The 144,179-nt window shown below is 36.1% G+C and overlaps 4 protein-coding genes and 1 non-coding gene across 5 annotated transcripts; all 5 read right to left on the minus strand.

Moving 5' to 3' along the window:
* Positions 1-1,837: 1,837 nt before the first annotated feature.
* On the minus strand, positions 1,838-2,850 carry LOC140839463 (calmodulin-binding protein 25-like). The gene has a single exon (XM_073206181.1). The coding sequence runs from the start codon at positions 2,713-2,715 to the stop codon at positions 2,083-2,085; it is 633 nt and encodes a 210-aa protein (XP_073062282.1). The 5' UTR covers positions 2,716-2,850; the 3' UTR covers positions 1,838-2,082.
* A 20,267-nt stretch (positions 2,851-23,117) lies between these two features.
* LOC140837920 (probable serine/threonine-protein kinase PBL5) lies at positions 23,118-24,369 on the minus strand. Its single transcript, XM_073204000.1, has 4 exons — positions 24,206-24,369; positions 23,729-23,947; positions 23,437-23,586; positions 23,118-23,326 (listed from the first exon to the last, which is right to left on the minus strand). Exons 1-4 carry the CDS (start codon positions 24,248-24,250, stop codon positions 23,243-23,245), a joined length of 498 nt encoding a protein of 165 aa, XP_073060101.1. The 5' UTR covers positions 24,251-24,369; the 3' UTR covers positions 23,118-23,242.
* Positions 24,370-47,031: 22,662 nt separating this feature from the next.
* On the minus strand, positions 47,032-74,683 carry LOC140837832 (callose synthase 9-like). Its single transcript, XM_073203928.1, is given in 43 exon segments — positions 47,032-47,555; positions 48,473-48,655; positions 48,739-48,789; positions 49,299-49,418; positions 49,924-50,026; positions 50,106-50,264; positions 50,369-50,457; positions 50,530-50,643; positions 52,503-52,661; positions 52,833-52,880; positions 53,081-53,257; positions 53,343-53,383; positions 53,386-53,394; positions 54,205-54,317; positions 54,439-54,522; positions 54,601-54,716; positions 57,000-57,119; positions 57,662-57,776; positions 58,268-58,445; positions 58,528-58,596; positions 59,373-59,507; positions 60,319-60,342; positions 60,345-60,427; positions 60,502-60,662; positions 60,759-60,849; positions 60,925-61,022; positions 61,802-61,922; positions 61,999-62,029; positions 62,032-62,167; positions 62,287-62,362; positions 62,442-62,550; positions 63,221-63,245; positions 65,184-65,262; positions 65,497-65,516; positions 65,913-65,937; positions 66,046-66,245; positions 66,674-66,773; positions 67,281-67,393; positions 71,508-71,619; positions 73,539-73,722; positions 73,827-73,851; positions 73,937-74,056; positions 74,621-74,683. Coding segments are annotated over 43 exon segments (4,416 nt in total). The 3' UTR covers positions 47,032-47,318.
* Positions 74,684-80,957: 6,274 nt separating this feature from the next.
* Positions 80,958-118,164, minus strand: LOC140839464 (callose synthase 9-like). The gene is given in 53 exon segments (XM_073206182.1): positions 80,958-81,360; positions 82,276-82,458; positions 82,542-82,592; positions 83,101-83,220; positions 83,726-83,828; positions 83,908-84,066; positions 84,171-84,259; positions 84,332-84,445; positions 86,305-86,463; positions 86,634-86,681; positions 86,882-87,058; positions 87,144-87,184; positions 87,187-87,195; positions 88,005-88,117; positions 88,239-88,322; positions 88,401-88,516; positions 90,801-90,920; positions 91,463-91,577; positions 92,067-92,244; positions 92,328-92,396; positions 93,178-93,312; positions 94,129-94,238; positions 94,313-94,473; positions 94,569-94,659; positions 94,735-94,832; positions 95,610-95,730; positions 95,810-95,982; positions 96,105-96,186; positions 96,266-96,360; positions 97,053-97,077; positions 97,158-97,243; positions 97,452-97,538; positions 99,160-99,209; positions 106,541-106,622; positions 106,733-106,793; positions 107,597-107,649; positions 107,764-107,953; positions 108,072-108,195; positions 108,297-108,399; positions 109,287-109,409; positions 109,739-109,814; positions 109,948-110,024; positions 110,220-110,345; positions 110,731-110,848; positions 110,931-111,028; positions 112,267-112,356; positions 113,349-113,474; positions 113,552-113,662; positions 114,522-114,645; positions 114,885-115,048; positions 115,350-115,447; positions 117,138-117,339; positions 117,885-118,164. Coding segments are annotated over 52 exon segments (5,742 nt in total). The 5' UTR covers positions 117,337-117,339; positions 117,885-118,164; the 3' UTR covers positions 80,958-81,123.
* A 14,616-nt stretch (positions 118,165-132,780) lies between these two features.
* LOC140840331 (small nucleolar RNA R71) lies at positions 132,781-132,887 on the minus strand. The gene has a single exon (XR_012119917.1). It is a non-coding gene; the product is annotated as a small nucleolar RNA R71 (small nucleolar RNA).
* Positions 132,888-144,179: the final 11,292 nt, after the last annotated feature.

Below are 144,179 nucleotides of genomic sequence, written 5' to 3' on the forward strand. Positions count from 1 at the left end.
TATTATATAAAATTTATAAAATAATCTTCCGATAATACTTTTTGACTTCTCAAAGCATTTGAAGAATAATATCCACTTCAAATTTGAAATTTCGATTTACGCATACATAATAGAGACGATCGAGAAGAATAACCAAATAATATATATATATATATATATATAAATATATATATATATATATATATATATATATATATATATATATATAAAGATTCCGAGTTTGACATGAAAACTTAAGCGTAACGATCTCCTCCCGACTTAAAACTATAAGAAGGGTTTGACAATGGTGGAAAAAATAACCAAAATTCCATATATGTTATATTATATTATATTATCAGCTCTTAAAATTAAATAATTAAAACTAAACAAAAACTTATGTGAAACGGACTCACGGGTCGTATTTGTGAGACGGATCTCTTATTTGGGTCACCCATGAAAAAATATTACTTTTTATTTTAAGAGTATTACTTTTTATTGTGAATATGGGTAGAGTTGACGAGACTCACTCTTAAAACTAACCACGATTCTTTGAATTAAAATTTTAAAAAATAATAAAGGATAATACGTTGAACCAGTCTCACCTTCACAAGGATTGCCTGCTTATATGATAGAATTAGAGCATCTACTTTAGGAAATTGTGAAATTAATAGTAAAAGAATTAGATACACCTTGATTTAGGCCAATTATTTGCCTTTGAAGTAGACTTGACTCCCCTCAAGCAAACCACCCCCACAGGGAATTTCAATTTTCCAATTTAAAATTATATAACATGTATTAAAATACGAGGATATCACATAATCTTAAAATTAAAATTAAAACATGAATACGAGGTTGGTTATATTTCATCTATCAGTCACAACTGGCTGAAGCATAAGATTGGATCTTTTCGAACCGAATTCGGACCAATTTTATTTGATTCAATAGCTCGCGATTCGCAGGCGAAAATGATTTTTTTTTTTTATCGTTACGGATCTATACTAGCAAACTAAAGAATGTCGAGTTTTAAGTGATAAGAGTGTTGACAAATCCAACGTTAATCTCGGCGAAGGCAATTTGTGATTGAAGTCAAACCCTATCTATCATAAGCCAAACTCAAATCCAAAATTTGTAGCTTTCAAATTGAAATCTGATTTCTCTTATAAAATTTATAGCTCGCCGTAGCTCGTACCCAACACCTACGACCTAACACTATGGTAGTATATGAGATCGAGAGATGATAAATTCCATATGAAGTTTTTTTTATTTAATATTTTGAAGTTTGATCCATAAAATTTATTCAGGGGTAACATTAATAAAGCGGATCTTAATGAGATACACTCGTCTGTTTTATCTTATATTATTAAGATTGAGACTTGGACATAACTCGACCGTTATGTGTTGGACCACCCGTTCCGTCCATAATTGAGTCATTTGTAAATTCCACGCTCCAGATGTTCATTCTTGAACGTGAGAGAGGTGGGTTAATTGTCCCACATCGATCGGTCGGTCGTATTAATATAGATTTGCACTAAGCAAGAACTCAAGTAGTAAAAGCATATATAGAAAAGGTTGAACATCAACATCCTCATTTACTTTTTGTTAGATGGAAAATAAGCAAATAATGTTGTAAGAATGGCAGCACCCTAATGAAACCAAACATAGGATTGTGGCAAAATTTCTAAAAATATTCATTCTATAAAATGGTATTTGTGGTTGAGACTGTCGACAGAATTTTTTAGGTCGTTCCTACCTATTTTTAAAGATGCCAAACTACTAATAGAATTATATATAAAAAAATTCTTTATTTTTTTATATATAGAAAATTGTTCTATTTTATTATATGAATCCAATGTGACAATTTAATGAGATATAAAATCTGATCCGATTAAACTAAAAATAAAGCTACAGCGGGGAATTGATAACTAAAATCTCCATCAAATATATTGATGAAAAAGAAAGGAAAAAATTTAAAAAAAGAAATAACAGCGTTACATTCTTACACGCCATTGCCCACCAATTAACCCCGCTAGTATGAACAGATCTTCCCCGTTTTAGCCTTCCCCGTAGAAAGTGCATTAAATTAAAAGAAAAGAAGAAACTAAATTACATAACTTTCCAGGACTCCAGAGTCGGGAACCCACAAAAAGAGTCAAAGTCAAGCCCAGTCCCAGCCGCTGCTCCGCCATCAGCGGTGGATGACGGCGGAGGAGCGAGATGGGACACCAGAGACCCACCAGCGCCGTCTAGGATAAACGCCGACGGGTCAACAGCGGTCAAGTCCATGCCCGGGTTAACTCGGCTCATCAGCCTATACGGCTCAGGCTTCAGCAACGGTGGGAAAGGAAGATTCCCGTTCAAGCCGCCGAAGTTCACGCCGGTCACCTGCTGCACCATCTGCCTGAAATTCGAGGGATCCGCCGTGATGAACGTCGTTGTCGCACGCTTCGACGCGCGTGGCTTCCGCTTTGTTATCCTACCCGTGGGAGCTATGCTCGGGCGCTGCTTGGTGGTGAGCGCTTCGTTTTCCGATCCACCGGAGACCGTGGGCGTCGTGACGGGTGTCATTTCGGGAATGGCGAAGAGAGACTCGACCATTTCGGCAGGGAACAACTCTTCGCTGTACGGTGACTCAAAGGTCTTATGCAGAGCTCTAGTTAGCGTCTCATTCTCCTTGGCAAATAAGTCCGAAATCCAAGCGTCACCAATCACCGGGCGTACCTGCCATAGCTGCTCCATCACTCACGAGAAACAAAAAGGTACAAAATCGTAAAAAAAAAACCCACAAATTAAGTCCAACTACGAAGGCGGAATCAGGACATGGGGCGGAGAAAATACGAAGAAATCAAGCTGAAAATGCAATACGGGGAAGAAGAGATGGGGTTAGGGGGTGAATAAATAAGGCGGTGGTGGGGACTGATAGGGGTGGAAGAAACCGCGTAATTAGGAACACGTGTCGAGCAGACATGTACGGAAAACTTAACCATGGTTAAACTTCAATTCGACTGTGGACTCGACTCAGTGTATAATAAATGATTTGTGGTAATTAAGGTGAGCTGCTTCGTCGGCTTGGGCTTCACTCCAAGCCGAATTACCCTTTCGTCTGTGCCATTCCCCTGGCATGCATGGAGGATAAAGTGGGGCTTCATTTTTTTTTTCACTTTGCCTGTGCCTAATAATTGAGGTAGCCATCAGTGATTAGCGGGAAGCAATGGATTTTTTCCAAAAAAAAAAATATATATATATGTACAATTTAACAGTAATATTTATTAAAATAATAGGTTATTCATTTGAATATATATTATATTATATATAACGACATTCTATATTCAACTTAAATTAAAAAAAAAGAAACTAATATCCATAATAATCGTAGTAATCAGATCTTAAATTGCACTAGCGGGAGCCAATTCGACCTAGGCTGGCATAGGCACCGCACCGTGTGATGTCCCTATTCTATGATGTCACTCATTAATTTAATCTATCTCCTTTGCTTTTGGGTCCCAAAGAATCTTGTACAAACAATAATTTCTTATATTTTTAATCCCAATGACTGTTTTTCTTCACTTTTTGCCTTTAAAACACAAATATTCCCTATTTTTTTTTACGTGGAATTGGTCTTTTTTCCCTTCAACAAACAAAGATTTAAAAAAATTAATCGAGTGTTCAATAAAAAAAATTTGGATCTCGACATCTGTTCCATCCAATTCAAGTTGTAAAAGTTTCGATCGGATTCGGGTTGAGTTTGATAACTACGTATATGACCAAATTTGTCATAATCAGCTCAATTATTTATAATTACCTTCTAATGAAATTAAATCATTTTTGTATATATTGATATTTTATTGTTTAAAAATGAAAGTCGTATATTACTGAGGATAGGATTTAGACATGTGGCTGTCGGAGTAAAGCCAAAGCCTCACTTTCTAGAAGGGGGGTAAAAACGGTAATTCAAAGTTAAAAGATAAAAACAAACGAAGGCGCGAAGGTGACGTCATAGTGACTGACTGTGACGATACGCTGGCGTAAGGTGGAGACACCGAAAGCTAAAGGTGCTTATGTTTTATTATCCCGATACACGGACAGTCTTGTAGCCGAAGATAGTTTCACTCGGCTCAGCCGGCTTACACACTGGCTCAGCCGGCTAATACTGTCACCGTTTTCTGAAATTTCAGCACAGCAAATTTCTTATTCATCGGACATTATTATTATCTATTTTATACATTAATTTGAATATATAATATGGTATTTTTTAAAATGATATTTTGGTTGTTTATGTACCAAATATGTTAGATTTAATATCCAATTATGAATTATTTTTTTATCTTTGCATTTTTAAAATTATTACATATCAAAATATTAAAAATTAGAACAAAAAAACTATTTTATTTGAATTATTAATGAAAAATATTATATTTTTATATTAAAATTATTATTTATTATTTTAAATATGAATATCATTTATTCATCTCAGATATTTTTGTTGTTAGAAAGACTGGTCTTGTGTTAGAATATGTTCAAAGCATGTATGAACACAATCAGTCGGAAATAATCGACTACCAATGTACGATTACAATTTCACTAATTCAACATTTTATGGGAATGATCAAATTAAATTTTTTTTTTGAGAAATAATTTTTTGTTCGCTAACTTGTTTAGTATTGCATTTATAATTCAATAATTTGTTAAACTTTAATCTTGATGTATTAACTTTTATATTTCAGATATTTTAATTCATTTGCTGACGTGGTGAATAACACATTAGCATTTCTCACCAACATGTCAGTGATTTTTGGTGTTATGTCGATATTTTTATTTCAATATCATGTCAGTATTTCGACGAAATATTACGAAAAACCGAAAAATTCAAAGTTACCATACCAAAATCAAATTCTGAAACTTGGTGAACCAAAATCCAAATTAAAAAAATTAAAAACATAAAATTATTATTATTTCTTTATTTTAATACTGCAGTGAGATCTGCCATCCATAACTCGTTTAATAAAAAGCTTATATTTTTATTTTAAAAAAATTTGTTTTTCACAGATTTTAGTTTTAATGTGTATTTCCTAAAAACTAAGATGAACTCTTTTTGATCAGTTCGATCAGCTTTATTTGCATGTGGTGGTACACTTGAAGAATTTTGACTTTTGAGCTCGCACAAATCAAATTTGTAATATAGATCTCTTTCTCGATTCGATTAAAAAATATATATTATTTTTTTATGTCAAAAATATTATTTGTTATTATAGATATAGATCAGAATGACACGTCTGGACATCTCATAAAAGACCTATTGTATGAGAAATGATCTGGTGTTAATCTAGCAGTACTCAGCCACCAAATTAGCTTAGCTTTTATAACTGATAAAACTTACATGTTTATTCTATAAGAAATTTATTTTATTTTCCAATAAAATAATTACTTTTTCCCAGTTTTATACGGAGCTTTAATCTCGAGATTTTGCATGTCAAAATGGAAGTAGTCGAATATCTTCAACTTAAAAATCCTATAATATACTATTATTACTTTTGTTTGAAAGATTAAATTTATTCAATGTTTTGTTTCTTTTTCAAAACTATTTATGTTTATTCTATAAAAAATTATTTACGATAAAGTTAACTGATTAAAAGCGTTCTTAAAATATCAACTAAAACTAAAAATACATTATTTTCGTACATGTTTTATTGAATTTAATTAAACTTTAGTGTAATATTTATCAGCTAATTACTGGAAGGGAACATCATTTGTCTGGATTAAGCGATTGTCGATTCACGGAGAAAGGAAAAAAAAAAAAAAAACAGCCAAAAGATAGTGGTACTGTTAATATATGTATGTTAAGTAGAGCTGGTCATCGTACGTAAAAGCATGCGCTTATCATTTTATCAAAAAATTATAGTTTGCGGTAATGATGTAACATAAGTAAGAATAATATCATGATTTGTTAATATGGTAGACTAACTTTATTTCGAAATATTTAGAAACTCCCATAATTTTCTTTTGCAGTTATGAAATAAAATTCTATATCGGATTAAATCTATAACTTGTACATCAACAAAAAAAAGCACAAATTATATTGCAAAATAATTTCAAACTACTTTATTTCTCAAATTCCTTTCTTCCTAGTTTTCATAAAGAAAAAGGAACACAAGTGTTTTCACATGTTAATATTGTGGTTTCATATATATTGTTAAGAGTGTCTCATGTGAGACCGTCTCACGGATCTTAATTTGTGAGATGGGTCAACTCTATGGATATTCACAATAAAAAGTAATACTTTTTCATAGATTATCCAAATAAGAGACCTGTCTCACAAATACGACCCGTGAGACCGTGTCACACAAGTTTTTGCATATTGTTAATAATAATCCACGCCGTTATTTGAAAACCATACAAATTCCAAATTAATTTGCAAACTTTTTTCCTCGCTGTTAGGTAAATAAATGATTTAGATCGAGGAGATCTGACTCTGAAAACGTGTTCTTGAAGCTTATTTGTTTGTTTGGAATCTAACTTCTTCTTCTTGGCCGGTACTCACACCTTCCTTGACAAGTATGAAAGCGTGCTTCATTATTATAAAATCCGTGGCTATAAAATTAATAATGTTGGAACATGTTTCGGTTTTTATTTCATTATTATACTGGCTAATCACTTGGTACTAAGAGTGATGGATAGATAGATAGATGGATTATATATCTGTTGATTTCAAATGCGGAATTTGAGATAATAAAACACCGAAAATAAAGGATAAATTGGACACCGAGATTTACGTGGAAAGCCCCTAAAAATTATCAGAGTAAAAACCACGGACAAGATGAAAAAATTTCCACTATAATATTTATGCAGCATACGTCTCTTTTTGGAGGGTCTTCTCTCTTCGAGTTGCGTCCAACAAAAAAACCCAGCTTTGTCAACTACCATCCGTCTATGTATGATGCAAATATTTTTAACCGTATAACCGTTATTTTTTTAATAGCAATAATTATTACACCCCAACGTGATACAAATTAAAATAGATCACTAGATAATTATTTTACATTGGAAATATTAGCGGGTAGGCCTATTTGGTGGAACCAATTACACGACGAATATCAGTGAAATCCTGTCACCACAGATCTAGTTTTTTTTTTTGTCTGATTACATATCAATATTTGAGCATTTCAATTATTTTTCATGTGTGGGGGAAATAAGTGCTTTAGATCTAGTACATCTGACTCTGAAAACAGGTTTCTGTAAGCTTATTTGTTTGTGTGGAATTAGGGATGGCAATGGGCCGGGGCGGGGGCGGGTTTGCCATTCCCATCCCCATCCCCGAATGCCATCCCCACCCCCATCCCCGCCCCCATCCCCGTTTTTTCAGGTTCGGGGAATCCCCAAACCCGAAACTTCGGGGATCAACTTACCATCCCCGTCTCCATCCCCATTTCAAAAATATTAATATTGCAAGACGATGACGGATTCAGATATTTTCTCAAACCAAAACTTATTATTATATATTATTATTAGATATAATTTTAATATTAATATTAATATCAATATCAACAATAATAATATTATTAATATTTTAAAAATTATATTATTAATACTAATAATACTATTATTTTATTATTGATAATATATTTTCGGGACGGGTTCGGGGATTTCGGGGATGGGGATAGTAATCCCATACCCGTCCCGAACTACATCGGGGATTTAAAAAAATCCCCGAACCCGAACCCAAACCCAAACCCGAAAAAATCGGGGATCCCCATCCCCGTTTCGGGTTTTCCCCGCGGGGCCCCAAACCCGCGGGGGAAATTGCCATCCCTATGTGGAATCAAACTTCTTCTTCTTAGCCGCTACTCACACATAGGGGTGAGCAAAATCTCGGTTAAACCGAAATAATCGACCGAACCGAGCCAATTCAGAAATTCGGTTCGGTTATTTCGGAAATTCGGTTTTGAAAGTTTAAAAAAATCGGTTAATTCGGTTCGATTTCAGTTTTCGTAAAAAATAAAATCGGTTAACCGAATTAACCGAATAATAAATTAATTTTTTTAAAAAAATAGATTTATTATATAATTTATAATATTTTTAATGTTTTTATATTTAATTTTATTTTTTTTAAAAAAATCGGTTAATTCGGTCACCGACCGAATTAACCGATTATAATTCGGTTAATTTATGATCGGTTATTAAAACTAATTTGGTCAGTTCAGTTATCAAAATAAAATTCGGTTCGGTTCGGTTACTGACAATTCGACCGAACCGACCGAATGCACACCCTTACTCACACCTTCCTCGACAAGTATGAAAGCGTGCTTCATTATTATGAAATCTGTGGCCATAAAATTAATCAAGTTGGAACAATTTTTCCCCATGTTTCGTTTTTTATTTCATATGATACTGGCTAATCGCTCGGTATTAACAATGATACATTGATTGATTACGCATCTTTATTTCATCTAACGTATGTATCAAGTTTCACAAATGGTTAAACTTATAAATCATTATGTTATTTATGTATACAAATTTTTCATCCATACATTATACATCGTTTATCATCTTATCTCACTCCAATAGCCGAACGGATGATATCCATCCTTAATTAATTTTTTTTAAACTTTTCAAATATAGCTTCCATCCACATAATTTATTGAGGCATGCATTTATAATAACATTAAGCACTAACTTTGACCTCCTTAAAAAAATGAAAATTATATTATTCCAAGTCTTTGAAAACTATATTATAAAACTTGTTAGTCCCTAAAATCATTTATGGGAAAAAGTAAACCAATCCAATCACCTGCATTTAAAATTTGTTTGGGATTTTCAATATCCAATCATAATTTTTTAATGAAATCCAAATCTAGGTAATAATAATCCATCCGATCAACACGTAGAGATGAGACATTAATAACATGACAAACCATTGGATTGCAAAAATAAATTATATAAAATTCCACGGCACCATATTTGGACATGTATGCTAAAAAAATAAATGTGAAAATGATGTATACGAATTTAAGCAATTTTGGTAATAAATTTTTATATATATATATATATGTGAGTGGGACATTGTTATCGGGTTGTGGCCTTAATTTAGTCAACCTTTTATGTTGCAAGTTTTCTTGAATTTGTCACAAAGAGATGCCACGATGTTTGGGTGCATTTATTTTTGGGGATGGCATCTCTATTATTGAATTTTCTCAAAGTCAATTGTGTGTAAAATCCGCCATTTTCATAATCGATTGACATGCAAATATTAATAAAATTGGATTTAGAATATTTTCGTATTAGATAAAAACTCGAAATATTTTATTTAATGGTTGAGACATTAATTTCCAAATCACAATGAGGAGGAGAATTTGAGGGTGAATAAAACGTTGAGTGAAGTTTATTTTGATTAAAATATAAGTCAAACCTCAAAATAAAAGAAGGCAAAAACTTGTGTGAGACGGTCTCACGAGTCGTATTTTGTGAGACGGATCTTTATTTGGATAATCCATGAAAAAGTATTACTTTTTATGCTAAGAGTATTACTTTTTATTGTGAATATATGTGTAAAAACCCGATTTTTTTTTACCATATCATTTAATAATTGATAGAAAAATTTAGGATTTTAATAATATATTTTTGGGTACATATATTTGGATAAGATACATTGGAATATTTTGGAAATACAATATTAAGTCATTAAGTTATGAATATCATGCATAATTTCAAATTTGGGAGAATATGTTGCAAGATTGGAGATAATATATTAGACTTAGAAGACTAAGGCACAATATTGCCTATTTTCGAAAATCAACTAGATATTTTGCCTAAATATTGTATTGCCTAAAGATGTAATGTCATGCTAGAATAACCCTCAAGATGGGAAGCAAATCCTCCCTTCCTTTGCACCTCAAATTCGAGCCATTAGATTAGGAGGGAGGGGAGCTCGATTTGGTAGAAATCAGCAACAATGGAAAGGAGATTAGGGTCAAATATTGTGAGATTTATGTCAATATTGGGCATGATTTTTGTGCCATAATTAACTCCATCTATTCCACCTATAAATACAATTAACACCACCCTAGTCGTTCCTCCACACCACAAATTCGAAAATTCAGAGCTCCATATTCTCGAAAATTTCAGCAACCTGTCTTAGCCAAACTCTGCACAAAATCGTCCAAGAAATCGAGCCAAAACGCTGTCCGAGCAAGAACGCGAAGCGATCAATTCTCGAAGCCAAATAGATACATTGCTAGCATAAATACATACGGTAAGTGGGCTGTTTTAAATACTTATAATCTCGGTTTTTATGCATATGAAACTTTTGGTTTTTGGTTTAAAAATTCGGTCGAGCTTCGTCTCCCATCTATATGTTTTACGAAATTTGATACGTGTATGTGTTGACACTGTGAGAATCCCCTGAAAATGGGTGGAATTCCAACATATGGCCCTTAACAGTGGGATAAAACTGTTTTATGGCCTCGCCCCCTTAGAGGATTAAAACTTAGGGATTGACGTCAGTAAACCGTTGAAAGGTGAAAAATTGCAGTGTTATTATGTTATGGAATTTACGTTACGATTATGAAAATCATGTTTTATGTTTATGTTATGATTCGAAAATGTTATAAAACTTTTATGTTGTGTTCAAAGTCCCCCATTTACTGAGTATTCCCAAAATACTCACCCCCTTACGACCCTCCCCAGATATAAACGAAGAACATGTTGAAGAAGAAGAGTCCGAGGACTTTTGGGGTTGGTGATGTGCAAGGCTGATAATAATAGATTATATTTCGAAATTTATGATTTAATAATTGTAAGACGCTTCCGCATTAGTTATTTCAGTTGTAAAGACTTTGGTTTTGAGATTATGATTAATAAACTGGTATTTCGGTTTATACTATGTTACGAGGCTGGTTGTTTTCAATTGTGTGATTGTTAAACAACGTCGATGTCGACTAACCCCGGTCTCGGGGCGTGACAATATGGGTAGGGTTGACCCGTCTCACAGATTAGGATCCGTGAGACGGTCTCACATGAGACCTATTCATAAAAGAAAATTATAAAAGTATAATACGAAATTCTCTAATAAATTAAAAATAGTTATATGAGAATACTACTAGGTTGCGTGAACTTTTAAGAAAATTCTTGTGCGTCAAAATGCTAATAATACTGTATGATTTGATTGGCTAGATAAACCGTAAACGAGCTACATCATATATATAGTAATGAGTAATACTGATCTCTGGAAGAGATAACACCAACAGTAAGAAATTATATAACTGATATATGTAAGTGAAACGAGACATCATCAACAATAAGACACATCCATCTTAAAACTCAAAAACCTAACAAATCAAATCATTAACACTCAAGTATTTGCAGTCTGATAAACTTTTGTCAAATTTTTTTTTAATATACTCATGATATATACATAGTCATAACTTATAAATTTAAATTTTGTTTAATTTTTGTGAAAAAACTCAACAACCCCAAGTTGTAATTATTCATGAATCATAATATACTTAGCTATATAGATAGTCATGACCCATAAAAAATTTAAATTTTGTCCATTTTTGTCAAAATACCCAACAAGTCTGAGCTGCAAGTATTGTAAATCATAAATCATAATTCATGTTATTTCTTCACTGAAAGAATGGTATATGTCCCGACTAAATTAGTTAATTTTTTGAATAAATTGATCGAGAAGAGTTGCATGATCTTGAGTGACCCTTTCCACTCCGAACTCCTTTGAAAGAGGAACACGAAATAATTTGGTCTATGAACAATATTATTTGGAGTCAAAACAGTAGAGAAAATTGCAATTTAAGTAGAATTTATTTACATTTTTATGTTATATTTTTCATAATTTTCTTTTCCAAACTTAAAGTTGTTATTTTATTTTTTTTTATCGTTATATATAATATAATCGCAATTGTATTAATCTTTTTGAAACTTAGATATACTTTTTTTTAAAACTTTATATTATTTCCATTCCCATCATTCTTGCATCTCTAAAAAGACTCAAAAATCCCATAATTTTGCGACCCATTCACACAAAAAAGTAAAGTGCCCACACGTGTATTGCAATTATACGTTATTTAAAAACAATTTTAACGTTAATAGTTTAATAGTTAGGGCTTCGCTTTCCCGTTTCTTTCGATAAAGAATACGTTGGGATCGGAGCTCAATGCTTATATCTTTATGTCCCAAATTATAGTATTCCAAAATTTTGGATTAAATTATATATTTTTTTAAAAAATATGGAATAAAAAAATAATGACAAGTCACAAGTGGACACTCTGGACGAATGTCGATAAAAACCGATATATTTGTTGGGATATCAGAGAAATAAACGAGGTAACATCGTAGCGGAACATCATAAGTGATATCAACAATAAATAAGATGGACACCAATATTTATAGTGGTTCACCCCAAGATTGGGCTACGTCCACTCTAAACCTCTCAAGGAGATCACTTCTTTATTAATAACAAAGAAGACAAGAGAATTGAGAATACAAAGTATTTCACTCAGAACACTCTGATTTTAACACTCACTTTCTCTCCACTAATCCTATTCCTTCCAAGGATAAACACTCCTTAAGAAATCTCACACTAAATCCTTTATCTCACTTCTACACTTATGATTGTAGATGAGAGGATTTTGTGTTTTGGTGTGATTTTGAAATGAAGAATGGATGGGTATTTATAGGAAAAGTTTAGGGAAAAAACAAAAAATAAAACCTCATGGCTTACCTCATTATTTTTGACTAATCAACACATGTGTTAATTGTGTTGTTGAATTCCAAAATTGTGTGCTTTGAATTCAAATATGGGTGGCTTGATTACTTAGCAATTCTCCCCCTCAAGCCCATTTTGTGAATTCGATCAAACCTGCAACAGTTCTACAGTATTCAAACTTCCATTTCGGCAATGTCTTGGTCATCATATCAGATCCATTTTCATCCGTGTGAATCTTCTCAAGCTTCAACAACTTTTTCTCCAATACATCTCGTATCCAATGATAGCGAACATCAATATGCTTTGATCTTGAATGCATTGAAGGATTCTTTCCAAGATGAATTGCACTCTGACTGTCACAGAACAATTTGTATTGATCTTGCACAAAACTTAATTCCTCCAAAAACCCTTTCATCCATAACAGCTCCTTGCATGCCTCAGTTGCTGCAATGAACTCCGTTTCAGTGGTTGATAATGCTACACATTTTTGCAACTTTGACTGCCATGACACAGCTCCCCCTGTAAATGTAATCAGGTATCCTGATGTGGATTTTCGGGAGTCAACATCTCCTGCCATATCTGCATCTGTATAGCCTACAAGCTCAAGTCTGGATCCTCCAAAACTCAATCTATGTTTAGAGGTTCCCCGTAGATATCTGAATATCCATTTTATTGCAGCCCAATGTTCCTTTCCCGGTTTTGAAAGGAATCTACTCACTACACCTACTGAATGAGCTAAATCTGGCCGAGTACATACCATGTCATACATCAAACTTCCAACAGCTGAAGCATATGGAACACCTGTAGTGACCCGTTCCAGAATCACCTACTAATCAAAAACTAAGCATGCAATTAACCTAATCAATTATAATCAGAGATAACAGCGGAAATATGGCCAACAACAATAGTTATACAACCCAATCGAAAATCGAAGTCTAGACTAACTCAAAATGAAATATCCAGTACAACCATATCGAATCAAATGGAAAACACTGAAAACTAAACCAACCAGCTACTCAACGTCCTCCTCCTGCTCCTCCTGAGCCATCCAACCTGAGGCCTGCCCCGTGGGAATGGGGTGTCCAAGAATAAACAAAACCGAGGACGTGAGCGATAAGAACGCCCAGTACAAAAGTATGAGTATACAAACCTATATGAAATGCACATGCTATGATATGATACCAGGGTAGTCAAGAAACAGGAATCACAAAGGATCTCAAAATGCTCAGTCTAGAGGCGCCAAGTGGATAGTGCCGCGCGGTCCAACCTCTGGGTCACTGCATCCACTACAAGACAGACGTGGACCTAAAATGTCCCGGACCACCGAAGCCCTCCCGACCCGTCGGCCACTGTGTACTCTCGGTGTCCATGCGTCCACAAGACAGGGCTGAGCGGCCCCAAGATATAGCTTATCTCGAAAGAGATACAGCTCAACAGTAAAGGCTATCTCGAAGGAGATACGGCTCAACATGATATGCAATATGCATCATAACTCGTGACATAATAGCATGCATCATATGACATATAACAATGCAGCAAATACTCATGCAACACATATATGAATGTATACTCAACCAGGATATCTCGGATAGTACTTTCGTACCTCTATCACAGCAAGCTTAGCTTTACGCGACACCGCTAATCAAGTCTAGCACAAGCCTACGCATCAAAAGCATACTCAATCAATACTACCATGCTCGACTAACAAAACCAGTACTCCCTAGTACTACCAAAGGTTTAGGGTTTACCTTCGTCCGTCGACAGCCCTTTGATGTCGATTGCCTTGAAACTCAGGCGCCGCTACGCTACTACTCCTGGCAGCTCTTGGCTATCGCTCGACCAACAACTAACCCTAGAAACCTTCCAAATCCTCTCAACTATGAGGCAAAACTCAAGAAATTGGCAAGTCAAAATGAGGAAATCCGAGCACTATTTATAGGCCATGTTCGGATCCTCCGAACAACACTTCGGAACGTCCGAACGCTACGTGTCCATTGGCTCTTGACAGCTCATGATCGGATCCTCCGATCATACACTTCGGACCGTCCGAACATGCATGGAAAATGACGTGTCGATCAACACTTGACACCTATGATCGGATTCACCGAACTACACTTCGGATCGTCCGAACTCTTCGGTGCTTCCGAACCCTCTTCGGTCCGTCCGATCATGACCATAGCCAAAATTACACCTTAAACCTTCTTAATCACCATTACTCCGTTAATTACCCAATTTGGAATTCGGGCTACTACAACACCTTTCATTTCTTCTTCCTCATCCTCTGTGATAGGACTCTGTTTTGAGTTCAACCTGAAGTGGTTGGCAAGAGGACATCCAACCGCTTTGGCCTGGTCCATGTTGAACCTCTGAAGTACCTTCTCAATATACTTCTCCTGCGACAACCAGGTCTTCTTGGCATACCTGTCTCGATGGATTTCCATGCCAATAATTCTTTTTGCTGGCCCCAAGTCTTTCATAGAAAAAGTCTTGCTTAGTTGCTTCTTTAGGCCTTTGATTTCAGAAGCATCTTTGCCAACAATCAACATATCATCTACATAGAGTAGAAGCACCATCAAATCATCATCAGAGGTATCTTTGACAAACACACAATGGTCTGCAGTGGTTTCCTGGAATCCCTGTTGAGTTATCACCGATTCAAACTTCTTGTACCACTGTCTTGGTGCTTGCTTGAGACCGTACAAACTCTTCTTTAATCTGCACATGAGGTCCTCTTTCCCCTTCTCTTCAAACCCCTCCGGTTGCTCCATGTAGATTTCTTCCTCCAAATCCCCATGAAGGAATGCGGTCTTGACATCCATTTGTTCCACCTCCAGATCAAGCTCAGCTGCTAACCCTAGCACAATCCGGATGGATGTCATCTTCACCACAGGTGAAAATATTTCGTCAAAGTCGACCCCGTGTTTCTGTCCGAAACCTTTGACGACAATCCTAGCTTTGAATCTTGGTTGACTACTGTGTTCTTCGTGCTTCAATCTGAACACCCACTTATTCTTCAAAGCTTTCTTGCCTTTCGGCAACTTCACCAGCTCAAACGTCTCATTATCATACAATGATTGCATTTCTTCTTGCATAGCCTCCATCCACTTATCCTTGTGTTCACTGGTAATAGCTTCCTCGAAGCACTCTGGTTCTCCCCCGTCAGTTAGCAGGATATATTCATTTGAGGAATATTTGGTTGAGGGTCGCACTTCTCTTCCAGAACGTGTGGTCATTGTACCACGAGAACTTTCTGTTGGTGGTTCACTGTGAACACGAATCTCATCACCATCTTCATGATCGTTCTGCAATTCTTCATCTTCAACCGATTGTGGATTTACCGTTGAAGGCCACCATTCCAGATCTTGTTCAGATCCAGAATTCTCTTTTTCCGCAGTCTCCAAGAATTCATTCTCCTGAAATATAGCATCACGACTTCTTATAGGCTTTTTGAGATCTGTATTGTAAAACTTGTAACCAAGTTGATCCTCGCCATAGCCTATAAATATGCACTTTATTGTTTTGATATCCAACTTCTGTCTTTCATCCTTTGGTATATGAACATAAGCAACACAGCCAAATACCCGCAAATGATTATAGGAAACTTCTTTGCCTTGCCACACCTGCTCTGGGACATCATAATTGAGAGGAACACAAGGTGAGCGATTCAATATATATGCAGCAGCAACCACGGCCTCACCCCAAAATTCCTTAGTCAGCTTTGCATGTGAGAGCATGCTTCTGACTTTTTCTGCCAAAGTTCTATTCATCCTCTCAGCTAATCCGTTGAGTTGTGGTGTCTTTGGTGGTGTTGTTTGATGTCTGATTCCGTTCTTTTTGCATATCTCATCAAAGGATCCAATGTATTCTCCTCCATTATCCGTTCGAATACATTTGAGTTTAATGCATGTTTGCCGTTCAACCAAGTTTAGAAAATTGTTGAATGTTTCCGCAACTTGGTCCTTGGTTTTGAGTGTCCACACCCAAATTTTCCGAGAATGATCATCGATAAAAGTTACCCAGTACCTCGCTCCTCCGAGCGATAATGGCATCGGACCACATAGATCTGAGTGCACCAGATCTAGTATTTTATCGGCTCTGCTAGGAGGTGAACTTTTGAATGATATTCTGTTTGTTTTCCGGCTAAGCAGTTTGTGCATTGTTTCATATGAACATGCTTTATACCGGGCAGAACTTGCTTGCTCACAAGGCGTGTAAGATTCTTTTCACTTATATGACCAAGACGTCGGTGCCACAACTCTGTTGAGTTTTCTTCCCCTGCGTAGTTCACTTCTTCAGAATAATTTTCCTGAACTACATATAGCTTTGACATCTTTAATCCCTTTGCCACCACAAGTGATCCTCTTGAAATCTTACATACCCGATTTCGGAAGGTTGTACAGAAACCTTCTTCATCGAGTCTTTCGACCGATATCAGACTCAGGCGCATATCTGGCACATGCCTGACGTCTTTCAGGATCAGTTTAGAGCCATCCACGGTAGTCAAGCTCACATCTCCTTTTCCCACGACTCTGGATAAGTCGTTATTCCCCATTCTCACCACACCAAAGTCTCCTTGTGTGTAGGATGTAAAGCATTCTCTTCGAGATGTGACGTGGACTGTTGCTCCACTATCGATCACCCAACTAGTTACTTGAGTTGCCAAATTTACGGACTCCTGCTCTAGCTCGTGAACAACATTGAATTCATCAATGGCGTTTGTTTGCTCATCGTCGGTTTCATGTTTGTTTTTCGGTTGCCGACAATATTTTTTAATACGTCCGTTTTCTCCACAGCGATAACACTTTATGTTGGCATATCTCCCTGAGGACTTGCTTCTTCTTGGCTTCTGATTTGTGTTTTTCTTGATCTTGCTTCTCCCCCTTGACTCAGCAGCCAAAACATCTGACTGTGAGGTAGAGGATCCTTGAGATCTCCGCCTCATCTTTTCATTCAAGATGCCACTCTTGATGAAGTCCATACTCACGGCTCCTCCTGGTGCTGTGTTCGTGAGTGATACCTTCAGAGTCTCCCAAGACTCTGGCAATGAAGCTAGCACAATCAGAGCTATCACCTCGTCATCAAGTTTTATGCTCATACTTGATAACTGCTCCACGAATCCTTGAATCTCGTTCAGATGATCTGCGACCAGAGTTCCTTCTTTTTATCGAACCTGGACAAGCTTGCTCAAATAGAACAATTTGTTGTTACCACTTTTGGAGGCATATAGTGTCTCCAACTTTGTCCAAAGCGTACGAGCATGTGTCTCGTTAGAGATGTGATTATACACGTTGTCATCGACAAATTGTCGGATGTACCCGCAGACTTGCTCGTGCTCGAAGTTCCATTCAGCATCTGATTCATCATCTGGTTTAGACTCGCTGAACACCGGTAGGTGCATCTTGGTGACGAATAGAAGATCTTTCATCTTACTTTTCCAAAGTTGATAATTAGAGCCATTAAGGCTAATCATCTTGCTTGTGCGTACCTCCATCTTTTGTAAATGCTACCAACGAATAATCGTCAAAGCCTGAACACAAAAGAACCACTTCCCTAATACTGTCTAGAAAGCCTTTTCTGATCTGGAAGTTCAGACTAAGCTGCAACCACAGAGCATACGAGGACTTCCTATAGTATTTGAGAATCTAGCTCTGATACCAGTTGTTGGGATATCAGGGAAATAAACGAGGTAACATCGCAGCGGAACATCATAAGTGATATCAACAATAAATAAGATGGACACCAATATTTATAGTGGTTCACCCCAAGATTGGGCTACGTCCACTCTAAACCTCTCAAGGAGATCACTTCTTTATTAATAACAAAAAAGACAAGAGAATTGAGAATACAAAGTATTTCACTCAGAACACTCTGATTTTAACACTCACTTTCTCTCCACTAATCCTATTCCTTCCAAGGATAAACACTCCTTAAGAAATCTCACACTAAATCCTTTATCTCACTTCTACACTTATGATTGTAGATGAGAGGATTTTGTGTTTTGGTGTGATTTTGAAATGAAGAATGGATGGGTATTTATAGGAAAAGTTTAGGGAAAAAACAAAAAATAAAACATCATGGCTTACCTCATTATTTTTGACTAATCAACACATGTGTTAATTGTGTTGTTGAATTCCAAAATTGTGTGCTTTGAATTCAAATATGGGTGGCTTGATTACTTAGCAATATTGATACGTGTATATAAATTAAATTTTAATATAAAGTGTAATTTTATATATAATAAATTTTTATGTGAATTTTAAGCTTATTAAAGTAATTTCTCTATTTAAAATTGATATTTGAATTTTTGTTTTTGTTTTTCAATTAATGGTATTATATGAAAAATATAGTTTAGGGAAAAAAATTATGGCACAATATTAAAAAAATAGAACCCAAATATATTTGGTAAAAATTTGTGTGAGACGGTCTCACATGTAGTATTTTGTGAGACCGATATCTTATTTGGGTCATCCATGAAAAATATTACTTTTGATGCTAAAAATATTACTTTTTATTGTGAATATCGGTAGGGTTGATCCGTCTCACATAAAGATTCGTGAGACCGTATCACAAAAGACCTACTCAAGATAGTTATTATTTGAGCTTCTAACATTTTATAAAATCTACCTTTTATAATATAATATAATATAATATAATATAATATAATACATGTACAAAGCGCGTTAAAATTTAATTTGAAGTAGTTGTAAAAAATGCAAAAGAGACAAATTCTCCTAATATGATACACAGGTTTAAACCTATATAATATCAGTATACTATACTATTTACTGTTGTTTATTTTTAAAATGTAATATTTTAAAGAATTAGTTAAAATTTAATACATATATATTTTTAACAGAAAATGTTTATGTCATTTCAATCAAAGCAGTGATGACTTTAAACATTATTATTTTTTAAATAATATGTTTTTGGAAATTTCATTTAAAGACACACAATGCATGCATTGTATCACTAGTTTTATTATTGAATAATAAATATGAAAATCATCTGAGAGCACAAACAAAAGTATACTAATTAATATGGTAATGGGATTGGAGCTTTGAGGAAGCCATTTCGATCAAGAAAAGAATAAAAGTGTAAGGCTGCGTTTGGTTCGGGTGATTAGCCGGGATAGATTATTTTATCCCGGCTAATCACCCGTTTGGTTGGATTTTTAGGAAATACGAGGGCCCGTGATAAAATTGAAAAGCCCGCACTGTAGCTACTATTTGTTGGACAAATAATACTGACAATTTAGGTGTGATAAATTATCCCACTCTTAATACCTCCAATTTTTCCAATTTTACCCTTCTCCTAAATTCAAACTCAAGTTAGCGACGGTTTGTAAAAATCCGTCCCAAATAGCGACGGTTTTTCAAAAACCGTCGCTAATAGCCACGGTTTTTTCAAAAACCGTCGCTAATAGCGACGGTTTTTCAGAAATTGTCGCCGATCTAAACAAGGTCGGCGACGGTAAATCCGTCGCAAGACCATTTCCGGCAGACCATTTCCGGCAAATCCGTCGCTAGTAGCGACGTTTCAGGCCCTCTCACCCGCCGACCTTTTCCGGCAGACCATTTCCGCCCGACCGCCGGCCACCACCGCCACTGTCGCCGTCGCGAAGGGGAAGGGCAAATTCGTCTTTTCATCAAAAAATTCAAAATAATCCTACACTTAAAAATCTTACCAAACATAATATTATTTTACACCATATATTACAATCCTATCACAATCATTTTCTTTATCATTTACGTACTAATCATTAGTTTACTCTATCCTTCAACCAAACGTAGTCTAAAAGAACTAAAATCACCATCTCACTTTTATTTTTTTTTAGTATCTCCTTCACTTTTTCAATTTTCTAGAAATATTTACGTAGATTCCAATGGCAATTGCTTTAGAATTTAGATGATAGATTTATGGACGAGTTTGCTTTAAATTCTTAAAACCAAACTTAATTTTGTATCAAGTCTCTATCAGAAAAATATGTGTTTATACTATCTGGTTCAAAAGTTCTGCATCCCCTAGATTCACATGTTATTCACGGACGAAATTGGTACAAAAAATTGAAATATAGTACTAATATATAATATTTGATATCAATTGTTTTATAGCTGGCATAAAAGAAAATATTTTGACTATACAATTAAAACAATTTTATTAATATCAAAATTTGACTGATGTTTGATAACTCAACAAGATCCATCATATATTAATATAATGTTTTCAATTTTTTGTACCGATTTTTATCTGAAAACAAATGTGTCATTAATACCAGTACATGTTATACACGTTTGAATACTCATTAATTATATATTAGTATCAGATTTGAAATAATTGATACTCAAATATCATATATTAATATCATATTTTTAATTTTTTGTATCAATTTTTATCGAGAAAAAATATGTGGGTGTTTAATTTCACTAGGCACTAGGGGTGTTTACCGATCGATTCGGTTTTGAATTTTGTAATTCGGATATAAATATTAAAACCGAAGTTTATTAGGTTCGATTTCGGATTATACATATCAAAACCGAAATTTCATTAAATTAATAATTTTTTTATATTTTTATTTATATTATATAATTTGATATGATATTTAGTGATCAATGAAGAACTATTTTGAACAATTTTTAGTTGACTGTTGTTTTCTTAATTAATTTAGACCTTATCTTTAAAGATTATAGTGAGAAACATGTAGAAAGTTAACATATTATATTTTACAATATATATATTATTAATTTAAATAATTATATCAAAATCGAATTAACCGACCGAAATAACCGAACCATTTTGGTAGAAAATCGAACCGAACTGAAGAAAAATGATTCGGATATCGGATTATATATTTTAAAACCGAAATAAAAAACCAAACCGAACCGACCGATTAACACCCCTAGTGCCTAGTGAAGAGAGAAAAAAACCGACCGATGAACACCCCTATTTCTTGATGAATTTTTTGTCTGTTTTTTGTCTGTCTTCACTACAACAAAAATGGCTTTTCACAGTGCGCATATTCTCTTATAAAATTATGCGCATTTAGCGACGGGTTTATGCGCATTTAGCGACGGGTTTACTACTGTCGCTAAAAGACGACGGTTCTTAAAACCGTCGCTAAATTAATTACAGCGACGGTTTAAAAATTGTCGCTAAATTAGCGACAGTTTCACGACGGTTAATCCGTCAGAAAGTAGCGACGGTTTCGTTTTAGATTCCGTCACTAAAATAATATGTTATCGTCCGTCCTTACTAGTTTTGCAAATGTTTTTTTTTAAAATTATTTTTGAAAAACTTTTTAAAAATTAAATTATTTTAAAAAAAACCCTGCCTTTTCCCTTAAAAATTTTGTATTTTCCACTTAAAAAAACACATTTGCTCAAATAAAAGTTATTGACTTATTTTCCACTTAAAAAAAAAACATTTGCCTAAATAAAAGTTATTGACTTATCTGATATCAACGTTCTAAATTTATAATCTTGGTGCAACTCAAAACAAAAAAACTATTATTTTTCATTGATCAAATCTTTGAAGTAAAATTCCAAATTGATGTACTTAATGACGTAATGTTGTTTCAAAAAATCTTAACATTCAAAGAATCTCACGACTTTTTGATTGTTAAGACATGTTGATCCGATCCATATTTAGAGTGAAAAATAATATTTTTCATGATTTGAATAAGAGACCCTCTCATAAAATTGACTCGTGAGACGATAAAGTTAGACAAGTCATGCTCAATTACATTCTGGATGCATAATAAAATCGTATTTTTATCGTTAGTATCCAATTTCAAATTCGTAATTATTAATGGACTTGATATGAGGAATTTGATCCTAAAAATAATAATATAATCCAAGAGTATCAATTATTTGATATATTGATCAAATTTTGGCTAACGACGATCTCATTCTATTATACAAATTCTGGATATTTTTAAATCTGAGTTTAGCCCACAAAGCTGCTGCAACGAAATTATTCTGGTCTTAAGTTGAACTTGGGCTTTCCCAAATTTAAGAAAATGTATATGTGACTAACCAAAATTTTAACTCATACTTTAATTCGAACCGAATTCAAATCATCTCATAAATTATTTATTAAGTTTAGCACAATTTTCTTGTCGGGTCGGGCAAATCGAGCCCCATTGGGAGTCCTAATTCCTAACAACAAATGAGTTCTCCGACAATAATACCGACACAAAGCTTGTGTCGGGTCGAACTCGAGTCGAGCCCTATTCGAGCATGCATGGCTCATTCATCACGCGCTATTCGTTTAGCAAGCCTTTGGTTTCTTTCTAAATCATGTTACTTTCTTATATCCGAACTCGAAATCTTGTCCTAAATTGAAATTCTGGATGGCCAAGAGACATCACGAAATTTAAATTACCATTTAACTATAAAAAAAAGTGATGCCCACAATTCATAATCATCAATAATGATAATCAAATATCCGTTGCGCAAACACCACCAGATCAAAAAACTCTATATATGACCAATCTCAGAACAATAGCTTCGAATACAAAGGGTCCGAATCGAAAAGCATATTTCTCTGGTTCGACTACCATGCCATTAGTTCAGATTCAGTTGGGGAGAAATCTTCGACGCTACAGCGATTAATAACGTCTCTTAGAGCCATCACCACCTGTAGTGAGAGCATGATCAGTCAAGAAGGTAACCAGCTAAAGCATTTGTAAAATATTTCCTGTCATGCTAGTTAGTTTTTGTTCATTACAACTGAGACTAATTTCTTACCTTCTTTATCGAGTATCTGCTCTTGGGATCCCAATTTAGACATTTTTCGGCCACACGAATTATCCAGTATAGCTGGTAAAGATCCACAGAATCTTGCAGGATTGGATCAATCAGTTCCATGTATTTCTTTTTCCTTACCAATGGTCTAGCCTAAATTAAAATAAATAATTTCCATATGTTAGTTAGTCCATCCTTCCTTCCATCCATCCATCCATTCTTTTTTTGGGTATAAATAGGTCTTAGAATAAAGATTTTGCATGATGATATTCAAATAAAATCCCATAATCATTACCCATCTCAAGAAAGTTTGCCCATCAGTATCTTCAATAGTCTTTCTACCGGTTATCAGCTCCAAAAGAACGACACCGAAAGAAAATACATCAGCTTTACTCAAGTCTATCCCGGTTTCTTGAAATTCTGGTGCCAGGTATTCGAAAGTCTTTAACACCGTCGTCTCAGAAGACTGGCCCAGGGCTTCATATTGGTTTATGGCGAGTCCGTAGTAAGAAATCTGATATATATATCAAACAATCAAAGGCCTTATAAGAGGTGCATTCATCCTGAAATAAATAATAATTATAACTGTTGGGGTGCAACAGTAGACTCCTCCGCCGTCGATAGTTGCTTATTGTCCAAGGTGTTGTGCAGTGTAAAATATTCGAATTACACTGTCATCACCAACTACAAATATAACAGTAGATACTCTGTTTTTTATTACTCATTTGCGTATCTGTGTGATGATAATATTTCTATACGAATTTATGTTTACCGGTGGTTGAAAATCATGAGTAACGAGGATGTTACTAGGCCTCATGCTTCCATAAATTCTTGCTCTGTAATAGTACTACAGTCAGTATTATTGCTATCATTATCGCTAAAGCCGAGGCCAGTTTTGTCTCGTGAGTGCTTTTGCAGCTGTTGCATTTTTTGAATACTTATTAACGACTTATTTCAAATGCTAATCAGTTCTACTTGTTTATTATTCTTAGAAACAAGCTGTGATGCTCATTCAATTCTTCCTTCTCACTTTTCAGCTTAGCAATATGAAAGCGTGCTTCATTATTATGAAATCTGTGGCCATAAAATTAATCATGTTGGAACAATTTTTCCCCATGTTTCGGTTTTTATTTCATATTATACTGGCTAATCGCTTGGTACTAACAATGATACATTGATTGATTACGCATCTTTATTTCATCTAACGTATGTACGAAACTTCACAGATGGCTAAACTTATAAATCATTATGTTATTCATGTATACAAATTTTTCATCTATATATTATACATCATTCATCATCTTATCTCACTCCAATACCCGAACGGATGATATCCATCCTTAACTAATTTTTTTAAAGTTTTCAAATATCGCTTCCATCCACATGATTTATCGAGGCATGCATTTATAATAAAATTAAGCACCAACTTCGACCTCCTTAAAAAAATGAAAATTATATTATATAAAACTTGTTAGTCCCTAAAATCATTTATGGAAAAAAGTAAACCAATCCAAAATCACCTGCATTTGAAATTTGTTTAGGATTTTCAATATCCAATCATAATTTTTTTAATGAAATCCAAATCTAGGTAATAATAATCCATCCGATCAACACGTAGAGATGAGACATTAATAACATGACAAATCAAAATAAATTATATAAAGATTCCACGGCACCATATTTGGACATGTATGGGAAAAAAATAAATGTGAAAATGATGTATAGGAATTTAAGCTATTTTGGTAATAATAAATTTATATATATATGTGAGTGGGACATTGTTATCGGGTTGTGGCCTTAATTTAGTCAACCTTTTATGTGGCAAGTTTTCTTGAATTTGTCACAAAGAGATGCCACGATATTTGGGTGCATTTATTTTGCTCTATTATTGGATTTTCTCAAAGTCAATTGTGTGTAAAATCCGCCATTTTCATAATAGATTGACATGCAAATATTAATAAAACTGGATTTAAACTATTTTCGTATTTAATAAAAAATCGAAATATTTTATTTAATGGTTGAGACATTAATTTCCAAATCACAACGAGGAGGAGAATTTGAGGGTGAATAAAACGTTGAGTGATTTTTATTTTGATTAAAATATAAGTCAAACCTCAAAATAAAAGAAAATTATGAAAGTATAATACGTAATTCTCTGATAAATTAAAAATAGTTATATGAGAATACTACTAGGATGCGTGAATTTTTAAGAAAGTTCTTGTGCATCAACTGCTAATAATAATGTATGATTTGATTGGCTAGATAAACGGTAAACGAGTTACATCGTATATATAGCAATGAGTAATACTGATCTCTGGAAGAGATAACACCAACAATAAGAAATTATATAATTGATATCTGTAAATGATACGAGACATCATCAACAATAAGACACTTTCATCTTATATATAGAACTCATAAATCTAACAACTCAAATCATGAACACTCAAGTATGTGCAATCTGATAGACTTTTGTCCAAATTTTTTTAATATACTCAGAATATATACATAGTCGTCATAACTTATAAATTTAAATTTTGTTTGATTTTTTTTCAGAAAACTCAGTAAGCCCAAGTTGTAATTATTCATGAATCATAATATACTTAGCTATATAGATAGTCATGACCCGTAAAAAATTTAAATTTTGTTCATTTTTGTTAAAATACCCAACAAGTCTGAGCTGCAAGTATTCATAAATAATAATTCATATTATTTCTTTATTGGAAGAATGGTATATGTTCCGACTAAATTAGTTAGTTTTTTGAATAAATTGATCGAGAAGAGTTGCATGATCTTTTTCTTGAGTGACCCTTTCCACTCCGGATTCTTTGAAAGGGGAACACAAAATAATTTGATCTATGAACAACATTATTTGGAGTCAAAAACAGTAGAGAAAATTACAATTTAAGTAGAATTTATTTGCATTTTTATATTATAATTTTCATAATTTTCGTTTTCAACTTTAAAGCTATTAGGACATCTCCAATCCTACGCCAGAATAGCGTTTCACGCCATTTTGGCGCAGGGGCCTTCTCCAATGGGAAATAGCGCAGCTCTCATTCCCTTTGCGCCATATTTGGCGCAGGGAAAGTTAATTTTTTTTTATTTTTTTGTTTTTTTAATTATAAATATTTATATTAAAAATTATAAATAGTATTTATATAATAATATGATATTATTATATTAATTTAATAATTAGATATATTTAAATAATATTTATTCTATTATTTTAATAATTAGATATTTGATTATAAAAATTAAAATATTTAATTATATACATTTATAAATATATCTAGAGAATATGTTTTTTTAGAGTAAGATTTGAAGTAGATGAGTTGAAGATGAATATTGTATTTGGTGCAAAAATTATGCTATTTTAAAGTAGAGTTGCTTTAAAATAGAGTTTTAGATTGGAGATGACCTTATCATTTTTTTTGCGTTATAAAAAATACTATTTTGTATTTTAAGACCATTTCATATGATTAATATAATCGCAATTTGTATTAATCTTTTTGGAAACATAGATATACTTTTGTAAAAAAAAATTATATTATTTCCATTCTGAATTCGGCCGTGTTTTCCATCATTCTCGCATCTCTAAAAAGACTCAAAAATCCCATAATTTTGCGACCCATTACACGAAAAAGCAAAGTGCCCACACGTGTATTGCAATTATACGTTATTAAAAAAACAATTTTAACGTTAATAATTTAATAGTTAGGGCTTCGCTTTCCTGTTTCTTTCGACCAAAGAATACGTTGGGATCGGAGCCCAATGCTATAGTAATCCAAAATTTTGGATTAAATTATACTCTTTTTTTAAATAAAAAAATTGGAATAAAAAAATAATGACAAGTCACAAGTGGACACTCTGGACGAATGTCGATAAAAGCCGATATATTGATACGTGTATATAAATTAAATTTTAATATAAAGTGTAATTTTATATATAATAAATTTTAGGATAAGCAATCATGTTGACATTTGTGTGTAATCAAATTACTGTTGATTATTTTTGGTGTTACATGATTTTATGTGAAAATATATAAGTTTATATTCAACTTTTAGAAAACTTAAAAATGCGATTATAATTTTTTGATAATTAATTAAAATATAAAGTTGGATAGTTTTTTTTTTTACTATCGTTGAAATTTCAATGTTCTATAATAATTTTTTGATTTTCTAAATTCAGAGGTAATATAATCTTTTGCAAATGTATTATGATACCAAAACTGTTAGTACTCTACTCTATATACTTCTTATTTGTTGTAATAGAATATAGATATTTATTAAATTAATTTTAGTTGTTTTCAAATTACGAATATTTTTAAAAATAATATATTAAATAAACTTTTGAAATTGGGGCTCATTTTGATCTAGGATAGATGGATTGAGTATAAAACGAAAAATGGAAAAAAAAAAGAAAAAAGAAAAAAAGAAGAAGTTTTGAATGGACATTGAATTCATGGACCAGCTGAAAAATTAACCAGGGAAAAGATTATAGAATAAGAATTTTCCAATATTCACAAATTCTGTGTTTATAATTATGAGATTCTAATCCTAAAAGGATAATAAAGTTGCCGCGATTTGACAACAACCATTCAATGATAATAATTAAAAAAATCAGAATATTTATCGAATAAAATTGTCGATAAATAATTTTTAGTCTTTGTCCCGCGATATTATTAAAAAAAAAACAATAGATATTAATTATGCAACCTTATGATATATACAGACATGTTAAAAAAGACAAGAATTAAATTTATAATTTATATATCATAAAAATAATATAATAATTATACATTCATAATAGGAGAATAAAATAATTGAATATATATTCTTTCATTATCATATTGATTGAAAATACAAAAAGGAGAAGTGACTAAATGTAATTCATGATATATTAAAATATTAAAGTGTGAATATAAAGTTTGTTTTGCGTCTATTGTTAAACAAAATGAGACCATTTGAGATTTCTAATTTGAAACACTAAAATTTATTGTATGACCAAATGTTTGTTACTTTATCAAAAGTTATAGTTGGTGGTAATGATACGACTCAAATTTTTTAAACCGTACAACAATTCAAACAACACGTTTCGATTGTTCTACTGATCATGAAATTTTTCGAGGTTTTTAGCTGAAATAGGTACATTTTAATTTTTTTACCTGTCTCTCAGTTTTTCTAGCATAATTGTATTACAGATGACCGATTAACTTTGCGGTATTGAATTCAATTGTTAGAGCTAAAGGAAAATGAGTTAAGGAAGTATATGATTGTATGAGTTGATCAAGGAGAATTTTAGATGGCGTGACAGCAGAGTGATATGTTATATGCTTCAATCTTCATTAATCTCTCACGTGGATTATGAGTCTGTTTGATAATAATAACTCTGCTTCTCGTGGGTTGGTTGATGATCTCGTAACTTCTTGCTTCGAACATTTTCTTCCTCGTACGACATTATGTAATGATGTTGAACTTTCAATGAATGCTGTTTATCCTTCAAGATCTTGGAAATTTGAAGCTTATAACATACAAGTATGGGTTTCCTTTCTCTCTCATTTTTATGTTTCCAGTAATTTATTAGAGATGGTTCAAATCTTATCTCTATAGAAATAACATTGGCAAACATACATATGTAATGCCCGAGATTTAATCATTTTAATCAGACGTTGATTAATTGACGTAATGGAAGTCATATGAACTCAAATGACGAAGCCGGGCGTTGGTTTATTTTAAGCCAAGATGTTCAACCTAACATCTCAAGATGTTCGACCGAACATCTCGCGCCCGAGCGGTAAATTTTATCCGCCCGAGCGAGATGTTTAATTTGTGAGGGCCGAGAGTTCTTCGCCCTAGCGAGCAATTTTGACCGCCCGAGCGACTGGAGATGTTCAGCCGAGGATCTCGACCGAAACCAACTCGCCCTAGCGAGCACCTTTCGTCCGCCCTAGCGAGCGGCATGCATTTTGTCAAATCGCCACTTGGCCTATTGGGAATGCAACGAGTATATATATATATATACGTACATGCAAACTTTCCTTCAGAATCAAGGGGGAAGAAAGAAATAAGAAGGAGAAATTCCAAGTTCTTCCGAAGGGAAATTCGTGAGTTACGTAAAATCCGCCCGTCTGATTTTAAATCTGACTACAGTACTGTGTTCCTATCAACGCAGGCTACAACGGGACGTAAGTTTTATTACGTTTAGACAAGATTTGATTTTATGATATTGTCAGAATTGCATATGATTCAGATATAGCGTTTCTACTACCGTAGATATTGTAGAATCGAAGTCAGATTTAGAAACAGATTGTTTAGAGAATTGTTATGAATTTTAGAGTTGATTTGATTGAGATTGCTATCAGAATTACGCTGTTATTCATTTTAACGTGTACAGATACTGAAGTTATAGATTGTACTGAGATTTATTAGGAATTCTGGTAGTGTAATTGTGATGTTAAGACTGACGGGGTTACAAGACTGTAGTGTTATGCCGTCTAAACATCAATTGGTACAGATTGATCAGATTCAGTATTGGTTTCTGTTATCTCGTGATATTGTTGATGTGATCAGATTTATTACTGAATTGGGTATTGATCAGAACAGATTGTGTTTTGAGCTACACATTGATACAGTGTATTATTCTTGTCATTTCAGATCAGATATGGACAAATTCGACTTCGAGACTTCGTCTTCCTCAGACGGGGAAGATAAAGGTATAATTCATGTGATATTCGGGAAGAACAACTCAATTGAGATCGCGTTGAGTTGCCCAATAAATCACATACTATACTCTTATTATGTTTTTATATGATTATGCTATGATTATAGATTGTTATTCATGCATTAAGATATGACAGTCTGGAGATCAGGCAGACTCTAGACGTTCGGCGATATCACAGCTCTGGGGAAGATCACCGCCCCTTTGTAGATGCGGATACAGATCAGGCCGAAGTCTAGGAATAAGACGTACAGCACCTCGAGTGGTGGGTAGGTGACAGCCAGTGACGTCTTATTCACCCCGGGATCCCTAGAGTTGTAGATCGAGTCGAGTCTAGACATGATTTGATTAGGATTGCATACGCGTGTGGATGTGGCTCCTAGACCATGGGACCCATCATTATTGCTTTCAGTGTGCTAGCATGTATTATGATTAAGATTGTTTAGAGGCATGTTTATCTGATCTGAGTTGCATGCTTGACCTGATTAGATTTCATAGCTTATGAAATCTAAGGTTTGCTTTGACATGTTTTATGAATTAGTTTGTTTATATACATGCTTACCATGTTTTATACTGGGATTTGTTCTCACCGGAGTTATCCGGCTGTCGTCTTGTTTTGTATGTGTGCATGACGGCAGGTGGGGCAGGATCAGGGTCAAGATGATGAGGAGAGAAGAACGAAATAGCGTGGTGATTCCGGACTTGGAGTAGAGTTGATTTTAATACTTGAAATTAGTATTTGAACCCTAGACTTGGTTGTACAGTTTTGTATTTTAATACTGAAATGTATTTTATATATAGACATGTATATTATGTTAGATTCCATTACCTTCCGCAGTTACATTTTAAAACGAAAAATTTTTAGACCCTGTTTTATCTTAATTGATAATTAAATCCCAACGATGATTAAGAAGATGATTAGCGTCCGGGTCCCCACAACAGGTGGTATCAGAGCTGATAGTTCCTTTAGCGATAGATCTTTTAGAGATAGATCCTTTAGATTGAGATAGTAAGAACTGATAGATCTTTTAGATTGACTTAGATCGAGATAGAAGAGAATGAGCGGGGTAGATGAATTTTCTTTCCTTGCATGTCTGTGCTAGCATGAGATTGATTTTCATGTTGATTGACATTGTGATGCTAGCATGAGACTCTATGTTATTGCTTTAAGATACATGCTTACCTGATTATATGATTTGAATTGGTATTATGTATTTTTAAATATGAATCAGATCGTATTCATGATCAGCAGTAAGATGATCAGGATCAGAAAATATTGGCACAGATTTGTATTATTGGGTTTTTAATGTGTGTGGTAATCAGATGTACTTCCCAGAAGGATTTTGGAAACAGGCAGTACTTCGTATGAGCAGCCATATATACCAGAACTGCAGATAGATGTGTCAGCGACTCCGATGGAAACTAAGTTGGCAGAATTTCAGTTATTTCAGCCGCCGATTCTGAGTGGTACAGAGACGCCGGAAACGTGTCAGCACTGGGTTGAGGACATAGAGATATTGTTTGATCTACTGGATTGTACGGATGACCAAAGAGTTAAATTGGTATTTCACCAATTACAAGAGGCTGGCAGAAGTTGGTGGATTACAATCAAAAGAGTATTGGCACTGCGTGGTACTGTGATCACATGGGAAGTCTTCAAGACTGAATTCTATCAAAGGTTTTTCTCCGCCTCGTACCGAGAAGACAAGAAAGCAGAATTTGAGAATTTAAGTCAAGGTCAATTGAAGATTGATGATTATGCTGCTAAATTTTCTACTCTGTTGCGTTTTGCTCCTCATATGGCTAGGGATGATGAAGCTGTAGTGACTCAATTCATTAGAGGATTGAATTCGGAGATAGTTGCCTTCATGAATCTACAGCGACCCTATCATTTTGCTGATGTCTTGAGTAAAGCAAAGAGAGCAGAAGAGAGTCTGATTCGACAATTAGCGAGGTTGTGTGTGAAGCAACCCCAGACACCACAATCCCCTTCGAGATTGGAACGTGGCAGCACGAGTGGAAAGCAAGATTTGCTGAAAGCTCGGAAGAAACAGTTCAAGAAGTTAGGCAGTGGTTCCTCCAGTTCCAGTGGCTCCAGTCCGAGTTATACTGGAGTTTATTGCGCTAGGTGTGGAGGGAGACATCCCACCGAGCAATGCCAGGGAGTGACTGGTAGATGCAATATCTGCGGACAACACGGGCATTTTGCTAGAGTGTGTCCTCAGAAGGGTTCCCAAAGATTCTGGGGAGCAGGACCATCGGGGGGCAATGCGTGAGCAACAAACCCAGAAACTACAACAGCAATGGGTCAGGTATGAATCCGGTATGCAGTTACTGATACAGGTTTTCATTCAGACTATGCGGTATCAGAAATGTCAGCATTAGCAGAATGTCGGATATGTCAGAACCAGATTATCTTCTTCTGATTTTCTTTTTCTTGTATTGCGTTATGTCTGCTGAATATTGTTATGATTCTAAATCAGTATTTGAGACATCTTATATTGGTTGGGAGTATATTCTATGTGCAGATGAGATATAGCAGTTGATCTGGGCAGTATGAAGATTTGTCAGCCAACCAGAATCTATTATGTTATGAGTTTCCTTAAACTCACTAGATAGGCATAGGTTCTTTCTATTCAGACTTTGATGTTATTGGGAGTCAGTGTGTGATGCAGACTAGTGTAAACAGTTCAGAAATGTAATCAGAATGTTCAGAACTGTATTTTGTTGATCAGATCAGTATAACAGCTATGTAATTTGTGTTTTGTATAAGACCGATTATCGTGTTATATCAGAATGTTTCAAATTGTTACAGCTTTTGGTATTGATAGTCAGAGCTGAATACCAGGTAGGTATTTCTTATTCATTTTTATGTTATTAACTGGTTGTTTATACCGGATAGTTCGAAGCTGAAGCCACAGGTAGTGTCAGACATGCACAATAAGGGATTTAGTTTTTATTCAGATGATTCAAAAGGTATGATATTCGAACAGATAGTGGTGATATAGACAGATTTGATCAGTGGTAACAAAATTTGTACAGAAATATGGGCAGAAAGTGTACTGATATGTCTGAATCACTAACAAAAGAAGCCAGAAAGCTAGGAATCAGAAGATGATTACCGACTTAGGGTATTCCTGAATAGAAATGGGAATACATTTCTATAGCTTTTGTAATGAAATTACCACCATTTTCTGCAGATTGGGATATGGTATGATCGTGATTGATAGATTGTTCAATCTATATCAAGTAAGTTGTATAAGAAGATGTACAACCAGAACTAGAAGACAGAGATCACTGTCAAAGAAATACTCAGATTGATGTGAATGTGATGAAGTTTGCACTTATGGTAGGTTATATCATAAGCTGTTTCTCTCAGACTTGTTACAGATTGACAGGTAGTCAGCGTGTAGTAGTCAGATATTGAAAGATATTGATAGAACTCTAATGCGGGATGTTAGCACTAGTTATCAAGATAGTGCAGAAGAATAGAAGTAGGAAACCAATGTCGGATGATGACGATTGGTAGTTGGAACCGATGATGGCATATGTCCTTAATTGGAATAGACAGGTGGAATAGCAACTACAGATGATATTGCTTTGTTATGGATTGCAATTGGCGTATACAGGTGTTGTATAGCCAGTAATATGGGATTGATTCGGCTAGTGAAATGAGTTTGGATGTTAAACTCTGTTCTACATTTCTTCTGATAGAGTTGGAGTGATTGTTTGTGAGTTCGAGGACGAACTCAGATCTAAGAGAGGGAGAAATGTAATGCCCGAGATTTAATCATTTTAATCAGACGTTGATTAATTGACGTAATGGAAGTCATAGGAACTCAAATGACGAAGCCGGGCGTTGGTTTATTTTAAGCCAAGATGTTCAACCTAACATCTCAAGATGTTCGACCGAACATCTCGCGCCCGAGCGGTAAATTTTATCCGCCCGAGCGAGATGTTTAATTTGTGAGGGCCGAGAGTTCTTCGCCCTAGCGAGCAATTTTGACCGCCCGAGCGACTGGAGATGTTCAGCCGAGGATCTCGACCGAAACCAACTCGCCCTAGCGAGCACCTTTCGTCCGCCCTAGCGAACGGCATGCATTTTGTCAAATCGCCACTTGGCCTATTGGGAATGCAACGAGTATATATATATATATACGTACATGCAAACTTTCCTTCAGAATCAAGGGGGAAGAAAGAAATAAGAAGGAGAAATTCCAAGTTCTTCCGAAGGGAAATTCGTGAGTTACGTAAAATCCGTCCGTCTGATTTTAAATCTGACTACAGTACTGTGTTCCTATCAACGCAGGCTACAACGGGACGTAAGTTTTATTACGTTTAGACAAGATTTGATTTTATGATATTGTCAGAATTGCATATGATTCAGATACAGCGTTTCTACTACCGTAGATATTGTAGAATCGAAGTCAGATTTAGAAACAGATTGTTTAGAGAATTGTTATGAATTTTAGAGTTGATTTGATTGAGATTGCTATCAGAATTACGCTGTTATTCATTTTAACGTGTACAGATACTGAAGTTATAGATTGTACTGAGATTTATTAGGAATTCTGGTAGTGTAATTGTGATGTTAAGACTGACGGGGTTACAAGACTGTAGTGTTATGCCGTCTAAACATCAATTGGTACAGATTGATCAGATTCAGTATTGGTTTCTGTTATCTCGTGATATTGTTGATGTGATCAGATTTATTACTGAATTGGGTATTGATCAGAACAGATTGTGTTTTGAGCTACACATTGATACAGTGTATTATTCTTGTCATTTCAGATCAGATATGGACAAATTCGACTTCGAGACTTCGTCTTCCTCAGACGGGGAAGATAAAGGTATAATTCATGTGATATTCGGGAAGAACAACTCAATTGAGATCGCGTTGAGTTGCCCAATAAATCACATACTATACTCTTATTATGTTTTTATATGATTATGCTATGATTATAGATTGTTATTCATGCATTAAGATAGGACAGTCTGGAGATCAGACAGACTCTAGACGTTCGGCGATATCACAGCTCTGGGGAAGATCACCGCCCCTTTGTAGATGCGGATACAGATCAGGCCGAAGTCTAGGAATAAGACGTACAGCACCTCGAGTGGTGGGTAGGTGACAGCCAGTGACGTCTTATTCACCCCGGGATCCCTAGAGTTGTAGATCGAGTCGAGTCTAGACATGATTTGATTAGGATTGCATACGCATGTGGATGTGGCTCCTAGACCATGGGACCCATCATTATTGCTTTCAGTGTGCTAGCATGTATTATGATTAAGATTGTTTAGAGGCATGTTTATCTGATCTGAGTTGCATGCTTGACCTGATTAGATTTCATAGCTTATGAAATCTAAGGTTTGCTTTGACATGTTTTATGAATTAGTTTGTTTATATACATGCTTACCATGTTTTATACTGGGATTTGTTCTCACCGGAGTTATCCGGCTGTCGTCTTGTTTTGTATGTGTGCATGACGGCAGGTGGGGCAGGATCAGGGTCAAGATGATGAGGAGAGAAGAACGAAATAGCGTGGTGATTCCGGACTTGGAGTAGAGTTGATTTTAATACTTGAAATTAGTATTTGAACCCTAGACTTAGTTGTACAGTTTTGTATTTTAATACTGAAATGTATTTTATATATAGACATGTATATTATGTTAGATTCCATTACCTTCCGCAGTTACATTTTAAAACGAAAAATTTTTAGACCCTGTTTTATCTTAATTGATAATTAAATCCCAACGATGATTAAGAAGATGATTAGCGTCCGGGTCCCCACACATATGTCACCAGTTATAGTACATATCAAAACTAAAATCAGTAAAAGGATCAGAATACATCGAATACAATGGAACAGATGTCGTAGAATCAAACAAATGCGGATACGAATCTCGCATCTTACTCTCCAATTCCCACGTTGATTCTTCATCACCATGTCGTGTCCATTGCACTCGTACTGGAGGAATCGATTTGTTTCTCAATATCTTTTCCTTTCGATCCATAATGTGAACAGGTTGTTCAACATAGGAAAGAGAAGGATCCAGTTCAACCTCATCAGGTGCAAGCACATGTGATGGATTTGGTTCATATTTCCTCAACAAAGAAACATGAAACACATCATGAATAGCAGATAGAGCTGGTGGCAATGCCAATCGATACGCAAGATCACCAACTCGATCCAAAATCTCGTATGGCCCAACATAACGAGGAGATAATTTCTCTCGCATGCCAAATCGAACAGTGCCTCTAAAGGGAGATATTTTCAAAAACACTCTGTCATCTTTCTGGAATTCCAAGGGTCGTCTTCGTTTATTCGCATAACTCGTTTGACGATCCTGAGCAGCTTTCATCCGCTGCCGAATCAACTGAACCTTATCGTTCATTTCCTATATCATTTCAGGTCCAGTCAATTGTTTCTCTCCAATCTCATCCCAGAATAATGGTGATCTACATCGTCTCCCATATAGAGCTTCAAACGGTGCCATACCGATACTCGTCTGAAAGCTATTATTATAAGAAAATTCAACCAATGGTAAGGCATATTGCCATCCCATTCTGAAGTCCATCACAACAGCACGCAACATATCTTCTAATGTTTGAATCGTACGCTCAGTATGGCCATCAGTTTGAGGATGATAAGCAGTACTCATAGCCAAACGCGTACCCATCGCTTCCTGAAAACCACCCCAGAATTTAGAAGCAAACCTGGGATCACGATCAGATACAATTGAGACTGGCACACCGTGCAGTCTCACAACATTCTCGATGTATAAACGGGTCATTCTCTTATAAGGATAAGTCCGCTCATACGGAATAAAATGTGCAGATTTCGAAAGCCGATCAATAATAACCCAAATAGCATCACAGCCCTTGGGCTAGCGAGGTAAGTGAGTCACAAAATCCATAGCAATATGCTCCCAATTCCATTTCGGGATTTCGAGACTATGGAGCAAACCTCCAGGTTTCATTCTATCGGCTTTCACTTGCTGGCAGACAAGACATTTCGAAATAAACTCAGCAATGTCCTTCTTCATACGTCTCCACCAGAATTGAGGTCTCAATGTCAAATACATCTTCCGACCTCCCGGGTGAATACTGTATTTGCTACAATGTGCTTCACGAAGAAGGGCAGATTTCAAATCAGAATCATCAGGAACTACCAGCCGACCATTAAGTCGTAAAGAACCATCAGAAGAAATCTGAAATCCAGATTGATGTCCTGCAGATACAAGTTCTTTCGACTTTTGGATATGAGCATCGCTTCGTTGGGCCTTTCGTATCTTCGATATCGAGTTCGGCTCAATTTGCAATGCTGATACAGTGACATAATTCCAATTCGAGTGAAAAGTCCAACCAGAAGTACATATATCCTCATGTACCTTGGCGACATTTACAGAAGCTAGAACAGAATCATAAACTTTCCGGCTCAGGGCATCCGCAGTAACATTCACCGATCCAGGGTGATATTGAATCTCACAATCAAAATCCTTCAGGAGATCCATCCATCTGCGTTGCCTCATATTCAGATCAGATTGAGAAAAGAGATATTTCAGACTTTTATGGTCCGAATAAATAACAAATTTCTCTCCATACAAGTAATGGCGCCAAATCTTCAAAGAAAATACAATGGCGGCCAATTCGAGATCATGAACAGGATAGCGTGTTTCATGAGATTTCAATTGACGAGACGCATAAGCAACCACTTTGCCATGTTGCATCAGAACACAGCCCAAGCCTTACCAGACGCATCTGTACATACCACAAATCCTCCGGTACCTGAGGGGATAGTAATCACAGGTTCTGTGGTCAATCTCGTCTTCAATTCAAGAAAACTAGCTTCACATTCATCTGACCAAAGGAATCGCTGATTTTTCTGTGTCAGTTGAGTAATAGGTTTAGCTATCTTCGAAAATCTTTCAATAAAACGACGATAATAACCAGCTAAACCCATGAAGCTACGGATCTCAGGGACATTCGTAGGTCTCGGCCAATTCAATACAGCTTCGACCTTAGCAGGATCAACAGACATGCCATGTCTCGAAATGACGTGGCCCAGAAATACCACTTTGTCCATCCAGAATTCACATTTGGACAATTTAGCATACAAATGACTAGTACGAAGAGTTTGAAGTACCAGTCTCAGATGTTCAGCATGCTCCTTCTTCGATTTCGAATATACAAGAATATCATCAATAAACACAATAACGAATCGGTCTAAATAATCTCGAAAGACCCTATTCATTAAATCCATAAAGATAGCAGGAGCATTCGTAAGACCAAAAGGCATAACCAGGAATTCATGATGGCCATACATCGTACGAAAAGCAGTCTTAGGCACATCCTCGTCTCGAACTCGTACTTGATGATACCCAGAGCGAAGATCAATCTTCGAGTAAATTACTCACCTCTAATTTTTTTTTTACAAAAAATTATTGATGTGTTTGACAGCGTCAACCCTGCAATGAAAAATATTAAAACTACAATCATTATCATTATATATATAAAAAAATATTGATGTGTTTTTACAATAATGTTAAAATTTTATGTTGGAGATTTTAACAATATTAACAATAGAATGCTGATTTTGGATTTTTAATGGGAAAGATTTGTAAAATCATCAAACTACTTGAGATATAGATTACATTATGCGCGCGTAACTTTGTGAATTCAAATCAATTATCGACGGTGAAATTATAAATTTGATAATATAATTTATCACTTTCATTTTAATTAGTCATGTAAGAATTTTAAATTTGTATTTTTAGTATAGTATATATTGTTCATTATTGTAGTTTAATATTTTTCATTGCAGTGTCGACGTTGTCAAACACATCAATAATTTTCTGTAAAAAAAATTAGAGCTGAGTAATTTATAAAAAAAAATATAAGATTGAACAATTCATGACCATGGTGGTTGTTTACTTGATAATTTGGTGGAATGCATTTTATTGATAATATTGATAAATATAGCGACGGTTTTGTCCGTTGCTAAACGTAGCAACGATTTTTAAACCGTCGTCGATTTTAGCGACAGTTATTATAAACCGTCGCTAATATAATTTTAGCAACGGTATAGGTATAACTTCCGTCGCTAAAGTCCGTCGCAAACACCGCGCTCCACCGTAACCGCGAATTAAGTTAGTTTTGCAAACCTTTTTTTTTTGAATTATTTTTGAAATTAAATTTAAAAATTAAATTAGTTTTAAAAAAAAACCCAGAATAAACGTGCTGACGTCTTTTGTGATTTTTTTACGGGATTGGTTTCCGAAATTTTGGTGTAATTTGGTGAAAGATTCATCCTAGTTCTTACTGTTTTTTTTATTTGAAAAATTTGAAGCCCATCTAATTTTTTTCTTAAATTTTTCGTGTGTTATGTCCCCCTTCTTGTTGCTGATGGTTATCTCCGCTGACCGTAGCTTGCTCCTTCACTTCCTTTCATTGCATTCTCTCACTTTTACATTATGCATGGAATTACAGCAAGTATTTTTCAAATTTTTTGTGGGAAAAACCAGTCTTGGGGCCTTTTGGGAATTTAGGAGGTATTTTGCCTTTGTTGGATATAACTCTTTCTTGGAATTTTTTTACATATGCAGCAAAAAATTATGGGATTTTTTTGTTTTGGCTTTTTAAAGTGCTTCTGCAAGCTCCGTTTAGGTACCGTGCCGTTTGTTTTATTTATCTATTGTTAGTTTTTTAACCAAAGATTATCTGATTTTTCAGTTTAGGGGTTTCGTCTTTTTGGGTACTCTGTTTGCACGGGAATTTTTTTTCTTCTCCGATAATAGTTTTTTTGATAGTATTAGCGAACAATGGTAATTGTATCAAAATTAAAAAGAATCAATTTTGTGACTTGATTCCAGATATCTTTATGCTTTTGCGCGGAACCAGACAATGGGTTATAATTGGGGATATGCTTTGCTGTATTTATTAGATAAACTTACATTTCTTTCCAAAAAAAAAAGAGAAAAGTTTAGTGCTTTTTCATTTAATATTCCAGTCTCTTGACTCTCAGGCTTGATTTTAAATTCTCCTGCTTAAATTAAGCTTCAAATGCGTTTATTTTTTCCCAAAAAAATTAAAAGCGCCACTGTCTCCTCGATCATGCTTGTCTGCCTTGGATGTGCTAGTGCTTTCAGTTCATACTTCCATCTTTAAGCAATCATCTCTTTGTTATCTGAGAAGTGGAGTATCAATTGGAATATCCTTTTCATTCTTTTCAGTGTCTTTAATGCTACATGGGTTAGTTATTTATGCATTGAATCAGCATATTTCAGATGTGGAAACTTTGTAAAATTGCTTTCTCAAAGGTAAGTAAAGCTGTGTGGCTGTATGGTTCTTCTAATGAAATAAACAATCTTATTTTCTGCATTATTTTCAGCCCCACTTACCTCATGCGTATAAAAAATGACTACACATAAAACTCAACGGTTGCCTTGCCCCCGCATTCTTGTAGTTTTCAATATTTATTCCACTTCCCTACTCCAGCGGTGTTAGGCTTGAACTTTAGTCCCTTCCAACTGAGACCCAAAAAAAGAAAAGTGCTACAGTTTAAAATGTTTTGGATAAAATTTGAAAACGTTTAGGTATCTTCGCATCTGCTCGGTTACACCAGATCCATTCGAGGCCCTGCTTTTTTTCTTGTATTGTTTCAGCCCACGATGATGATATATTTGGGTGTTATACTTTACTGGAAATTCTGGTAATAGAATGTGACTGAGTATTGGCAAAAACTTGTGTGAGACAGTCTCACGGGTCGTATTTGTGAGACGGATCTCTTATTTGGGTCACCCATGAAAAAGTATTACTTTTTATGCTAAGAGTATTACTTTTTATTGTGAATATGGGTAGGGTTGACCCGTCTCACGGATTATGACCCGTGAGACGGTCTCACATGAGACCTACTCCTGAGTATTAGTATTTATATTTTCTACGCCGCATATCTTTCTGTGACATTTGTTTCTTTACATGAAACCTGACATTAACTAGAAACATTATATCCCTGAAGAATTTGGCAGTAAAAAACTTATGTGAAAGGAATAGAGGAGCACATGACTAGTTAAAAGAATCACATACTCTCTTTACTTTTTACCAGATTGTACCTGCATCAATGGCTTTGAAACCTCATTATATTTGTGACTGCATGCGTTTTCTTAATGGGGCCACACCAAGATTTCAAATATTACTTGGGGAAGCTGTTCTTGTACAATTTTCAGAGCTGGGAGGATTGACCCCACACACTTCCTATATGGAACTTTTTGAATTTTATTGTAATTTATGCAAGATTTTCTCATTAAATGTTTCATTGAGTTGGCCCTCCGGCCTCAACTAAACTCTTTTCTTTCTTGGCAATCTAAGATCAATCATTTTTGGTTCTAATTTTATAAATTTTTGCTGCCGGAAATTCACCAAATTTTTTGGTAGTCTATTTTGAGTTTTGATCATCAAATAATAAAAATTTAATATTAATAAAATAAATTATTTGATTATACATAAATTGACGTCGAAGTTTGCTGACATGTAATATTACCGCAAAAATTACTAATAAAAACCAAAACTCAAAATATTCGATTAATTAACTAGACGATTTTGGTAATTTTCCCAAATATAAATTTATGTATGTATGATATTAAAAATTTGGAGTCGACGACTCTTATTAATTTATTCAATCAGATGAATTGAAATTCGATAATACTTTCGGCACTATATATAAAAAAAAAATCTTTTTTTTTTAATTCAGTGCACCTCATTTTAATATTCTATCTTGTCTTCTTTAAGTGTGATCCACATGTGCCAAATACTAGATAAGCAATTTGGGGATATATGGAAATATTTAATTATGTTTATGCATAATACATAAAATAATACTTTTTAACAAAAAAAATATAAACCTCCGTGATACCCCTATAAGGGCCCGGGTCATGGATGACCCGAGAAGTTTCATTGGGTAACCCGTATAGAAACAGGAAGGTGATTATCACCTACATGACTGGGCATTTCATGCATGACCGGGTATTTACTTACCTCCCGGGCAACTAGGGGCCGGGCTTTCATGCTAAAGCCGAGGGCTCAATACTCGAGTAACTTACTTAAGAGGATCTTATAGATTATAGGGAAGAAAGCGACTGGGCAGGAAGTCAACGTCTTTCACCTGAACGTATCCCTGAAAATATTGAGAAGAAAGGGACTGGACATGCAGTCAACGTCTCTTATTCTTGGAGTACCCACGAAGCTATCGGGAAGAAAGGGACCCGACATGCCGTCAACGTCCGAGGGTACAAGTAGTAGGTAAGCACGCGCATCAAGGTAACCCTAGCTTCTCTTCAAATAGCAGGTATCGTTGACATTTTACGGGTCTGGAATCTCTTCATTCTCAAGCATTCATAAATATTACTCAAATTTCCTTCTTTGACAACCCTGCTGACTTAAGCATCGGAGTGGTCACGCCGGACATCCTTCCGGCGCCCATTCACGAGTTCCTTTCATTGTTTGCAGGTCATCGTGAAAGCCATCTACCTTGTTCATTTCCCTAAACAATATTACAAATTCTTGATTTGACCCGGTGGAGCACCTAACCCTGCTCGCTCATTTCGCCCGGATCACATCACTCCGTGCACATTTTTATTACAACCGGCGCTCTTACAGTCTTACTAGGTTTCTACTTTTAAATAATAACAAAATCATATATTTATCAAAATAAAGAAATTAATATTTTATAATAAAAAAGGGGCCGAGAGAGAAAAATTCTTTTACAATAATTCATATAAAATTTTATAATATGTGTCTAATTCAACATATTTCTCTCATCGATAAAAAACTTGTTTTAAATCCTTATTTTAAAAAGATTTTATATTGAGACATCGTTATATTAAAATCTATCTAAGCAAAAATAAACAGAAACAAGATTTTTTCTTGTATTTGCAACCTCTAAAACTAGCGATTCGAAAATTTATGACAATGTGCTTGATTGCTGAATTTTCCTGTTTAATTGTTCTTAGGGAATTTTTGCGTTGATCTCCGACGATTGTGTGAATATACTAACATGCATTCGTCGTCCTTGGTTGTAGTTAGTCACCGCATATTTGTGGGTTATATTCTATATTCAGGGGGTTAAGTCGATGCTACATGTGGGGACACTGCCCCACATGGTTTGGATGGACAAGATTTATATATATATATGTGATTTTAAAAAAAATTAGTGGACCTCATATATGTGTGACTAAATTTGAACTTTTGATTCTAGGATGGAATGAACCATTCAGGGGTGTATCTACCAAAAGAAATGGAGAAAAATATACTGCTCCAATAGAAGATAGATTTGCTATACACTCTAGGATTCTTGTCCTAATCGAATTCCAACCCAACGATGAAAATCCCCTCAATATATATGCATGAAACCATCTATAACAAATTCACCATAAGCTGGCAAGCAAATCCAGAGAAAATAAACAAACGAGAAGAATTACTAAGAAGCAAAACAAAATCACCTTCCTTCAACTGTAATACAAGAATGGATTCTTTCATGGATAACCACAACACGAACCGCCACTTCAACCAGCCAGAAAATTCAAGGCTGTGGTTTCCTGGGTTCCGATCGAGGCGAATTGAGGGTTTTGTTCCAGGTGTTACGAGGATTATTTGAGACTTCAGATAGCCAAATCAAAAAACTGCATTTTCTGAATCTGAGCCCAAGATTAATCATATCTCGTCTCAAGATATGGTCAGTTTGACTGATGCCGGCCGTGAAGTCTTGCACAATCAGTACCAAGAACAGGTGTTGGGATTTGGATGCCGATGTGGGCGGACTTTCTGCGGGATTCATAGGTACCTGGAGTTGCATGCATGCAAGTTTGATTACCAGATTGCGGGAAGGGTTGCGCTGGCCAAAGAAAATCCATTTTTTCGCGGCCGTAGATTAGCGATAGGTTTTAATTTGATTGTTCTTCGAATTCAATTTTTTTAAAAAAAAAATGACAGGTTTTATATATGATGGAATCTTGGCTGTGATTCTCTTGTCATATATATAATTGAACTACTTTCTATGTGATTAATGAGTTTCTCGAATTGTTAAAACTTTTGATATATCCAAAACAATAAATAAAGAGATCGACTATAGTCAACATTAAGGATGAAGTCTCAAGACCCATATAGCCTTGGTTCAAATCCAATTTGTGCGATTAGTAGTTAGATTACATAACAAATTCCCCCACCCTCATTGCCGGGAATATTAATTCTCCTCACTACAAAGAAAAAATCGGATTAGAGACCGAAATCTACCTAGAAATATTAGAGACCATTTTATATGTATTATATCAAAAAGCTAGGTCGCTAATTGTTCGAGACCGATGTTAGCAGCCGGTAACTAAATTAGCGACTGAATTTATTATGCCGATCTCTAATCGGTTTCTAGATGTCATAAAGTCGGTCACTAAATTAGTATTTATCGAATCGGTCTATATTTAAAACGAACTAGCAATGCTCATTGCTCACACATTCTATTTCCTGTTTCTTATCTACCAAACAAAACAAACAATATAATCAAAACACAATATGATACTAACCAAAACCACAACTTATCAATATAACAATCAACACAAAAAATTTATACAAATTATTTGTAACTCAACACCATTAGGATGCATTTAGGGATATGAATTTGAAATCCATCCATTTCGATAATAATCTATTGTTAACAACAATGTATTAAATTTTAAATTCACACTTTATTTATGTACATATTAGTCACACAAAGTAAACCACAAAAACTCTTGTGAGATGGTCTCACGAGTCAAATTTGTTAGACAGATCTCTAACCCAGACTGATTCATGAAAAAATATTATTTTTTATGTTAAAAATATCACTTTTAACTTTAAATATGGATCAACTAACTCGTCTCACAAAAATGGATCTGTAAGACCGTCTCACATAAGACTTACTCAAGTAAATTAGATTTCAAATGACATCATTATTAAGTGAATTTGAAATCATCCTAATTAAGATGAAACATTATATAAACGTGAATTTGATGTTTATGATCTCGTTCTATAAAACAACATAAATATATTTGAAATCCAACAATCCAAATGTAACCTTAGGTCATTTGGTTACCTCTAGGGATGTAAATGAATCAAACCGTTTGCGAGCTATCGAAGCTCGTTTGAGTTTGTTTGTTAGTCATATCAAACCAAGCTAAGCTCGATTTTGAGCTCGAAATTTTAATCAAAACAAGCTCAAGCCTAAGGATATTCGGCTCGTGAGCTCGCAAACATGTTTGATAATAGGCTCGCGAGCTCGAGCTCGGCTCGTTTAGGTGGCTCGCAAACATGATTTTGAAATGTTCAATAATATATTGATTTATTTTTTTTAGCTCTTATTTGTGTCGTTTTGGTTATTTATGAATGAATTTATATTTTATGTCTGATTTAAAATTAGTTTATAGATATATTTAATTTTTAACAAGCTCGATTCAAACTCAAACTCGAGCTCCATTATATGATTATCGAGCTCGATCCAGGCTTGTTAAATATGCTAAACGAGCTATTAATGAATCAAGCTCGAGCCCGGCTTGATTAATAGGTTAAACGAGCTTTTAACGAGTCGAGCTCGAACTTTTCTCGAGCTCAATAATTTCAATACAAACCAAGTTCGAGCCTGATAATAGAAGCTCAAATCGAGCTCCTCAAACAATTTTAAACAAACCAAGCTCAAGCCTGATACTGTTTGGTTTGGTTTGGATTGTTTACATTCCTAGTTATCCTAGTTACCTCACATATTAATGAGAGATTGACATCACATGTTGATGATCAAAAACTAAAACTTCGCCCGGAGAACAACCATAGGTGTATGTTAGATGTTCCATAGGACATTTACGTGAATGAGTCGTTAATCCAAAGGTAAAGTTTATAATGAACATAGAAACACATATATTTTCTTTAAATTGTGAGTAATATTGACTCTCGAAACAGTAAATAATCTGGAATCGTGCTTGAGAGTTAAAAGTCATTCCAATAATTCATAGAAAGATAGGTTCTAATTATATCTGACCGTAAATTTATGACAATACGTAAAACATACATTAAAACATAGAATATTTTATGCATCGTAAATCTAAAAGTAAATTTATAATAAATCATAGATTTGAATATAAATTCTTGTATGAGACATTATCGTACAATCTACTAATAGCCAGTTTAACAGAACAAGTTAATTTTGACGTCTCGAACATCATGTATTATCCATCAATACTTACAAGAAAGATAGATATATGATTTTAGCATGAGTACCGTGTCTGAAGCTTCGATCTTCAAGATCCAAGTCTGCAACAAAAACCCACGCTAAACAAACAAAAAACGAAGAACCACCTTTTTCAGTGCATCCACTTGGCCACTTCAAAGTTTCTGAGTTATAATATAATGAAAGGAATGCCACGATATTTAAATCTTACTTTAATGCCCTCACCTTTTAAACTTGTATTTTGAAGGAGATCTGGGTCCAAAATCTATGATGTTACCGCGAAGCGGAGATGGAAACTTTCTGTTAATTCGATATGAATTTGGTAGATACGCAGATGAAAATCTCAGAATTACAACAAAATTCTTTTCATCCATGATCTTGTTGATGGAACAAAGTCAAACAGTATGAATATCAGATATAATAATTAAGAAAATGCATTTTTTTGGGCATTTTATGTACGCCCATTTTACTTTTTGACTCCACAATCTGAGTATCCATATTTGTTGTTAGAATCATAGAAATCCATGGTCGGAGCGACTTGCGATGAGAATCTCCCAACTCCAAATACAGTCGGACAAACTCTTTAAAATTTGATATTTGACCATTTAAACCATACCTTAGAAAATCTGTAAAATAAGGTATATATAAAACCACTCCGTAAATTATATCTAAATATCCTGTAGTATAAACCGTGGAGAAATTATTCGGTAAAAAAATTCAAAAAATTATCGAGATAGATACACATGCCATTCACATGAGCTGATTTGAAAATGAAAAGGGACAACTAAAACAAATGTTGTTCCATTACATCGCATTACATTAACAACCCAATAATGATACAAGACAATAATAAAAAATTCTTACAAAAGTGAAACAATCCTCAGTTTCCTGATAGGATGTCGATACAGCTGATGACGGAAATCATAGATCGGCATTCGGGTTGTTTCCAGCAAGAATAAGAGAGATTTCCAGGCCTCGACTGAAAGCTTGGTTGAACATAAGTCGTGTTTGGAATGTTGAAACTAATGGGAACCACGAAAATAGAGCAATAGGAATGAAAATATGCATCCCCATGGCAGCATCATATAATCGCGCAATGGAGCGTATGGACTTCCAGAGTCTCATTTTCTTCACCACCGGCTTCCAAGCACACGCAATCTTCAATTAAAAAGAAAGAAAGCATCGAAAGGCATTCAAGGTTAAAACGAGCTAAGTCAATATATTAGAGCTCTAATCTGGACATTCAAACAGAATAAGACAGATCAATGAATTTCGTTATGACAAAGATGCACAGTTAAAATTTTGACATGCAAATACAATTATAGGTGCGAAGACGACACTTTATGCATAACACAGTGATGCGTTCACAAAATATTAGAGAACGGAGGATTTTCCTCGCAACTCAAACATGGAGGACAGTTACAAGATTTACCTGCGAGAAATTTCAAATAAATAAATATGTTTACGCCATTGATAATTTGTGTACTGTGGGCTCCTATATTTAGCACGACAGATAAATTTATTAGAACATAATCCGAGGTATTGCATTAATCTAGGTGAGTCTGCTTCATTTTTTCTTTAATCCAACAACAAATAATCATATTAACCTGAGGATCTAAAATAACAATAATCTCTGGCTCTGTATGATAGTCGTGCTCAACATTTTTTGTCCCGTAAATTAGAACGAGTACAAAGGGAGTAATAAGTGATTTAATACACGTCCCAATCTCCGCAGACATAACAATTTTGTTGTGCTTACGAAAGCGCAAATCATTATTCAGAGTTCAAAACTTCATCAGCAGGCATAGTTAAAACTATTCAAATTTCCTGAATGATTTCTGATAGAAAGCCAACTACACATGCGAGACAAATTCCACAACAAAAACAAAAGTCCATGAATCTCCTACTTATTTTCACTCAGGATATTAAATGCGACGCAAGAGATAAACGACATCTGACCCCACAAATCCCTGCCAAAGATTATTGTAATCAATACAATATCAAACTTCAGATATACTGGATGAAGATGGCAACCACAATATTTCATGAAAATCTATTGAGTGCGGAAAACTTACAGAAAGAATTCCCCACCCAGTTGGCAGAAAAGCCAAGATACAAGCAAATATATCAGTGATCGAGAGATCAGTGAACACGATGGCAACAATCAAGCCAGTCAGAGCAAGCAAAAATGAAAGACCTTGGATGAACCGCAGCAGCAGCTGAAAATTGACTGATATCTTTTGACTAAATGTGAACACCTGCAAAATCAAAATAAAACTTTGAATTGGTTGGACCAATGAAGCTAGAGGTCTCCAATAATTGCAATCTTCAAATATCAGACCTTGAAAAGAAGTATAAGCACAGCAAACACTACCCATGAGAACCCATATACCTGACAACAAAACATAAGAGAATAAAATTAGTTATTATTTTATCCAACTTCCTCTCTCAACTCCAAGAATGTGTTGTAATCATAAATTCTTGGCACAGATCATGCAGCTATACGGGAAGACCATAGCATGCTCAACATATCTACGAGGATCATTTTCAAATGTAAATGAGATAAAGCATCATTTTAGATAAATTTCTTTCAGCAAATGAAACGAAAAAGGAAAAAAAATTGGAGGAAGAAAACAGATCTGACACAAACTATCTCTGACATGCTATGCCAAAATCAAAACTCCTGAGGACATTAGGCAGCTTGAACCTATAGAATGGCTCATGCAGTCACAAGAAAAATATAGCGGAGTGTTAACTTCTAACTCTAGATTCAACACCTGAGACAAATACCTTCTGGTTGCTCATGAGAAAACCACCAAGGAATTGCAATGCAAGTCGTTTAAAATGATGTACCTAATGTAGGGAAAAAACTATTTCTCAGACAAGCCAAAAAGTTTGTACCGATAGTGATGTGTTTGATCCTTGCACATCTAACTTGTAGATGATACCGTACTGGAAGATGAAAAACCGAAAGCTTAAAATGGTCTCCATCACTCTCCCACTGAAGTTTCGAATATGAGACTGCAACGATAACAATTATTAAAAAGGAGCTCTACAGTAAAAGTATTGATGCCAAAAGATGAGAACTATATTCATTTACACATGGAGAAGTGACATGTGTCACAAATTACTTAGATGTGGAACCAAAACAAAACGCCTCACTCTTTTAATTTTTGGAAAATATCATAAAAGTTCATATTTCTCTTAATTCCCTCGGGCTTCCTAACATTTTATTTCATATTAATAACATCAGATTATAATAGCAACATGCCATCCTTAGTTAAACCTTGATCATGAAGTAACTTTATGTAGTAAAAGAAAATACATCCTTTTGTTTCTCATGAGTGACTAGAATAGGATGTTCTACCAATATTTGCAATCATGGTATCTGCATTATGCAATGCTCATGGACCAAGGAAAAAAACCAACAAATAGAAGAATTTTGCGCGTGAATCCCTAATGAATAAACAAGCATATCAAGGTCGATATACAAGAACTAATCATAAACATCCATTATGTCCATTACCAGTTCTTCATCCCACCAAGCCTCCCAGCTTTCTTCTCCTTTGACACCAATTCCACCTCTATAAAAAAGCCAGTTCGTCCAATCTCGAAAATCCTCTACGGCCCTAGTAATTACAAGAAAAAGGCTTATTCTTGAACCAAGAAGGCCAAAAGGTGGGACATAAAAAGGTGCAAGAATCTTACTTCTGCCACTCAAATCCAGATGGATTAAACAAATATGGAGCAAAGAGCCAAGAAATTGCTAGGAACCAACCGCTAACAGTGAGAAGAATATAGGACAAAGCACCACCTTCATTGTATCCATAGGAAAGATATACCACCAATAACAGAACAATTTCCATCCTGAAGAAAATAGAAAATAAATCTTGGTCAATTCTCAACCTCAGACAAGTTGGCGCCAACACATGCGTGCGCGCACACATACACAGAGAGAGAGAGAGAGAGACCCCTTAACAAAATGACTTCGTGCATAAAGCCTGTAATTTTCAGTAAACTTGATGTGACGAACCACAAATCCTCTACCAGTTGCTTGATACTGCAAAAGGTCTTTTTATATGAGCAATCACAGGTGTTTCAATTGGAAAGTAAGGACGATCATGAAGCATACCCTTGCACCACCATGAAGAATAGTCCGGCCAAAGTAATGTGTCCTAGTACCCAATGAAAATGTGAAAAATACTGTACAGAGCTGAAACTGCATGGCCACAAAACTAACTACAGCCTGCATGAAAAGAGGAAAAGAAGAAAGAAACAAATGAAAAGAGTGGAATCGTTAAAGGTAGTTTTTCACATCACATTATGGAGAGAAAAGTGAAGCTTGCAAATAATTGGCAATCATAATTGGATCACAGATTCACAATACATGCAAACACCAGGTACGTGCCTTGAAGGACATAGGGAATGAGGATTCTCAGCAGAATAAAGTGCACAACAACGATGTCATCATCTCAGCAGTTCTCATTTTTTTTATTAGAAACAAAATTTTATTGGAATAAGAAGACAAAGTACAAGTAGGCAGATGAGAAATCCACAAAAGCCACGAGGAATGAAACCTACTACACTTTCGTCAATAGCATAGAAATTTCCAATCCCGAACTACGTTTGAGATACATAAATGGTTAAACACTGCCAATTTTGTCGTCCAACTAGCGACCCTGAATTTGATCATCTCCCAAACATCATCTATAGACTTTGCTATGTCGGTGAAAATTCTTTTGTTCCGCTCCAACCAAAAGAAAAGAGACATGTCCTACGTCATTCTTGGAAAATCTACTTGAAACCCAATTCCTACAATGCTTGTTCCAAATTCCGCTCGTGAACGAATAATGCAAAAGTAAATGGTCTCGATCCACTTCTTTGTTCCGGCACAGGCTACACCAGTTCGAACATAAAGTACAATTAGGCATCATATTTGCAATGAATCACAGGTCGGCAATTTTCCCAAAACCACATTACAAGAGAAAACTTAAACCTTATATGGGATATGTACTTTCCAGATATTAGTAAAATACGGAAAATAATAGAAGTTGCTGATCGGGAAAAATGATTCATAAAAAGAACTAAACAGAAAAAAACCCTGAAGAGTCCCCCAACCAAACACTAAAATCCTCCGTACCCACCTCCAAAGGAACAATATCCAAGACCCCTAGTAGAGTGCTGAACTCGACAATTTCGATCTCATTTAAAGCTATTCTAAAACGCACATCCCAGGCAAAAGTGTCTTTTAGAATAGCTTTAAATATCTAGTAGAGTGGACCTTCTCCACCATCCTTTCCCTAAAAGTGTCTCATTCCTTGAACAAATATTCCCCAAACCCAAACCCAAACCCCTCAATCTTTTGGTCTACAAACTTGATCTCAAGGAACTACATGACAATGCACCTCCCCATCGGCTAATTCCCACAGAAAATCCCTCGTTATTTTTCCATGCTTTTTGCCACACGAAATGGCGCTTTAAAGAGAGACATGAAGTACGTTGGTATAGCATTCAACACTGACACTATCAATGTTAGACGACCCCCCTGATAAGAACGTTTTTTTTCGACTTGCTAAGTTCTTGGACATCTTGGAAACCATGGGCTTCCAAATGTCAAAGTTCCTAGGATGGTCTCCCAACGGTACCCCGAGACATTTAATTGGTCACTCCTCTTTTTTACACCCAATCTCTGAAGCCAACTCTTCTACCTCCACTTCCGAACAATTTAATCCCATTAATTTAACGCTTTTTTCCAAGTTAATCTTCAATCCCGGTTTCTCACTGAAAGAGTTGAGTATCTCCTATACAAACTTCATTATCACATGTCATACAATACAAGGTCCAACAGAATCCTAGCTTCCTGAGAGGCTCAAGAAACCTGCTAAAATAATCACTGCTTGCAATTTTACAGTTTCGTAGAATCCAAGAAGGAACATATATTTCATATGCAATCCCAGAATTGGTAAGAAGATCAAATATGATAGCTTAAGTACAGCGCAGCCTGAATTAAAGACAGATCCTCAAAATTTAATAGAGTAAAATTTAAAACAAATCTGCCAACCAGCACTACCAAAGACATGAATTCACATAAAAAAAAAGACATACCCTCAGAAAGCCCTGTTCTAAGATGAACCCTAAAATCATAGGAACTGCTGTAAATATTCCAATCTGGAACAGAAACTGTGCATTAATAGCCGCACTCAGAGAAGTATTATCCCGTATTTGTGCTCTGTCAAGAATGGTTTCATCAACCCCAGATAATGCCTAGGAAAAAAAAATTAATGTAAATATAATAAGGAACCACAGCCATAGAATTCGAGATGGAAAGATGAATAGAAATAAAACAATCTTCTCAGTATATAATTAATGTAAGAACGGCACACAGTAAGACATGAATACATTACTGTAAAAAGAGAATACAGGCTACGGACTTACCAAATACACCCTCCCATAGAGAAAAGCATACACAGTCAGCACAGTCAACTGCAAGGAGATTTGGACTTGTTAAAGGTTATCAAACAGCTTCCAAACAGGTATTAACATGGGATGCAAAGTTCAATTCTGTAAAATAAACATACACAAGCAAAACCAGACGTTGCCCAACAAATTTAGACAAAAGTCCACCATTTCATAAATCTAAACAACAAAGCAGGAAAGTTGCTTTTCCATGAGAAATAGCTAACCATGGTGCAAAAGTAGAATCCGACTGTGGTAAAGTAAAATGAGAGCATCCTAAAAAAATCAAAGTGCTGCCCAAGCCTGTAGATATCCCTACTAAGAACTTGCTCTCCATTGCCTCCAGCAACTTTTCCTTCAAAAAGGGCAATCTGATTGAGTCCAACATCTCTTCCCTTACCAACCTGTGCAAAATTCATTTAATTAGCTAGTCTTCTCCCAATTCACATATACTCATGCTCCGAAGCTTGAAAGGAATCTAAGTTATACCTGAATGTATTCATGGTGAGTCACATTCCCTTGACGTAAATTGAATTGAAACCTGCATTTTTTCAACTCCATGGTTCAGGCATCTAATATGATCAACATGCTTAAGTCATTTCACAATCCAACATCAACCTAAAGGTCTACTAACACTTGATAAATCGTGCTCGACGAGCTCAAGCTTGATGGTGCTGACAAAGTCAAGCTCAAGCCCAAATCCCCCCACTTAGTCCAGCTCAAGTAGTGAAACTTTTTTCTAGTTGAGCTAAAATAGAGGTCCACTCCAACTAGAATTGGCTCAATTGCATCACCAACGTAAGTGACAATATAATTGAAGTAATTCTGTATTATTAGACCACAAATCACGAACATTTTGGACAGCTGTTGCTAGGGATCGACATGTGCTCTTGCTTGGATATCGATTAAGACACGGTACTTAGGTTGTTGTAAGGTTTAAAAGATTTGAGGAGCAAAAATATCACTAAATGTATCTTTTGTAAGGGAGAGTAGTTACCAAATGAGGGATTGTTGAAGAGCAACAATTGCTTTTGCGGGGAGAGTGATTGAAACTTGGTATTTGGACATCAGTATGGTTCAAAATGTGTGAGATATATCATTACCGTCGACTTAAACTTTTGTTAAAATGAAATGCGCTCAATCCTACAATATTTAACACCTACTACCAATTTCTTTGAAATAATGGTGAAAAATCTGCACCGAAAACCTAATTACTTCTTTCAGCGATTATCTTTATTCCTTTATTGATAACCATCAAGACAAGAAAAAAATCATATCCCTTAAACATAAAGATTCCATATTAACTAAAATAAAACAAAAAAATGTTATCAGTTTCTTAAATCGGTCATACCAGAGTAGATATCTTCACTGATATTAATTACACGAGATGCCTTGCTAATACCACCCCTCGTAATATGGAACACTCTATCAAAAACATCTGGATGACCATAATGCATGCGAACCCTGAAGAACACCAAAGTATCAAGTAAAACCTATGCACAGTTTTGATTAACTTTAAGAGGCTGAGAAATAAACATAGTAGCAAGCAAACATTATGAAATAGCCATCCGGCAGGAGAACTTACTTCAGAGGATTTGCAAGAACACGTTGACCAAGAGTAACAAAACTGGATTCTTGACTAGACATGAAATATGCTAAAGAAGACACACTGCATGTGAAAGTTGAAGAGTTAGTTTATGATGAAGTATACATAGAGAAAAAAATGCAAATAAATCCCTTTAAATACCTTCCAGTAAATACATGTTCCCTGACACCAAGAATTGTCGGAGGACGAATTCCATGATCACAATAGAACTCTTCAAGAAGATTTCTCATCTTCAATGCTTCCTCAAAATAATTATCCTGAGAGATGAGGAGTTCATTAATGAAAAAGGTAGGCAGAAATCCCTGCACTTTTCTGGACAATGACAATTAGGAAGAAGAGAAAATTCACAAAAGCAAGCTAAAGAAATCCAAAAAGTAATATGTTCTTTAAGTATGTATTTTAGAACCAAAAAATCATCATGTAAACAATTTGTTTCATGATATGTAATGCCCGCGAATTTTAGCTATTGATTCATTGATAATCGATGTGATTATAGACGGAAAGGATCAGACCGAAAAAGACGAGAAAATACACGGAAAATGTGCGAGGACAGTAATCCTCGCGCATATGCGCGACATGATGCGCGCGTAGATGGCAGAGGACCTCGCGCATATGCGCGAGGAGGTGTGAAGACAAATACAAGTCTAGAGAACCTCGCGCATATGCGCGAGAGGCAGAGTTGCTGAGCGTAGAGACCAGTAGGTCTCGCACATATGTGCCAATGAAGGTCGCGCATATGCGCGAGACGTGCTGAATGAAAAATAAGCCACTTGTCCTTGCCATGCAATATAAGTTAAAAATCTTCATCTCCTTCAGATTTCAGCAAAGAAAACTGAGGAAAGCTTCAGAGAAATTCTCAAATGTCTCTCTAGCTTAGAATTGCGAATTTTGCAAGATCTAGCCATCCGAATTTCAATCCGCGCTTAGATTCTTGTTCCTCTCATCATAAGCTTTTAAAGGATGTAAGTTTTATTGTTTTCTAACATGGTTTGAAATTCAGATGTTGGGGGAATTATAGTTTGATTGATAATATGTGTTCTTGAGTTTACGGTAAACATATAATCGAAAATGGATTGAAGAAAAGATACCGTATGTTATTGTTCTCATTTTCCAGCTTATATGGCATGAGTTGTGCAGAATTTTGGGGTTATGATATGCATATGATTGTTGTTATGAATTGGTGATATTGATCTTACGATGTTTAAGTTGCCGGTATATCTAGACTACGACGTTATGCCGTCGAAATATATCGAGATTTAGTATTGATCTTCACACATCTTACTGGACTTGTACGTTGACATAGTGCGTATCAAACATGTTATTTCAGATTTGTATTGAAGGTTTCGAAGATTGAGATTGATTTAATCCAACCAAACACCGAGAAAAGAAAGGTATAAACCAATGTTGAACCGGGAAGAAGAACTCGAATTAGATCCGATTTGAGTTTTCCAAAACCACATACTAGATTGTTTATACTTTGTCTATTGAGTTATAGAAATGCACTAGAGATAGATGAGTCCTTGGCAGAGGTGCCAAGTTACTGGATGTTCGGTGATATCCATGTGCGTAGGAGAAGATCGACTCCTATTGTAGATATTCGATACAGAGAGGACCGAAGTCTGGGAATAAGACGTACCGCTACCCCGATTGGGAGAGTAGCTGAGAGATTTGTTACGTCTTATTCACACCGGGATCCCTAGACTTAGATGTGAGTCAAGTCAAAGAGTTTTATTTGTATTCACTAATGCGTCATAAATTATGATTCATGTTCTTTGATACATGGTTTATGCTTTTGTATATGATTTTATGCATTGCATGTATACATGTTTTATACTGGGATTTATTCTCACCGGAGTTTCCGACAGTTGTTGTGTTTGTATGTGTGCATGACAACATGTGGGACAGGATCAGGGTCAAGAAGAGGATAGAAGATCGAGTTTAGCGTGGTGATTACGGGCTTGGAAGAAGAACTGGTTGTTTATCACTAGACATGTATTGAGATTCTAAACACTAGTTGTATATTGGTTTTGTATAAGATATTGAACTCGATCCCTTTTAAAATTGAATAAGACGATATATAAGTTGTTGTATGTCATACCTTTAGTTATGATGTTTAAATAAAAAGAAAAATTTCGACCCACATTATTTTTACACTTGATCCTTTTAATCCCAAAGATAAATGAGTTAGCGCTCGGGTCCCCACATGTTACTAGTTAGAATATAGTCCTCCACATAATGGGCATGAGGCATCTGTCAGTTTGATGGGAAACAAACGGAAACCTTAGAAAGGAAAGGGAAGGTTCATGCATAGAGTATGATATAAACAAGTAAGAGGCTAAAAACAGAGGTTGAAAGAAACAACTGGTCAAAGGAATCGGAATACAAATTATATTTATCAAAAGACTGATGCCATACACTATTTGCAGGACAACTTCGAACGATAGATTTAAGGAGAAACTAAAACCACATAAAAACCATTATCTTAAAAATAAACGATCATCTTACATGGTTTCCGTATTTTTGAAAGAAAAAAACCCCACCTGATTCATGTCAATTGTCTGCACAGCATTACCACGAGTAAAGACTACAGCATGATTCTGGTTTTCAGGTTTCCCTTCACCGAGTTTAGGATTTCCTGGTAGCTTTATTGAATAGATTTCCTGTAATTTTCAAGATGATCCAAGAATTCAGCACAAATAACTTAATTGCAAATGGATTCAACTAGAGCATCACTAATGTACAAACCTTATGAAGTTTACCAAACAGATATATGTCCAAATCAAAATTAAAAAATAACAAAAACCGCATATAGATGAAAATGTGATTGATTGAAAGATATTCAGTCTAAAAGATGTAAACTCGTTATATAGAATGGACCAATAACAGATGATGCCAAATTAGACAATTATCCTGCTCAGAGTCGCAGAATTTAAAAGCAGCCACTCCACAAGCATCACAGCAGTACATATAAACTGTAGACCTTTCACAACTGATAACGAACACAAGGTTGTAACAATTCATCTCAAAAAATCTAGATACATATTACCATAAAAAACCGGAGACCTGTTTATTACCATAAAAAACCGGAGACCTGTACCAGGTATCCATTCCTTTTACCAGGCTTATACACATGGTTCCATATCCTAAACCACTGAAAAGAATAAAATGCAGGAGACCACAACATCTCTAATCCTTTGTTTACCTTATCTTTCCCATTAATATCAGCCTTCACGAGTTTTGAGAAATATTCGTTGTGTACTTTTCCATCTTTAAGAGTTTCAACCACGTCAATGAATGCGACTCGAAGAGCTTCATTTCTGTGTTGAAATATATAAGACAAAACAAAAATTATAGGAGAAACATAAAAGACACATATATTTAGCATCTTACATAAGTTTCCTTTCAACAGAGGAAGACTTCTCTATCAATTAAAGCACTAGATCATTCTAGAAGGTAGTAATCAAGATAAGGTTTTGGCAATACCAAATATTTTCTAATTATTTTGATTAAGTTAGCAAGTAATGTCGATGCTAATAATATCCCACTGAATTGGATAGGGAAACATGGAGAGTTTAAGAACTTCTCGATTTCAGATTTATTGAGAAGTTGGAGTTTTACTTGTTTTTTAGCTGAGAAGGATTTTTCTTGTCTTTTTTCTTGTTTTGCAGATTTCTTGTCCGCTTATTGTAGTTTGTGCTTCTAATTAATTGATATATTAGTGTCCTATAAAAAAATATCCCACTGTGATAGATAAGGTAATATCTTAATTCGTATCCAAGTTGAAATGGCCGTCAAACAATTGCCCAACCTTTGCATTAACAGTGCAATATCTGCAGCCTCGGGTTTATGATCTTCTTTCTGCTTTCCATATATCTGACATGTAACAACATATGTGAACTTTAGATCTGCTTGAGCTCTGGCTTCAGGAGACAACTCAAAACCTTGAACATCAATCGATTCATTTCCAATAATATCTGCCTCTACATCTGAAATTAAGCATGAATCAACGACTAGGTATAGATATGACAAGCAAAAAACGAGAGAAGCATCGATTACTAGATATCCAACCTCCAGTTGATATACGCTCCAAATAAGCTTGAAGCATAAGAGCTTTCCTGTAGTACATCATTCCACGAACTGTGTCCATAGAAGTAATGAGTAATCCGGGATTAAAGAGACGAGAAAAGTAAAAGTTCATGGTACTCATTTTTTACAGTCAAAAGCAACTAGGTTAATAATGTACACCAGTATATTTCCCATTAGAGCCACCACCAACACAGATGGCCAAAACAATGCTTTTGCTAAATCATACATGATGGAATGTTCAGTATACAAACATGAGACCGCTGTGTGCCGATAAGAAACAAAAAGATCACACTAAAATCACTATAAGGTCATAGAATTGGTAGGCCCCTCCAAGAATGTTGCCTAAAACTTCCCTATTCTTGGATAGAGTAACATACAACACAAAAGCTCAAACTCATCCACTAAAGAAAGGAAGAAGTCAAATCCAATACCCTGGTGAGCATTCACAGATTATGTGAAAAAACCAGACTTAACTATGCTGAAATATCTTCTGTAGTATTGCATATTTGATGTTTCCATTACAAGTGTCACAAGATAAGATGACAGAAATTTTTCATTCCTACACCATTTATATTTAATAATGCTACGTTTATAATTTCTTAGAATTGAATATAGAAGTTTACAGTGAATAATTGTTTTTGGATTTAAGCTAGAGGCTAAAAGAAACTAAGTTCATGCTTCGCTAAAATAATCTGATTCCTCAGAGACAAAACGTATATAAAAATAAAGGCACTTCAATATTTTTGCTACCTGTGGAAAAGAAATGAATAAGTCTTTTGACATAACGTAAACAACCAACATGGCAAGATGCATGACTGAAGACGCACCTGTTCTGGCTAATGTCTGCCCTCGGTAAGAAGCCCAAAACCGCAGTTCAAGGATATGATTAGGATTGTCACTAAATTCTGACTCTGTCGAGTTCTCGTGCCGTCCAATTCGAGAAAGGAAATTTTTCCATTCATCTGAATTTTAAAAAGAAAATATCTTCTTGAACAAAAAACAGAACACATAACAATTTCAACATGCCGGATACTGCGATAACTATGGAATGCAAATAAGTTGGACAACAAATTCAAAGAACCATAACAAGATGCCGAATACAGTGTGAGGAAGACAACCCATAAAGAATCCAAAATTGATCACAAATAAGGGCGTCAATGAATTATGACAATTTCAAAGAAATAAATAAAAAAATTATGTCCATTCACATTTCTATCCAATGACCGTGAGGCAAACAAAACCTAGAGAGAGAGGGAATTGGAAATCAGACCAGGACCAAAGAGTTCAAAAATTGCAACATCTACATAAGATTTCTAGAAAATAAATTAGATTAAATATGCGAAGGTGTCCAAAAGAGGCAAAATAATATGTGACAGTTTCGTGAGCTCAGAAATCAGCCTTAACGTGGAAACCGTAAATAAAATATAATGAGAATATCAACGAAGAACCTAACCTATATAAAAAAACAAACTAAAGATTAATACAAAAGGCTATAGTCTTAAGAAAAGAACGATACTCAGTGGTCCATGTGTTACTGCAAACTGCAAAATGTGGCGGCTTTGAGAAAGAAGCGTCTTTCAAGAGCTAAGCATAATACTACATTGTCCTGGAAAATTATTCAATGATTTCTACAATGGCAATAATACACATATTAAAGGCTAAGGGGTTTTAAGGGGTAAAGAATTGGCATTTAGATCAGAGAAACATCAAAAAGATTTCATCCAAAACATGGAAAGAGGAGCAGACACAACATTCAAAAAAATTGTGAGGTACCTGGATATATCTTTTGGAGATAAACAGCGTTGAAATGCCATCTTCATTTTCCTTTAGGAGTTCAGACATGCTGTAAAGCACGGTCTCTGAGTAATATGGAGTGAATACGCTGCCCAAGCAATGGTGAGTATTACATAAAATTCAGCACAATCCCCAAATCGGTGAAGAAAATGTGGCAGTTACCAAAAAGATAACATCTCCCTGACATGCTTGGCTACTGGCATCTCCATAAAAAGAGAATTAGTAAAGAACTCTAGCCTCCGTCTTGCTTCAAGATTCTTTGGTACGTTCGCAGCTGAATCTTTGATGGTGAGGAGTGCATACAACCTACTGACTTGTGATTTCTAGACATGTATAATGCATTTTAGCCCTTTTCCCAAATAGAAAGGTATTGAACAGATATAAATATAGATAGAGAGACAGATAAGATAAAAGCATACCAACTCTGCATCTCTAGGCCACTTCAACTTTTGAAAGAGACGACCCTCAGTCCTTGCCTTGAAGAGCCTATTCCAAGTCTCGTAATTTTCTCTGCATAACCGAACAGGTTCAACATACAAGTAGGAGGTGGGAGGCAATACAAAGATGATAAACTTTTCAATAAACCTCATGTTGATAGAGAACATGTCATGTTGCATAACATCGTAAAGATCAAGGATGGCTTTAACAGCACCAGTTTCGAGTTCAGGAGTCTTATCCTTTTTCTACATAGATAAAGGAAAAAAAGTTGAATTAGCACCTAGAAATTGGATATATCGTGAAAAAAGAATACCACATCATCCAAAAGGAGGCATGTATGTATAGAGTCAAACAATATATTTAAATAAGTATAATGTGGAAAAAGGTATACCATCCCATGATCAATGACCTCCCAAGTACATAATAATTTGTAGTTGTTCCGATCATATGCCCACGAGGGAAATCTGACAACTACTATAGTCTTATAAAAGGTAAATTATGGATTCAAAATTGCCTCCATTAAGAACAAGATCAACCATCGATTACATAAATATAGAGAGAGAGAGTGTGTGTGTGTGTGTGTGTGTTTATTCACATATTTTCATATTTGATTCCAGCTGGCAACATGCTGTCTTGTGTTACATAACTGAAATGATATAACCAAGAAACTGAAAATATCTTTTTTGAGTCGAAGAAACTGAAAATATCTCTCTGCCTTGCTCCTGTTTTGGGTCCTGAAATGTTTTGACATCACTAGGTAAGTTTCTCTCCTGAGTATAAAAGGTATGGCAGCCCTTTTGACAACCACCATCATCACTCCCTTCTTTCTAAATTATATATTACATAACAAATTATAGAAGAAACAAGCGAATGGTAGTAAGACAACAGAGAAGCCAACATGTATCCAACAACATAAAGAACATGCAACAAAGTCAAGCAAAATATAAAAACATCATACAATCGCAGTGTCCAAGTTTCAAATTTTAAAAAGGGCTTCATTCATTGTCAGTCATTTAGCACGAACCAGTATTCCCAGGAGAGCTGTAACTTTCTGAATTAAAATGGGCAGTTTATTCAGGTCAAAGTCGACGAGAATACTTCCATTTGCTATACTTCCTTGAATGTCTTCATATATTCTTTCAATCCTGATATGTTATGATAATGAACTGTGAAGTACACAACCGCAAACAGCAACAGAGCAAAAAAAAAGATGAAATCTACCACTTCTTCCCCTCATTGTTGCCTTCATCAATATGGACGTAAGAATAAACTTGATAGCATAAAAGCACTCCTGAACCGCATATTTCATATATCCATCCTTTGAAATCCTGTCCCATAGCTCGTCCTGAGAATCTCTATTCTCCAAAGCAGTATCTTTAGCAACGAACAGCTTCAGATAGGAGAAAAATCACAAACCCATTTAGTAAGTATTACATAAAATTATATCACACGGATGAAGAATCTTGCAAATTAACAAATATAATTTTATGCTCAAATACAAGGTGAGACCTTGCTAGCTAAAAGAGGCCACTGAACCAGGGGAAGGCTCCCTGAATTTTTAGGCATTTGAAGCAATTCCATTTCCCTGTTGGAAATAATCAGTGAGACAGGAGGAGATTCATGTCAATCAAAACTTGCGATGTTCAAACAGGAGAATAGCTCACAGATCAGTAACATAATCTTCTTCGCGCATATTCCTTATGATCTCATTCCAAAAGGGAGCAAATCGAGCAGCATCCAACTTGTTCTTCCCTAAAGCCTTAATAAGACAGACTTTTGATTTCAATATAATTAAAATTTAACAGCTTGAAAGTGCCAAAATGCTGAATGGTTGAACAAATAATGGAATACAAAATACTTTAATTAGCAGGGTGATATCATTTCAAAGAGAAGTTGAATTGCAATTCCAATATCAGCACTTTCAATCCAATATTATTTATGACTATTTACCGGTTTAAAGTTTTGGATGACAAGGAAAAAATCCACAAATTCTACGAGCAAAGAAAGAACCGTGTCATTTGCTATTCTCCTTAATTTTTCAGCTTAACAAATGGAAAAACTTTAACATTTTTCTTTTATATAAAATGAAGTCTATGTTCTTGTGATCAACCTGAAGGGTTTCATTAGTCGCTGGTACTTAATCCCAGCCCTTATCTCCTTTAAAATTGCGGATTAACTAATTTCAAATCTAAGCGGGATCCTTTTGTTTCCCAAGAGTGGAATTTTAAAGGACATACTGTAACCATTCGGTCCCAAGCTCAATTACTTCCTCAAAACAAATCAAACAAACCAATAGAAACATCAGATCATTCTACAATGGTAATGACAGTAATTTGTTCTGTGCTTGTGCTGAGTTATTTTAGTTTCTCCTTCATCCTTGCAAGATTAGGTTTGTAAATTAGTAGACAAAACCATTAGCTTCCATCAGGGTGGTCTAACTAACCTGACCAGATGACTGGATTGAATCCCTGCCACAAAAAGGTTTTTTTTATAAATGAAAGGAATGCCCCGATATTTAAATCTTAACTTAATGCCCTCACCTTTTTAAACTTGTATTTTGAAGGAGATCTGGGTCCAAAAATCTATGATGTACCGCGAAGCAGGAGATGGAACCTTTTGTTAATCGATATGAATTTGGTATATACGCAGATGAAATCCAGAATTACAACAAAAATTCTTCATCCATGATCTTGTTGAGGAACAACAGTCAAACAGTATGAATATCAGATATAAGAATTAAGAAAACGAATTTTTTTGGGCATTTATGTACGCCCAATTTTACTTTTTGACTCCAACAATATGAGTATCCATATTTGTTGTTAGAATCATAGAAATCCATGTCGGAGCGACTTGCGATGAGAAATCTCCCAACTCCAAATACAGGTCGGACAAACTCTTTAAAATTTGATATTTGACCATTTAAAACATACCTTAGGAAATCTGAAATAAGCGTTATATAATAAAACCACTCCGTAGAAATTAATCTTAATATCTGTAGTATAAACCGGTGTGAGAAAGTATTCGGTAAAAATTAAAAAAATTATCGAGATAGATACACATGCCAGTCACATGAGCTGATTGCACACACCGCGAAAAGGGACAACTAAAACAAAATGTTGTTCCATTACATCGCATTACATAAAACCCATAATGATACAAGACAATAATAAAAAAATTCTTACAAAAGTGAAACAATCTCAGTTTCCTGATAGGATGTCGATACAGCTGATGACGGAAATCATAGATCGGGCATTCGGGTGTTTCCAGCAAGAATAAGAGAAGCTTTCAGGCCTCGACGAAAGCTTGGTTGAACATAAGTCGTGTTGGAATGTTGAAACTAATGGGAACCACGAAAATAGAGCAATAGGGAATGAAAATATGCATGTCCCCATGGCAGCATTCATATATCGCGCAATGGAGCGTATGGATTCCAGAGTCTCTTTCTTCACCACCGCTTCCAAGCCACACGCAATCTTAAATTAAAAGAAAGAAAAGCATCGAAAGGGCATTCAAGGTTAAAAACGCGCTAAGTCAATAATTAGAGCCTAATTGGACATTCAAACAGAATAAGACAAGATCAAATGAATTTCGTTATGAAAAAGATGCACCAGTTAAAATTTGACATGCAAATTACAATTTATTAGGTGCGAAGACGACACTTTAGCATAACCACAGTGATGCGTTCCAAAATATTAGAGAACGGAGGGGATTTTCCTGCGCAACTCAAACATGGAGGGACAGTTACAAGATTTACCTGCGAGAAATTTCAATAAATAAATATGTTTTCGCCATTGATAATTTTTACTGTGGGCTCCGATTTTAGCACGACAGATAAATTGATTAGAAACTATCAGAGGGATGCATTAATCTAGGTGAGTCTCCTTTCATTTTTCTTTAAATCCAACAACAAAATAATCATATTAACCTGAGGATCTTAAAATAAACAATAATCTCTGGGGCTCTGTATGATAGTCGTGCTCACATTTTTTGTCCCGTAAAGTAGAACGAGTACAAAAGGAGGTTACGTAATAAGTGATGTAATAACGTCCCAATCTCCGCAGACCTAAACCATTTTGTTGTGCTACGAAAGCGGCCCAATCAGTATCGAGTTCAAAACTATCAAGCAGGCATAGTTTTAAAAACTATTCAAATTCCTGAATGATTTCTGATAGAAAGCCAACTACACATTGCGAGACAAATTCACAAACAAAAACAAAAAGTCCCAGAATCTCCTACTTATTTTCACTCAGGATATTAAAATGTCGACGCAAGGAGATAAACGACATCTGACCCCACAAATCCATGCAAGATTATTGTTAAATTCAATACAATATCAAACTTCGGATATCCTGGTAAGATGGCAACCACAATATTTCATGAAAAATCTATGAGTGCGGAAAACTTACAGAAAGAATTCCCCACCCAGTTGGCAGAAAAGCCAAGAACAAAGCAAATATATCAGTGATCGAGAGGATCAGTGAACCGCTGGCAAACAATCAAAGGCCAGTCAGAAGGCAAGCAAAAATGAAAGACCTTGGATGACCGCAGCAGGCAGCTGTGAAAAATTGACTGATATCTTTTGGACTAAATGGGAACACCGCAAAATCAAAATAAAACCACAAACCTTTTAATTGGTTGACCAATGAGCTAGGGTCTCGCAATAATTGCAAATATTCAAATATCAGACCTTGAAAAGAAGATAAGCACAGCAAACACTACCATGGAGAACCCATATTAACCTGGACAACAAAACATAAGAGAAATTAAAATTAGTTATTATTTATCCAACTTCTCTCTCAAACTCAAAGAATGTGTTGATCATAAATTCTTGGCACAGATTATGCAGCTTACGGGAAGCCATAGCATGCTCAACATAATCTACGAGGATCATTTTCAAAGTAAATGAAGATAAAGCAATCATTTTAGATAAATTTCTTGCAGCAAATGAAACGAAAAAGGAAAAAAAATTGGAGAAGAAAACCAGATCTGACACAACAACTATCTCTGAGCTATGCCAAAATCAAAACTCGAGGACATAGGCAGCTTGAAACCTATAGAATGGCTCATGCAAGCCACAAGAAAAATATAGCGAGTGTTAACTTCTAAACTCTAGATTCAACACCTGAGACAAATACCTTCTGGTTGCTCATCGAAAACCACCTAAGGAATGCAATGCAAGTCGTTTTAAAAAATGTATGTACCTAACGTAGGGAAAAAAACATTTCTCAGTGACAAGCCAAAAATTAGGGTTTTTTTTTTTTGTGTTACGAAGTGAGGGTTTGATCCTTGTGCACATCAAGCTTGTAGATGATACCGTTACTGGAAGCCATTGTGAAAAACCGAAAGTAAAATGCGTCTCCACACTCTCCCACTGAAGTTTCGAATATGAGACTGCAACGATAACCACTATTAAAAGGACGCCTACAGTAAAGATTGATGCCAAAAAGATGCGAACTATATTCTTTACACTGGAGAAGGAATGTGTCCAAAGTAACAGATGTGGAAACCAAAAACAAAACGCCTCTCACTCTTTTAATTTTTGGAAATATCATAAAAGTTCATATTTCTCTTAATTTCCCTCGCTTCCTAACATTTTTATTATATTAATAACATCAGATTATAATAGCAACATGAAGCCTTAGTTAAACTTGATCATGAAAGTAAAATTATGTAGTAAAAGAAAATACATCCTTTTGTTTCTCATGAGTTGACTAGAATAGGATGTCTATACCAATATTTGCAAATTCATGGTATCTGCATTATGCAATGATCATGGACCAAGGAAAAAAAACCAACAAATAGAAGAATTTTGCTGCGTGAATCCCTAATGAATAAACAAGCTATCAAGGTCGATATTACAAGAACTAATCATAAAAAATCCATTATGTTCAATTACCAGTTCTTCACCCACAAGCTCCCTAGCTTTCTTCTCTTTGACACCACATCCACCTCTATAAAAAAGCCAGTTCGTCCAATCTCGAAAATCCTCTACGGCCCTAGTATTACAAGAAAAGGGCTTATTCTTGAACCAAGAAGGCCAAAAAGTGGACATAAAAAGGTGCAAGAATTCTTACTTCTGCCACTCAAATCCCAGATGGATTAAACCAAACTATGGAGGCAAAGAGCCAGAAAATGCTAGGAAACCCAACCGCTAACAGTGAGAAGGAATATAGGAACAAAGCCACCACCTTCATGGATCCATAGGAAAGATATACCACCATAAACAGAACAATTTCCATCCGAAGAAAAATAGAAAATAAATCTGGTCACTTCTCAACCTCCGACAAGTTGGCGCAACAATGCGTGCGCGCACACCATACACAGAGAGAGAGAGAGAGAGACCCCTTAACAAAATGACTTCGTGCTAAACCTGTAATTTTCAGTAAACTTGATGTGACGAACCACAATCCTTCTACCAGTTGCTGATACTGCAACAAGGTCTTTTTATATGAGCAAATCACAGGTGTGTCAAGTTGGAAAGTAAGGACGATCAGAAGCCATACCCTGCACCACCAGAAGAATGTCCGCCAAAGTAATGTGTCCTCGTAACCAATGAAAAGTGTGAAAAATACTGTACAGAGCTGAAAATGCATGCCACAAAACTAACTACAGCCTGCTGAAAAGAGGAAAAGAAGAAGAAAGAAACAAATGAAAAGAGGGTGGAATCGTTAAAGGTAGTGTTTCAAATCACATTATGGAGAGAAAAGTGAAGCTTGCAAATAATTGGGCAATCAAATTGGAGCCACAGATTCACAATACATGCCAACAACCGGTAACGTGCCTTGAGGACATAGGGGGATATGAGGATTCTCAGCAGGAATAAAAGTGCACAACAACGATGTGCATCATCTCAGCAGGTCTCATTGTTTTTATTAGAAACAAAATTTTATTGGAATAAGAAGACAAAGTACAAGTAGGCAGAGATGAGAAGAAATCCACAAAAGCCACGAGGAATGAAACCTACTACACTTTCGTCAAGAGCATAGAAATTTCCAATCCCCGAACTACGTGAGTACATAATGGTTAAAAAAAACACGGCCAATTTTGTCGTCCAACTAGCGGACCCTGAATTTGATCATCTCCCAAACTCAGCTATAGACTTTGCTATGTCGGTGAAATGAAAATCTTTGTCCGCTCCACCCAAAGAAAAGAGACATGTCCTACGTTTCATTCTTGGAAAATCTACTTGGAAACCAATTCCCGACAATGCTTGTTCCAAATTCGCCTGTGAACGAATAATGCAAAAGTAAATGGCTCGATCACTTCTTTGTCCGGCACAGGTAACCAGTTCGAACATAAAGTACAATTAGGCATCCATATTTGCCAATGAATCACAGGTCGGCAATTTTCCCAAAAAACCACATTACAAGAGAAAAACTAATACCTTATATGGTAGTACTTTCCAGATATTAGTAAAATACGGACAATAATAGAAGTTGATGATCGGGGGGGGAAAAATGTTCAAAAAGAACTAAACAGAAAAAAACCTGAAGAGTCCCCCAACCAAACACTAAAATCCTCCGTTACCAACTCCAAAGGAACAATATCCAAGACCCTAGTAGAGTGCTGAACTCGACAATTTCGACATATCATTTAAAAGCTATTCAAAACGCCAAAATCCCAAGGCAAAAAGTGTCTTTTAGAATTAAGATTAAATCTCTAGTAGAGTGGACCTTCTCCACCATCCTTTCCCTAAAAGTTGTATCATTCCTGAACAAATATTCCCCAAAACCCAAACCAAACCCCTCAATCTTTTTGGTATACCAAAACGGATCTCAAGGAACGACATGACAATGTTTACACCTACCCATCAGGTAATCCCACAGAAAATCCCTCGTTATTTGCAATGCTTTTTGCCCACACAGAAAAAATGCGCTTTAAAGAGAGACATGAGTACGTTGGTTTTATAGCATTCAACACAATTGACATATCAATGTTAGACGCCCCCCCCTGATAAGAAAGTTTTTTTTTCGACTGCTAAGTTCTTGGAAATCTTGAAACCATGGGCTTCCAAATGTCAAAGTTCCTAGGGATGGTCTCCCAAACGGACCCCGAGACATTTAATTGGTCACTCCTTCTGTTTACACCCAATCTCTGAGCCAACTCTTCTACCTCCACGTCCGAACAAGTAATCCTTAATTAACGCTTTTTTCCAAGTTAATCTTCAATGCCCGGTTTCTCAATGATGAAAGAGTTGAGTATCTCCTATACAAACTTCATTATCACATGTCATTACAAACATAGGTCCAACAGACTCCTAACTTCCTGAGAGGCTCAAGAAACCCTGCTAAAATAATCACTGCTTGCAATTTTACAGTTGTCGTAGAAGCCAAGAAGGGAAAATATATTTCTATGCAATCACAGAATGGTAGAAGATCAAATATGATAGCTTACGACAGCGCGAGCCTGAATAAAGGACAGATCCTCAAAAATTTTATAGAGTAGTTAAAATTTTAAAACAAATCTGCCCAACCAGGCACTACCAAAGACATGAAGTCACAGTAAAAAAAAGACATACCCTCAGAAAGCCCTGTTCTAAGATGAACCTAAAATCATAGGAACTGCTGTAATATTCCAATCTGGAACGAAAACTGTGCATTAATAGCCGCACTAGAGAAGATTTATCCCCGTATGTGTGCTCTGTCAAGAATGGTTTAATCAACCCCAGATAATGCTAGGGAAAAAAAAATTAATGTAAATATTAATAGGAACCACAGCCATAGAATTCGAGATGGAAAGATGAATAGAAATAAAACAATCTCTCAGTTATATAGAAGTAAAACGGGCAACAGTAAGAAGCATGAATAACATTACTGTAAAAAGAGAATACAGGCTACGGACTTACCAAAGTACACCCTCCCATAGAGAAAAGCCTACCACAGTCAGCACAGTCAACTGCAAGGAGATTTGGACTTGTTAAAGGGTATCAAACGCTTCCAAACAGGATTTAACATGGGATGCAAAGTTCAATCTGTAAAATAAAAATACACAAGCAAAAAACAGACGTTGCCCAACAACTTTAGACAAAAGTCCACCATTTCATTAAATCTAAACAACAAAGCAGGAAAAAGTGCTTTCATGAGGGAAATAGCTAACATGGTGAAAAAGTGAGAATCCGACTGTTGGTTAAAGTAAAATGACCGAGCATCCTAAAAAAATCAAAGTGCTGCCCAATCTGTAGTAATCCCTACTAAGAACTTGCTCCCCATTGCCTCCAGCAAGCTTTTCCTTCAAAAAGGGCAAAATCTGAAATTGAGTTCCAACATCTCTTCCCTTACCAACCGTGCAAACTCATTTAATTTAATTAGCTAGTCTTCTCCAATTCAAATACTCATGCTCGAAGCTTGAAAGAATCTAGTTAACCTGAAGGTATTAATGGTGGTACATTCCCTGACGTAAATGAATTTGAAACCTGCATTTTTCAACTCCCATGGTCTCAGGCATCTCAATATGAATCAACATGCTTAAGTCATTTCCAACAATCCAACATCAAACTAAAGGTCTTAATAACATTGATAAACGTGCTCGACGAGACTCAAGCTGATGGTGCTGACAAAGTCAAGCTCAAGCCCAAATCCCCCCATTAGTCCAGCTCAAGAGTGAAACTTTTTTAGTTGAGCTAAAAATAGAGGTCCACTCCAACTAGAAGTGGACTCAATTGCAATCCATCACCAACGTAAGGGACAATTATAATGAAGGACTTCTGTATTATAGACCACAAATCACGAAAATTTTGGGACAGATGTTGCTAGGAGACAGTGCTTCTGGCTTGGAGACGATTAAGACACCGGTTACGAGGTGGTTGTAAGGTTTTAAACGATTGAGGAGCAAAAAAATATCACTAAAGTATCTTTGTAAGGTGAGAGTAGTTACCAAATGAGGGATTGTTGAAAGAGCAACAGGCTTTTGCGGGGGGGGAGGTGATTTGAAAACTTGGATTTGGACATCGTATGGTTCAAAAATGTGTGATTATCATTGACCGTCGACTTAAAACTTTTGTTAAAATGAAATGCGCCAATCCACCATATTTAAAAACACCTACTACAATTTCTTTGAAAATTAATGGTGAAAAATCTGCACCGAAACAACCTATACTTATTTCAGCGATTATCTTATTCCTTTATGATAACCATTCCAAGCAAGGAAAAAAAGCAATCCCTTAAACATTAAGATTCCAATTAACTAAAATAAAAACAAAAAAATGTTATCAGTTCTTAATCGGTTCATACCAGGAGTAGATTCTTCAGGATATTAATACACGGATGCTTGATATACCACCCCTCGAATATGGAACCCACTCTATCAAAAAACATCTGGATGACCATATGTATATTGTATGTGGTTCATGAAGAAACACAAGTATCAAGTGTTAGTATTACACCCCCCCTTGCCAGTTTTCAAGGTATTACATGTTGAATTTTTGAACAACACCACGAAATAAAAACCCACCCCAGAGACCCCGCCACAAGGCCACCACCATGTACACACACGACACCATATCAGTGAACCCTGTGTGGCCAGTCCGCTGAAGCTTACCAACCGACCCAATGCACACTGCTCAGAATCACCACGAGAGTGTACTCACGGAGACGGAGTCAAACAAAACGGATTCTTGGACTAGACATGAAATATGGCTAAAGAGAGAAGACACACTGCATGTGAAAGTGAAGAGTTAGTTTTATGATGAAGTTATACATAGAGAAAAAAATGAAATAAATCCCTTTAAATACCTTCCAGTAATACAGGTTCCCTGACACAAGAATGTCGGAGGACGAATTCATGTCACAATAGAATCTTAAAGGAAGATTTCTCATCTCCAATGATTCCTCAAAAATAATGATCCTGAGAGATAAGGAGTCATTAATGAAAAGGTAGGCAGAAATCCCTGCACTTTTGGACAATGACAATGAGGAAGAAGAGAAAATTAACAAAAGCAAGCTAAAGGAAATCCAAAAAAGTAATATGTTCTTTAAGTATGTATTTAGAACCAAAAAATTCATCATGTAAAACAATTGTTTCATGATATTAATGCCCGCGAATTTAGGTCTATTGATCAGTGATAATCGATCGTGTGAGTATAGGACGGAAAGGATCCGGACCGAAAAAGACGAGAAAATACACGAAAATGTGCGCGAGGACAGTAATCTCGGCGCAATGCGCGACATGATGCGCGCGTAGATGGCAGAGAAGAGGGGACCGCGCGCTTGCGCGAGGAGTGTTGTGAAGACAAATACAAGTCAAGAGAACCTCGCCGCCTATGCGCGAGAGGCCAAGAGCGCTGGAGAGTAAGAGACCAGTAGGTCTCGAACATATGTGACCAATGAACCGGTCGCGCATATGCGCGAGACGTGGCTGAATGAAAAATAAGCCACTTGTCCTTGCAATGCAATATAAGTGAAAAATTTCATCCCTTAATTTCAGAAAAGGAAAAACGGAGGGAAGCTTCAGAGAAATTATCAAAGTCTCTCTAGCTTAGAATTGCGAATTTTGCAAGATCTAGGCCATCCGAATTTCCAATCAGCGCTTAGATTCTTGTTCCTCTCATCATAAGCTTTTAAAGGAGTAAGTTTTATTGTTTCTAACATGGTTTGAAATTCAGTGTTGGGGGGGGAATTATAGTTTGATTGATAATATGTGTTCTTGAGTTTACGGTTGGTAAACATATAATCGAAAATGGAAATGGATGAAGAAAAGATCCCGTATGTATTGTTCCTCATTTCCAGCTTAATCATGGCACATGGTTGTTCAGGAATTTTGGGGTTATGACTGCTATGATTGTTGTGATGAATGTGATATTGATCCTTACCGATGTTTAAGTTGCCGGCTATATATAGACTACGACGTTATGACGGCGAAATATATCGAGATTTAGTTTGATCTCACACATCTTACGGGACTTGTACGTTGAAAGGTGCGTATCAAACATGTTATTCAGATTTGTATGGAATGGTTTCGAAGATGAGATCTGATTGAAACAACCAAACACCGAGAAAAGAAATGTATAAACCAATGTGGAACGGGAGAAGAACCGAATAGATACGAGTTGAGTTTCCAAAACCACATAATAGATTGTTATAATTTGTCTATTGAGTTATAGAAATGCACTAGAGATAGATGAGGCCCTGGCAGAGGTGCCAAGTGACTGGATGTCGGTGAATCGTGTGCGAGGAGAAAGATCGACTACTATTGTAGATATCGATACAGAGAGGGACCGAAGTCGGGGAATAAGACGTACCGCTACCCGATTGGGAGAGTAGCTGAGAGATTTGTTACGTCTTATTCACACCGGGATAACTAGACTTATGATTTGTGAGTCAAGTCAAAGAGTTTTATTTGTATTACTAATGCGTCATAAATTATGATTCATGTTCTTTGATACAGGGTTATGCTTTGTATATGATTTTGGCATTGACATGTATATTACATGTTTATACTGGGCTTTGGGTGGGATTTATTCTCACCGGAGTTTTCGACAGTTGTTGTGTTTGTATTGTGTGCATGACACAGGGGGGACAGGATCAGGGTCAAGAAGAGGATAGAAGATCGAGTTTAGCGTGGTGATTAAGGGCGTGGAAGAAGAACTGGATGTTTATCACTAGAATGATTGAGATTCTAAACACGAGTTGTATATTGGTTTGTATAAGATATTGAAACTCGATCCCTTTTAAAATTGAAAGAAGACGGATATATAAGGTGTTGTAGTCATACCTTTAGTTATGATGTTTTAAATAAAAGAAAATTTCGACCCACATTATTTTTACACTTGATCTTTTAATCCAAAGATAAATGAGTTAGCGCTAGGGTCCCCAAATGTTACATTTAGAATATAGTTCCTCCACATAAGGGCATGAGGCATCTGTTCACTGTTTGATGGGAAACAAACGGAAACCTTAGAAAGGGAAAGGGAAGGTTCATGCATAGAGTATGATATAAACAAGTAAGAGGCTGAAAAAAACAGAGGTTGAAAGAAAACAACTGGTCAAGAATCGGGTAATACAAAAAGTATATATCAAAAGACTGATGCCATACACTCTATTTGCAGGACAAACTTCGAACGATAGAGTAAGAAGAAAACTAAAACCACTTAAAAACCATTATCTTAAAAAAGAAAACGATCATCTTAACATGGTTTCGTATTTGAAAGAGAAAAAAACCCCACCTGATTCCTGTCAATTGTCTGCACAGCATTACCACGAGTAAAAAGACTACAGCATGATCTGGTTTTCGGTTTCCCGTGCACGAGTTTAGGATTTCCTGGTAGCTTTATTGAATAGATTTCCTGTAATTTTCAGATGATCCAAGAATCAGCACAAATAACTTAATTGCAAATGGATTCAACTAGAGCCATCACTAATGTACCAAACCTATGAAGTTTACCAAACAGATATATGTCCAAATCAAAAATTAAAAAATAACAAAAACCGCATAGAGATGAAAATGTGATTGATTGAAAGATATCAGTCTAAAGATGTAAAACTCGTTATATAGAATGGAACCACCATAACAGATTGATGCCAAATTAGACAAATTATCCTGCTCAGAGTCGAAGGAATTTAAAGCAGCCACCCACAAGCATACCACAGCAGTTACATATAAACTGTAGACTTCACAACTGATAACGAAAACAAGGTTTGTGTAACAATTCATCTCAAAAATCTAATACAAGTACCATAAAAACCGGGGGAGACATGTTTCTGAGACCTGGTATTACCTAAAAAAAACGGAGACCTGCTACCAGGATGCCATTCCTTTTACCAGGCTTATACCACATGGTTCCCATATCCTAAACCACCTCTGAAAAAGAATAAATGCAGGAGACCACAACAGTCTAGCCTTTGTTTACCTTATCGTTCCCATTAATATCAGCCTCACGAGTTTGAGAAATATTCGTTGTGTACTTTTCCATCGAGTTAAGGAAGTTTCAACCACGTCAATTGAGCGATCGAAGAGCTTCATTTCGTGGTGAAATAATAAGACAAAACAAAAAGATAGGAGAACATAAAAGACACATATATTTGACTTACATAATGTTCCTTCAAACAGAGGAAGACTTCTCTATCAATTAAAAGCAATAGATCATTCTAGAAGGTAGTAATCAAGATTAAGGGGTTGTGGCAATACAAAATATTTCTAATTATTTTGATTAGTTAGCAAGTAATGTCCCCCCCCCCCCCTATGCTAATTAATATCCCAATGACTGGATAGTGGGAAACATGGAGAGTAAGAACTTCTCGATTTCAGATTTTATTGAGAAGTTTGGGTTTTACTGTTTTTTTTTTTAGGAGAAGGATTTATTTTCTTGTTTTTTCTTGTTTTGCAGATTTGTGTCGCTTATTGTAGGTTGTGCTATAATTAATTGTATTGTGTTATAAAAAAAATCTCCACGGTGATAATAAGGGTACCTCTTAATCGTATCCAAGTTGAAATGGGCGTTCACAACAAATGCCCCCTTGTTATTCGAGCGATATCTCACTGGTGCAAGGCACAGTAGTTGTAGTGACCAGGGGTTTGTATAAAGGGCAAGTACGTGGTTCCCTAACACACGTCGATGTGACTATCTTGACATGTATAGTTAATTAATGATTTTTTTGCGAACTTTAGATCGGGACTGATCGTGGCTGTTTTCAGGAGACAACTCAAAACACGTGAACATCAATCGATTAATTTCAATATATCTGCCTCTACATCTGAAATTTAAGCATGAATCAACGAATAGGGTATAGATATGACAAGCAAAAAAACGAGGAGAAGAAGCATCGATTACTAGATATCCAAACCTCCATGTGTATTACGAATCCAAATAAGCTTGAAGCATAAAGCTTCAGTAGTAGTCCATCATTACACGAAACTGGTCCATAGAAGGAATGAGTAATCCGGATTTAAAGAAGGGAAGAGAAAGAAAAGGAAGTTCATGGTACTCATTTTTTACAGTCAAAAGCAACTAGGTTAATAAGGTACACCAGTATATTGGCCATTCAGAGCCACCACCAAACACAGATTGGCCAAAACAATGCTTTCTTTGCTAAATCATACATGATGGAATTGCAGTATTACCAAACATGAGGACCGCTGTTGGTGCCGATAAGAAACAAAAAGATCACACTAAAATTAACTATAAGTCATAGAATTGGTAGGGCCTCCAAGCATGTTGCCTAAAACTTCCCCTATTCTTGGATTGTTTAAAAAAAAGGAGGAACATCAACACAAAGCTCAAACTCCCATCCACTAAGAAAGGAAGAAGTCAAAATCAATACCCTGTGAGAATTCACGATTAGGTGAAAAAACCAGGGACATTTAAACTTGCTGAATGAAAATATCTTCTGTAGTATTGCCATATTTGATGTTTCCATGACAAAGTGGCACAAGATAAATGACAAGAAATTTTTCATTCCTACACCATTTATATTTAATAATGCTACGTCTAATTTCTTAGAAAAATTGATAGATAAGAAGTTTACAGTGAAATAATTGTTTTTTGGATTTTAGCTAGAGGCGAAAGAAAACTAAGTTCATGCTTCGCTAAATAATCTGATTCATATCAGAGACAAAAACGTATATAAAAATAAAGGCACTTCAATATTTTTGTACCTGTGGAAAAGAAATGAATAAGTCTTTTGACAATAACGTAAAAACCAACATGGCAAGATGCAGAATGAAGACGCACCTGTTCTGGCAATGTCTGGCCCTCGGTAAGAAGCCCAAAAACCGCAGTTCAATGGATATGAGTAGGATTGTCACTAAATTCGGACTCTGTCGAGTTATCGTGCAGTCAAATTGAGAAAGGAAATTTTCATTCGATCGAATTTTAAAAAGAAAATATCTTCTTGAACAAAAAACAGAACACATAAACAATGTCAACATGCCGGAACTCGATAAACTATGGAATGAAATTAAGTGGACAACAAAATTCAAAAGAACCATAACAAGGGGGGGGTGGATTGCACGGAATACAGTGTGAGAAGACAAACCCATAAGAATCCAAAATGATTCTACAAATAAAGGGCGGCAATGAATTAGGACATTTCAAAAGAAAATAAACAAAAAAATTATGTACATTCCACATTTCTATCCAATGACAGTGAGGCAACAAAAACTAGAGAGAGAGGGAGAATTGGAATCAGACCAGGACCAAAGAGTTTCAAAAATTGCAACATCTAATAAGATTTCTAGGAAAATAACTTAGATTAATATGCGAAGGTGTCCAAAAGAGGCAAATAATATGTGACAGTTCGTGGAGCTCAGAAGAAACAGCCTTAAAGTGGAAACCGGAAAATAAAATATAATGAGAATATCAACGAAGAACCTAACCTCTATGAAAAAACAAAACTAAAGATTAATCAAAAGGACTATAGTCTTAAGAAAGAACGATACTCAGTGTCCTGTGTACTGCAAACTTGCAAAATGTTGCTGGCTCGGGCTTTGAGAAAGAGCGTCTTTCCAAGAGATAAGCATAAGACTACATTTGTCTGGAAAATTATCAATGATTGCTACAATGGCAATAATTACACATATTCTAAAAGGCTAGGTGTTTTTAAGGGTAAGAATTGGCATTTAGATCAGAAGGAAACATCAAAAAGATGTAATCCAAACCATGAAAAAGAGGAGCAGACACAACATTCAAAAAAAGTGGGAGGTACCTGGATATATATTTGGAGATAAAAACAGCGTGAATGCCATCTTATTTTCCTTTAGGAGTTCAGACATGCTGTAAAGCACGGTCTGGAGTAATATGAGTGAAGACGGCTGCCCAAGCAATGGTGAGTATTACATAATTCAGCACAATCCCCAAATCGGTGAATGAAGAAAAATGTGGCAGTTACCCAAAAAGAGGGAGAAAATCTCCCTGACATGCTTGGCTACTGGCATCTCCATAAAAAGAGGAACTTAGTAAAGAAACTCTAGCCTCCGTCTTGCTTAAAGATTTCTTTGAGTACGTTCGCAGCTGAATCTTTGATGGTTGTGAGGCGTGCATCAACTACTGACTTGTGAGGTCTAGAATGTATAATGCATTGGTTTTTAGCCCTTTTCCAAAATAGAAGGTATTGAACAGATATAAAATATAGATAGAGAGACAGATAAGTAAAAGCAACCAAGCTCTGATTGATTGTTCTTCGAATTCAATTTTTTTAAAAAAAAATGACAGGTTTTATTATGATGGAATCTTGGCTGTGATTCTCTTGTCATATATATAATTGAACTACTTTCTATGTGATTAATGAGTTTCTCGAATTGTTAAAACTTTTGATATATCCAAAACAATAAATAAAGAGATCGACTATAGTCAACATTAAGGATGAAGTCTCAAGACCCATATAGCCTTGGTTCAAATCCAATTTGTGCGATTAGTAGTTAGATTACATAACAAATTCCCCCACCCTCATTGCCGGGAATATTAATTCTCCTCACTACAAAGAAAAAATCGGATTAGAGACCGAAATCTACCTAGAAATATTAGAGACCATTTTATATGTATTATATCAAAAAGCTAGGTCGCTAATTGTTCGAGACCGATGTTAGCAGCCGGTAACTAAATTAGCGACTGAATTTATTATGCCGATCTCTAATCGGTTTCTAGATGTCATAAAGTCGGTCACTAAATTAGTATTTATCGAATCGGTCTATATTAAAACGAACTAGCAATGCTCATTGCTCACACATTCTATTTCCTGTTTCTTATCTACCAAACAAAACAAACAATATAATCAAAACACAATATGATACTAACCAAAACCACAACTTATCAATATAACAATCAACACAAAAAATTTATACAAATTATTTGTAACTCAACACCATTAGGATGCATTTAGGGATATGAATTTGAAATCCATCCATTTCGATAATAATCTATTGTTAACAACAATGTATTAAATTTTAAATTCACACTTTTATTTATGTACATATTAGTCACACAAAGTAAACCACAAAAACTCTTGTGAGATGGTCTCACGAGTCAAATTTGTTAGACAGATCTCTAACCCAGACATGATTCATGAAAAAATATTTATTTTTATGTTAAAAATATCACTTTTACTTTAATATGGATCAACTAACCTCGTCTCACCTCACAAAAATGGATCTGTAAGGAACCGTGCCTCACATAAGACTTACTCAAGTAAATGAGATTTCAAATGACATCATTATTAAAGTGAATTGAAATCCCTCCTAATGAAGATGCAAACATATATAAACGTGAATTGATGTTTATGATCTCGTTACTATAAAAACAACATAAATATATTTGAAATTCCAACAATCCAACATGCTAACCTTAGGGTTCATGTGGTACCTCTAGGGAGTAAATGAATCAAACCGTTTGCGATCTATCCGAAGCTCGTTTGAGTTTGTTTTGTTAGTCCTATCAAACCCAAGCTAAGCTGCTCGATTTTGAGCTCGAAATTTTTAATCAAAAACAAGCTCAATCAACAAGCCTAAGGATATGCCGGCTCGTGAGCTTCGGCAAAATGTTTGATAATAGGCTCGCGAGCTCGAGCTCGGCTCGTTTAGGTGGCTCGCAAACATGATTTTGAAATGTTCAATAATATATTGATTATTTTTTTTAGCTCTTATTTGTGTCGTTTTGGTTATTTATGAATGAATTTATATTTTATGTCTGATTTAAAATTAGTTTATAGATATATTTAATTTTTAACAAGCTCGATTCAAACTCAAACTCGAGCTCCATTATATGATTATCGAGCTCGATCCAGGCTTGTTAAATATGCTAAACGAGCTATAATGAATCAAGCTCGAGCCCGGCTTGATTAATAGGTTAAACGAGCTTTTAACGAGTCGAGCTCGAACTTTTCTCGAGCTCAATAATTTCAATACAAACCAAGTTCGAGCCTGATAATAGAAGCTCAAATCGAGCTCCTCAAACAATTTTAAACAAACCAAGCTCAAGCCTGATACTGTTTGGTTTGGTTTGGATTGTTTACATTCCTAGTTATCCTAGTTACCTCACATATTAATGAGAGATTGACATCACATGTTGATGATCAAAACTAAAACTTCGCCCGGAGAACAACCATAGGTGTATGTTAGATGTTCCATAGGACATTTACGTGAATGAGTCGTTAATCCAAAGGTAAAGTTTATAATGAACATAGAAACACATATATTTTCTTTAAATTGTGAGTAATATTGACTCTCGAAACAGTAAATAATCTGGAATCGTGCTTGAGAGTTAAAAGTCATTCCAATAATTCATAGAAAGATAGGTTCTAATTATATCTGACCGTAAATTTATGACAATACGTAAAACATACATTAAAACATAGAATATTTTATGCATCGTAAATCTAAAAGTAAATTTATAATAAATCATAGATTTGAATATAAATTCTGTATGAGACATTATCGTACAATCTACTAATAGCCAGTTTAACAGAACAAGTTAATTTTGACGTCTCGAACATCATGTATTATCCATCAATACTTACAAGAAAGATAGATATATGATTTTAGCATGAGTACCGTGTCTGAAGCTTCGATCTTCAAGATCCAAGTCTGCAACAAAAACCCACGCTAAACAAACAAAAAACGAAGAACCACCTTTTTCAGTGCATCCACTTGGCCACTTCAAAGTTTCTGAGTTATAATATAATGAAAGGAATGCCACGATATTTAAATCTTACTTTAATGCCCTCACCTTTTAAACTTGTATTTTGAAGGAGATCTGGGTCCAAAATCTATGATGTTACCGCGAAGCGGAGATGGAAACTTTCTGTTAATTCGATATGAATTTGGTAGATACGCAGATGAAAATCTCAGAATTACAACAAAATTCTTTTCATCCATGATCTTGTTGATGGAACAAAGTCAAACAGTATGAATATCAGATATAATAATTAAGAAAATGCATTTTTTTGGGCATTTTATGTACGCCCATTTTACTTTTTGACTCCACAATCTGAGTATCCATATTTGTTGTTAGAATCATAGAAATCCATGGTCGGAGCGACTTGCGATGAGAATCTCCCAACTCCAAATACAGTCGGACAAACTCTTTAAATTTGATATTTGACCATTTAAACCATACCTTAGAAAATCTGTAAAATAAGGTATATATAAAACCACTCCGTAAATTATATCTAAATATCCTGTAGTATAAACCGTGGAGAAATTATTCGGTAAAAAAATTCAAAAAAATTATCGAGATAGATACACATGCCATTCACATGAGCTGATTTGAAAATGAAAAGGGACAACTAAAACAAATGTTGTTCCATTACATCGCATTACATTAACAACCCAATAATGATACAAGACAATAATAAAAATTCTTACAAAAGTGAAACAATCCTCAGTTTCCTGATAGGATGTCGATACAGCTGATGACGGAAATCATAGATCGGCATTCGGGTTGTTTCCAGCAAGAATAAGAGAGATTTCCAGGCCTCGACTGAAAGCTTGGTTGAACATAAGTCGTGTTTGGAATGTTGAAACTAATGGGAACCACGAAAATAGAGCAATAGGAATGAAAATATGCATCCCCATGGCAGCATCATATAATCGCGCAATGGAGCGTATGGACTTCCAGAGTCTCATTTTCTTCACCACCGGCTTCCAAGCACACGCAATCTTCAATTAAAAAGAAAGAAAGCATCGAAAGGCATTCAAGGTTAAAACGAGCTAAGTCAATATATTAGAGCTCTAATCTGGACATTCAAACAGAATAAGACAGATCAATGAATTTCGTTATGACAAAGATGCACAGTTAAAATTTTGACATGCAAATACAATTATAGGTGCGAAGACGACACTTTATGCATAACACAGTGATGCGTTCACAAATATTAGAGAACGGAGGATTTTCCTCGCAACTCAAACATGGAGGACAGTTACAAGATTTACCTGCGAGAAATTTCAAATAAATAAATATGTTTACGCCATTGATAATTTGTGTACTGTGGGCTCCTATATTAGCACGACAGATAAATTTATTAGAACATAATCCGAGGTATTGCATTAATCTAGGTGAGTCTGCTTCATTTTTTCTTTAATCCAACAACAAATAATCATATTAACCTGAGGATCTAAAATAACAATAATCTCTGGCTCTGTATGATAGTCGTGCTCAACATTTTTTGTCCCGTAAATTAGAACGAGTACAAAGGGAGTAATAAGTGATTTAATACACGTCCCAATCTCCGCAGACATAACAATTTTGTTGTGCTTACGAAAGCGCAAATCATTATTCAGAGTTCAAAACTTCATCAGCAGGCATAGTTAAAACTATTCAAATTTCCTGAATGATTTCTGATAGAAAGCCAACTACACATGCGAGACAAATTCCACAACAAAAACAAAAGTCCATGAATCTCCTACTTATTTTCACTCAGGATATTAAATGCGACGCAAGAGATAAACGACATCTGACCCCACAAATCCCTGCCAAAGATTATTGTAATCAATACAATATCAAACTTCAGATATACTGGATGAAGATGGCAACCACAATATTTCATGAAAATCTATTGAGTGCGGAAAACTTACAGAAAGAATTCCCCACCCAGTTGGCAGAAAAGCCAAGATACAAGCAAATATATCAGTGATCGAGAGATCAGTGAACACGATGGCAACAATCAAGCCAGTCAGAGCAAGCAAAAATGAAAGACCTTGGATGAACCGCAGCAGCAGCTGAAAATTGACTGATATCTTTTGACTAAATGTGAACACCTGCAAAATCAAAATAAAACTTTGAATTGGTTGGACCAATGAAGCTAGAGGTCTCCAATAATTGCAATCTTCAAATATCAGACCTTGAAAAGAAGTATAAGCACAGCAAACACTACCCATGAGAACCCATATACCTGACAACAAAACATAAGAGAATAAAATTAGTTATTATTTTATCCAACTTCCTCTCTCAACTCCAAGAATGTGTTGTAATCATAAATTCTTGGCACAGATCATGCAGCTATACGGGAAGACCATAGCATGCTCAACATATCTACGAGGATCATTTTCAAATGTAAATGAGATAAAGCATCATTTTAGATAAATTTCTTTCAGCAAATGAAACGAAAAGGAAAAAAAATTGGAGGAAGAAAACAGATCTGACACAAACTATCTCTGACATGCTATGCCAAAATCAAAACTCCTGAGGACATTAGGCAGCTTGAACCTATAGAATGGCTCATGCAGTCACAAGAAAAATATAGCGGAGTGTTAACTTCTAACTCTAGATTCAACACCTGAGACAAATACCTTCTGGTTGCTCATGAGAAAACCACCAAGGAATTGCAATGCAAGTCGTTTAAAATGATGTACCTAATGTAGGGAAAAAACTATTTCTCAGACAAGCCAAAAAGTTTGTACCGATAGTGATGTGTTTGATCCTTGCACATCTAACTTGTAGATGATACCGTACTGGAAGATGAAAAACCGAAAGCTTAAAATGGTCTCCATCACTCTCCCACTGAAGTTTCGAATATGAGACTGCAACGATAACAATTATTAAAAAGGAGCTCTACAGTAAAAGTATTGATGCCAAAAGATGAGAACTATATTCATTTACACATGGAGAAGTGACATGTGTCACAAATTACTTAGATGTGGAACCAAAACAAAACGCCTCACTCTTTTAATTTTTGGAAAATATCATAAAAGTTCATATTTCTCTTAATTCCCTCGGGCTTCCTAACATTTTATTTCATATTAATAACATCAGATTATAATAGCAACATGCCATCCTTAGTTAAACCTTGATCATGAAGTAACTTTATGTAGTAAAAGAAAATACATCCTTTTGTTTCTCATGAGTGACTAGAATAGGATGTTCTACCAATATTTGCAATCATGGTATCTGCATTATGCAATGCTCATGGACCAAGGAAAAAAACCAACAAATAGAAGAATTTTGCGCGTGAATCCCTAATGAATAAACAAGCATATCAAGGTCGATATACAAGAACTAATCATAAACATCCATTATGTCCATTACCAGTTCTTCATCCCACCAAGCCTCCCAGCTTTCTTCTCCTTTGACACCAATTCCACCTCTATAAAAAAGCCAGTTCGTCCAATCTCGAAAATCCTCTACGGCCCTAGTAATTACAAGAAAAAGGCTTATTCTTGAACCAAGAAGGCCAAAAGGTGGGACATAAAAAGGTGCAAGAATCTTACTTCTGCCACTCAAATCCAGATGGATTAAACAAATATGGAGCAAAGAGCCAAGAAATTGCTAGGAACCAACCGCTAACAGTGAGAAGAATATAGGACAAAGCACCACCTTCATTGTATCCATAGGAAAGATATACCACCAATAACAGAACAATTTCCATCCTGAAGAAAATAGAAAATAAATCTTGGTCAATTCTCAACCTCAGACAAGTTGGCGCCAACACATGCGTGCGCGCACACATACACAGAGAGAGAGAGAGAGAGACCCCTTAACAAAATGACTTCGTGCATAAAGCCTGTAATTTTCAGTAAACTTGATGTGACGAACCACAAATCCTCTACCAGTTGCTTGATACTGCAAAAGGTCTTTTTATATGAGCAATCACAGGTGTTTCAATTGGAAAGTAAGGACGATCATGAAGCATACCCTTGCACCACCATGAAGAATAGTCCGGCCAAAGTAATGTGTCCTAGTACCCAATGAAAATGTGAAAAATACTGTACAGAGCTGAAACTGCATGGCCACAAAACTAACTACAGCCTGCATGAAAAGAGGAAAAGAAGAAAGAAACAAATGAAAAGAGTGGAATCGTTAAAGGTAGTTTTTCACATCACATTATGGAGAGAAAAGTGAAGCTTGCAAATAATTGGCAATCATAATTGGATCACAGATTCACAATACATGCAAACACCAGGTACGTGCCTTGAAGGACATAGGGAATGAGGATTCTCAGCAGAATAAAGTGCACAACAACGATGTCATCATCTCAGCAGTTCTCATTTTTTTTATTAGAAACAAAATTTTATTGGAATAAGAAGACAAAGTACAAGTAGGCAGATGAGAAATCCACAAAAGCCACGAGGAATGAAACCTACTACACTTTCGTCAATAGCATAGAAATTTCCAATCCCGAACTACGTTTGAGATACATAAATGGTTAAACACTGCCAATTTTGTCGTCCAACTAGCGACCCTGAATTTGATCATCTCCCAAACATCATCTATAGACTTTGCTATGTCGGTGAAAATTCTTTTGTTCCGCTCCAACCAAAAGAAAAGAGACATGTCCTACGTCATTCTTGGAAAATCTACTTGAAACCCAATTCCTACAATGCTTGTTCCAAATTCCGCTCGTGAACGAATAATGCAAAAGTAAATGGTCTCGATCCACTTCTTTGTTCCGGCACAGGCTACACCAGTTCGAACATAAAGTACAATTAGGCATCATATTTGCAATGAATCACAGGTCGGCAATTTTCCCAAAACCACATTACAAGAGAAAACTTAAACCTTATATGGGATATGTACTTTCCAGATATTAGTAAAATACGGAAAATAATAGAAGTTGCTGATCGGGAAAAATGATTCATAAAAAGAACTAAACAGAAAAAAACCCTGAAGAGTCCCCCAACCAAACACTAAAATCCTCCGTACCCACCTCCAAAGGAACAATATCCAAGACCCCTAGTAGAGTGCTGAACTCGACAATTTCGATCTCATTTAAAGCTATTCTAAAACGCACATCCCAGGCAAAAGTGTCTTTTAGAATAGCTTTAAATATCTAGTAGAGTGGACCTTCTCCACCATCCTTTCCCTAAAAGTGTCTCATTCCTTGAACAAATATTCCCCAAACCCAAACCCAAACCCCTCAATCTTTTGGTCTACAAACTTGATCTCAAGGAACTACATGACAATGCACCTCCCCATCGGCTAATTCCCACAGAAAATCCCTCGTTATTTTTCCATGCTTTTTGCCACACGAAATGGCGCTTTAAAGAGAGACATGAAGTACGTTGGTATAGCATTCAACACTGACACTATCAATGTTAGACGACCCCCCTGATAAGAACGTTTTTTTTCGACTTGCTAAGTTCTTGGACATCTTGGAAACCATGGGCTTCCAAATGTCAAAGTTCCTAGGATGGTCTCCCAACGGTACCCCGAGACATTTAATTGGTCACTCCTCTTTTTTACACCCAATCTCTGAAGCCAACTCTTCTACCTCCACTTCCGAACAATTTAATCCCATTAATTTAACGCTTTTTTCCAAGTTAATCTTCAATCCCGGTTTCTCACTGAAAGAGTTGAGTATCTCCTATACAAACTTCATTATCACATGTCATACAATACAAGGTCCAACAGAATCCTAGCTTCCTGAGAGGCTCAAGAAACCTGCTAAAATAATCACTGCTTGCAATTTTACAGTTTCGTAGAATCCAAGAAGGAACATATATTTCATATGCAATCCCAGAATTGGTAAGAAGATCAAATATGATAGCTTAAGTACAGCGCAGCCTGAATTAAAGACAGATCCTCAAAATTTAATAGAGTAAAATTTAAAACAAATCTGCCAACCAGCACTACCAAAGACATGAATTCACATAAAAAAAAAGACATACCCTCAGAAAGCCCTGTTCTAAGATGAACCCTAAAATCATAGGAACTGCTGTAAATATTCCAATCTGGAACAGAAACTGTGCATTAATAGCCGCACTCAGAGAAGTATTATCCCGTATTTGTGCTCTGTCAAGAATGGTTTCATCAACCCCAGATAATGCCTAGGAAAAAAAATTAATGTAAATATAATAAGGAACCACAGCCATAGAATTCGAGATGGAAAGATGAATAGAAATAAAACAATCTTCTCAGTATATAATTAATGTAAGAACGGCACACAGTAAGACATGAATACATTACTGTAAAAAGAGAATACAGGCTACGGACTTACCAAATACACCCTCCCATAGAGAAAAGCATACACAGTCAGCACAGTCAACTGCAAGGAGATTTGGACTTGTTAAAGGTTATCAAACAGCTTCCAAACAGGTATTAACATGGGATGCAAAGTTCAATTCTGTAAAATAAACATACACAAGCAAAACCAGACGTTGCCCAACAAATTTAGACAAAAGTCCACCATTTCATAAATCTAAACAACAAAGCAGGAAAGTTGCTTTTCCATGAGAAATAGCTAACCATGGTGCAAAAGTAGAATCCGACTGTGGTAAAGTAAAATGAGAGCATCCTAAAAAAATCAAAGTGCTGCCCAGGCCTGTAGATATCCCTACTAAGAACTTGCTCTCCATTGCCTCCAGCAACTTTTCCTTCAAAAAGGGCAATCTGATTGAGTCCAACATCTCTTCCCTTACCAACCTGTGCAAAATTCATTTAATTAGCTAGTCTTCTCCCAATTCACATATACTCATGCTCCGAAGCTTGAAAGGAATCTAAGTTATACCTGAATGTATTCATGGTGAGTCACATTCCCTTGACGTAAATTGAATTGAAACCTGCATTTTTTCAACTCCATGGTTCAGGCATCTAATATGATCAACATGCTTAAGTCATTTCACAATCCAACATCAACCTAAAGGTCTACTAACACTTGATAAATCGTGCTCGACGAGCTCAAGCTTGATGGTGCTGACAAAGTCAAGCTCAAGCCCAAATCCCCCCACTTAGTCCAGCTCAAGTAGTGAAACTTTTTTCTAGTTGAGCTAAAATAGAGGTCCACTCCAACTAGAATTGGCTCAATTGCATCACCAACGTAAGTGACAATATAATTGAAGTAATTCTGTATTATTAGACCACAAATCACGAACATTTTGGACAGCTGTTGCTAGGGATCGACATGTGCTCTTGCTTGGATATCGATTAAGACACGGTACTTAGGTTGTTGTAAGGTTTAAAAGATTTGAGGAGCAAAAATATCACTAAATGTATCTTTTGTAAGGGAGAGTAGTTACCAAATGAGGGATTGTTGAAGAGCAACAATTGCTTTTGCGGGGAGAGTGATTGAAACTTGGTATTTGGACATCAGTATGGTTCAAAATGTGTGAGATATATCATTACCGTCGACTTAAACTTTTGTTAAAATGAAATGCGCTCAATCCTACAATATTTAACACCTACTACCAATTTCTTTGAAATAATGGTGAAAAATCTGCACCGAAAACCTAATTACTTCTTTCAGCGATTATCTTTATTCCTTTATTGATAACCATCAAGACAAGAAAAAATCATATCCCTTAAACATAAAGATTCCATATTAACTAAAATAAAACAAAAAAATGTTATCAGTTTCTTAAATCGGTCATACCAGAGTAGATATCTTCACTGATATTAATTACACGAGATGCCTTGCTAATACCACCCCTCGTAATATGGAACACTCTATCAAAAACATCTGGATGACCATAATGCATGCGAACCCTGAAGAACACCAAAGTATCAAGTAAAACCTATGCACAGTTTTGATTAACTTTAAGAGGCTGAGAAATAAACATAGTAGCAAGCAAACATTATGAAATAGCCATCCGGCAGGAGAACTTACTTCAGAGGATTTGCAAGAACACGTTGACCAAGAGTAACAAAACTGGATTCTTGACTAGACATGAAATATGCTAAAGAAGACACACTGCATGTGAAAGTTGAAGAGTTAGTTTATGATGAAGTATACATAGAGAAAAAAATGCAAATAAATCCCTTTAAATACCTTCCAGTAAATACATGTTCCCTGACACCAAGAATTGTCGGAGGACGAATTCCATGATCACAATAGAACTCTTCAAGAAGATTTCTCATCTTCAATGCTTCCTCAAAATAATTATCCTGAGAGATGAGGAGTTCATTAATGAAAAAGGTAGGCAGAAATCCCTGCACTTTTCTGGACAATGACAATTAGGAAGAAGAGAAAATTCACAAAAGCAAGCTAAAGAAATCCAAAAAGTAATATGTTCTTTAAGTATGTATTTTAGAACCAAAAAATCATCATGTAAACAATTTGTTTCATGATATGTAATGCCCGCGAATTTTAGCTATTGATTCATTGATAATCGATGTGATTATAGACGGAAAGGATCAGACCGAAAAAGACGAGAAAATACACGGAAAATGTGCGAGGACAGTAATCCTCGCGCATATGCGCGACATGATGCGCGCGTAGATGGCAGAGGACCTCGCGCATATGCGCGAGGAGGTGTGAAGACAAATACAAGTCTAGAGAACCTCGCGCATATGCGCGAGAGGCAGAGTTGCTGAGCGTAGAGACCAGTAGGTCTCGCACATATGTGCCAATGAAGGTCGCGCATATGCGCGAGACGTGCTGAATGAAAAATAAGCCACTTGTCCTTGCCATGCAATATAAGTTAAAAATCTTCATCTCCTTCAGATTTCAGCAAAGAAAACTGAGGAAAGCTTCAGAGAAATTCTCAAATGTCTCCCTAGCTTAGAATTGCGAATTTTGCAAGATCTAGCCATCCGAATTTCAATCCGCGCTTAGATTCTTGTTCCTCTCATCATAAGCTTTTAAAGGATGTAAGTTTTATTGTTTTCTAACATGGTTTGAAATTCAGATGTTGGGGGAATTATAGTTTGATTGATAATATGTGTTCTTGAGTTTACGGTAAACATATAATCGAAAATGGATTGAAGAAAAGATACCGTATGTTATTGTTCTCATTTTCCAGCTTATATGGCATGAGTTGTGCAGAATTTTGGGGTTATGATATGCATATGATTGTTGTTATGAATTGGTGATATTGATCTTACGATGTTTAAGTTGCCGGTATATCTAGACTACGACGTTATGCCGTCGAAATATATCGAGATTTAGTATTGATCTTCACACATCTTACTGGACTTGTACGTTGACATAGTGCGTATCAAACATGTTATTTCAGATTTGTATTGAAGGTTTCGAAGATTGAGATTGATTTAATCCAACCAAACACCGAGAAAAGAAAGGTATAAACCAATGTTGAACCGGGAAGAAGAACTCGAATTAGATCCGATTTGAGTTTTCCAAAACCACATACTAGATTGTTTATACTTTGTCTATTGAGTTATAGAAATGCACTAGAGATAGATGAGTCCTTGGCAGAGGTGCCAAGTTACTGGATGTTCGGTGATATCCATGTGCGTAGGAGAAGATCGACTCCTATTGTAGATATTCGATACAGAGAGGACCGAAGTCTGGGAATAAGACGTACCGCTACCCCGATTGGGAGAGTAGCTGAGAGATTTGTTACGTCTTATTCACACCGGGATCCCTAGACTTAGATGTGAGTCAAGTCAAAGAGTTTTATTTGTATTCACTAATGCGTCATAAATTATGATTCATGTTCTTTGATACATGGTTTATGCTTTTGTATATGATTTTATGCATTGCATGTATACATGTTTTATACTGGGATTTATTCTCACCGGAGTTTCCGACAGTTGTTGTGTTTGTATGTGTGCATGACAACATGTGGGACAGGATCAGGGTCAAGAAGAGGATAGAAGATCGAGTTTAGCGTGGTGATTACGGGATTGGAAGAAGAACTGGTTGTTTATCACTAGACATGTATTGAGATTCTAAACACTAGTTGTATATTGGTTTTGTATAAGATATTGAACTCGATCCCTTTTAAAATTGAATAAGACGATATATAAGTTGTTGTATGTCATACCTTTAGTTATGATGTTTAAATAAAAAGAAAAATTTCGACCCACATTATTTTTACACTTGATCCTTTTAATCCCAAAGATAAATGAGTTAGCGCTCGGGTCCCCACATGTTACTAGTTAGAATATAGTCCTCCACATAATGGGCATGAGGCATCTGTCAGTTTGATGGGAAACAAACGGAAACCTTAGAAAGGAAAGGGAAGGTTCATGCATAGAGTATGATATAAACAAGTAAGAGGCTAAAAACAGAGGTTGAAAGAAACAACTGGTCAAAGGAATCGGAATACAAATTATATTTATCAAAAGACTGATGCCATACACTATTTGCAGGACAACTTCGAACGATAGATTTAAGGAGAAACTAAAACCACATAAAAACCATTATCTTAAAAAATAAACGATCATCTTACATGGTTTCCGTATTTTTGAAAGAAAAAAACCCCACCTGATTCATGTCAATTGTCTGCACAGCATTACCACGAGTAAAGACTACAGCATGATTCTGGTTTTCAGGTTTCCCTTCACCGAGTTTAGGATTTCCTGGTAGCTTTATTGAATAGATTTCCTGTAATTTTCAAGATGATCCAAGAATTCAGCACAAATAACTTAATTGCAAATGGATTCAACTAGAGCATCACTAATGTACAAACCTTATGAAGTTTACCAAACAGATATATGTCCAAATCAAAATTAAAAAATAACAAAAACCGCATATAGATGAAAATGTGATTGATTGAAAGATATTCAGTCTAAAAGATGTAAACTCGTTATATAGAATGGACCAATAACAGATGATGCCAAATTAGACAATTATCCTGCTCAGAGTCGCAGAATTTAAAAGCAGCCACTCCACAAGCATCACAGCAGTACATATAAACTGTAGACCTTTCACAACTGATAACGAACACAAGGTTGTAACAATTCATCTCAAAAAATCTAGATACATATTACCATAAAAAACCGGAGACCTGTTTATTACCATAAAAAACCGGAGACCTGTACCAGGTATCCATTCCTTTTACCAGGCTTATACACATGGTTCCATATCCTAAACCACTGAAAAGAATAAAATGCAGGAGACCACAACATCTCTAATCCTTTGTTTACCTTATCTTTCCCATTAATATCAGCCTTCACGAGTTTTGAGAAATATTCGTTGTGTACTTTTCCATCTTTAAGAGTTTCAACCACGTCAATGAATGCGACTCGAAGAGCTTCATTTCTGTGTTGAAATATATAAGACAAAACAAAAATTATAGGAGAAACATAAAAGACATATATTTAGCATCTTACATAAGTTTCCTTTCAACAGAGGAAGACTTCTCTATCAATTAAAGCACTAGATCATTCTAGAAGGTAGTAATCAAGATAAGGTTTTGGCAATACCAAATATTTTCTAATTATTTTGATTAAGTTAGCAAGTAATGTCGATGCTAATAATATCCCACTGAATTGGATAGGGAAACATGGAGAGTTTAAGAACTTCTCGATTTCAGATTTATTGAGAAGTTGGAGTTTTACTTGTTTTTTAGCTGAGAAGGATTTTTCTTGTCTTTTTTCTTGTTTTGCAGATTTCTTGTCCGCTTATTGTAGTTTGTGCTTCTAATTAATTGATATATTAGTGTCCTATAAAAAAATATCCCACTGTGATAGATAAGGTAATATCTTAATTCGTATCCAAGTTGAAATGGCCGTCAAACAATTGCCCAACCTTTGCATTAACAGTGCAATATCTGCAGCCTCGGGTTTATGATCTTCTTTCTGCTTTCCATATATCTGACATGTAACAACATATGTGAACTTTAGATCTGCTTGAGCTCTGGCTTCAGGAGACAACTCAAAACCTTGAACATCAATCGATTCATTTCCAATAATATCTGCCTCTACATCTGAAATTAAGCATGAATCAACGACTAGGTATAGATATGACAAGCAAAAAACGAGAGAAGCATCGATTACTAGATATCCAAACCTCCAGTTGATATACGCTCCAAATAAGCTTGAAGCATAAGAGCTTTCCTGTAGTACATCATTCCACGAACTGTGTCCATAGAAGTAATGAGTAATCCGGGATTAAAGAGACGAGAAAAGTAAAAGTTCATGGTACTCATTTTTTACAGTCAAAAGCAACTAGGTTAATAATGTACACCAGTATATTTCCCATTAGAGCCACCACCAACACAGATGGCCAAAACAATGCTTTTGCTAAATCATACATGATGGAATGTTCAGTATACAAACATGAGACCGCTGTGTGCCGATAAGAAACAAAAAGATCACACTAAAATCACTATAAGGTCATAGAATTGGTAGGCCCCTCCAAGAATGTTGCCTAAAACTTCCCCTATTCTTGGATAGAGTAACATACAACACAAAAGCTCAAACTCATCCACTAAAGAAAGGAAGAAGTCAAAATCCAATACCCTGTGAGCATTCACAGATTATGTGAAAAAACCAGACTTAAACTATGCTGAAATATCTTCTGTAGTATTGCATATTTGATGTTTCCATTACAAGTGTCACAAGATAAGATGACAAGAAATTTTTCATTCCTACACCATTTATATTTAATAATGCTACGTTATAATTTCTTAGAAATTGAATATAGAAGTTTACAGTGAATAATTGTTTTTTGGATTTTAAGCTAGAGGCTAAAAGAAACTAAGTTCATGCTTCGCTAAAATAATCTGATTCATCAGAGACAAAACGTATATAAAAATAAAGGCACTTCAATATTTTTGCTACCTGTGGAAAAGAAATGAATAAGTCTTTTGACATAACGTAAACAACCAACATGGCAAGATGCATGACTGAAGACGCACCTGTTCTGGCTAATGTCTGCCCTCGGTAAGAAGCCCAAAACCGCAGTTCAAGGATATGATTAGGATTGTCACTAAATTCTGACTCTGTCGAGTTCTCGTGCCGTCCAATTCGAGAAAGGAAATTTTTCCATTCATCTGAATTTTAAAAAGAAAATATCTTCTTGAACAAAAAACAGAACACATAACAATTTCAACATGCCGGATACTGCGATAACTATGGAATGCAAATAAGTTGGACAACAAAATTCAAAGAACCATAACAAGATGCCGAATACAGTGTGAGGAAGACAACCCATAAAGAATCCAAAATTGATCACAAATAAGGGCGTCAATGAATTATGACAATTTCAAAAGAAATAAATAAAAAAATTATGTCCATTCACATTTCTATCCAATGACCGTGAGGCAAACAAAAACCTAGAGAGAGAGGGAATTGGAAATCAGACCAGGACCAAAGAGTTTCAAAAATTGCAACATCTACATAAGATTTCTAGAAAATAAATTAGATTAAATATGCGAAGGTGTCCAAAAGAGGCAAAATAATATGTGACAGTTTCGTGAGCTCAGAAATCAGCCTTAACGTGGAAACCGTAAAATAAAATATAATGAGAATATCAACGAAGAACCTAACCTATATAAAAAACAAACTAAAGATTAATACAAAAGGCTATAGTCTTAAGAAAAGAACGATACTCAGTGGTCCATGTGTTACTGCAAACTGCAAAATGTGGCGGCTTTGAGAAAGAAGCGTCTTTCAAGAGCTAAGCATAATACTACATTTGTCCTGGAAAATTATTCAATGATTTCTACAATGGCAATAATACACATATTAAAGGCTAAGGGGTTTTAAGGGGTAAGAATTGGCATTTAGATCAGAGAAACATCAAAAAGATTTCATCCAAAACATGGAAAAGAGGAGCAGACACAACATTCAAAAAAATTGTGAGGTACCTGGATATATCTTTTGGAGATAAAACAGCGTTGAAATGCCATCTTCATTTTCCTTTAGGAGTTCAGACATGCTGTAAAGCACGGTCTCTGAGTAATATGGAGTGAATACGCTGCCCAAGCAATGGTGAGTATTACATAAAATTCAGCACAATCCCCAAATCGGTGAAGAAAATGTGGCAGTTACCAAAAAGATAACATCTCCCTGACATGCTTGGCTACTGGCATCTCCATAAAAAGAGAATTAGTAAAGAACTCTAGCCTCCGTCTTGCTTCAAGATTCTTTGGTACGTTCGCAGCTGAATCTTTGATGGTGAGGAGTGCATACAACCTACTGACTTGTGATTTCTAGACATGTATAATGCATTTTAGCCCTTTCCCAAATAGAAAGGTATTGAACAGATATAAATATAGATAGAGAGACAGATAAGATAAAAGCATACCAACTCTGCATCTCTAGGCCACTTCAACTTTTGAAAGAGACGACCCTCAGTCCTTGCCTTGAAGAGCCTATTCCAAGTCTCGTAATTTTCTCTGCATAACCGAACAGGTTCAACATACAAGTAGGAGGTGGGAGGCAATACAAAGATGATAAACTTTTCAATAAACCTCATGTTGATAGAGAACATGTCATGTTGCATAACATCGTAAAGATCAAGGATGGCTTTAACAGCACCAGTTTCGAGTTCAGGAGTCTTATCCTTTTTCTACATAGATAAAGGAAAAAAAGTTGAATTAGCACCTAGAAATTGGATATATCGTGAAAAAAGAATACCACATCATCCAAAAGGAGGCATGTATGTATAGAGTCAAACAATATATTTAAATAAAGTATAATGTGGAAAAAGGTATACCATCCCATGATCAATGACCTCCCAAGTACATAATAATTTGTAGTTGTTCCGATCATATGCCCACGAGGGAAATCTTGACAACTACTATAGTCTTATAAAAGGTAAATTATGGATTCAAAATTGCCTCCATTAAGAACAAGATCAACCATCGATTACATAAATATAAGAGTGTGTGTGTGTGTGTGTGTTTATTCACATATTTTCATATTTGATTCCAGCTGGCAACATGCTGTCTTGTGTTACATAACTGAAATGATATAACCAAGAAACTGAAAATATCTTTTTTGAGTCGAAGAAACTGAAAATATCTCTCTGCCTTGCTCCTGTTTTGGGTCCTGAAATGTTTTGACATCACTAGGTAAGTTTCTCTCCTGAGTATAAAAGGTATGGCAGCCCTTTTGACAACCACCATCATCACTCCCTTCTTTCTAAATTATATATTACATAACAAATTATAGAAGAAACAAGCGAATGGTAGTAAGACAACAGAGAAGCCAATATGTATCCAACAACATAAAGAACATGCAACAAAGTCAAGCAAAATATAACTAAACAACATCATACAATCGCAGTGTCCAAGTTTCAAATTTTAAAAAGGGCTTCATTCATTGTCAGTCATTTAGCACGAACCAGTATTCCCAGGAGAGCTGTAACTTTCTGAATTAAAATGGGCAGTTTATTCAGGTCAAAGTCGACGAGAATACTTCCATTTGCTATACTTCCTTGAATGTCTTCATATATTCTTTCAATCCTGATATGTTATGATAATGAACTGTGAAGTACACAACCGCAAACAGCAACAGAGCAAAAAAAAAAAAGATGAAATCTACCACTTCTTCCCCTCATTGTTGCCTTCATCATCCAATATGGACGTAAGAATAAACTTGATAGCATAAAAGCACTCCTGAACCGCATATTTCATATATCCATCCTTTGAAATCCTGTCCCATAGCTCGTCCTGAGAATCTCTATTCTCCAAAGCAGTATCTTTAGCAACGAACAGCTTCAGATAGGAGAAAAATCACAAACCCATTTAGTAAGTATTACATAAAATAAATATATCACACGGATGAAGAATCTTGCAAATTAACAAATATAATTTTATGCTCAAATACAAGGTGAGACCTTGCTAGCTAGAAGAAAAAGAGGCCACTGAACCAGGGGAAGGCTCCCTGAATTTTTAGGCATTTGAAGCAATTCCATTTCCCTGTTGGAAATAATCAGTGAGACAGGAGGAGATTCATGTCAATCAAAACTTGCGATGTTCAAACAGGAGAATAGCTCACAGATCAGTAACATAATCTTCTTCGCGCATATTCCTTATGATCTCATTCCAAAAGGGAGCAAATCGAGCAGCATCCAACTTGTTCTTCCCTAAAGCCTTAATAAGACAGACTTTTGATTTCAATATAATTAAAATTTAACAGCTTGAAAGTGCCAAAATGCTGAATGGTTGAACAAATAATGGAATACAAAATACTTTAATTAGCAGGGTGATACCATTTCAAAGAGAAGTTGAATTGCAATTCCAATATCAGGCACTTTTCAATCCAATATTATTTATGACTATTTACCGGTTTAAAGTTTTGGATGACAAGGAAAAAATCCCACAAATTCTACGAGCAAAGAAAGAACCGTGTCATTTGCTTATTCTCCTTAATTTTTCAGCTTAACAAATGGAAAAACTTTAACATTTTTCTTTTATATAAAATGAAGTCTATGTTCTTGTGATCAACCTGAAGGGTTTCATTAGTCGCTGGTACTTAATCCCAGCCCTTATCTCCTTTAAAATTGTGGATTAACTAATTTCAAATCTAAGCGGGATCCTTTTGTTTCCCAAGGAGTGGAATTTTAAAGGACATACTTGTAACCATTCGGTCCCAAGCTCAATTACTTCCTCAAAAACAAATCAAACAAACCAATAGAAACATCAGATCATTCTACAATGGTAATGACAGTAATTTGTTCTGTGCTTTGTGCTGAGTTATTTTAGTTTCTCCTTCATCCTTGCAAGATTAGGTTTGTAAATTAGTAGACAAAACCATTAGCTTCCATCAGGGTGGTCTAACTAACCTGACCAGATGACTGGATTGAATCCCTGCCACAAAAAAATACTTTAATTTCAGAATATACAATTTCTAATGGGAGAGAAAGGTATCAAACTGAAGAAGAAATAACCTGTCAGGAACTGGCACATGCAGCGTATCCATGAAAGCCTCAGGAAACTTGTCAAAAAGATGATGAACAGCATCTAGAGATCTAATCTAAATTATGGAGAAGAAGTTGATTCAATACTTAAGCAAAAGAAATGTAATTTCAATTTTTTTATTATACTCTAGCCTCTTGGATAACGAGAAATACATGCATAACTGAAGATATACTTTCAACGCAGCAAAAAATGTTAAGACTGCATATGCTTGATGATCACATGACATTTTCATATATAAAGACATGCACAATAAAATACATCACCTCTCCAAGGCGATCTCTAGCACCCAGCAGGAAACCCCATAAAGCAGATATAACAGTGTAGAAAATATGGATATCTAAGAGATAAATCTGCAATACAGGAAACAAGAGGGAAATTATTAAGTGGGAGGAGACATAGCAACATATATTGATATTATACATTAGAAATCTCTTTCACAGAATATCATCACGACACTGAAAGAATAACCTTCTCTCACATATCATGAACTTTGAAATACATAATTCATTTATTTAAATTGCTCGTTTTTCCCCAATTTTCATCACAAGTTCATCAAGATTCAATAGATAACACAAGCAATTATTCTTTCCAGATAACAAATTAAGTAGTCAACCAACATTTCTAGGGTGAAGACCACATTCTTGAATGACCAAGCAAGGCCAGAAATGTCATTGATCACAAAACATCCCAAAATAAATTATGGTGGGACATGCAATATAGATTTTCAAGCTTCTCAACAAAGTCTTAACATATGTGAAAGATAGGAAAACACAAAGAAGTCAAATACAGCCGTGTGTAAAAGTAAAAGATCAAGAAATGAGGGAATTGGAGGCACAGTCCCATGGACCACTGTCCCAAAATTATGCTCTGGACTGCTCTAACAATTAGACACACTCAGAAAATTAAATTGGTTAATTATATAATCAAGCTAAGTACATTAGTTTCTCTCCACCTCAGGTACATATTTCTTGTATCCAACAAAAAAATAAGAACAAAAACAACAGCCATACAGAGATGGGTTGGTTAAGAGTAAACATAATATTTCCACGCATAAAAAGTAAGATTATAACCGTCCAAAACCCCATCCCATCAAATACTCACCGACACAATTATTTATGGTGATTCATCGCCCATCGGTGTTCTAAAAATCAGCCGCCACCTCTAAAAATTGGCCTAGGCAGCTAGTCGACAAGCCAGGGCGGCCCAAGGCGGTTAGGGCTTTTTTTTTGTTCCTTTTTTTGGTTTTTTTTTAAAAAAATGGTCTTTTAATTTAAAATTAAAATCCAATTTAAAAAATAACAGGTAATTTTTTTATAGGCGTTAAATCAAAGTCCAACAAGAAATGTGATTTGCTAACTTGTCCTACCACGTCAAACTTCATTTTTGTCAACAATCTAGAGTGAGAAAACATAACGAAGGTGATTTTGCATCCGAAAGAGAGGAAGATCACAGTTAATTTAATCAACGATGTAATAATAAAATAAAAAACTTTATCTATTATTTTATTAGTCATGTTCTCCCTACTTATATTAAACAATGATTTAATATTCTAAAATTAAAAAATAAAAAATAATTTAAAGATATTAATATATAATATTACTAAATATTATACAAACTAATTTAAAAAACCACCTATGTGGGCCTACCGTTTTTTAGAATACTTTGATTAATAAACTAAAACCATGCAACATTGGGTCATTGGAAACAGCAATTAAAAACTCAAATTGTTGTACACCAATTATTCAAATTTATAACCTAATTGCTTTCTTTAAACAAAAGAGCCAATGAAAGGAATAAAATTAAAAAACCCACAATCAATGTCAAAAGTTGAATAAATCAGAAAGATACTCAAGACCACGAAAAACAATTTTGACTGTATGACAGAGAACAGGGGAACCATCAATTCTCAAAATGGCAAAGATTTCAAAAAACCGAGACCAAAACACTAAAATAAAAGTTAAACATACTTACAGCCAGCACAGGCGCCCATAAGCTTAGCACGGTTAGAGCATTATGGTTATCTACACGTGAAAAATAGCAATTTTTCAATTTGAGAAAAGGCAATATTGTGAAACAATAAAAAGATTGCACATTTTACACTACACAAATTGAACTTGGAACAGAAGTGTTGGATGACAAAAAAAACAAATTCAAGAATTAGATTTGATAGTATGAAAACAAATACAATGATATATCTTTGGTATGGTATTTTTATTTTTATTATCTAGTTAATATCAATTTCCTACCATATTTATTCCCTTTTATTTTAATTATATCCATAATGATATGATTGTTCCATGAATGTAGGCTTTCATTACCAAATTTGTAAATTTTATGTTAAGTTTCAATCTGAATTAACGCTAAATTCCTAAGCTCCAGATTCAACGTGATGTTGATGTAGTAACCCTGAACTTGATATTTCAGCCTTTTATGTATCTAAAGACCATTAAGTGCCAAAAAAATGAAGTCAGGTTTCTGTCAAAGTGTGGTTTACGATGACCACCACACTTTCAGTCATCAACTCCTGCTGTCCACTTGTCTGATCTCTGTTTATTTGGTCAATGGAAGAACAATAGGTATCCACCTGCCTACTCTGTCTTCTGCCGCGAGATTTTCTTCAAGACATTGTAAAAAAATTGTTTTTTAAGTTGAAAACACGTCAATTCAGAATGGAGGGATGTTAGAATGGAAAAAATGTATATAAAAGTTTTTTTTTTTGAAATGAAACAATATTATTATAAAGCAATTGTTTACATCGGCGGATAAGTAATCCGCCAAATATTACAACTACCAATTTACGAGTTCAACGGTCATTTTCACGACCAAGCTAATTTCCAATCCCTAACTAAATCCGAGATACTGAGATGCCTGAATTCTGGCAGAACTATCAACCAACTTGCAACACGAAATTTTATTATTTCCCATATTTCATCCACCGTCTCCGAGTGATCTTGAAAGATTCTTGTGTTGCGTTCCAACCATAATGTCCAAAATATGCAGTGTACTGTCAAATACCAGAAAATTGATGGTCTTCTTGCGGCTTGCAGGCTCGGCTTTAGTACAAACATGTCTCTGGCTTCCTTTGGAAACGACCACTGAAATCCCAATTCTTGTATCACCTTGATCCAAATGCTATAAGAGAATGAACAATGTAGTAGCAAATGATCTTGGTTTTCTTCATCATTCTTGCAAAGACAACACCAATTCGGACGTAGGGCACATGTGGGCCATCTTTTTTGCATAGATTCGCATGTTTGCAATTTCCCCAAAGCCACTATCCACGAGAACACACGAACCTTTGTAGGTACAGGTGCATCCCAGATTTTGCGACCAAATGAGAAAGAATTGAGGTTTGAATTATTAAAAAAAGATTTGTAGAAAGACCCTACTGAAAACACCCCCGATGAATCACCCAACCAAACTCTATAATCCCCAACACCCCGCTGGACTCTCACCGATTGTAAGACCCCTAACAAGACCACAAAATCATGTTCTTCCCTCTCGTTAAACCCGCGTCTAAATGTTAAATCCCAACTAGTTATGTAGGTACCATTTCTCATTGATTGATTAACGAAGAACTGGATAGGCTTATTAATAACAGAAGAAATGCGAAATAAAGAAGGAAAACGCTCTTGAAATGGTACCCCCCCACCCACTCATCCTCCCAAAAGCGAATAATGTTACCTTCTCTGAACACTCCCCTAACTAACTGATGAAAAGCCGGGTAAGATCGCGAAATGCACTTCCAAGGGCTTCTGAACGTCGCATTAACCGCCAACCCCAAATCCCATCCATTAACTTGAACACCATACAGACTGCTTATAACCTTTTTCCAAAGTGAATCTGTTTCCACCGACCCACGCCACCACCATTTTCCAAGTAATGCTTTGTTACGTAATGAAATATTTCCCAGTCCTAGACCTCCCCTATCTTTTGGTAGGCACATTTGCTCCCACCCCACCACATGACAATGACTTTCCCCATCAGCTCCATCCCAAAGAAAGTTCCTCATTATTTTTTCCATCTTGAGTGGCACTTGATTAGGCACTTTGAATAAAGACATAAAATAAGAAGGCATTGCGCACAAAACTGACTTGATCAAAATTAACCGACCCTCCCTAGAGAGAAAAGACTTTTTCCAACTCGCTAACTTTTTTGTCATTTTTGATATTACCGGTTCCCAAAAATCCATTGTCCTCGGGTTTCCTCCCAAAAGAATCCCCAAATATGTAATCGGCCACTTCATTTTTTTGCAACCAATTGCACTTGACAATGCAACGATATCTTCATCTGATCGGTTCATTCCTAACAACTCACTTTTTTCCCAATTAATCTTTAGTCCAGGTTGTTGACCGAATGTGTTAAGAATATCCACAATTGCCATCAAGTATTGATGTGACTTTGCAAAGAATAATGTATCGTCCGCAAACTGGATGTGAGAAATTTCAATCTTTTGTCTCCCTACCTCAAGTCCTTCGACAATATTATCATACTTTGCTTTGTCAACCATCCTTCCCAACCCATCGACAACGAGGTTAAAGAGGAATGGAGATAGTGGATCTCCCTGTCTGAGTCCTCTTTCCCCTTTGAATTTTCCGCAAGGTTTTCCGTTAATGAAAATCGAGAAAGATACATTTGAAACGCAACCCCTTATCCATCTTCTCCATCTCTCACAAATCCTTTTTTCCTCAGCACATAGTCCAAGAAATTCCAGTCAACCTTATCATAAGCCTTTTCCAGATCAACTTTGAAAACCCACCCCTTTTTTTTATTTTTCCGATATGCCTCTGCAACCTCGTTTGCAATTAGACAGCAATCCAAGATCCGTCTTCCCTTAATAAAGGCACTTTGATTTTCCGCAATCGTGGAGCTCATGACTTTCTTCAATCTAGTTGCGAGGACCTTTGCCAAGATCTTATACAAACTTGTGATCAAACTAATAGGCCTGAAATTGTTGATCTTGAGTACATTTTGTTTTTTCGGGATAAGACAAATGTAAGTTTCGCTAGTAATACCATTAACAATCCCAGTCTCGAAAAATTCAGCAAAGACTTTCATTACGTCCTCCTTCACTGTATCCCAATTGTGTTGGAAGAAAGCGATAGTAAATCCATCCGGGCCTGGGGCTTTGGATCCATCACTTTCAAATACTGCTTTTTTGACTTCTACCTCCTCAAATGGGGCCTCCAACGCCTCAGCATGTGTTAACCCAATTTCACTCCACTCCAACCCTTGAAAAACTCCCTCAACCACGCCTTCCCCAACCCTCTCCCCACCCTCTGATTTTCTGTACAGCTGCCGATAGAATTGTACTATTTCCTTTGTAATTTGTGATTCCTCGGTGACAACTGAGCCGTCCTCCAACTCCACTTTTTCTATCATTGCTTTATTTCTTCTGTTATTCAACAAGGAGTGGAAAAATTTCGTGTTCTGATCCCCTTCCTTCATCCATTTTAATTTTGCTCGTTGACTATCCATTTGAGCTTTACGGATTATCAAATTTTCCAATTCACATCTTAACTCCTTCCTGTCCTCTTTTAACAATTCGGACCACTCTCCATTTCCTTCTATCTCATCCAGCTGTTTAATCTTGAAACTTACTTCTTGAATTTTAGTTCCCACATCTCCCCATTCCTCCCTGTTCGGCTGTTCCATCTTCTGATTTCTTCTTTGATCAATTTCAGTTTGTGCATAAACTTGTAGCCTTCCCACCCTCGTGTATTTCTGTTATTCCACCATGTCTGTACAAGGTCTCTGAATTTGTGATGAGCAAGCCATATATTCTCGAATCTAAACGGAGTCGGTCCCCACCTCAACTTAGCCGTATCAAAAATCAGTGGACAATGATCCGAGGTAGTCTTTGGTAGAGCCGTTTGTCTAAATGATGGAAAAATTTCACGCCAACCTCTTGTGATAAGAAATCTGTCTAAACGACATCAAATCGGTTCTACTCTAAGATTAGACCAGGTGAATTTTGCGTTAAGAAGCGGTGGATCGATAAGTCGTAACTCGTCAATCAAACAGTCAAAGCAAGTCATACTCGTGGTGTGAACCCGGCTGTTCAGCTTTTCCCCCGTGTTTCTGACCACATTAAAATCCCCTCCCAAACACCACCTCTCCCCACAAATCGAGTACAATCCAGCTAGCTCATCCCAAAAAAATTCCCGATCTCTTGGTCTAACCGGGCCATAAATGGCTGAGAACCCCCCGCTTGTATCATCGTGCCAACTGATCTCAATGGACACTGAATACTCTCCTATCAGATTTTAATAACTTTCACAACTCTGGGATCCCATATGACCACAATACCCCCCGCACTTCCCACCGATGGTAGCCATACCCATTCTACAAATCTCGATTTCCATATACTGGCAATAAATCTTCTGTCCACCCGTTCACTTTTAGTTTCCAAAAGCACCACAATATCTGGATTTTCTTGGCGTATAACTTTTCGAACAACTTCTCTTCTTCTAGCCGCCCCACCTCCTCTGATATTCCAAGAAAAGATCTTCATATTAAAATTTTTCCTCCCTTCGAAGATGAGCCTCTCTCGTATGTAATCCCACATCTTAGTCTGTAAAGTTCTCTGCTTAACCTGCTGTTCGATATCCTCACCCCATCCTCACAACTTCCTTGTAAAGATAATTTTTCCTTAATTCCTCCCCCACAGATTTTTTTAGCCATTGCAGCCCCTTCGGAAGCTTCTTTCTCGATTCCCGGCTTTTTGACTGCTCTCACCAACCCTCTACCCAACCACCCAGTAAAGGACAGACCCCTAACTGAAAAAGAGACTGGTAGGATAGAATGAAGATTGAAAGAATGATAAAAAAATGAGGAATGTATACCCGAGAGTACCTGACCCACATTAGTAATCGTGTGTACCGTTTCAGGTTGCTTGGCCGGTATAATTGATCTTTGTGGAGATGAGAACAAGCCTGCCAATGATTCGCCAACTTCCTCGAAAGCAAGTGGTTCTTCAAATTGTAATGAGATTTGAGAATCAGATTCAATGGATTCTAGATCTACCTCCGATGGTTCTTCAATCGAATCCTCAAACTCAAGATCATCGCTAACATCCATTTCGCACATCCCTTTCTTTGTGGTTGTTTTTTCCGAATTAATACACCCATCCATGCCCACTTCTTCCTCGTATTCTACATCTTCATTTAGTCTTTTCCTTCTGTGATAAATATTTCCAAAAGTGGGCAATAAGTTCTTGGTGCTTTGATCACCCTCTCTCTTGTCTTGGACCTCCATCTCCTTGTCTTCCATAGAAGTAATTGAGAAGCTGCCGAATTTAGGGTGTGCTTTAGGAACAATTCTCGCCAGAATTTTGTTCACCTTGCCCACATGTTTTTTTGAATTTGCAGGCATAGTTGCTGTACTGTCAAGTGCTTGTCCCCTATTGCTCAACCCCTGCCCTTCTTCCCTTCTTCCAGTATCTGCATTTGATGTACTTTGTTTCCCCACAGCTTGTTGTGTATTGTCATATTCGGTTCGGACTTGTGAATCAATATCCCCTTTGCTAGTCCCACATTGTTGGATTCCAGTGTGCTGTAATGTCCTTCGAATATTCTGATTTCCCCATCCCGCCAAGGTTTTCTTACCATTCACCACTACTTGCGCATAAGTTTGCTTTTCGTAGCTATCATAAGCAGAAGAATCAAAAGTTTCAACCCGAATAGTTACCTCTGTAGTTCCTCCTTCCATCGGTATTTTCATTCGACTCTGAATGAAACCTCCTTCCATACCTTTGACCTTAATTTTTGCAGCACTTAGATCTCTGAATGATAATGTATCAGTATGAATTTCCACCAATCCTCCACAATTTCCACCAATGATTTTAAAATTATCCGGTGTCCATAATTTCCAAGAGAGTCCGTATATACTAATCCAGCTGTTGCAGCATTTTTCTACTATATCTGCCGAGTTAATGTCATCTCTCCATGCCTCAAAGTCCAAGGAAATCCCATTATCAAAGAACCCTCTTCTCAGTTTCAAATAGAATGAAAAGTCATCAGTATTACTAGGCCACCACACCGCCTTATTCGCTTGGAATGGGAAGAGTTCTACCTTGCTCTTTGTGGCATCCTCCATTGTAGCTTGAATATTTTCCCAGGATAAATTTACTCTTCTTTTTTTGACAATGAGTGCCTCCTCCCAATTCTTCCTAGGATATTGTCTATCACTGTCGTCCAGACTTGGGTCCCGCCCTTGGTGTTGAATCTTCTGTAGAAAGCTATCCTCCTGCTTGTAACTAATGGTCTTCCCGTGATTCATCCCAATAGGTGCTTGAGTATATTTTGGCTGCTGATACCCTGACGACAGTTTTCCCAAAGCAATCGATATTTCTCTCCAGCCCGATGTTTTGTTTCCGCTTGGCACGATGGTAGTAAATTTCCTTCCTTGTTGAGTAATTTTTGACAGCTCCAAAAAACGTCCACGGTTGTTGCTGAAAAGTTGAATAGTGAAAACAGCATTGCGGCCCCGAAATCTATAGAACGTTGTGCCCGATAGTGGTGCCATAGCAGCATCTCTGAATCTCGAACCTATCCAGCGGGCTTCCTCATGGTCGAAATCCATCATGTAACACGCGTTCCGAGTTCTTTCTGCCCACCAGATAAACCTGCCTCTCTTGCCCATTCTCATCGTGAATAATTTGTGTTCAATCTTAATAACTTCATCTGTCAGTCCTATCCTACTACCCAAAGGTGGCTGTCGATACTGAGCCCGATTCCAGTGGACTGTTGTCATCTTGAAATACCCACGAAAGACCGAGACCAAATCACCGAGCCATATTAAGAATTTAGACGACTAAACGGGAAAATCGGAGCATTTGCACAACAGATCTAGAAATCGAAAGCTGTCAAATAATCTCGGGGAAGTGTTCGCCGGCGGCCGGCGGCCGACGCCGGTGACTGGGGAGGTTACGATCAACCGTACTCAGTGACTAAATAAGTTGATTGAAGAAAAGAGGAATCCGATTGAGTGAGTGGTGGAAAAGGGAGAAAGCATTTTCAAAAAATTCTCTCTCTAAAACCTACTAGAAATATAAATACTGTATATAAAAGTTAGATTTAACATTATCAAGATTCAAAAAATGGGATCTGTATTCTAATCTAAAAGAGATTTAAAAAGCTTTCACCCTTTGGAAACTATGTCGGGGTTGGGTTGCAGGTCTCCACGAACAATCAACTAAAATCTCTCATATTACATTATATGTTCATTAAATTTCTATCAGTTAGAATTCAACAAGTAAAAGTGGTGCAATAATAATACCAATCTCAAAGAAACCACAAACATTAGGACAGACATCATAATAAACTGCTCCCTTGATAACATTGTGGCTTACTTTTTGACACTAGATCATGCCAAGAATATTGCCTGATATCCATTTCTACTATCAGCTTAGTTGGCCCCGCCAGTGGTCTAATCTGTGAAGTGAAGCACAAAATCAATAGGGTGCTAAATTATCTAATTTCAGGCAAAGACAACTGAGATATGCAGCGTTCAAAAGCAAATAACAGAAATGTCTTATGCTTACCAGTAGGAAATAAGCAAAAGAAAATTTGCATCCAAGTACAACAAACCAAAAGATCATGTATCTGCATTGCCATGAACAAGGGCTAATAAGTTACAACCACCATTAGATCAAATATTATTCGATATACTCACGCAAAAACATGGAAACCAGGAACACATTCCAATAAATTTACACGGCCATCAGAAATCAATTGAGAAGGTAATAACTACATATTTGAATGGAATCAGCAGAAATTATGCCCACCCAACAATCACATGGAGCGTCAGCAGAAATGGATGGAATTAACTGAGGTCACCCCAACATCAAGAAAACAATGCGTTTGATAAAGTGAATCTAAAATACTCCAGATAGCTTCAGCAGAAATGGATGGAATTAACAGAGGTGACTCCATATCAAGAAAACAAGGCATTTGACAAAGTGAATCTAAAGTGAACGAGATAGCTTCAGCAAATCATCATGTTCCTTATTGCCAAAATGCCCAAACAAATCAAACTTGAAAGCATCCCCTCTCTCCCGCAAAGACTATAAGCCAACAGCAGACTGCCACTGAATCTCAGCTGGGCTCGAGTCAAGTGGGAAAGCCAAAACCATGGGTCACTCACAGTCATCATAATACAGAAAATCTAATATCATAACGAATCCTTTCAGCTATCTTGCGAAGAATGAAATCGTCAACATACAAACTTATCCTTACTAGTTAATTACAGCAATTGACAAGGAGTGACTGGATAAAATTTGCTTCAAATAAAATACAAGGAAAAGCAGGGGAGACAGATGGAATGATGAAAGGTCTCTCTTATAAAAGTAAGGGCACATAAGTACGAGGGAAAGTCGTAAGAAAAAGTAACACATCTATGTAATTACTTTATGAAATCTGAAGCTCTTTCATACATGCCCCGGCCAACATAGTAATGTTCCTAAAACACGTGAGAGCACATTTATTAACAACAACAAAAAAGAAATATAATTTATACTACAAATATGTAAAAGTCATTCACGCAATGCATAATGCTTTTAAAAAATAAGTAAACCTGGTGCATCCACTTCAAAAAACGAATCAAAGGCCAACCATCACACTGATTGGACATATGGTGACATGCTGGTATGTGCATCAAGAAACTCAAAATGAATTTCACGCCAGCATAGATGGAAAGTATTATGACATAGAGCTTATAGATAATTGACTCGGCATTGGGTTTGCTCTGTTCTGCAAGAGCTCTCCTGTGAAATACAGCACTTAGTCAAAGTCCTGCCTATAGCTTGCAAAAAAAAAGAGCGATAGAAAAAAAAAGCTAGGTACTTAAAAGGAAAAAGGTTGAGAAGAGTAGCATATACATACACATAAAGGAAACATATGAAAACGGACGTCAAGCAATAGAACAAAAAACGTAGTAAAATCCTGGTCACAGCTAGGTGCCTAGAAGTGGAGTATGCCCCATACATCATTATGATGTCCAAGACACCTGAAGAACAGAAAAATTCATTGGCTTAAAAATAAAAAAATAAAATAAAAATTGAACTATTCAAATGTGGCACAAAAGAGTCTAAAATATCAAATATTTACTCTCAAAGAACTTCATCACAAAGTATGTCGGTCCAACACTGAGAACTTCTCTAATGGTCTTGGAGTTGAACTGGCTCTTATTGAATGAAAAGACGGCAAGTCCCTGGAAAAGATGATCCACCATAAGAAATAAACAAAGAGTGTCTCCTGAACTGCAGATTATGGGCGTGATAAGCAAAATGATACCAATCCTAAACTTCAGATTTGTGTAAAAATAATAAACATCGACATAACAAAATGTATAATCTATTTCATTGTAAATACAAAGAAGAAAAACAAAAACTGAAATAAGTTGATAACAAGATATCAAAAATCTAGAAACTTCAAACTAAACATATTTATAATTTGTAATAACAACAATTCCTTTCAGAAAACTCAAAATTGTGTACTCTAAAAATCTCAAATATGCAATCAAGAAGATATGGTCCACCCTAACGTTATAGCAGCTAACTCAATTTTTCCATTTTCCTCATCATTCCTTTGGAATTTAGTGGTAATTCACCAGAACATGGGAGACAGAAAGTTAATTGGATATCAGTAAGTAACCCACATCTTCTATAACACGATAGGCCCTAAGAGACTGATCCAATGAAACAACTGCAGTAGCTGAAACTTTTAAAAGTGATTGAATTCATTATGGTTTTGCCGATCAGAATTTGTAACAGCCCCTTGACATATGGATAACTATTATATTAAGGGAGAGGGTGGTAGACAAGACAATTTGGTGTATCATGTGGAATTTCAACTTATTTTAGAGATTGCCCCTCCCAAATTGCAATATGGCCCATCACTAATTCTTATAAATAGGATATTACCTCTATTCTAACATAAATTAAATTCATTATGAAAAATGGTTGTACAAGCACGCAGCGAGTGCACCGAACACATCTGTGTACAGAAAAAAAATTCATAACGGAGTAAAGCAAAGGAGAGAGAAGAGATGAGGCGAGAAAAGCTTAGCACTGCTATATTTCCAAACAAGTTGCAGACCTGGAACATAATCAGAAGGAATATCCAGAGGCGATGAAAACTGTGATAGAGATGAAGAAACGTCCTGTGCTCAACAAACGATGTTTTACCACAACGTTTGCCACCGCTAGACTTCAGAACACTCTGTAAACCAACAGTGTATATTTTCAAGAAAACACTTTCCTCAGATAAAAGTATCTTCACCGACCCAATCTTATGATGCGTGTCAACAAGGAATTTGAAATATAAATGCCAAATACATGATTTTGGGTGAAAGGACGGGATAGTTTGAAATTAAAAAATCCAAAGAATAATTTTTAAAATTTGTGAAATTCACAAGCCAAAAATGTATACAGGTCATATTTTTGGGAAAAATTATTTCAGAGTCAATCTCCAAATTGTCCTGTGAAAATACCCAAAGAAAGCCCTTGGCTATTATGATAATTAAGAATGAATGTAAGAAAGTTACAGACCTTTGACCTTGTTGGATGTAGGAAAAAAGTTGTACCCTTACGCCATGGCCAACAAAGTTCAAAGCAGTGCAGTGACCTGGGAAATAAACAAAAAAGAAACAAATTTATCTATTGAAGAACGTCTAAAATTTAAAACCATACAGCTAAAAGATAAAGGATATGAAAACCATTATTCCAATATATCTTGTAGTTCTGGTACCCAAACTTACCAAAAGTATTCATTAAAATCGTCATAATTTCTCCAAGACGAATGAGGAGCTCGACCATTATCATTGTTGGAGGCTTCCTGTAGACAACGGATTATTAAACTATTAAGAAATAAATTAACTTTTTTCTTTGAAAATCTCGAGTTCATACTGGGATGTGATTTTACCAAAAACTAGTATTTCCAGTGCCCATGACATTAAATTAACTCAAATTCTATAAACAAATAAACTAGATCACAAGCAAGACACGGAAATCGGAAAGACGGCAGACATACCGCAGAAATGACCTCATAAAGAGGAAGTATAACTTGATTGATAAACGATACTCCAGACTCAGAAACACAGCTGTTGGCTGGCTGTGCAACCTGTTGCCGCGATATTTCTTCCAATTCCCTTCCCATCTGTTCAATTTGAACAAAACATGGTATTAGGATGAGACAAAGCTACACCGGAAAAAAAAAACATAAAATCATTGACTTCTTCCCAACTCCCAATAAAGCAGAAGGTACAACTTTAGATCAGAATTTCATTTTTTTAGACTCAGAAAATTTTGGGCAACATCATTGTCCTTGCGTACCCGAAATATCCTTCATTCCACAGCTTAAATAGAACGAACAAAACCCTTTACCAAACACGGGAGTCAATTTCAGCTATGAAATGAAAAGAAAGCTGTGGGAAAACAGCCAAATGACAATCCTTATGACTTGAAATCTTCTTAATTGATACCTAGTTAAAAACAATAAATTAAAAAAATTCTCAAACATTTAACGCTCCAAGTGAACCTACATGATGAAATATGTAGCACAAGCATTCTGGAAGAAATCGAACATTTGCTGCTTCGCCCCATATTAAGAAGTACAATGAAATAAGCAATAGCTTCTTCTCTTTGCTAACAGCCTCCAAACTGAAAAATGTATAGTCTGTTACAAATTAACACGAATATCATAGAAAAGAATTGGCACCACCACCGGAACTAAAAAACATACTTGCTCCAGACAGGTAAGATTCCCAAATAGTTGCACCACTTGATGTAATTGTCAAGAGACTTTAAAAAAACTCTCTGCACAGCAGCCTCATCCAATTTCTGGAGCAAAGCGATAAATAACTCAAAACACAATAGACCAAATGTTCATCTGAGATCCCAAAAATGGTAATAGGGATCAAGTAGACATGCACATCATGCTACCATAAAACTAATCCTCATATTCAAGGAGTAAAAGCATAAGGTGCATACACAGAATTTGAGAATAGCAACAATATGCTCACAGAGACAGGAGAGGTTAGAAAAACAACCGCCCATTTGTTTAAAAATCCAAAAATAAAATAAAGGCATCCACTAGGCTCCAAAGTTATTCATTTCGTCCACAGAGATAGAGAGAAAAATCATCTAGGTTAATAACTCTAGACAATTCACAAGTAGTGGAGATTGTTAGCAACTAATCCTGAAGCTAATGGCTGCAATCTGAACATAAACCTCAAAATCTGTTCGTAAACATTTGAGACAAATTTATTTAGTCAATCTTCCAGGCAAACCATTGATCCACAAATAGTTTGTATAGTAAAAGCTTGATTAGTGCTCTTAAAGTAACAAGTGATAATCTGATTCTAAGAAAACTTAATCCTAGATCACAGGTAAAAGAATCTCCCTCCATAAGAAATTTAAAATGGGATGCAGATGTACAATCTCAAGGACAAGAGGCCCTTAATAAAAATTAAGGGAACTTAAAAACAATAAGTAAGTGGAAAACACGATCTTCCACTTCTACTGAAAGCCAAACATGGGGTCACGCCAAAGGGTCATCCAACGCTTATCCTCAAACAATATTAAGGTCTCGGCACTAAAGCACTGTCCACTCTCACATATCAGGAAAAATAATTCTAATTAATATAAATGCTTCGTGGAAGGCTGTGAAAGATGTGATTCACAAGCGGTAGGATTCCGTACACTGAACTACTATTGATAAAGTTGTACAGTATTATTCATAAAGCAATTGCACTCTAGATAAATAAGTCACCTGGGTTTAAAATTTAAATTCACAGTTTGGAGCGATCAAGCAGCTATTGGCAATTCTAAAGGGTACGTGACATTGTGATGATCCTGTATAAAAAGAATTTTTTCCCCTACATCTACAACCAAGCACCAAACTAATAAAAACCTCCCATCCCCCTCTGAGATTAGTGTCCTAGCCCAAACATGTGGATCAACAAAAATCATAAATTGAAATGTACAATCAGCCATCATCTGAAAAGACACCGCAAAGAGACAAAAAAACGAGGGGAGTAAATCCAGTATATCATTCTGACACATGGTATGAGACATACTGGCTCGGGTTCCTCAAGAATACGAAGCCGACTTTGCTCATTTGCAAGGAGGTGAACGACATGCTCCCGTTGATTGGAAACATTATCTTTCTGAAAAAATTAAAAACCGAAAAAACAAACTTGAATCCCAAATCTGAAAAGTCAATAACACCAACAAATACATACCAAACATTAAAAATTTAATATTTCAATGATTTGGGGATGTACAAAAATATAACACAATCAATAACGCAAACAAAATTCATCACCAGGTTCTTCTCCTAAGGGACAAACTGCCAAGGGCGGGAGAAATGAGATTATTGCATAAAGTTCACCCAGATCATGCTCTGTTCAACAAATTGAGAATAGTGTTGCAACCCATTTGAGGATACCAACCTTTGACGCTCATGCAAAGTTCTGAAGTACCAAAGCTTCAACTACAATGAGCATGTTAACTAAATGCTTTGAAATTTTAACCTCCAATTCATATTTTGGGTGACAATACATAGAAAGAAGCAAAAAATATGACAACGTATTTTATGGTTCCTAGGCTTCTACAGAATAAGCAAATAGATGCGAGGTCATCGTCTTTTCACAAATCACAACTTCAAATTACACCAGGCATAAAGGTTTTCAAAGTTAATGGTACACCAAATATAAATGAATGTCTGTTGATATCAGCAAACAAGATTCTTTCTAAAGTTGCAGTAGGCCCTAATTACCATGACATCTAATTGTTCAGCTTCTCCAAGATGACATGCAAATAAACCTCTTATAACACTAGGTATTTACCGAATTTTCCAACTTCATTGACTAACATACTAACCGAGCATTATGGTCCACATTAAAATGAGTGCATTCTCACCCCTTCAGGCCTTCTTCTGACAAATGCAGTTGATTTTAAATTAAAGTGCAAGCAGAAAAACTGATTTTTTAGTGCAAGCAATTAATTAGATTTCTCATAACATTTCTTTTCGGGATAGGACAGAGAACAGAAAAGTTGACAAGAAATTTTGCAGAAACAAAAGACAATGGAGATCAAATCACATGCTGGTGAGAAATAACAACTAAAAAATTATAGATATAGATGATTACACACTAACCTGGAAGCCAAAAGTATATTGCAAAAAGTCGAACACGTCTAAACTCCTCGTCGCCGGTGCGGGAAAAGTTCCAGGTAATTTTGGAAGTCCCATGAAGTGCTTCAAAGATGAAGCCGCTGCTCGTACCTGATTTAAAATCCAACCACTCCAGACGACTGAATACCATTGAAATAGTAATTAGATACAGAAACATAACCTGTCACCTCTGGAAAAGACACAATGGGATTTGTAAGAGTCGGAGCATCAAGAGGAATTATATTGTAGGCCACTAAATCTTCTGTCATAGCTGCATCCACCTCCATCACTCGTTTCAGCTGAAGTAGAGAGCAAGCATGAGGAAAACTAAAATTTCATCAACTTGACAATGGGGGCAATCCAGGGAAAAGAGTGAAAATAATTCAACACAGTAGGTGCCTGGGATATAATCCGGAGTTGAATCTTGATGAAGCACTATGGATAGAATCCATTAAGAGAACCAATTAACTACACACTCCAAATATCCAAAGACATGCAAGCGCTTAGCATGGACCCCCCTAACCTATCTAAAAGCATCTCCTTATCCATCTTAAGAACACGGGCTGAACAAAGTTACAAAATAAATTAAAAATAATAGTGGAAAAATATCTAATCACTGTAAGCATCTGGCTTCAGAATAAGTGAAAACAAAGTTGGAAGAAGAACATGGGTGTTCCTGTGGTTTCAGCAGTCATAAGTTTCACGTGAACTCATGCATCTCCTTTTTGGTCAATACACACACAAAAAAGTAGACAAAGAACAGAAGAAAATTAAAGGAAAATATAAAAATTTTAAAATGGTGAAACTGTGAAATAGCTTATCCTGCCACTGAGCAAAATCACAGTATCTTGTGGGCTTCGCCAAGATAGGTCATGTGCCTCATTATTTAAAATAAACTGAAAAAAAAATACACATATAAATGGACTATGATAGGAGGTAACATCTTAATACGAGACAAAGAAACTAATGCATAATTCAAGTACACTCATTTAAGTATATGTATGATTTAGTTATTTTGTATGACTATAAAAAAAAACAAATACCAAATTCTCCATGCTTATAATTTTTTTAAAAATAACAAAAGATAGAACTACCTTCCGTCGAAATTCATATGCCTATATGAACACAAGCAACAAAAATTTTAAAAGACAGACAAACCTCCTCGGGAATTAATCTTTCAGCTTCTTCAGGGGAAACCTCATTTGTCAGCTGCTCTAAAACATGTCCAAGAACTTTAAGAGTAGCCAAAACTCTTTTCCTTTTCAGTGTTTTACGTTCCAACCTGATAAAAATGGCGGAAGACAATAGTCGAGAAAAAATTAAAAGACAGCCAAAATATGAAACTAACAACCAAGTTTTTACTAAAACCAATTGTATGCAAGAGTACAAAGAGATAAAAGTGCTCAAGAACAAGCATGATGCCTAATTCGAAAACAGCACAAAAAACAAGGCCAAAAAACCCTACCACAAACAAACATCTGATAGCGACTAGAAAAAAGTGCCTTGTTTAAGAACACATACTCTCCAAGGTTACCACTAAAGAAACCAGATTCCCGCAACTTCATCTCCTCTTCTCGAAGCTTGTCCACATTATGCTTCTCTCTGTAGTGTGTATAAAATTCCTGTAAGCGGGCAATGTCCTGACTTCTGTCTATGGTTCCACCTTCCCGCTTCATTAGCTTTTGCTGCAAGATTTCATAAACATCACAAAAGGAGAATGCAGCACATATGTATAATAAAAGAAATCTACACCAGTACAAGTTTAGAAAAATGTTAAAGTCAACAGCTCTATTTATCGCAACCATGCCTATCACAGACCATAAATTTCTCGAATGCAAGTCATAGAAATTCCAAATACATCAATACATGCAGGAGCACAAATAAAGTGCTATGATTAATGATCAAACTATTCAATTTTGCAACATGGAAAACATTGAATGAGCGTATTATAAGTGTTGCATTAGTAACATTCCTGTTTAGAGATACCTTGATGACAGACATTAAACCTGTCTTGAACTGTAGTACACCCCTTCCCTCACTATTCGGATCCAAATTTTGAGCCAATGAATATGCATGCTCACATACTGAAAAGATCAGAGGAAGAAAAAATACAGGGCAGTGTTCTAAATGGCGGTCGAGGCGGCCGCCTAGGCACTAGGCGGCCGCCTAGGCGGTAGGCGGCCCTCGACCGCACCGCCTATGCTTGAGGCGGGTGTCGAGGCGGGTCGAGGGGGTCGAGGCGGGTCGAGGCGGGTCGAGGCGGCAAATAGGCGGGTCGAGGCGGCGAACAGGCGGTCGAGGCGGGCGAGGCGGCGAGCAGGCGGGCGAGGCGGTAGTCAACAATTTTAAAAACCTAGTCAACAATTTTAAAAACCAAGTCAAAGTCAACTAATTTTAAATATTAAAACTCTAACACACCTCTTTCTTTATTTTATTTTATATTTTCACTCTCAACCAAGTCCACACGCAATATGCCGCCGCCCGCCGCCGCTGATTATGAAAGGATCATGGATGTAGTATATGGTGCATATGTAGATGATTTAGAAGATTAGTTATGTTTAGTCTACTACTTGTTCTAATGATAGATAATTGATTGAAACGTTGAAAATTTAAACTTAGTTTTTTGGTAAAAAAAATTATATTACTTCGTTAGCATAATAACATTAATATAATGATGAATTTTTATTAATTGCACATTATCTAGATGATATTATATTTTGTGCTTAAACATTCATTAATTGCACATTTTACATAAAAATGATTATATTGCATGATATCTATAAAAAAATTACTTAAAAAAATTCAACCGCCTAGGCACCGCCTGGGCACCGCCTAGGCGGTAGGCGGTCACCGACCGCCCCGCCACCGCCTCCCGTCATTTACAACCTTGATACAGGGTGAAAATAGAAGTCAAAGAAACAGGAAGCCATCAAGCAAAGGACATCCATATTTATATTTATTAAGCATCTAGCTGTTAGAAGCATACTCATTCTTCAACAAGGTTTAATCGAGCCTTTTTAATGATGTTATTCTCTCACAAGCCAACAGTCTAGCATGACTCGCCGAATTTTCCACTTGGGAATCCCTAGATACCTTCTCAAATTCAAATTATGACAGCAGTTTTAATGCATAACAAAGTCAAGAGTGTTATTCAGTGACAAACTTACTTAACAAGGCAATCAACTCTAGTAGCGTAAATTCTCACTCATACAGAGCCAAGTACACAAATTGGGCACCCAAGAAAAACAACTAGTGAAAATATAAAAAAAAATTCAAAATGATCGCGTGTATGACTGTAATTCAGATAGATACAGTTAGGACTCCATTTCAAACTGTTTCCCTATAGTAATGTTAAATAAATGCAACTTAAAAGGAAAAGAATTCAAAGATATTCCTGAAACAAAATTTAAAGGTTTCACAAGCCCACATTTAGATATATAATCCTCGTTGGCACCAGCACTTGAGTCCAAGAAACAATTTGCTGTCAATTCCTGGTAATTGGTAGAAGTATGCGAAGCAGTAAGGCATCACCCCGTAAGGGATGGAAAGGGAATACTAAGGGAGGTTTGACTTCTAAAGGAATTAACATCGGAGGAGTATAAAGGATGGAAAGATGATATTGGGGGAGGTTTGACTTCTAAAGGAGATACTCCTAAGATGAAATGGAAGTCCTGAGTCAAAAATTATCTAACTAGTTTGCATAAAAAAAATAATAGTCTCAGAATGAAAAGAATATGTCTCAGCATGATAAAAGAAAAAAAATAAGACACATACAAATTCTAAAAATATTAGGATCATCGGCTTGAATTTCATCTGCGGTCCTTAGAATGTCGTCTATGTCTTTGTTACCAAGTGACGATGGAACATTTGCAACAAGACCTGTGTCAGGCTGTCCAAATACATCCCCGCTCACTCTTCGGTCACGTAGTGCTGCACGCACCAACCGCTCCCACAATCCCTCCACTCGAGACATCTCCTACATGACGTCAAAAATTAAAGAAGAATGCATTCTTAATGAGTCATTGTTCACGTAGAATAAAATTTGCAAAAAACTAATGGCCGAAAAATAAAATCAAACACTGATGCGGCCAAAAGAAGACTCGTCAGCATACAGAATAAGACATTCCTATAGTGTGTGCCCTAATGAACTGAGTGAAAACAATAATCCCAGTTCAAACAATTATAAGCAGACCACAGAATTACAAAACCAGCTCAATCAACAAAATAATTTATCAAAGATCGACATGCCAATAAACACAGCACGTTCCAAATTTACAAAAAGATAACACTAAGCCGCACTTTTTTCAATAAAAAATTGCTTGCCCAATCAGCGGCATCATCTCTAAAAACCAGCCAACCAAACTATTAATTCGACTTGAAACTAAACGCCTCTAAACACCTAGCGCCTGTAATATTGTCAAAAAGAACATCATAAAATAAACGACTAGACGCGCATTAGAAAAAACGAAAGTACAAATATGGATAAAAAAGAAACCATAGAACTGAGGATAATAATCTCACCGGAGGGGATCTGGCGGGCGATTCACCGCTACGTCAAACGAATTTCTCTATTACAGACTCAAATTCCAACGTAAGTATACTTGCTATCAATAAATAAGGAAAAAGATAAACCCTAGACTTTTGACTTTGAGAGGTTTGGGGAATAGATCACGGACGTTGCAATGGTGGTCCGGAGCGTATTTACGGTAGTAATACCTCCGGTTCTTCTCCTGCAATGAAATCTTTTTCGTGTTAAAATCGGGGTTTCACATGAAACTTGAGCAGACAGGTTTTTATAGTTGTAGACGGTTCGTAAATGGTACGCGGAGCAACCGCAGTTTCCTTTCTTCGGGTGGGAGCGTTGAAAAACTTGGCTGTTGAGATTTTTCATATGAAAAGAGTAATTAACAAAATAATGCCGTTACTTGAAGCTCTTTCTTGGGCTGCATCCTTAGATTTGCAACAAGTCATCTTCGAAACAGATTCCAAATCCGTAGCTGAGGCTATCAACTCTAACCATGTGGATTGTAGCGAATTTGGAACGATAATCACATAGTGTTGTTACATTATTTCAAGAGAACCAAATTACAAGGTCCATTTTGTTCGTCGACAAGCGAACGTGGTAGCTCATATCTTGGCAAAAGCGACCACTTCTTATGCTAGTCCGCACACTTTCTATGAGGCTCCTTTGTTTATTTCCGAGTTTTTAATTTCTGATTGTAATAACTCTTCTTTGAATTAATATAATTCTTAGTTGGATTTCAAAAAAAAAATGATCTTTTATAATATATTTTAAATATACTTGAGATGTCATTTAAAAAAAAAATTGACCAGATTAATTATCCTAAATATTCCCCACCACTAGTATATCAATTTTTGGAAAAATGAAAATTTTAAATAATAAAATGTAATTAACAAATAAGTAACAAAATATATAACTCTCAAGTTTATATAATTATATTAAATTATCACTCAATATTTTTGTGTGAGAGTTCTTTTTGATAAGTTTCAAGGATCACAATTTTAAAGTAATGACGATCTTTTCTCGTGTTCATAAACTAGGCAAAAACTTGTGTGACGGTCTTACGGGTCGTATTTGGGTCATCCATGAAAAAATATTACTTTTTATGCTAAGAATATTACTTTTTATTGTGAATATGTATAGGGTTGACCCGTCTCACAGATTAAGATCCGTAAGACGGTCTCACATGAGACTCACTCCATAAACTATATAAGTAATTCTTTTTCGAAAGTGTAGAAGTTAAAGTAGTCATAATCTTTTTATCTTGAAAAGATTACAATCCATAAATATAACTTCTTTTCATTTATATGTCTGATCTATATATGATCGGTATCTATTTTTTTTCTTGATCTTGATAATTGAAAAATCTCTATGGAAGTTTGATACTCGAACGTTTATCGATCTGAAATTGTCGGCACTTGTTTTGGTCGATTTATGTCGGCGAACTTGTTTTTTATTGATTTGTTTTCCAATACATTTATTTGTGGATTTCATGTTATTATTTTTGTTGTCACATGCAATATGATCAAAATATCTGTAGAAAATTTTATTACCAGTTTTTTTTCAAATCCAAATTTTTTTTACATAAACGAAAAAATCACTTGATCTGAATTTTATTTTTAATTAATTTTTTATCCTTCATCTACCCATATATAACAATATAGACCATGCACCAAAGTACTTAACAAAATTAATACATATTTATTTATATATATAATTTTTCATCAGGTAATTATTCCTCAATCCTAATTGACTAGAAGCAATGGAGAACAACGGAAACCAAATCCCCAACAACAATGCCACAGGTAACAACATCGATCTTTCGTTAAGATTGGGTCTTCCCAACTACACGCACAGTGAACGCGATTTTATTTTTAATAATAAAAAATATATATAATCCATATAATCCCACATACACATGGCAAAAGAGCACTAGAAGACTTAACCACTAAAGTGGATTGTAGTGAAACAGTGTGAAAATATTAAATATAGAAATATTTAAATGCCTTCATTCTATCGAGGTTGTAAAAAGAGAACAAATCTATATATTCAAAAGACTTATTCTATATTTATTGTTAATAAGAAAGTGGGTGCTCATATATATTGCCTTTTAATTAATCTACTCTTCAAAAATATGAATTTTGCCTAGAAAAATTCATTATAGACCATGCATTTCCATATTTAAAAATAAGCAAATTGCGACTGGCTAACTCGTACAGACCATGCATCCTAGAAGTTATGATAGTTAAATTTATAATTTCTTAAAATAGTCCTAATTGCACGCACAATACACGTACGTGATATTATTTTTTAGAGTTATTAATAGATTTTATAAATTTTTAAATTACGAGAGTTTTTCAAGTATAAACTAATCATTCAAAATTACTATAAAATCAATATAAGATTTGGAAACATGTACAGGATTTCACCAACCAGATTAATCTTTATTCTTTCCCTTCCCGTTTGTTGTCTCTGATCCGATAATTTCTTGTTTCTTTTCGACATACTGCCACATTAAAGAACATTGCGAATTCCCCAGATCTTTGATTTGAAATAAGTAGTACTGAAACCAGATGCAAAGCTCTCTTCATGCCGACTGACATATGGGAAAAAAGCAATGAAAAGCTTAACCACCGAACTGGATTCTAATGAAACCGTTTCAAAATATTAAGTATAAAGCATTGCATTTCTAAAAAAAATCACCAAATTCTGCATGGGTTTGTGTGTTAATCACCAAAACAACAAGTATATATGAGTAGGATGTATGCATGAATTGTGTTTTACCATTCCTATTTAAATGAATTCCATCCATTAGACTCTAAAAAGCTTCAAAGGTATCATCACAAACAACACTCAAAATTTGTATTTGCTGTCGAATAAGAAATAGAGTATGCATTGCTTTTCAATTTTCAAAAATCTTAATAAATACTCACCAATATTCTCCTTCTTCATTCACCATTGAAAAAATTTACACACTCACAACTCCGCCTTGCATTTCCTTCAAGCATCATTGGTATACGTTTTTTTCAACCCTTACATAGGTATAAAGAATGCCTTTCTTCAATGCTTTTGTGTGAACTCATTTTGATAATTTTTATGTTCGTTTTCAAGTGAAGGATTTCAACTAGTTTAAGGTGATTGATATTTGTTCATAGATCAAATAAAAATTTTCAAATGGAGTAGAAATTAACGTGGTCAGAAACTCAATCTTTGTAAGATTAAAATCCTCGCTACTCCATTCCATATACGAGTGTGATCTATGCATGGTCTACAGATTCAGTTTTCTTTGATCTTGATTGAAAAATCTCCTCGCATTTTTGCTGATCTTCATCAAAATAACTCTGTCGCGACTTGTTTTTGTCGATTTATGTCGGCGATTGTTTTTTGTCGATTTGTCTCGTTAATACTTGTCTTTGTTGCTTTTCGTTTTTATCATCACCGTTCTGCACAGCATTCGAAGAAAACTTGTTGTTCCATTTTGTAAAATGATTTTTTAGATCATGCATACTACTAGTATGTAACAAAAATTAATGCATAACGTAACCAAAACTGTATATTTATTTGTATTTTTTTTATGCAGACAAACAGCGTCTCAATCTTTTTTATGCGGCAGAAGCATTGTCTTGTTCAAGAACTCGAGTTAAGAACAAGAACAAGTTAACCCCAACAGCAAAGAAAGCTAGAGTTGCGAGGCCTTGATTTACTGCACCGTCGAAAGAGTCGAATTTATATAAAAAAAATTAAGATAGTAGAAAAAGACTGCAAAATCCGCGGATTCGATGAAAATGAAATTAACCTAGCAAAATAAATGATGCGCCTCAGCCTCCTTTTGAAGTGTTCTTGCTGATGAATAGTTTATAACAACCAGTCTTTTTTCCATTATCTTCGCTATTTACGAGACGCGAATCTTGAACTTTTGGTGCTCCATTTCTCTGAAAGATCAGAATATAAATTAATGATAACATATACTTAAAATTTAGACAAGTCACAAAAAGAACTACAACAAAAATGGCTTTCCACAGCGCGCATATAGGATTTCCATAGCGTGTATTGCACGCTGCAAAGTTACAAGCTGTTGAAAGTTCAAGATTATCTGCGGCGCACATGTGCATGCTGTTAATACGATTATTCACTGCGTGCATATGTACGCCGTTAATACAACTATCCTAAGCGTGTTGTACGCCGTTAATATTCATGGAAACCTAAATATTAGCGACGGTTTTTGACAGTACCGTCGCTAATTGGCGACGAGTTAAAACAGAACTCACCGTCGCTAATATAGCGACGGTTCTTAATCCATTGCTAATTTTGCTACGTTCTTTAATTTGAGCGACCCGTCGCTTAATTTCGCGACAACATCAAAACTGTCGCTAAATTTTCAGTAGAAATAAAAAAAAAGTACTTATATAATTTAATAAATTTTAAAAAAAACTATATTACAACTAAAATAGCAATAATCATTATCTTAACTAACACTTAGAAAATTAATCAAAAATTGAAACAAAAAACCGTGCTTAAAACGAAACTAAAATCGTATAATAGATAAAAAAATTTAAGTGTTGTGAAAGTAAATGGAACGAAAATCCGATATTTATAGAAAATTTGCGACATCTAGCGACGGTTTGTAATTAAACCGTCGCCGATTTGCGGCTCTTAGCGACAGTTTACTAAACTGTCGCACAAGGCGACAGTGTTTTATAATAACTGTCGCCGATTTTTATCGACGGCGGTTTAACGTAAACCGTCGCTAAATAGTAGCGACGGTTTTAAAAACCGTCGCTAATATAAAAAATGGCTAATAATATGCATGCCGTGAATAATATTATTGACGACGTGCGATTAATGTACGCCGTTGATATCTTACCACGATTTTTTTTTAAATGATTTACTTTTAACAGCACACATAAATACATGCTGCGGATATTACTATCCGCAATGTGCTTTCAATGCACGCCGTTGATGCACGTCATTAACAGCGTGCATATGGGTGCACGCCGTGAAAAGTAATATTCGCAGCGTGCTTTTAATGCACGCTGTTAATAATACTATTAACAACGTGTCTTTATTGTGCACTGCGAAAATTGCATAGGTTATTAATAGCTCACATATAGTTGCACGCTGTCGTTTGTATAATTTATTAACAACACACATAAATGCAAGCTGCGGATATTACTATCCGCAGCGTGCTTTTAATGCACGCCGTTAATGCACGTCATCAACAACATGCATATGGGTGCACGCCGTGAAAAGTAGTATTCGCAGCGTGCTTTTAATGCACGCTGTTGATGACGTGCTGCGAAAAATCATTTTTCTTGTAGATCACAACTTTTTTAGATGAATTATTTTATTTCAATGATAATAATATATGTTACCACGACAAATATGCATTGAAAAATTGCACAGGTGAGGTAACGGCCCCAGTATGAATCGCTGAGAAATGCTCCTATTAAAGAGCACAAATAAACAGTGCCGGTCCATTTGCTGACATTATTTGCGGCAGAAGCATTGTCTTGCTCAAGAACTCGAGTTAAGAACAAGACCAAGTTAACCCCAACAGCAAAGAAAGCTAGAGTTGCGAGGCCTTGATTTACTGCACCGTCGAAAGAGTCGAATTTATAAAAAAAAAAATTAAGATAGTAGAAAAAGACTGCAAAATCCGCGAATTCGATTAAAATGAAATTAACCTAGCAAAATAAATGATGCGCCCCAGCCTCCTTTTGAAGTGTTCTTGCTGATAAATAGTTTATAACAACCAGTCTTTTTTCCATCATCTTCGCTATTTACGAGACGCGAATCTTGAACTTTTGGTGCTCCAGTTCCCTGAAAGATCAGAATATAAATTAATGATAACATATACTTAAAATTTAGACAAGTCACAAAAAGATCATTAAAGGAATGTGGTTATAACCTTTAGTGCAATTTCCATGATCAAGGCAAGGGAGTCAATTGGAGTGAATCAAAGATTTCTCTGTAATAATGGGCATGAAATGATCATTATTAGATATACATGCAGTGTCAAATCCAAGAATATTAAGTTTTCAACAAATCAAAATATTCGGTCAGATTAATATATATGTTACATGGAGTTTTGTTGTGCCATAAATGGAAAGAAGCAGGAAATTGCTCTTGAAGAAGCTTGGCAAACAAATGCACATTTATACACAAACATAGCAGCAAGATTGGAATTTGGGTAATTTTCATTATTATATTTTGTGGAGACATGATAGTTTTTTACCTAAACAAGGAGATGCTGGTGGGCGAATACAAGGTTAAGAGTGCAACATGAGTTGGGGCTATAAAATGTGCCACTTTCTTGAATCGTTTTCGAATATTTAACTGGATTTACACAGTTTCATGAAGAAGAAATCACTGTGTTTCTCATCTTTAAGTGTACATCGCCTTGATTTTGCTAATAATCAACGCGATGTGTGAAACTATAAATCACGCTTCAGTTTTATCTTCTGACCAATAATTTATCTTTCACATCGATTATTGTTGTTTTCAAAAGAAAATTTTACATCATCCATTATAGAATAATGTAACATACCTAAAAAAATGATCTATATGAAGACAACTTTACTCGATATGTGAAAACTATACTCGTGTTATCAATTTTATGCCCATGATAAAACAACCTTATTATCCCGAATCACATTCACTTGAAACACAATATATCACTCTATTAAATATATTCTTAAATCATAAAATTTCACGAAATAAAAAACCAAAATAAAACACCATAAAACTGACAAAAAATATAAAAGCTGGCGATGGTGAAAGACGAACTTGTCGACGACTGGTTTAATATTTCTTTTTTAACAGCGAAGTCCAATCGTTTTTATACATCATAAGCACTGTCCATGCACGGTTTTCTTAAAAAAAAATCCAACAAATATTTAATTTTTACAAATATGTGGCATAAAAAAAATTCAATATAAGATTGATTTACCTTTTCCCGAATTTGACGAGAGATAGAACAAGGAGCTCTGGTATGGTACCGGATTCGAGAGAAGGTGAAGATCTCGCGTCGGTGATCAACGGTGGTGATGTTTGCCGGAAAATCACTCCACTCAACACAAAGAATTCAAAACCAGTGATACTTGTTGTCATTTATGGTGCAAAAGAGAGAAAAAATCAATTTTTTTTTTACTTAGCTGGTTGACGTAGACAAATTCTGAAACTTTAATCTTAAATGTATTGTTGAATCCAAGTATCTCAAAAAGTAATCGAAGAGAAAAAAAAAACCCTTTCGTCTGGAACAATTTTCAGAGCAAGTATATTTCGAACCAAAATATGAATGAATCTTTAAATGATATTGGTATTTTAAAGAGTTTTCGATATAACAAAATTCCTATCAAGCTCCTATCTTCACTCAGTTTCTCAGGTTCCAGTTTGAATCTTTCAAACTCTTGGTGACACTTGGACTAGGTCTTTACAAGAAATAGGGAATAATAAAGATAAAAGGAAAAAAAATTATTTGATTTATACATATGGAGAAATATGCAATAAATCGAAATGAAATATATTTTTAAAGAGAACTTTTTAATGTTTTATAAATACCATATTATCATACAAGATAAACACCAAAATTTAATATTCCAAAACATCCAATTTCCCCCAAGTAATACATGAAAAATGAATTATCTGTACTATTTTTACTATATTATATGGAACACACAACATGTATTCTCCCATCTATGTTTCCAAGATCTAATCTATATATATATATATATATATATATATATATATATATATATATATATATATATATATATATATATATATATATATATATATATATATATATATATATATGTTCGACTCATAAAATTTAAGTTCCACATTAGAAGGCTTAGAAATAGATTATTTATTTATTAAAAAAAAATTCTTAGAATACCTCTTATAACTTTATAAAAACTTGAATGAGAATGAATATTTATTTATTTAATATTTCATTATATTCCTATATATTGAAATTATATATTTTTTCACTCGACAATTTTGGAAAATTTGTATCTCAATTTCTAGCTAGTTGATAAAAAAACCATGTCAATCTTATTGGAATTTAGATACAAGATTTGTTCCAATCTTATCTAAGTTCAAATTATTATCACTTATGACATAAAAAATTTAAAATAATTAAAATTGTCATATTTAAATAATTATTGGAATCGATCATTAGAAAGTAATATTAAAAACATACTATATATATATATATATATATATATATATATATACATACTATATATATATATATATATACTAGGAATGAACACGTGCATCGCACATGGGTGATTAATAATGAAAAATATAATAACGAGATTTAGATAATTTTTAAAATCGTTTGAATAACATCTTGTTTATGAGTATTTATTAATCTAAACAATCAAAACACAATAAATAAAAATACACCACGACGATAAATCAAATATATTCAGTTAAATATATAATATTTTTCAATTTGCATGATTACAACATAACAGCTCTCTCAAATTAACAAAGATATTTTTCATCCAAATATCATTCACAATGAAAAACAATAAAAATAAAACTAAGAGAATAGTAAAATCTACTAAAACCAAAATCACAATGTATTTTCATCTTTGTACCGTGTTTCACCACGAATTACTCAAACTACATTTTCATATTTTTTTATATTATTTAAGAAAATGTCAAGATTCTGTTCTGCCGCAAGCTCACTGTATTCCAATTATTAAACTCGACTATGTTTGAAATAAAAAAATATTTAGAATTAAATTCGAACCTAACTAATATTGATATTCCTAATAGTTTGTAACAAAAATTAATGCATAACCAAAACTGTATATTTATTTGTATTTTTTTTTATGCAGACAAACAGCTTCTCAATCTTATTTATATATATATATATATATATATATATATATATATATATATATATATATATATATATATATATATATATATATATATATATATATATATATATACTGTAATGGCGAACAAAAGAAACCAAGTTCCCAACAACAACGGGACAGATAACAACAACATTGATCTGACTTTGAGATTAGGTCTGTCCATCTATGATAGACTAAGATTAGAAGAAAACAACGGAATACAAAATAACCAGGTACATGTTTTTAGCATTATTTAATTAATTTATTTACACACAAATAATTATATTTATTATTTGTTCCAATTAGGTCAATCTTCCCATCCAAATACAGAGAGCATGTGCCAAGCTTGTGGCAGAACAGTCACCCCTGTATGGAGGACAGGTCCATACGGCCCACAGGCAAGTTCTGAATTTTTATTTTACATTTTGAATATTTATATATATAATTTCTAATTAATTTGTTCAAAATTTCAATTGTGCAGATATTGTGCAATGCATGTGGGCTACGCTATATGAGAATAATGAGAAGAATTTATCAGTGATGGGTGTCGTTCCTTGGATTTTTATTTTCATTTTTGAATGTAGGATTTGTGTCTTGTTTTGAATTAAACTATGTTATTTTGGTGATTTTCAATGTTGCATGTCCATAATATATTTATTTTTGTGTGCGTGCGTGTGGAGATATTGTGCAATGTATGTGGGCAAACCATGCAAGAACTACGATAATATTTAAAAAAATTATGAATGAATTAAATTATGTTACTAATTTTTCTTTAATTATTTTGGAGCAAGTTAGTCTCTTAAAAGTTTGTCCCGAGTTAAGGATTAAGTGTTGGTTCTATATACTCTTCAAATAATACTATCACCAACCATTGCTAGCTTTCCTGAAAGCAATAGCTTTTTTTAAATTTTGATTCCTAGTTGCCCAGCTTTTTTTGTTAGGAGGTTATGAAAGCAAATTTTTTAACCATTAATTATACTAAGAATTTCTTAAAAGAGTTAGTTTTTAGAAAGATAATTTTTTGATTTTTCGACCTATATATCTTTCTCGATATTAAAGATAATTTTTTGATTTTTCGACCTAATGCATCACGTGCTTGTACAATATTTTTTCTGTAATTAAATTTATTTATATTGAAATGAAGATCATACTATAATTATGAAAATAATAAGAGACTAAAATACAATTTGAAATAATGAATTTAAAAGAAAAGCAAAAAACAAATAAAATGAGAGGGCTGATGGCATAAGAAATGAGACATGTGATTTATTGTGAAAAGAAAGTCATATTCAGTGAGCTACATATAAGCTATTTAAATTTAGAACTCACACTTTATTAATACTAGTAAAAGATGCACATGCATTGCATGTGCTATTATTATTTTTAATTTGATCAAATAATACTAAATAATTAACATGAAATTATTTTCGATTTAGAAAAGTTATTCGATTTAACAGGAAAGTTTTATTTTGATTTTTTTTCTATTTAAAATATGAAGTGACTTGAAAAAGTTTTAAATATGGTAAGAAGGGTAATTATAGAATTCAATATTTTGGTGTCCTCAAAGAGGTAGTTATTCTAGGGCCCTCACACTTAATATAGAAGTATAGATATAATAGTATAGATATTATAAAATAAAAACAGATTATGAATCTATTAGAAAACTTAATATACACCGGATGAGCGCATACATATGTATGCATATATACAAAAATGAACAAACAAACAAAATAGTAGCCTGACCTCGTAAAATGAACCCCGACTAACAACTTAAAAGCAAAAGTATTCGAAGGATGTTTACACACACATAAAGTTTGTGTGTATCTTCCACAGTGAACTGACCATTGAGATATATTAAAAAAAAATAAGATTTTTTTTAACCATCTAATAAAACGATTGCCTCTTGGTAGGTAGCAGAGAGAGTGGCATAAATTGCAGAAAAGTATATTTGAAAAATTGCATCGGAAACTCGGAGAAGTTTAAGTTTATCTTTTTTCCTTCTTTTTCAAATTCGGAGTAAAAAGACATAGCCCATTGGAAGGGTAGAGTAGATGCTACCTGTGGGGGTAGTGCCCTCACAGGATCTCAGCCATTGATTTTATATGGTGATTAAATCTGGGCCTTTGATCACTTCATGGGGTGTATGTGTGTGTAAATCTGGGCCTTTGATCACCTCATGGGGGCAGTGCCACACAAGGTAGGGTGAAATGAACCCATTGGAAGACTATATATTCACATCAAAACAATCAACCACCCAAAGCAATGAACTCAATCACCAAATTGTAATGTAATGAAGTTGTTTCAAATATTAATTGTAAAGCTTTACATTTCAAAAGATTTTCTTGTTAGAATTTTTCTTAAAAATCATGTTTCTGCACATATATAAACATGATAATCAATATGCGGAAATAGGTCGAGTATTACCTCAGACCATTGAAAATTTTTGATTTCTCTACTTTTCCTCTCGGTTGAAGCCTTCTAAGCACTCCACCATCTCGATAGATGGTGTATATTTCTTATGAGTTGTGTGTGTTTAGGGACCTCAATCGTTTCTATTTATAGACATCTCATAACATTAACAAGAAAAATTGGGAGTTTGAATGTCAAAAGAAGAAACGTGTACGCATCTCGATTTTCTAAAGTTGAGGTTGCGTACGCAAGTTTCGTCAAAATATGTAGGCAATAGTCGTCGTCAATTCCTACACGATATTTCTTTTAACATGTGTTATATTTCTTACATTCTCTCACTTGACACATATATCTCATTTACCATATGAGAAAATAAAATACATGAATCATGACGATATGTCATCTAAAAAAGATTATTATCTTCCATATATCACAATGTATTATATCTATCAAATAACTTAATGAATAAACCATATGTTTATTCGAGGTCCGACTTTATTGATATTTCTCAAATCAATGAATGTGTACACAACAAATATGAGAAAATATCACATCATAGTTCTATTAACTTTGTTCTTACAACAAAATTACATAAAGGAACCAAGTCTCATTTTTTCTGTATGATCCTTAAATTTCAATGGTGGCATGCCTTTAGTCAAATGATCTGCAATCATCAATTCAGTGCTAATGTGCTCGATAAGTAACTTCTTATCTTTAACTCGTTCTCGTATGGCTAAATACTTAATGTCGATGAGTTTGCTTCGACTACCACTTTTGTTATTTCTAGCCATACAAACAACAGCTGAATTGTCACAATATATTCTTAATAGCCTAGATATAGAATCCATAATTTTAAGCCTCGAAATGAAACTCTTCAACTATACACCATGTGAGGTTGCCTCAAAACAAGCTACGAACTCAGCTTCCACAGTGGAAGTAGCAGTCAATGTCTGCTTTGCACTTCTCCAAGATACAGCTCCACCAGCTAGCATAAAAATATATCCTGAAGTGGATTTTCGTGAATCAATGCAGCCAGCGTAGTCTGAATCAGAGTAGCCAATTACTTCCAAACTCTCAGTTCGTCTGAATATAAACATATAATCTTTGGTCCCTTGAAGGTACCTCATTAATTTCTTTGCAGCTTTCCAATGGTCTAAACTTGGATTACTCTGATGTCTTCCCAACATCCCAACAACAAATGCAATGTCAGGTCTAGTGCAAACCTAAGCATACATTAAGCTTCCGACAGCAGAAGCATAATCAATGTTTTTCATTTGTTCCCGTTCTAGATCATTCTTTGGGCATTGGCTCAAATTGAATTTATCGTCTTTCGCAACGGGAGCTATACTTGGTGAACAATCTTTCATCTGATATATCTCTAAAAGTTTATTGATATAGGTTTCTTGATATAGACATATAATAGCTCGAATTCTGTCTCTATGTATCTTAATGCCAATGACATAAGATGTATCGCCCATATCCTTCATATCAAAGTTTTTAGAGAGAAATTGTTTCGCCTCATATAACAAACACTTATCATTGATTGCTGATAAGTGCATTTTATGCACTTAAATTATCTTTATAAATCATACAGATTGTTAGTCTTTTTGAGCGGAATTACGCTCTTTTGTTGTTTATTGGTGTGATTGCAGGAATCTAGGTGCAGATATAACACGTGCGTGAAAACGACTAAAATGGCGCCTAGGAGAAGAAGTGGGAGCAATGCCCCGAAGGGTGGAATGCAGTAAGTCCCGCGCATATGCGCGATTTATTCCCGCGCACATGCGCGCAACTGGCAGAAAGATTGGCGCATATGCGCCCCCAAAGCCGCGCACATGCGCGACCCATACAGTGAGTCTCGCGCATATGCGCCGCTCATGGCGCGCATGTGCGCGAGAGACAACAGGCGACAATCCGAGGGCAGCGCGCATATGCGCGCAAGACGAAGACCAGCACCAGAAGCACCCGCGCATATGCGCGAGTCTATGGCGCGCATATGCGCGCGGCGCGATGTCTCATAATAAAATAGGTTTTCGCGTGGACTGAGGGGGATTTTCCAAAATTTTTAGAAACAGCCGTCTCACCACTCGAGAGAAAGGAGAAAAAGTGAGAGCGCACGGAGCACGGGACGCGAAGAACGGAGATAGAAGACGTTGAATCCGGACACGGAGAAGCACTTTCATCTCTTGCCAACACGTTCTTAATTCGGTTCTTACTTTTACGTTTTTAATGATTACAAACAGGTTTTGTGGTGATTTAAATTCGAGCATGAACCAATTTTATTTTCTAGAGATTGATGTAGTCGTGGTTGAACCTATGTAAACGACGATTTGAATTTTCATTGAATTATTTCATCGTGTTTATTTGTGATTTCTTGTTTTTAATGCTTTTGAATTACTGGCCATAATTCGATTGATTACATAATTGAAATCTAACACTCGACAGAGGGGATTGAAATTAGGACAGAAGAAATCACATCGTTAGATATTTATAACGTGCAAAAGACGTATAACTCTGACGAATCCATAAAAGAACCTTGTTTACTTTTATTACGTGTTACGTGATTTTGAATAGACATATTAAAATCAGTAATAAGTAGTACATTTCTAGTTAACACTCGACAGAGGGAATAGAAAATATTGTGAGTTCTTGGTTAATAAACATGGTGAAATTTAATTAAATGTTAGTCAATGTTAATTTAGCATAGGGGAGACTCGACGAAATCATATCTCTAGATTTATTTCCTCAGTGAATTTTCTCCTGCGTGATAGAATTACAGGAATTGTTATTTTATTTGAATTGATTTTAAACCAACTATTTGATTTGTTTAAATAAAGTTGAGCTATGTCAATTGTGGTAATTAATATATAGTTTTAAATATTTACTCTTCGTGGGATCGATATTTGTACTCTAATCAGTACTAAAACTTGACACCGTATACTTGCGGTAGTGAAAACTCGCAACAAGTTTTTGGCGCCGTTGCTGGGGAGTAAACTATTTAATTGCATATTGATATCATTACTAAGTAGTATTGATTTTAATTTAGACTGTATTTTATTTTATTTGTTTTATTTTGTTAATCTATAATCTTTTTGTTTTGCAGTGCATGCGAAAATATCAAAATCCCGACTTGCTGATTTTTGATCCGGAGATCGAAAGAACTGCCAGGAGATTAAGGAAAGCAAGGAGAGACGAAGTTAAAGCAATGGCTGAAAACAGAGATAATCAGAATGAGCTCCCAAGAGAGGTGCCAATCCGGGAACATTTCCGCCCAGTCATCAACACTCACTACTCTGGGATAGCTCGTGGAGCTATTGCTGATAATAATTTCAAGCTAAAGCCCGCACTCATCAACATGGTTCAACAGAACCAATTTGGAGGAGCAGCCACTGCAGATCCCCATCTTCACCTCAGAACTTTTCTGGAGATCACGGACACGGTAAAAATCAACGGTGTTTCTGACGAAATTATTCGATTGCGCCTATTTCCGTTTTCTCTCAGGGATCATGCTAGGAGCTGGCTCCAATCTCTACCGCTGAGAAGTGTTACTACTTGGGCATATTTGGTTACGAAGTTTCTGTCAAAGTACTTTCCTCCTGCTAAGTCTGCTCAGCTGAAAATAGACATCACCAACTTCAGACAGAGAGAGTTTGAGGTATTATATGAGGCGTGGGAGCGATACAAAGAATTACTCAGGAAGTGCCCGAATCATGGCTATGCAGATTGGGTGCAGATTGAGTTATTTTACAATGGTTTAGATGGGCCAACTAGAGGGAATGTGGATGCAGCCGCCGGAGGTACTATTTTTTCTAAAACACCTGATGAGGCTTATGATTTGCTTGAACAGATGACCATCAATAGTTATCAGTGGCCGAGTGAAAGATCTGGATCAAGGAAACCTGCTGGAGTGTATGCTGTAGACCCAATTACATCACTTACTGCACATGTTTCGGCATTGACTACACAAATTGCAGCAATGAACAAAGCAAGCCAAGCTACGTCTGAAGTAGCACTGGTGACTGCTGAGGAAGAGCCAGTTATGGAGGAAGCTCAGTACATCAACAATCGTGGCTTTGGAGGTTATCGAGGTAATCCTCCCCCTAATACTTATCATCCAGGTTTGAGGAATCACGAGAATTTCTCTTATGCGAACAACAAGAACGTGTTGAATCCTCCACCGGGGTTCAATACACAGAAAGGGGAAGGAAAGCCATCTTTTGAAGATCTAGTTGGTACATTTGTGACTGAGTCTGTGAAGAGGGTGGCGAGAACTGAGTCTCGTCTTGATAACATGGAGACACACATGGGCAATATGGGTGTCACGATGAAGTCCTTGGAAACACAGATTAGGCAACTAGCCAATGCCTTAAAAGATCAGAATCGAGGACAGTTTCCCAGCAATACCGAGGTGAATCCTAGGGAACAGTGCAAAGCTGTCACACTGAGGAGTGGCAAAGAAATTGGGGTTCCAGAGCCTACTGAAGAAAGTGTAGAGGTTACATTTGAGGAAGATGAGGAAAGAGCGAAAGTGTTGGAGAAGAGAAAGATAGGTTGTTGAGGGTTCGTCACATCAGGTAATTATATCTTCTGCTCTTACTAGTGATGAGAAAGATAGGTTGTTGAGGGTGTTGAGAGAATTTAAATCTGCTTTGGGATGGACAATTGCTGATATAAAGGAGATTAGCCCCACTGTTTGTATGCATAAAATATTGATGCAGGAGTCCTATTCCCCCTACGTTGATCATCAGAGAAGGCTTAATCCAGCCATGAAAGAAGTTGTGAGGGCTGAGGTATTAAAATTGTTAAATGCTGGTGTTATTTATGCTATATCTGATAGTTCATGGGTGTCACCAGTATAGGTAGTGCCTAAGAAAGGGGGAATAACTGTAGTAAGAAATGAGAATAACGAATTGATTTCAACTCGTCCAGTGACTGGTTGGCGAGTGTGTATAGACTACAGGAAATTGAATGATGCGACTAGGAAAGATCATTTCCCCCTCTCCTTTATTGACCAGATGCTTGATAGAGTAGATGATTATCATTATTATTGCTTTCTAGATGGTTATTCAGGTTACAATCAGATTGTTATAGCACCGGAGGATCAAGAGAAGACTACCTTCACTTGTCCCTACGGTATATTTGCTTTCAGAAGAAAGCCATTTGGTCTTTGCAATGCAACTGCTACTTTTCAGAGGTGTATGATGGCCATATTTTCTGACATGGTTGAGGAAATAATGGAAGTTTTTATGGATGATATTTCTGTGTTTGGTTCATCTTTTGATCATTGTTTGCAGAATCTAACGCTTGTTTTGCAGAGATATCAAGCAAAGAATCTAGTGTTGAATTGGGAGAAATGCCATTTCATGGTCTCCAAAGGTATTGTGCTTGGGCATAAAATTTTGGCTAGAGGGATAGAAGTGGACAGAGCCAAAGTTGTGGCAATAAAAAAGCTCCCACCGCCGAAAAATGTGAAAGGAATCAGAAGCTTCTTGGGACATGCCGGGTTCTATCGTCGTTATATTAAAGATTTCTCTAAAATTACTAGACCTTTATGTAATTTGTTAGAAAAGGATTCAACATTTATTTTTGACGATGATTGTGTGCAGGCGTTTAACAGGATCAAGGCAGCACTGATCTCTGCACCCATCATGATAGTGCCTGATTGGAAGGAGCCCTTTGAGCTCATGTGTGATGCTAGCGACTATGCTGTGGGAGCAGCATTGGGACAAAGGCGAGACAAGATGTTTAAAGCCATCTACTATGCAAGTCGTACACTCGATGCAGCCCAACAAAATTACACCACTACTGAGAAAGAGATGCTAGCAGTGGTGTTTGCATTCGAAAAATTTAGAACATATCTCATTGACACAAAGTTAACGGTTTTTACTGACCATGCAGCTCTTCGTTACTTGTTTGCCAAAAAGGATGCAAAGCCCAGGTTGATACGATGGATACTCATACTTTAAGAATTTGACTTTGAGGTCAAAGACAAGAAAAGTTGTGAGAACCAGGTGGCTGATCACCTGTCACGACTAGAGCTGGAAGAAAGAACTGAAGGTGGAGCTATCAACGAGTCGTTCCCAGATGAACAACTTTTCAAGGTAAGTGTTACACATCCGTGGTTTGCAGATATAACTAATTTTCTTGCTGCAGGAGAATTACCTTCAGATTTAACGTATCATCAAAAGAAGAAATTTGTAACGAACCGTATTCTACACTACTTAAAATTTGTGGAAAAATTTAAAATTTTCTTAAATAAAAACATTCACACGGTCGTCACTCATCATTCATAAAATATCTTTAAAATCAACCATCACAATTAAAATTTGCTAAAAGAAAAGCTGTCTCAAAATGTCTCGCATCCCAAAACATAAAATCAGAGTATAAACGTTTTCATGCTTAAAATCTTAGAATAACGTAAGCGGTCCTCGGGTCTAGCCTGCCGCTCAGTCCAAGCCTGCCCCTTGGTCACCACCTCCTGCCTCCTCTCCAACATACTCACCTGCATCGATCAAGTCTAGTGAGTCTAAAGACTCAACACGTATAAACTGGGATAACTAGTACTACGTAATAAAATCGCATGCAACTTTAAAATAGGACATACATAACTTGAAACTTGAACATACGTAACTAGACGTGCCATCAACATAAACTTTCATAACATACTGCATACGTAAACATACATAACATGATCATTTTGCGTAAAGGCATGTTTCAAAGCAAGTGACCCGTAACATAAAATGAGCCTGATCAGACTATACCACAGTACTGGGCTGACAGGGACGTATCCACTGCCGCATACATAAGATCCCTGTTCATAATTTAACAGGCCAGTTGATCCACGTTCATAATTTAACGCTTCACAACCACGATCTAACCCGTTCATAATTTAACGGGCGGATTGGTCCCCGTTCATAATTTAACGCTTTCCAATCCTAAACATAATTTGGTCACAAGACATTTAGCATACCTCAAAACTTAAAATATTTTCTTGCACGTCAACATACTTACTTGGCGTTGAGGGATTCGTTGGACTTCGACCGGGGGAGTTGCTGCAACGTACTAACATGAATTCAAAGGCTTAACATGCATAACTTAGACGTAGAAATCATACTTACTCTCAAGCTCGATCATACCTTAGGACCTTCTATAATTATCCATGACATGACCTTAGTAATCCTTGCACTAAGCCATAGCTTCAAACTTAAAAGTATCAAAAATATATTTTTCCCAAACAGTGTGTACACGGACCCCTAGCCCGGGTCCGTGTACGGGTCCGTCTACCTACTGTAAAGTACGTGTCGAAAAATGAAGGAGGCACGGACCCCGTGCTTGGGTCCGGATGGGGTCCGTGTAGGCTCTGGAAGAGGACATCGACTGAAACTCGAAGACACGGACCCCGTGTGAGGGTCCGGGTAGGGGTCCGTGTACATACTGTGATAGGAGTACTCGGGAAGGGACGGGGCACGGACCCCGTGTAAGGGTCCGGAACCAGGTCCGTGTACCTACTGTATAGACGCACCAAGGGGAAAGCAAAGACACGGACCCCGTGTCAGGGTCCGTCCCTGGGTCCGTATAGCTACTGAACGCTGAAACCTGCGTGAAAATTTGTCAACTAAAATTCTTCTCCCTAATCAACTTCAATGGCTACAAAACTACTCCTCAAGACATTCATAGAACACCATAACAATATGCCAAACCTGAGTGAACATTAAAATCGACCCCAAGCGTAACAATTCACAACCAATGACACAATACGGATTTGATATCAATTTCTCCTCCTACGACGCTTAATTCAACGTGGTGCCTAACGACATGAAACAAAGCCTCAAAAATACTCCAAACATCTTTACCAATATACTTATTCGCAGCAACAAACACCCGTCGATCCCCAACGAAGCCTGCAACCATAAACTTCAAGAAACGTATCAATAACATAATTTTCTGAAAATTTCAGTTTGCGCAGTCGCACGGAAAATATCATAACTCACTCATTTTTCGTCCAAAAATTGCGAATCATATATCAAATCGAAGGTATCGAAAAGTTCTACGTTTTTGCCGTTGAAAGTTTTCCCAAAATATGAACAGAAAAATCGCAGTTTTGACATGAACAGTAAAAACGAGTTTTAGATCTAAAAATTTTCCTTCGAAATTGATCCGATTCATGATCCGCTCAAACTACTAGCATCATACAATACTTTTACGCATAAAAACAACGCAACGCATAATATGACTTGATCGATACAGAAAGAACAGGTTATACGTGCCTTTTTGATGATAACGTTACCGAAAGACGACACCGAAGCGGAGATATGAGCGAGGTTGATCCGGGACGAACGTGGCGCTAAAATCTTTGAATAAAACTCGCCAAAACCTGATGGAAATCGCTAGAGAAGGGGGCGGCTGCTAAGGGGAGAAGAACCCTAGGTTTTCTATTAAGAAAATAATAAAACTTGAATGAAATTTGTGTGTGTGTGAGTTTAGGTGCTAATCAGTGTGTGTAAAAGTGTGTGTGTGCGTTTTTTACTGTGTGTAAAAGTGTGTGTGTGCGTTTTTTACTGTGTGTAAAAGTGGGTTTGTGTGTGTAGTATGTATTTTTAATTTAAAAGTTGCTAATTGACTAATGACAACTTAATTAAAAAAAATACTAACTTTCCCCCCAACTAAACACAACTTTAATAAAAATAAATGGTACAAATGCTAGACTTAAAAATTTAAAAGTCTTAAAATTTCTAAATAAATATTTTATACTTTAAAATATTAATCATCTCATAACATACTAATTTTAAAAGTTTTAAACTCTTAAAATTGCTAAATACATGATTTAGACTTAAAAGTGCTAAAACTCACTGAATTATTTAAAATACTCCCAAACTCAACTAAAATAAAATACCATCCTTAAAATTGCCAAAAATCGTCCCCGGGTCTTTTCCTCAATCCCGCCTCGAATGATCGCCTGAAACATGAAACTCGAAAAATATTTTAACGTGCATCACATAAACATAAATAATGTAAAATAATGCATTTAAATAAATCATGCATCGCCAAAACTCATTTAAAATTAATTTAAATGATTTAATAATTAAATGAATGCATGAGTTATACGTGTATTAAATTTGGGCACTACAGTTCCTCCCCCACTTATAAAAATTTCGTCCTCGAAATTAAGTCTTACCGAACAACTCCGGGTAGCGAAGTCTCATGTCGGCCTCTGACTCCCAAGTGGCTTCTTCCACCGATTGATTCAGCCATCGAACTTTGACTAGCTTAGTCGTCTTGTTCCGAAGTCTGCGCTCCTGTCTGTCCAGGATTTGGACTGGTTTCTCCTCGTAAGATAGGTCTGGAGTCAACTGTAACGGCTCATAACTCAGCACATGAGAGGGATTAGCCAAATATTTTCTCAACATCGAGACATGGAACACATTGTGCACCCCGGCCAGATTCGGCGGAAGGGCTACACGATAAGCTAGTGTCCCAACTCTGTCCAAAACCTCGAACGGTCCAATGAACCTCGGGCTCAACTTGCCTCTCTTTCCAAATCTCATAACACCCTTCATAGGTGCTATCTTGATAAAAACGTGATCTCCTACGGCAAACTCGAGATCTCTCCTCCTTTTATCTGCATAGCTCTTCTAACGGCTCTGGGCGGTCTTCATTCTGTCACGAATCTTGACCACCACGTCTGCAGTCTGCTGAACTATTTCTGGCCCAAGCTCTGTTCTCTCACCAACCTCATCCCAATGAACTGGTGATCTGCATTTCCTCCCATACAGTGCCTCATAGGGGGCCATACCAATAGATGCTTGGAAGCTGTTGTTGTATGTGAACTCCACTAGAGGTAGTCTCGACTCCCAAGTTCCTTGAAAATCAATCATGCACGCCCTTAGCAAATCCTCCAAAATCTGAATCACTCGCTCAGACTGGCCATCTGTCTGCGGGTGAAAAGCTGTACTAAAAAGCAACTTCGTCCCCATAGCTGCATGTAAGCTCTTCCAGAAGGACGATGTAAACCTCGGGTCCCTGTCGGACACAATAGAGACTGGGAAACCATGCAACCGGACGATCTCCTGGATATAAAGATCCGCATACTGCGTCATGGAGAAAGTCGTCTTCACTGGCAGAAAATGCGCTGACTTAGTGAGTCGGTCCACTATAACCCAAATAGAATTTGATCCTCTGACTGATCTCGGCAACCCAACAACAAAATCCATAGTAATGTTCTCCCACTTCCACTCGGGGATGGGGAGTGACTTTACCAACCCTGCTGGTCTCTGATGTTCAGCTTTTACTTGCTGACAAGTGAGACATTCTGATACGAATCTACGGATGTCTCGTTTCATCCCTGGCCACCAATACAATAACTGAAGGTCTCTGTACATCTTGGTGCCTCCTGGATGAATGGAATACGGAGATGCGTGTGCCTCTGTCAAAATATCCTGTCTGATCGAACCAACACTAGGCACCCACATTCTACTTCTGTATCTCACAATGCCGTCTGAAACTGTGTACATCACACGGCCCTTGGCTTCGTCTTTCAGTCTCCATTTCTGTAGTTGCTCATCTGAAGACTGTCCTGCTCGGATGCGGTCTAGCAAATCAGATTTGACTGTCAGATTAGACAGCCTAGGAGCCTTGCCATCACGATAAATCTCTAGACCAAACTTCTGAATCTCCGACTGTAGTGGTCTCTGAGCTGTCAACGGAGCTACCACTGCCACTTTTCTGCTCAAGGCGTCTGCGACAACATTAGCTTTTCCCGGATGGTAGCTAATCTCGCAGTCGTAATCCTTCACAAGTTCTAACCACCGTCTCTGTCTCATATTCAACTCTTTCTGCGTGAAGAAATATTTGAGACTCTTGTGGTCGGTGAAGATCTGACATTTCTCGCCGTATAGATAGTGTCTCCAAATTTTCAGTGCAAAGACAACGGCGGCTAATTCAAGGTCGTGCGTCGGGTAGTTCTTCTCATGCACCTTTAACTGTCTGGAAGCATAAGCTATGACCCGACCTTGCTGCATCAACACTGCGCCTAATCCGAGCTTAGATGCATCGGTATAAAGCACAAACTCGCCTTGCCCTGTCGGCATGGCTAGCACTGGCGCTGAAATAAGAGCTTGCTTCAAGGTGTCGAAGCTCTTCTGGCATCCCTCGCTCCACACAAACTTTGCATTTTTCTTGGTTAGTGAGGTGAGCGGCACTGCTATGGACGAAAATCCCTTAATAAACTTACGGTAGTAGCCTGCTAAACCCAAAAAGCTGCGGATTTCGGATGCGTTCTTTGGCTCAACCCATTCTTTAACGGCTGCTACCTTCGATGGGTCCACCTCAATACCACTGCTGGATACTATATGCCCCAAAAATGCAACTTTCTGCAGCCAAAATTCACACTTACTGAACTTCGCAAATAACTTGCGACTCTGCAAGGTCTGCAAAACTGTCCTCAAATGCTGGTTGTGCTCCTCATGGCTCTTCGAGTAAATAAGAATGTCGTCAATGAATACTATGACGAATTGATCGAGGAACGGCTGAAATACTCGGTTCATGAGATCCATGAAAATTGCTGGAGCATTGGTCAATCCAAACGGCATTACTAAGAACTCGTAATGCCCGTATCTGGTCCTGAAAGCTGTCTTATGAACATCTGCATCCTTAACTTTCAGCTGATGATACCCTGATCGAAGATCTATCTTAGAGAACACGGTAGCTCCCTGCAACTGATCGAATAAGTCTTCGATTCTAGGCAACGGGTATTTGTTCTTGATCGTTACCTTGTTCAGCTCACGGTAATCGATGCACAGTCTCATGCTCCCATCCTTCTTCTTCACAAAAAGCACTGGTGCGCCCCACGGTGAGAAACTAGGGCGGATAAACCCTTTGTCGAGGAGTTCCTGAATCTGCTGTTTGAGCTCTAACATCTCAGCTGGAGCTAATCTGTATGGCGCCTTGGAGATTGGCGCTGTGCCTGGCACGAGATCGATTGCAAACTCCACCTCTCTCTCTGGTGGAAGACCGGTGACGTCATCAGGAAAGACGTCTGGAAATTCTTTGACTACTGGCACCTCTGATAAGGATGGAGTGGACACGTCAGGCGCTGAAATAATACTAGCCAAAAAGGCCTGGCATCCCTTGGAGATCAAACTCCTCGCCTGCATGCATGAAATCATGCGAGGAAAGCTTCTCCATCTGGCTGGCTCAAAAAGAAATTGCTCCATGCCCGGCGGTCTAACTAAAACTGACCTCTTTTGAAAATCTATCAGAACTCTATTCTTAGTCAGCCAGTCCATGCCCAAGATAATGTCGAATTCTGGCATCGGCAATATAATTAAATCTGCATATACTAGGTGGCCATGCAGTTCTAGGTCGATATCTCTGACCACACTGGTAGCTAACAGCTCTTCCCCTGATGGGACTACTACCGAAAAATTCACGTCTAGGCCAATGGACTTGAGGTCTAAATGATTGGCAAACGTCTCTGATATGAAGGAGTGAGTGGCTCCTGAGTCTATCAACGCGGTTGTGGATAGTCTCTTAATGAAAATGTTTCCTGAGACGCGTTAGCACAACACAAACTGACTTATATCTCAAAATTTATACCATAAACCTTAAGCACAATAGAACTCAATAACCTTAGGTACCCAAAGTATTAATAGCACGCTAATAATCCCAGGTAAATTTCACATGCAAGGCGGCGAAATGTCGAGCTTAGGTAGGAAGGTTACCTGTCAGTAAAGTAGTGTCTGGATCCGCCTCCTGAGCATGCATGGCGAATACCCTGCCCTGGGTGGGTTGCTTCCACTGTGGGCACTCTTTCAGCATGTGGTCCGTAGCTCCACATTTGAAGCACCTGCCTGATCCATACAAGCACTGTCCCGGGTGTTGACGATTGCATTTTGGACACACGGGGAATGCAACGGGCTTCTGAGGCGCCCCTTGTTGCTGAACTGGACCCTTGCCCTTTGGTGGTCCCTGATAAGGCTTCTTCGCTGGCGGCCCCTGATACGGTTTCTTAAAGTGGGGTCGCTGATTCTGCTGCTGATGGTGAGGCTGTGGTGGAGCCTGATAGGGCCTCTTGCCCTGCCTGTCAGCCTCAATATCTCGCTGGTCCTGTTCTGCCGCCAAAGCTCGGGACACGGCGACTGCATAAGAAGTGGGACCAGCTACTCTCACATCGCGGCGCAGGATCGGCCGCAGTCCATTCAGAAAATGCCTCAACTTTGCTTGGGCATCATTCGCAATAAGGGGCACGAAGTGACACCCCCTCTCAAACTTTCTCACAAACTCCGCCACGCTACTATCTCCTTGCCGCAGCGTCATGAACTCGTTGGTGAGTCGGGTTCGTACTTCCTCAGTGAAGTACTTGGAGTAGAAGACTTCCTTGAAACCATTCCATGGCAGTACCTGCAAGTTGACTGCCACAGATGCGCTCTCCCACCACAATCTGGCATCCCCTGTCAGAAGGAACGTGGCACATCTGACCCTATCTGCGTCGGTCAGTTCCATAAAGTCGAAAATCACTTCGATGGATTTGATCCACCCCTCAACTATCATCGGGTCCGTGGTACCCGAAAACTCCTTCGGACTCATCCTCCGGAATCTCTCATAAACGGCCTCTGGTTGGGGCCTTGCCCCTGCACCTGCTCCTGCAGCCTGGTTCCCCGCAAACTGTGCGAAGAACTGCGTCATGCCTGCAAGCATCTGTGCCTGCATGTCTGGAGGTGGTGGTGGCGGAGGATTGGCTCTTTCCTCCTCCCGGTGCTCCACGTCCTCAGTCCTAGCTTCCTGGTTAACCATACGTCTCGGAGGCATACTGTTCCAATAATTTACCCAACACGTAAACCCAACATGCATGAACATATATCAATAATTTATGATGCACGTAACTTGAACTTAAAACATAGACATGCTGAAATCATGACTTAATGCGTAATACATAGCATAGCTCAAAACTTTAAAACTTACAGACTTGAGGTGTGACTTCGAGAGCTTCTTGCGACTGGCAGTAGGCGTAACCCTTTACAAGAACACCGCTCTGATACCAACTGTAACGAACCGTATTCTACACTACTTAAAATTTGTGGAAAAATTTAAAATTTTCTTAAATAAAAACATTCACACGGTCGTCACTCATCATTCATAAAATATCTTTAAAATCAACCATCACAATTAAAATTTGCTAAAAGAAAAGCTGTCTCAAAATGTCTCGCATCCCAAAACATAAAATCAGAGTATAAACGTTTTCATGCTTAAAATCTTAGAATAACGTAAGCGGTCCTCGGGTCTAGCCTGCCGCTCAGTCCAAGCCTGCCCCTTGGTCACCACCTCCTGCCTCCTCTCCAACATACTCACCTGCATCGATCAAGTCTAGTGAGTCTAAAGACTCAACACGTATAAACTGGGATAACTAGTACTACGTAATAAAATCGCATGCAACTTTAAAATAGGACATACATAACTTGAAACTTGAACATACGTAACTAGACGTGCCATCAACATAAACTTTCATAACATACTGCATACGTAAACATACATAACATGATCATTTTGCGTAAAGGCATGTTTCAAAGCAAGTGACCCGTAACATAAAATGAGCCTGATCAGACTATACCACAGTACTGGGCTGACAGGGACGTATCCACTGCCGCATACATAAGATCCCTGTTCATAATTTAACAGGCCAGTTGATCCACGTTCATAATTTAACGCTTCACAACCACGATCTAACCCGTTCATAATTTAACGGGCGGATTGGTCCCCGTTCATAATTTAACGCTTTCCAATCCTAAACATAATTTGGTCACAAGACATTTAGCATACCTCAAAACTTAAAATATTTTCTTGCACGTCAACATACTTACTTGGCGTTGAGGGATTCGTTGGACTTCGACCGGGGGAGTTGCTGCAACGTACTAACATGAATTCAAAGGCTTAACATGCATAACTTAGACGTAGAAATCATACTTACTCTCAAGCTCGATCATACCTTAGGACCTTCTATAATTATCCATGACA

The sequence above is a fragment of the Primulina eburnea genome, chromosome 8 (assembly GCF_022965805.1).
Source record: "Primulina eburnea isolate SZY01 chromosome 8, ASM2296580v1, whole genome shotgun sequence".
NCBI lineage: Eukaryota > Viridiplantae > Streptophyta > Magnoliopsida > Lamiales > Gesneriaceae > Primulina > Primulina eburnea.

Bases quoted from the DNA above. Each gene is read 5' to 3' on its own strand.
- LOC140837920 (XM_073204000.1), bottom strand. From the start codon at position 24,250: ATGAGGCCTAGTAACATCCTCGTTACTCATGATTTTCAACCACCG. The intron at 23,948-24,205 runs GTAAACATAAAT...TATATATATCAG, and splicing joins CTCATGATTTTCAACCACCG to ATTTCTTACTACGGACTCGC. The intron at 23,587-23,728 runs GTAATGATTATG...ATTTTAATTTAG, and splicing joins GGCAAACTTTCTTGAGATGG to GCTAGACCATTGGTAAGGAA.
- LOC140839463 (XM_073206181.1), bottom strand. From the start codon at position 2,715: ATGGAGCAGCTATGGCAGGTACGCCCGGTGATTGGTGACGCTTGGATT.